At 38.6% G+C, this 143,006-nt stretch overlaps 5 protein-coding genes, 1 long non-coding RNA gene and 10 other non-coding genes across 23 annotated transcripts in view; 11 read left to right on the top strand and 5 right to left on the bottom strand.

The window, feature by feature from the left end:
- Nucleotides 1-15,674, top strand: part of VSTM5 (V-set and transmembrane domain containing 5) — a 17,165-nt gene extending 1,491 nt beyond the window's left edge. The window contains exons 2-4 of the mRNA XM_054577694.1: nt 14,931-15,257; nt 15,360-15,500; nt 15,631-15,674. Of these exons, the coding sequence (XP_054433669.1) occupies nt 14,931-15,257; nt 15,360-15,500; nt 15,631-15,674 (512 nt within the window). The remainder of the gene's footprint in view (nt 1-14,930; nt 15,258-15,359; nt 15,501-15,630) is intronic.
- Nucleotides 15,675-25,284: 9,610 nt separating this feature from the next.
- MED17 (mediator complex subunit 17) lies at nt 25,285-45,314 on the bottom strand. 2 transcript variants are annotated; one of them, XM_054577709.1, is made up of 12 exons: nt 44,890-45,314; nt 41,709-41,875; nt 39,701-39,920; nt 37,836-37,972; nt 37,432-37,516; nt 36,931-37,083; nt 35,867-35,997; nt 34,626-34,810; nt 31,777-31,914; nt 29,029-29,146; nt 26,938-27,097; nt 25,285-25,851 (listed from the first exon to the last, which is right to left on the bottom strand). In XM_054577709.1, exons 1-12 carry the CDS (start codon nt 45,137-45,139, stop codon nt 25,640-25,642), a joined length of 1,956 nt encoding a protein of 651 aa, XP_054433684.1. In that variant the 5' UTR covers nt 45,140-45,314; the 3' UTR covers nt 25,285-25,639. The 2 variants fall into 2 exon arrangements, with proteins under 2 accessions (XP_054433684.1, XP_054433685.1); XM_054577710.1 differs by lacking the exon at nt 26,938-27,097.
- An 8,372-nt stretch (nt 45,315-53,686) lies between these two features.
- Nucleotides 53,687-66,621, bottom strand: CUNH11orf54 (chromosome unknown C11orf54 homolog). 5 transcript variants are annotated; one of them, XM_054577701.1, is made up of 10 exons: nt 66,516-66,621; nt 65,852-65,971; nt 65,115-65,266; nt 63,356-63,454; nt 60,553-60,626; nt 60,279-60,380; nt 58,726-58,902; nt 57,486-57,635; nt 55,729-55,845; nt 53,687-54,829 (listed from the first exon to the last, which is right to left on the bottom strand). In XM_054577701.1, the coding sequence occupies exons 3-10, from the start codon at nt 65,167-65,169 to the stop codon at nt 54,656-54,658; spliced, it is 948 nt and encodes a 315-aa protein (XP_054433676.1). In that variant the 5' UTR covers nt 65,170-65,266; nt 65,852-65,971; nt 66,516-66,621; the 3' UTR covers nt 53,687-54,655. The 5 variants fall into 5 exon arrangements, with proteins under 5 accessions (XP_054433676.1, XP_054433677.1, XP_054433678.1 ...); XM_054577702.1 differs by lacking the exon at nt 65,852-65,971; XM_054577703.1 differs by lacking the exon at nt 65,852-65,971 and having other exon boundaries at nt 65,115-65,261.
- Nucleotides 66,622-66,661: 40 nt separating this feature from the next.
- On the top strand, nt 66,662-78,388 carry TAF1D (TATA-box binding protein associated factor, RNA polymerase I subunit D). 3 transcript variants are annotated; one of them, XM_054577706.1, is made up of 12 exons: nt 66,662-66,756; nt 68,495-68,622; nt 69,403-69,778; nt 73,122-73,297; nt 73,589-73,646; nt 73,997-74,166; nt 75,050-75,085; nt 76,109-76,158; nt 76,345-76,375; nt 77,251-77,294; nt 77,678-77,724; nt 78,322-78,388. In XM_054577706.1, the coding sequence occupies exons 2-6, from the start codon at nt 68,603-68,605 to the stop codon at nt 74,156-74,158; spliced, it is 792 nt and encodes a 263-aa protein (XP_054433681.1). In that variant the 5' UTR covers nt 66,662-66,756; nt 68,495-68,602; the 3' UTR covers nt 74,159-74,166; nt 75,050-75,085; nt 76,109-76,158; nt 76,345-76,375; nt 77,251-77,294; nt 77,678-77,724; nt 78,322-78,388. The 3 variants fall into 3 exon arrangements, with proteins under 3 accessions (XP_054433681.1, XP_054433682.1, XP_054433683.1); XM_054577707.1 differs by having other exon boundaries at nt 75,050-75,103; XM_054577708.1 differs by lacking the exon at nt 73,997-74,166 and having other exon boundaries at nt 76,345-77,294.
- Nucleotides 74,719-74,844, top strand: LOC129074020 (small nucleolar RNA SNORA40). The gene has a single exon (XR_008529497.1). It is a non-coding gene; the product is annotated as a small nucleolar RNA SNORA40 (small nucleolar RNA).
- On the top strand, nt 75,932-76,062 carry LOC129074017 (small nucleolar RNA SNORA18). The gene has a single exon (XR_008529494.1). It is a non-coding gene; the product is annotated as a small nucleolar RNA SNORA18 (small nucleolar RNA).
- Nucleotides 76,200-76,271, top strand: LOC129074021 (small nucleolar RNA SNORD5). Its single transcript, XR_008529498.1, has one exon. It is a non-coding gene; the product is annotated as a small nucleolar RNA SNORD5 (small nucleolar RNA).
- LOC129074022 (small nucleolar RNA SNORA8) lies at nt 77,048-77,183 on the top strand. Its single transcript, XR_008529499.1, has one exon. It is a non-coding gene; the product is annotated as a small nucleolar RNA SNORA8 (small nucleolar RNA).
- LOC129074024 (small nucleolar RNA SNORA1) lies at nt 77,434-77,570 on the top strand. Its single transcript, XR_008529501.1, has one exon. It is a non-coding gene; the product is annotated as a small nucleolar RNA SNORA1 (small nucleolar RNA).
- Nucleotides 77,904-77,975, top strand: LOC129074016 (small nucleolar RNA Z40). Its single transcript, XR_008529493.1, has one exon. It is a non-coding gene; the product is annotated as a small nucleolar RNA Z40 (small nucleolar RNA).
- Nucleotides 78,389-78,444: 56 nt separating the features above from the next.
- Nucleotides 78,445-78,565, top strand: LOC129074025 (small nucleolar RNA SNORA32). The gene has a single exon (XR_008529502.1). It is a non-coding gene; the product is annotated as a small nucleolar RNA SNORA32 (small nucleolar RNA).
- A 176-nt stretch (nt 78,566-78,741) lies between these two features.
- On the top strand, nt 78,742-79,113 carry LOC129074012 (uncharacterized). The gene is made up of 2 exons (XR_008529492.1): nt 78,742-78,785; nt 79,032-79,113. It is a non-coding gene; the product is annotated as an uncharacterized LOC129074012 (long non-coding RNA).
- Nucleotides 78,820-78,946, top strand: LOC129074023 (small nucleolar RNA SNORA25). Its single transcript, XR_008529500.1, has one exon. It is a non-coding gene; the product is annotated as a small nucleolar RNA SNORA25 (small nucleolar RNA).
- A 49-nt stretch (nt 79,114-79,162) lies between the features above and the next one.
- CEP295 (centrosomal protein 295) lies at nt 79,163-124,397 on the bottom strand. The gene is made up of 30 exons (XM_054577700.1): nt 124,259-124,397; nt 120,970-121,103; nt 119,953-120,153; nt 117,994-118,118; nt 117,172-117,265; nt 115,072-115,167; nt 110,533-110,673; nt 107,887-108,070; nt 107,502-107,669; nt 105,057-105,278; nt 103,026-103,118; nt 102,774-102,871; nt 100,887-101,024; nt 100,369-100,466; nt 96,814-100,105; nt 95,607-95,754; nt 95,307-95,450; nt 91,398-91,550; nt 86,751-86,851; nt 86,139-86,238; nt 85,490-85,738; nt 84,568-84,707; nt 83,678-83,855; nt 82,343-83,004; nt 80,937-81,071; nt 79,950-80,046; nt 79,651-79,815; nt 79,473-79,572; nt 79,296-79,395; nt 79,163-79,213 (listed from the first exon to the last, which is right to left on the bottom strand). Exons 1-30 carry the CDS (start codon nt 124,395-124,397, stop codon nt 79,175-79,177), a joined length of 7,734 nt encoding a protein of 2,577 aa, XP_054433675.1. The 3' UTR covers nt 79,163-79,174.
- On the bottom strand, nt 86,322-86,390 carry LOC129074018 (small nucleolar RNA U2-30). Its single transcript, XR_008529495.1, has one exon. It is a non-coding gene; the product is annotated as a small nucleolar RNA U2-30 (small nucleolar RNA).
- On the bottom strand, nt 86,550-86,629 carry LOC129074019 (small nucleolar RNA U2-19). Its single transcript, XR_008529496.1, has one exon. It is a non-coding gene; the product is annotated as a small nucleolar RNA U2-19 (small nucleolar RNA).
- Nucleotides 124,398-143,006: the final 18,609 nt, after the last annotated feature.

Genomic DNA, 143,006 nt, shown 5'->3' with positions numbered 1-143,006 from the left:
TCTGGAAGCTCTAGAGGCTCAAAACCAGGGTAGGGGATCCAGGGCAAGCCCTCCAAAGGGAGCCACACCTCCCCAGACCTGACAGATGAACAGGAGCAACCAGGGGAATGGAGCAGAGAGAATACAAAGTATCCAGACAAAGAGAAAGCACGTGTAAAGCCCGAAGGACAGGTAAAGGTCTTTGTAATTTTTCACTTAATATCTGACTCATGCACAGCCCTGAGCTCCAGGAAAGCAGACACTTTTCCAGCTCTGGGCCCCAAGCACTCACCCAGTGCTGGGCAGGCTCCACCCCTTACCAGACAGTGAGCACCTGTGCACTTGCCCGAATAAGGCCTGTGCCTCAAGGCCAGCCTTGGTGACGTAGAGCAGGCTCCCCCTCACCAGCTCCCTCCATTTTCTGCCTTTTCAGCCTCTGTCAAAAGCTGCCACTCAGAAAGTCTGATGTTCATCACTTACACTGAAGTTCTGTTAAAGCACACCCCACAAACACACACACACACAAACAGCCTGCATTTGAAGCCTTTTCTCTATAAAGGGGTCTGTTAGGGACTGAATTGTTGTGTCCCCCTGAAATTCACACGTTGAAGCTCTAACCCTCAGGAAGTAACGGTATTTGGAGGTAGGGCCTTGCGCAGGTAACTAGATTTAGTTGAAATCTTGGGGTGGGACTCCATGGTAGGATTAGCGCCTTTATAGAAAGAGGAAGATGCCAGAGTTTGGCCTGCTCTTTGTAGGGCCTGGCTGAGTCTGGATGTGCTAAGCAAAAGCAGAGGAAGTGGGATGCTGCCTCGGCAGGCACCTCCTGGGATTCAGCTGGCACCCGCCTGGCGCTGCCCTCTGTAGTCGAGGGCACTCAGCCCCTGGGCTGCCTGCACACGGCTTTTCCCTGGAGAATGGGCTTGGGGTAGGAACTGACTTATCCAGCAGACACAGGAGTAGGAGAGAGGCACAACTGGCAAGTTCAAAGTTGGAAAGTGATTTTCTCCCATAACTGATATGCTGGGCTGGGAAAGCGCTGGCTAGCACTGTGGGCAAAGGGGAATTGGCACATTGACCTGTAAAGAGAGCACGGGACATTCCTTACTCACGTGGGGCTCAGGAAACACATTGGCCTTTCCCCCTGCTGAGGTGCACCCAGGGGGGCAGCTCAGCTGTGTACTGTGCTGACCCCAGAGAAGCTGAGCTTCTCTGGGGCTTCCTGGAGGACCCTCAGCCACCCAGTCCCAGTGCTGGTGGTGAGCCCTGTATATGGGGACTCTTCCCTTCCCCAAACATTCAAGACAAGGAGAGTGGGCTGGCGCAGTGCTTCTCAGCCAGGGCTGCACATTAAGTCCACCTGGGGGGCTTATACGACTTAACAGATGCCCACGTCTCACCCAAGACAGTTAAATCGCTGTCTCCGGGGGCAGGATCCGGCACTCTTTTGTTTTGCATTTAAGCTCTTCAGATGATTCTAATGCGCGACCACAGGTAGAGAGCTCCTGGACTGGGCTATTTCTGTTTCCCTCTGTTAGGTTCATCCTATAGAAACAGCTTTTCAGGAAGGAGAGAGATGTGCTGAGAGACTGGGGAAGGCTTCCTGGAAGAAGTGATTTAAACTAAGACCTAGAGGATGAAAAGGAATTGGCTCTTGAGTCTCCTTTGAAAAAAAGAGCTTTGCACTCTAACCATGGTACCCAGTCATGTATATGCCTGAATTATCTTTTGGTCACTCTACTCCCCTCTTCAAGTGCCCTCAGATATCCTGTGAAGTCCTCCCAGAGGACCTGTTAGGAGGTCACACTACTTCATTTCTTCGTTTGTCCTCCTGTTCCACACACATTTCTGCAGAGGTGTCTGGGGAGGCTCCAGTCTTCCAGTTTCTCCGGCTGGCCACTGGCCCAGGCCTGACTAAGTCCTGCAGCCCAGCTCTGCAGGGGGCAAACCAGCAACACCACCCACCCACCCCCAACCCTCGCAATGTTGCGCAGGGCCAGGGAGCTGCCTCTGCCATGTGTGGCTTCCTTGGCATCTGAACAGAAACATTGCAGTGACTTGACCACAGCCTGGGGCCATTCCGAAGAGTTCAGCTTTCCAGCAAGGGTGGCTTTTGCTTGACGTAAAAAAAGATTCCAGAAGGCATTCCACAGGGAAGAATTTCAGGTCATCCAGTCTCTTGCATAAAGGAATCACAGATTTAAAAGTACTCACTCCAGCCCTCTACCTAGTGATTTGAACTAGAAGACCTAGACTCTTCCACTCAATCCTCCAGCTCTGGTCTCAGATCTACTGCTTCAGTCCCTGGTACAATTTCAGCTGCTGCTTGCACACCTTGAGAATGAGAGTTCACTACCTGAGCAAGCAGCTCAATGCATCTTCAAAGAATTCTCCTTAATAATAACTGATATTATGTACAGAGAGATTACCAACTGTTAGAAACCGATAGGCTCCTTACACATGTTGTCTCACTTCAACTTTATTCTGCCGTCTGTGACCCTTAAGTGAAATCCACAGTCTGGGAAAGAATTATTGCACTTGTTTTTATTAATCTTTTTAAACATATGCATAGCTCACGTTTATTTCAATGTTTAATATTAGAAGAGTCTTGGGTCTTTATTTAGAAGCTTGCTGACATTTTTGTAGGACCAGAAATATGCTGTAGGAATTCAACTCATTTATATGAATTAGCCTATGACAAAATTGGTTTCTTTATATGTTATTTGAGTGAAAGTCACAGTTTCCAAGAGCCTATCACTGACATTAAGTAACGACTTACCATATTTATTTTATAGATACAGTAACTGAGACTGAAGGAAACTCTGTAGCCCAGGCTACATAGCTCTAACTGGCAGAACCTAAGTTCTGAACGCAAGCCTGTTTGACTCCAGAGTCCCTGAATGCACCCACTGTGTGTACACTGCCTCACTTCTGTTCACCAGGACCATTATCCTTCAGTCTTTACCCCCAGCCCTCTTTCTGGCAGTGATGGTGTGTCCCAAGTCTTCCCTTCCCAGGATGAGAAGTGCTGCCCCAGAGCCTGGTCCCCGGCCCAGCAGAAATGGTGTTGCCAGTGTTGGAGAGGGCGGGGAGGGACCTGCCTGCAGAGATGCCAGCAGCATCCTCAGTGCGCCCTTGCCTGAAGGTCTTGCAGAATTATTACTGCTGAGGTTTGAAAAATGTGGTCCTGGGACAAGCGGCAGCATTACCTAGAAACTTGTTAGAAATGCAAACTCTAGGGCCTAACCCCAGACCTACTGAATTAGAAACTGGGGCCCGAGGCCCAGCAGTTGTGTTTTAACAAGGGCTCGAGTGATTCTGATCCAGCTAAATGTTGAGAAATACTGTGTCAGAGCATTGGAGAGGGCAAACGGAATTACCTAGCTCTCCTGCTCCTTGGTTCAAACGACCCGCTCTGCAGGGGCTCTGAGGAAAGATTGGGCTGAGCTGGTTAGGCACCAAATTAACTAATAATGGAATCCCATGTGGAGCGTGTGACACTGAGGTGTTGCTGCGCCAATGCTAATCCCTTTGGCTTCCGTTCCCAAATGCTCATTGAATAAAATGAGACTGGATTCAAATCTCATGGCCCAGAATTGTTCCTGACTCTCAAGCTCTCTCACACATATTTTTTGGTTTGTGTTTTTGTTGACTCATTGACAGCCAAGCCTTGATGATCCCTAATTACAAATGAGAAAATGGTAGGCCAGAGAGGAAAAGGGATCTGTGCCATCACCCTACGAGGGCGTGTGCAGCCACAATAGAACCTAGGCCTTTTGGTCCCACGCCGTGTGCATGGGGCGGCCCCCCCAGGGCTCCCGCAGCCAGCATCTTGCCACCCTCTGCTCCCACAGGCAGGTGTGCCTTCTCGGCATCTGGGGACAAGGGTGGAGCTGCCCTCTCATGAAGCCGGCTGAGTGTCCACTCTACCATCAGAGGAGCTGGGAAGAACACCAGGTGAGTGTGGTGATCCAGAAGCCACAAGGGTGTTTCAAGCAGGTGAGATTGGTTAGCAGTGTCCCAGAAGGAAAAGGTCATCTACTGAGAAAGAGGAAGAATTTGTAGGTCCTGAGAGATAGGAGAAATCTTATCTTAATAATTGTGGAAAAAAGAAGACGAAATTTACAATAAAAAACATAGTAAGATTGGCTGTACCAAGGGCCCTCTGGAATTTGGTGATCTTGAATGTGTACCGGAAACAATGGGCTCTGTGGTTCTGGAGAGTGTATGCCATGGGACATTCTTCTGCGATGTTGACTGCTCGGGTTTGGGCAGAGAGGAAATAGAGAGTGGTTGATCCAAGGCTAGGATTCTGCCAGGAAATTTGATGAAAAGACAGAGGCCAACGGAGATTAAAGAAGAACGACAGCTTAAGATATGATGGCCTTGGAACCAAGGCTGGATACAGAGGGCAGAGAGGATTAAGAAAAGCAAAGGGAATAGGGTGGAAGGGCGGAGGAGGCCAATGGGACAGGCTGAACGGTGAACAGGAAGGCGGAAGGTTGTGGTCAGAGCAGGCTGCCTTCCTGGAGGCTGAGGTAGAGAGAGGGAGGATGTTCTTGTAGAAGCGGGTGCTGGATGGGTTCTCCATGGAGATGCTGGAACCAGGGGAGAGAGTGGAATAACCTCAAGGGAAGAGGATGTGTATTTTGCAAAAGGGTGGAGGAGTGATCGTCTGAATTGGTGTTACCCTGTAGTAATATCGTGCGAGACACTCATGTAAGCCACAAGTAATTTTAAATTTTCTAGTGGCCACATCAATTTCCCCTGTTCATTTTTATATTTAATATATCTTGTTTGTTTAATACATCCAAAATATTACCATTTCAGCATGTAATCAATGGATAGAGTATTAATGAGCTATTTTATGTTCTAACATACTAAGTACTAAGCCTTCAAAATCTGATGTGTATTTTACACTTAGAGCACATCTCGTTTGGACTAGCCAATTACAAGTGATCAATAGCTATGTGTGCCTAGCAGCTACTGTATTGGAAAGTCCAGGTCGAGAGTCTTGCTTCTTATCTCATCTATGTCCCAAGTCTTACCAGCATGGAGCAATGTGCTCTTTTGGGAAACATAAAATAAGCAAAACACTTCACATCTATACTCAGAGTGCCTTATCTTATTGGAGGCAACTGCGGAGCAATGAAAAGAGACTTGAGTTCCAGTCTCAGCTCTGATTTTCTGCTTGGCCACATAGGAGTTGGGCAGTAATGACTCTGAGTCTCAGTCTCTTCACCTACCCTATGCTTTTCTACCACTTGTCTGTTCCTGAGTTGTTGCGTTTATAATAAACTGGTAATCGTTTTCTCAGTGACCAAATAAGCAAGTACCTGTGAAGCAAAAAGCATAATTTCTTAACCCAAGTTTCTGGTCTGCCTCACAGGCTGAGATAACATTTGTTAAGTACTTCGTTGATTATGTAAATGTGAATCACTAACATTTTCAAACATGAAGAATCTGGGGCTCTCACCCAGTGTGGGCATGCATTTATTTTTAGGATCATGCTGTTTTTATTTTATTAAATCATTCACAAACCTTATAAAATATCTGAACTGTTCATTTTCGATAGAAAAGGTAAGGGTTTCCTCAACCCCAGATGCCCAGTCTCCTTTCCAAAGACAGCCGCAGCTCCTGGTTGTTAGTGTGTCCTTGTAGAGGTGTTCTATGTATTTATATTGATAAGTGCGTGTGTGGATACATTCATTACTTTACTCAGATGGAAACATTCTCTGCATACTGTTCTACTCTATGCTTTTTCACTTTTTTGAGATTATCTAATACCAATGCTTATAGACCTACCTAATTTTTAATGTCTCTGTAGTATATTAAAGTATGAACATTCATAATTCAAAGTATGAATACTGATAATTTATTTAACTGGCTATGACATAATAAGAAATAGACAGTCTCTGCTCCTGGTTCCTGAGACAGAGCTCCTGGTAGTTTCCTGAGTAATAGGAACATCTTGTGCTGTAATATTTGATCTGAGTGCCCAGTTCCTGACACAAAGCTTTTAAAACCCTTGAAATCACCAGTGGTTAGAGTGTGTTTTCGTTTATTAATGAGGAGACTCTTGGAAGATGAGAGCTGGTTGGCAGAGGAACTGACCATGTGTTGAGAGGGTTGGAACTTTCAGCCTCACCCCTTGACCTCCAGGGCCCTGAAGGGAGAGGGGGCTGGGAACTGGGTTAATCACCAATGGCCAATGATTTCATCCAGCTATGCCTGTGTAATGGAACTTCCCCCCGCCCCTGAAAAACACACACAAACTGAAGGAGTTCAGAAAGCTTCTGGGTTGGTGAACATATCAAGGTCCTGGGAGGGAGGTGCACCCACCCAGGGCATGGAAGCTCCACGCCGCTTCCCACGTACCTTGCCTTATGCCTCTTCCATCTGGCTGTTTCTGAGGAAACTGGTAATAGTAAGGAAAGTGCTTTCCTAAGTTCTGTGAGCTGTTCTAGCAAATTGTCAAACCTGAGAGAGGGGTTGTGGGAACCCCTAAGGTGTAGCCAGTTGGTCAGAAATACAAGAGGCCAGGACTTGTGATTGTCCACGAAGTGGGGGGCAGTCTTGTGAGACAGAGCCCTTAAGCTGTGAGGTCTGTGCTGAGTCCAGGTAGCTAGTGTTGTGTTGTTGAGTCGAGTAAGAAACAGTTTTTCTTTACCAGTGAACACATAGGTTGTCTCCAGTCTTTTGTTAACTACAATTGACTATACCATGCTTCAGAGACAATACTTACACTTATATCTTTGCATCTATGTGCCCTTATTACTAGTAGGATAAGTTCCTAAAAGTGGAGTTCTGGGTCAAGAGGTATGTGTTATTCGAGTAAGTCTCTGGATTTCATCATATTGCCTTCCGAGCAGGTTACACCCATTTACTGTCCACACAGTAATGTTTGAGTATCACTTCTGCACACTCCTGACCACACAATGTTATCAGACCTCTTCATTGTTACCGGTCCGATAGTGGAGCAGCCAAGTCATTCAACTTCCCCAGCCTGGTCTCACTGGGCTATGATCATCGTATATGACAGCAAGTACCTCCCACGTGTTACCAATAGAAATGGTGGCTCTTGCTATTTTGGAGTGATTTTTCTGGTTGGGCTACAAATACAGGAACCTGATGAGGGCTGCAGCCTGCCAGCCTCTATCTAAACCTGCACCTGCCCATCTTGTTTAGGTTTGACTGACATCTGCATAGCCTCCAAGGCCACTAAACAACAAGACCGGGGGATGCTCCCTCAGAGACGAGCCGAGTAACCAGGCTTTGGGGAAGAGGTTAATACCTGAGCTAATGGGAGGGAAAGATAACCTATAAATTATGTGCAGGAGTCAGTCGTCAACACTGTTCATGGCATCTAAACCCAAGAGCTGTTTTTTGGGGGTGCTCTGCTGACCTCCTACTCATAGCTGTGTCTTCGACATTCCAAGCTCACTTATTTTAAGAATGGCAGAAGTGAGCAGGGACATGGATATTTTAGTTGTGTAAAACTGCCAATTCCCCTCCTAGCTATTTAACTCTCAGTGGCCTTGGGGCTGGGAAAACAGTCTTGCCAGCACCCTCTCAGCCAGGCCCATTGCTTCTTCAGCTCAGCATAGATCCTCCCTTCCTGATCTCTCCAAATAAGCAGAAGTTTGACAGACAGGGCATACATGTCTCCCTCCCTCCCTCCTTCCCTCCCTTCCTCCCCTCCTTTCTTCCCTCATACAGTTATCAAACATTTGGTCCTGTCAAAACTGTTCCTGGGTTCAAAGGGCCCATAATGTTTATGTCTACTTTTGGTTTATAGGATTTATAATAAATACTATTATGTTTTATTGCTCTAGTAATTGTGTTGTGGCTAAATTGCCAATAATAACCCTTCTCACCGTGGTAGCCTAGCTGGTCACGGCACATGGGGTTAGATAGATGGGTCGGGGTTCAAATCTTGCAGAAGAGCAGGACTTATATTAACTACAGACCAAATGTCTCCTTGGACCTTTGCGTATAAGATCAAATATCAAGTACCTTTTGGTGTGGACCAAATGTCTCTGTGGACATTTTGGACAGGACTGAATGTCCTGCAAGTATTCATATGAGTATATTGTGAGCATCTACAAAGTGTCAGGCCCTGTGCTGGCCACTGGGGTTTCTGAGATGGATTGGAAATGAATTCTCCCAGCAAAGGTCCCACAGTCTACTGTTGCATGTGTACTTCCTGCTGCCTCTTATCTGCTCCTCAGTTTAGGCCCAAGTAGGGCCACTCCCAGCTGTTCTCAACTGTTTGGGCTCCAGCCAGGGATTCTCTTAAAGGTGCTTAGGACGAGCATGTGTGGTGGGCCCAGGGTAGTGCAGGTGACATGTGTAAATAACACATTCTGCTGCCAGATTGCCCTTCTGGGAGGCAAGTTCAGATCCTGCAATTCCTCTATTCGAACATCATTCCGTGTCCTCTGTGCTGGAGGAAGGACTTCCTGGGTGACCCCAAACCTGTCGCAGATTCCTCGCACTGCAGCCAGCCTGCACTTTTTAGTCACCAGGTCCCAAAACTAGGGATCCACTGTGGCTCTCTGGTAGGTTCACTGTTCTCTCAGCTGGGATTGTGCTTCCTCCCTTGCCCATAATTTTAAAATCTTACTCTTCCAGCCTCAGCTTAAATGAGTGTCTCCCCTCTCGCCCAATTCCTCCAAACCTAAATTTGGTCCTATGTAAAATGGGGATAATAATAGTCATCAGACCAGCACCCACGAGCCAATGTCCTGCTGGGAAGGAAGTGTGGTGTGTGCAGGCGAAGTCCACTGACTGGTGGGAGGTCCCAAGAATAGGGTCACAGTGGAAATGCTGATGCACAGAAGATGTGTTCAGAGCCAGAGGACTGAGGGAGGAATGGCTTTCCTCCGCCCTCAGCTCACCTGGAGCTGTCTGGCCTGCACCTACCCCTGCTGAGACCCATGGACACCTTTCAGATCTGCTATTGTATACCTTGGCTCTTCACCTTACAAATCAGCTATTGTATACTCCTTGCTCTTCAACATTTCTTTGAGTCTCAGGTAGGGTGGCTACGTGTCCTGGTTTGCCCATAACTCTCCTGATTGTAGCACTGACACTCTCCCATTGTGGAAAATGCCTCAGCCCCAGGCAAACCAGGAAGGTTGGTCACCCCGAAGCCAGCAACACAGCACTGATGTGAGAGGGACAAGCAGAAGAGGCTGCAGCTCCTGGACCAGCACTAAACGCTGTGCCTTGCTGGGCCTTCCACACGAGTCCGCATCCTCACGGCCTTCCTCCTCGAGGTTATCCGGCCTCATTCCAAAGTGAGAGACCCTGAGGCTCCCAGAATAGAAGGCGCTTTCTCCAGGTCTCGTGGCAAGGAGATGCCAGGGTTGAATCCCTGAGGATCCTGCCCACATCAGGTGTCTCCGTCACACTCGCTGCCACCGGAATAATCCTTGAGTAAGGCGATTCAGCACTCTACCACACACTCCAGCAGTTCTCCAAATTAGGACTCCTGAACCCTAGCTTCCTGACTCCTAGCTTAGCTGCTTCTGGGCTTGATAAGGATGACTATGATGATGATACCTATTTCCTGGTTCTCAGCTACATCTGAAGATCATGCGGGCTGGATAAATGGCTTTCCAGAGAAGTGTGTGAAAGTGTCCTGATTAGAGGGTCCCCTCTACGACTCCCTAAACTCAGAGACCACATCAGCAATATATCTGTCTCACCATTAGTTGATGCTCTTGTCCACCGAAATTGTTCTGAACTATATTGACCTTTTTGTGATTTCAGGAAATATATCCTTCTTAAAAAATAAATTTTTAAAAGTAGCAAAGTACTACTTCTGTAATTTATTTGTTATTTGTAAGAAAAGGAATAAGGAACCATTCTAAGTACAACAAGCTCTCACCATCGTTGATAGGCTCTTGGATACTAAGACTTTAAGAAAACAATGTTAAGATGAAATCAATTTTACCCTAGGCTAGTTTTTAGGTTCCTACAGTATAGTTCTGACAAAAATATCACAAAACTTCTAGCCCTGGCTGGTGTGATTCAGTGGATTGAGTGCTGGCCTCTGAACCAGTGGGTCGCTGGTTCGATTCCCAGTCAGGGCGCATGCCTGGGTTGCAGGTCAGGCCCCCAGTAGAGGGGGTGCGGGAGAGGCAACCACACACTGATGTTTCTCTCCATCTCTCTCTCCTTCCCTTCTCCTCTGTCAAAAAGTAAATAAATAAAATCTTAAAATAAAAAAAAAAGACCCAAACATGCCAGGTTCATAGTGGCCGGAGCCTATCCAGCAGCTCAAGATGCAGGGTAGGACCATCCAGGACAGTCCACCCATCACAGAACCACGAACACCCACACTCACCCAGACTGGGAGGAAGTAGACACGCCAGTTCACCTGGTATGCACATCTTAGGGATGTGGGGAGAAAAAGAAAGACGCAGAGAAAACCCATGCAGACACGGGGAGACCGTGCAAACTCCACACAGACAGTGGCCCTGGCCAGGAATCAATTTTTTTTCTCATCAACATTGTAACTAAACAATACTGAATGAAATGATATTATTCAAGGATCTGCTGAATTATACAGGGGTGGACCAAAGTAGGATTACAGTTATGAGTACATAAAAACAGTTCATTCTTGTAGTAGTATTTATTTATTTTATTAATATTATTTATTATTATTAACCTGCTTTTTCCCCGCCGTGGTATTCCAGCCTGTTGCTTGGAATCTGTTTTCACCGGCCTGATACTTTCACTCTGATTACTTCTCACTAAGTCCTGAAAATCAGGCTTTCAGGATGCTTCTTGATTCAGGCCCCAGTGACTTCTGCCCTGCTAACATCTTCAGTTCTGTGACTTTCCTTAAATGAGGCATCGTCATCTATCTGGGAAATGGGGAGAATATGGTTTTTCTTTGCTTTTCACATAAAATCCAAGTGAAGATGAAAAACAAGGTAAATTTTTAAACTAAACTTTTCTTTAAACTTTGCCCACCAGATTGCTTGTTCTAATCAGGAGAACTTAAAAAGATTTTTTAAAATATATTTTTTATTAATTCAAAGATTAACTGTAAAAAAATACAAAATTATATAAATGTATAACTTATAAAATAAAACTCTGTTGCCATCCAATCTCTAAGGTGCAGTTCCTGTTAACAGTTTAGCATATATTACTCCAACATTTTTCTACATATTAGCACATATTTACACAAATACACATAAATCATATTATGCTGTTTTATAAATTTATTTTTTAACTTACATATCATAGACATCTTTCCTTGTTCTTACAAAGCTTATCCTTGTGAATAACTGCTTGGCATCGATTTTTTATAAGTAGAATCTGATTTGTTGAACTGACCTACTTGAGTGGAACTTTTGAGCCAGATCTGAATATTGGTCTAGTCACTAAGTTTCTCTGGACTTGTTCTGGAATGATTTTATCTGGAGGTACAGAGGTGGTTACTCATGAATATAACTTTTTAAACAGTTGACAGTGTGCCTTTAAACTCTTGGAACTGTTAGTTTTCCATCTTTGCTACAAATCATTTATTTTTAATTACATGTGGTAGATTGACAGGAGGAGAAACTCTTTGTTCCTTAAGCCTAGTTAAATATTTAGTTTTGTCTGCTTAGGAGGTTTTTCTGATCAAGAGAAAATAAAGAAACCAATGCAAACTAGTTTTCAGTTTACAGCTATATCAGTGCTAACCTAAAAATGAAAGGCCAAAGTAAGAGGCAACAAGCGTTTATTTGAGATCAAAAAATAATACCTACTTGGGAAGTACTGATTCAGGCAGAAATCCAGACAGTGTTCTGATTAGGAGAAAATGGCAAGGGGTATGAGAAGGGGAAGAGGAACAATTACATTAATAGAAGGAAGACATTTCTGTTGGTGCAGATAAACCAACATAGTGATGTTACTGCTAAAGAATGTTTTTAATTTTCAGTCCGGTAGTCATATGTCTGCTTTCTTCTTATCTTTGCTAAGAGTTCTTTGAGGCACAGTATTGCTTTAGGCCCAGTCCAAAGGTTATTTTTCCTGTTTTAACATCCCAAAGATTTTTTTTAATTATAATTTACTGTTTATGCTATTACAGGTGTCCTAATTTTTCCCCCTTTGCCCCTCTCCCACTAACCCCCAAGACCCCAAAGGGCTGAGGCCGATGTTCCTCCGGCATGGCAGCTCAGGCTCCATTTTAAAGTGAGTGTGTTCATTTATTTACTTTTTTTTTTTACATAAGCATCTGAGAAACTTGGACTTGTTGTTTTTGCTTTTCAGTTTTGCTCTTTCTTGGGCCAAAGTAATTGAAAGGCTCAAATGAAGGTCCCTCAGGCCGGCAATCTTTCTTGATCAACATGGTTAACATAGAATGTATATGACACATAAGTGATGATGCAGACGCGTCACTAGTTCTAAACGGAGTTCTCCAGGTCTTACCATATCACTCTTTCAACTGCTCATATTTGAGGTCAGAAAATATAAATAGATATAAATGACAGTCACCAAAGTAGAGTGGGGAAAACACGGGCTCTGCCTCAGACAGAACTTCGTCAAATCCCACTTTTGACATTTCCCAGCTATGTGGGCATGTTGCAGACTCTCATGTGAAAAATAAGAGAGATGAGGATTATAAAGTACATAACAAGTATATAATATAGTAACTGGCATAGAAAGCCTTGACTGTAGTTCTTTCTCCTACGTTTGTTGGCTTTTAGAGGTGCCTAGTTTTTTAAACTACCCAAGCAGCAACAGTTTTATCAGGAATGGCTCATTCTCCTTCTTGCTTCTGTAAATATTTGGTCATTCATTTACTCATTCACTCAACAATCATGTATTGACCAATAACTATATCAGGCATTGTGCTGGGTACAGGGGCACAGGGATGAAGAAAACACCTAATTCCTGCCCTCCATGGGCTGTCCTGGAATTTGACATCTGTTTTCTTCCTGAGAAAAAGAGAGAGAAAGCAAATGTGGCAAAATGTTAATAATTGGTGAATATAGGGGATGATATACAGATATTAATTGTATTTTCTGTGAGTTTAACATTTTTTAAAATACAGAGTAGGGGAGAAAATGTATTTCTGTTACTTGGCAGCTATAACTCTTGAAAGCCATTATTCCCAGCTTTTCAGTGTGGAATCGGTCATATTATCTCCAGTCACCCAGCCAGGTCTTAGGCAAGCAGTGCAAGTGCAATGTGCTGGGGATGGTAGAAAACAATGAGAAAGGCCTGGAAAAGTAACAGGCATGGTTACCTGAAGCCACATAGCAGCAGCCCTGGGCAACCAGGCACCCAAAGAATGAGAGAGCTCAACAGGAAGCAGAGGTGGAAAGCACGGGAAGGGCTCCCTGCTTGAATCCTGCCCGAATCGCTACCTGGTCTCCTGTACACGCCCCAATCAGAGATCAAACCTGCAACTTGCAGTGTATGGGATGACACCCCAACCAACTGATCCACGCTGGCCAGGCCCTGAGGTTGCTTATATGTAAGTTCTTGATAGAATTTCAATAGGTTTTGTGAAGCTTATGAAGTGATGTGTTATAGCAGTTGGCATGGGGCCTGTGCCTGGTACCTACTTAATACGGTGCAACAACATATATGTAACTTTAGCCAATGGCACTATTATTAGTCTACCCATTTCATGCAGAAATCTCTGCTCGATGCCTCTTTGCTTCACCTATCTGTACATCTAGTTTGTCAGCATGTCCTTCCTACGTCCAAATACATGCCCTAAATCAGACCACCTCTGCTCTCTCCAAGGTTACACCTCCATCTCTTACCCAGTCCCCCACGGCAGCCACTCAACTGCTCTTCCTGCCTCCATTCTGGTCCCCTCACCCCCAGAATGTTCTCCACAGCAAACATTTTTAAGCTTAATGGAGAGTGTCATTCTCCCGCTTAATTCTCCTACGGCCTTCCATCACTCTTGGGTAAAAACTTCACTCCTGACCTTCACCTCATGACCTGGGTCCTGCCCAGCTCTCCGACCTTGTTTCCTAGCCTCTGCCCGTGGCTTACTGTACTCAAGCATACTGGCTGTCTTTCTGTCCCACAAGCATAGCAATGCTCGCTCTTACCTCACAGTCTTTGTGGTTGTTCCCTCTGCCTGAAATGTGCTTCCCCCAGGTCTTTACCTGGCTGCTGCTTCTTCTTCCCTGTCCTTTAGGTCTCACTGCAAAAGTCATTTGCTGAGCAAGAACGTCCATGACAATTCTACGTAATGGTTTTATGACTTCCACCCCCACTGGTCACCAGTGCCCTGTTTTATTATCTTTACAGCACTTGTCACTATCTAAGATGATCATGTTGGTTACTTTAGCCATTGTGTGTCTCTTTTACAGAATGAAAGCTCCAGGGAACAGTGAACAGTAACTGTGTGTCTTGTTCACTGTCTGTCAGCTCAGGCTGCCATACAAAATACCACAAACTGGGGGGGCATAGCCTCAGAACTTTATTTCCTCACAGTTCTGGAGAATGGGAAGTCCAAGATCAAGGTGCTGGCAGGGTTTGCTTTCTGGTGAGAGCTCTCTTCCTGACTTATAGGCAGCTGCCTTTTTGCTGTGTTTTCACATGGGTCTTTCCTCCATGTGTGCCCCTGGAGAGAGAGGGAATGCACTCTCTTGTGCCTCCTCTTATAAAGACCTTAATCCTATTGGATCAGGGCCATACCCTGATGACCTCATTTAACCTTAATGCCTTCTAGGCCCCAACTCCAAGTACAACCAAACTGACAGTTAGCATTTCGATGTAGAAATTTGAGGGGCAGGATATAAACATTCATTCCATAACATTTACCAATGTTGCAGTAGCACCAGAACCTAGAAGTGGGCCCAGCATGTAATAGGTATTCAATAAATATTTTAAATATTTGCTAAATAAATCGATGAATCACAGAAGTTCACACCACTGTAAGTTCCTGTGAGTTGCCCCACATCTAGTGCTCCATCCTGCAGGTCAGGGCGTGTCACTGTACATCCCCCAGTCCACCATCAATGCCACGGTGAAAGAAGACATCCTGCTGTCGGTGGAATACTCCTGCCATGGTGTCCCCACCATTGAATGGAAGTATACGTCCAACTGGGGAGTGCAGAAGATTGTGGAGTGGAAGCCAGGCACTCAGGCCAACATCTCCCAAAGCCACAAGGACAGGGTCTGCACCTTTGACAATGGCTCCATCCAGCTCTTCAGTGTGGGCGTGAGGGATTCCGGCTACTATATCATCACGGTGACTGAGCGCCTGGGGAGCAGCCAGTTTGGCACCATCGTGCTGCATGTGTCGGGTAAGATGGGCCCTGGTGTCCTCTGACTGCAAGTGTGTGGGAGACTGACTCCATGACACTAAAAGAGACTTATCTTCCCCTTCCCTGCCCCCTATGCCATAGAGATCCTCTATGAAGACCTCCACTTCGTCGCTGTTTTCCTTGCTTTACTTGCTGCTGTGGCTGCCGTGTTAATTAGCCTCATGTGGGTTTGTAATAAGTGTGCATATAAATTCCAGAGGACAAGAAGACGCAAGCTCAAAGGTAATTCCCTGCGCCTTGTGATAATTAATTCATGCTTTGATGGCCAGAGGTGGCCCATGTTATCTTATCTCACCATAAACACAAGTTTATGGCTGACTTGCAACTCGTTGACTTGTCTTTTGCTTTGCAGAGAGCACAGCTGAGGAGATTGAGCTACAAGATGTTGAGTGTTAGCCAAAGCTGAGCCCCAATTAACATTCCTACCTCGAGAGGAAAAACATTCTTTTCCGATGAAAGGAGCAAACATAACGACCCACTCTTAGGGCCTCCTATTGTCCGGCCACAGCTGCCCACTCAGGATGGGACTGCCAGATGTAAACAAAGATGACTGCATGGAGCTGAGGACTCTGGATTGGACAAAGTCAGTTCTCGTACTTGCACAAAGTTCAAGGAGAATAGTGCTTTGCGTGGCTGCAGCGTCGGAGCCATGCTAACCTGTAACTAATGGCGTAGTGCAAACACTGGCTGCTTGCTCACCATGGTCTGCTCGGGCCCAGGGGATGGCCACAGGAGGCATCCCCATGTCAGAGGCCAGAGTACTCCAGATCAGGTGTGCAGCTGGCATTGGCACAAGCTGTCCGTGCTGCTATCTGCTTGGCCGTGCCCTCCAACCCTCTGCTGTGGGAGCTGTTGTGAGAAAACATGAGGCATTTAGACAACCTGCTGCCTCAGACAGAGGTAGGAAGAGACTGAGGGGTGCTGCTGGGCTATCGCGGGTTGCTCAGAGAAGGGTGAGAGCCTCTCATGGCCTGGAACTTTAGGGAGAAGGGCTTAATTTGTTCTTGAGGGACCAGCATTGGGAACAAGGGAAAGGGAAAAAATTATCTTTCTCTTCCTCTCATAGTCCAACTTGAATTGAATTTTCCTTCCTATGGCCCCAACGAGGCTAGTTTGAAGAGAACAGGTCTCCTTCACTGTGGGCAGCATCTGGCCTTCAGAGGGTCTCCTAACAAGCTCCGTGAAGGCTGAGCCTGCATAATAGGCGGTACAACTGGGGGACCAGTCAGCCCAGCCTTCTAATGTGTCCTGCTAAATCACTAACATGTCATGTCTCAAGTCAGGCCCTCGCTTTCTCCCAGATGGGCAAAGGAACACTTGCAGCTCACCTACCTCACAGTCAAGTTATCAAATAAAGCCTACAGTATGCATAGAGCTCTCTAAGCAATTTAAGACAGGCATGAGGATTCTTCAGTGATGTGAAAGCAATCAGTGCTATACTGACTATGGAAAATTGATAAAATGCCCTGGAGTGTTGGGCTCCAGGTGAAATTGTGGGCTGGCTTGCAGCCGGCCTTGGCCCTTACTCTCTCAGGTGTTTACCTCAAAGTTCTCCATCCCAACTTCCATCTGGCAAGCTCTAGAGCAGGCCTGCATTTATTTTCCATTATCTTTTCTCTTTCCAATATTCTTAGCTACAGATTGAAGTTACCACCCCAATTATTGGTGGAGGCTGAGGTTAGTAACTGTGTCCACAACCCTCAGCTGCAAATTCACCCATACAAAAGAGGAGACCTGGAACATTCCCTTCTCCCTTCCCCCTCTTTATGTCCCCAACATCCACATCTCTTTTGCTTCCTATGTGGTAGAAGAAGGAGCTGCCTGGAGAAGATGGTATGTGGTCTTTCCTTGAGTGATGGAACTAGAACGGCAGGAAGAGATCTTTCAGAGTATTCATAAAGGAACGATCCATGAGGTACAGCAGAGCTTCGAAGGCACTACCTGACTCAAAAGGCAAGAGAGTAACGGGTCTGCACAACGGCTTTGCAGCTCTAGTTCCTGACACTGGAGTTCTCACCTGAGGCTGCCTCCTGTGCGCACACACATGTGCCAACATGCACACCAGTGCCCTTTTCCCAAGCAGCAAAGGAGCCGACCTGTGCCAGGCCAGGTTCCCTGTACCGGTGGGTCTCCAGTGCCCTGGAAAAGCTGTGTGAGGAGAGCCAGAGAGAACAGAGCATCTAGAATAACTTGCTTATATGTTTCTCCTTTCATACACAAAGCCCATCAGCAGGAAACCAGTCTGGATCTGGTAGCTGCTGGAGTCTGTGTGTCCTCTTTTACTACCTGCTTTTCAGAACTCTACTTCTCAGCTTGTCAGAAGACGGGGGAGGGGGAGGGGGACGTTGTCACAATAAAAGAACAAATGGAAAATACCAAGTGAGAGGCCTCCATAGGCAAACCCAGGTTTATACCCCAAATTGCCCCCCAAATATGTCATGAAAGGCTATACCCTAAGCCTTCTATTATTTTGTGCTTTTAAACCTCCCTTCACCCCTATGAACCTTCCCTTGGAACAGTTTTGATTCTAGAGCCTGAGGTTTTTGTCTGTTTTTCAAAAAGGAAAATATAACATCATAGAGGTTAGCCACTATAAATGTTAAGCTATAAATTATTACGTTTCAAACTGTGAACACTGTTTTAAAGAATGAAATAAAACCTGAAAATAAAGCCCTAGTCCTTTGTGAGTGAGCCGCCCCCTGTGGGGGACTCGGAGGCACTGGGCCAGGGTTCCATCAGCTGCCCGCGGAAGCAAAACTCTAAGCCACATTCATGACTCTGGCACATTTTAAAAATAACAATAGAATGAATCACATTGGTTCTGACAATAAACATTCTTTAGCAATTCAGAAAAACAACACTTTATTATCACCACCATTCTCCTTTCTGTTGCAGCCAGACGATGAATATGAAGATTTTGCTTCTAGAATACGAATCGTAACTCCATACAGTCTTTTCTGCTCCTGGAAAGGACTGAAATGGATGTGACAATTGCACCACCTCGTTCAACGGTGCATAGGACATTCAACAGAACATACATGCTTTGTCAACAGAATGTCCTTCGGGAGACTGCGATCTAAGAAACCAAAAAGTTACCATTAAAGAACAAAATTTTACTGAGTAAATTTGAAGATGTAACAGGCTTTATTAAGCAATTCATGACTCAGCATCTCATCTAGCAACTAGAAGGGCACTCAGAGGGGTAGCACAAAATGGAAGGCTTTTATAGGCAAAAAGAGAGCAAGTTGAGACTGGGTTATTGCAGGCAAGGTTGCCTTTCCTAGGGGAAGGAAGGGGTTTTATCAGGCAGATTTCCCACAAGTGATGACCAGGAAATTCCACACTGATATGTTTAGAAGTCCATTCTGAGATGAGGCTGAAACTGCAGTTAGGTTAGGTATTGAGTCTTGGTGGACTTAGTCAAAGTGGCTCCATTTTGGGTCTGTTCTTTCTTTTTAATACTATACAGTTGATTCTTGAACAGCATGGGTTTACAACCTGCGTGTAAGTGGCCCCGTGCAGTTCAAACTCATGATGTTCAAGGGTCAACTGTATTTTTTTCATTCACAGTCGGGAATCCACGCAGGTGGAGGGCCGATTGTAGTTACACTTGAATGTTTGACAGTGTGGCAGTTTGACACTCTTAAGCCCAGCGCTGTTCAAGGGTCAACTGTATCATTATTATTTCTCATTCCAGAGTGTTCTGGGTAGGCAAGGAGAGCTGAAACAGAAAACCACTGTCCTTTGAAGCCCACCTGAGATGGTTAATACCTAACAGTGCGCCACGCTCACTCTGATTTGAAATCATACCACACAAAAGTGAGGAGCAAAGGCAGTGAGAGATAAGAAACATTATCCGCCTATCTTGTTCAGTGTGGGAATGCAGAGACAGGCCCCAAGCCCCGAGTAAGGAGGCAGTTCGGAAGGGGTGGGTAACTGTAACATTGGGGGAGGAGTGGCAGAAGAGAATTCTAGGAGATGTGACCAGGCCAAGGAAACAAAGGTGATGGAGCGAAACCCTAAGGCTGTGACTCAAATGCAGCCTCCTTGACAACACTTTGGAAACCCTCTTTTTGTCATTAGCTTTCATATATCCAGCACAGTTGTCTTCTGCCCAGTTTCCAGGGAGACATCAGACATATCTATAGGTGACTGAAAACAGCAAATCCCTGTGGTTATTGTTAGCATATCTATCCACAGCTCAACTTCTATTAAAGAATGGAGAGTTGCCAATACGTGTACCTCTCTGCATACCCAAACACGTCCTACTGTGAGCTTTTCCAATCCTCGAGAATAAGGGGGCTGAGTTCACTATCTCCTGAGTGGGCCCTGAGTGGACAAACCATGTAGTGTGTGGGTTGTTGACTTGGTGTAGGAAAGATTTCACAACAGGTCTAGGTGACTATGAGGATTCATTGATTAAAGCTGGGGACCGTGAAACAAGGAAGGGCTTCACATGGAAGCAGCAACAGGAGAGCCTGGCTGGGCTGCCTTAGCTCACTGGGAAGTCAAGGGAAAAAGGGGGCCTTGGGGACAGGTTCAGGGAGTTAACCTGGGACAAGCTGCCAGCTGCCCATTGCCTTAGAGTTTAGGAGACACGTACCTGTGGGGAAGGAAGTTGGGGAGGAAGAAGGAAAGTGCATGCTGGGTTCTTTGTCTTGGGGCTCTTCTCATTCTCTTTCTGGAGGTGGGTGGGTAGGGCCTCAGGGGAGGTCTAAGGGGAGGGTTTCAGTAGAATATTCATCAGTTCTGCACAGGTGGCCTTTCAGGTCATGGTCTCTACTGATGGGTGAGTGGCAGGGCAGATGTCTTTAGTCATCAAAGTTGATTCTGGCATTGCCCACCTGGTTTTGCTGCTTTTCTGGACCTGGAGCTAAACTACAACTGAGGCCTGCATGTTGTCTCCAGAGAGGAAAGGCCGGGGAGGAGAGGCTGCCCTGTGTGTGAGGTCCTTGTTTCCCGGTTTTGCCCCCTGCCAGGCACTCAGAGCTGTCCGCCCTGGAGACCTTCTGCCCCTGGCTGTAAATTGCTTGGCCAGTTTGGTCAGTTATCTGTCTCAGTTTCCCTATTCCACTAGCGAAGGAATTTTCCTAGCTTTCTGCTATCCTGTCTCATTTCCACTGCCTTTTAAAAATTAAAGTTTTGAGCTTTGTTTAATTACAAAGGCGATAAAACATTCTTTAAAATTAAAATGATACTGAAGTCTATATATAAAGTAAAAAGAAAAAGTTCTCCATCCTTCAATCTTACCCAAAGGAAACAATAGTTAAATCTGGTGTGTATCCTTCTAGACTTGCTTATGCCTATATGAACATATCTATATATACATGTACTACTATATATATAATTTAACCTGCTTTCCTGTTAGACAAAGGGAAATCTATTATATATATTATCTACAACTTCCTTGTTTTCCTTTAATGTTTCTTAGGTGTTATTTTGTGTCTTTACCTATTCCTAAATGTCAGTCTTATTGCCTACACAATTCAACCCATAGCGTGGACACATTATAATAGTTTATTCACTGAAAAGTTACTTTTTACTTCAAACAATATATACAAAAAATAAATATAAGATCTATCCAGAGGTATCCAGACATGTAATATGAAAAAGAAACATTTATTGAAGATACAAGATACAAGAAACATTGTACATAGGACAATGACACCTCAGTCCCCTTCAAAGTAGGCACCTTGGGACCTCACAGTTCTCCTAGCTGCCATCAGCTGTCCCATTGTATTTTCCTGAATCTCATCAGTGGTTTGAAATCTCTTCCTTTTCAAAGGTGATTTTAATTTTGGGGAAAGCCAGAAGTCGCAGGGAGCCAAATGTGGGCTGCAGTAGGGTTGAGTCAACTGAGTGATTTGATGTTTCACAAAAAAACCTCTGCACGAGATGTGATGCATGAGCAGCTGCATTGTCATGATGCAGCTGCCAATCACCAGTTGCCCACAGCTGTGGCCTTCTGAACCATCTGAATAGTTTCTGTGGACGAATATTCAAGCTTAATGCAAAATTTCATTCAGATTCGTTGCTCTATTCACTCATTTTGAATGTGATGGCCACACAGGATACGTGTTCACTCAACAGCATCTATTGCCCCGACTAACTAGTACAGTGAAGTTGTCATTGTTCACATTCCACCACTCTTCTTGGCTGCCAGGCTGTATCAATGTCGCGCAAATCATTCTTGTTAAACAATGGCTGGACTTTTTGCAGACAAACTTCATATTGTGGACAATTTATTACATCAGATTTCTTCAGCTTTATCTCCTATGAATCTCTTTCTCTTTCAGGGAATTCAGAGTCAATGTTTTATAATACTGGTGGGTTATATGTAAAGTTTATCAGAGATTGAATGTCTGGGGGAGGGAGAAAGAAGATTGCTAATGTAAAGTCAGTCTAAAGTTTTAGCTATAAATTTGACTTTAGAAAGTGCTCACATAGGTAGGCGAAAGTTCTTTGATGCAGCCAACCAGTGGTTTTCAGGCCACTGTGTTTCTAAAAATGCTAGAGTATTATTCCCTCAGGTACCTCATGGTTTGAAAGAATGCTTACTAAACAAAGTGAACTTATTAAATAATTCAGTTTTGTTTTTATTCATCAACAATACTTAAGTGCCAATTAGAATTTCTGGTCAATATGAGATAATCAGGGGTATCACTTTGATTTGATGGTGTTCTGGCAAAGAAATCTAATGGTAAATTTTAGAATGTAAACATGATTTCCATTAGGCTTTTTCAAAAACCAAACACAGACCACAGGTGTCTATTACTGCCTCTTTGGTCCCAAGGGGCTTGGATTGGGAGCACTTGAAGAAATTTGAGTGAAAGAGGAGACTATGACACCGGCCTCATCTCCTTGGTATACTCACTAAATTATCAGGAATTTTTCAGATTGTATGTTACTTTTATATTTCAAACTCCTCCCTCATATTAAGTTTCAAGTCAAACATAGAGTATTCTACAACAAATGTTCCCCAGTTAGTAAATATGGAAATGAATACAGTATAATGTGAAATTTTTTTTTTCTGATTCCTAAGGAAGGGAAGCTAGAATATAGGGAGCAGAGAACCTCAGCCACTTGAGCTCAACTTTTAGAGAAAAATGACTGCCTGCTCCTCTACAATACTGAGTTATTCTCGATTGGACTCAATTTTTCACTTTTAAAGACCTCCTCAATAATCCTTACACAAGAACTTTGTGACTCTGTGCTTTGTGAAATATGACTATAGCATACATTTCTAGAAGTGATCTTGCAAATAGGGAACAGCAAACTTCAGAATTAAGTTTAAACTCTAGTCACTAACTTGACGTAACAGTTGCTTTACGGTAGTACGTTAAAGACACAAGTTTTCTCACTTGTGATCTGCCTATTACCTCAGTAAGGCTTGGAAAATAGTTCCCATTCTAAAGTGATATTCAGAGAAGCTTTCCATTAGCCCCAAGGATGTAAGGCATTTATGAAGAACAGAAGTAGGGAAGTGAAAGTGAACAAATTAAAGACAAAGACAGAGAGTATGAGAGAGGTCCTCCACACAGCATGGCTTAAAAAATGATCTGGAAAAAACTAGTACCTTCAAACCCACAAATACACTCACTGTCTTTACCATCTGTACACCTGAACAAGACAGGACATTCTGAAATCCTTTCTCCTAATGACAGTTAATAGAACTGTTGCCTTAACTGTTTTTCCAACTTCTAATTCGCTGACTCTTACAAAAAGTTGCTTAATGCTTTACAGTTAGTTGCACAGCAGTTTAGAATTAGCATCCTTTCCCAAACATACTTAAACCTTTGAACCTCCCTTGAGATCAGCAGATGCATTCTTGCCTCTATTTCATACATAAGAAAACAGGTGCAGAGAGGGTAAACTTGCCAAGCCTACACAGCTAAGCAGTAGTAGAGCCAACATTCCAACACAGTTCTTTTGCCAACCTGTTAAATATTTGGTGAGAGGCTAGCTGGTTTCTTCCAGCCTGTCTCCTAAATTCCAAAGGACATCCTTCCTACTCCAGGTAATTCAGGTTGAAACATTAAGCTGGAAAACATAAACACAAGTTACAAGAGTTGCTGACACAGTAACTGAGCTGTTATCTCCCCACCCCCCACCCCGCTCACACACACACATTTGCTTTAATTTCCACTATTTCAGGTGGGTAATGGCTATTATCTAAATAGTAACTTCAAATATCAGAGAAAGGGAGGCATATGAAGGTCATGTTGGTCTTCAGTTACTACACTCAGATGAAGCTTAAAAGAACAGGTGGTAATAATGGTCTGTGCATGTATTCTCATGAGTTCCACTCAAAGTGTGGTCTTGTTGCTGGTTCATGGCAAGATAATCATGGAAACAGAAAATAAGGCATTCAGAAATTTTGAAGTACAGAATGGCTACACTTTATAGCCATTTTATGCCTTTTATAATAAAAGGGAAGCTTTTGTATCTTTTTAAAGTTTTTCTGGTAATTCATTTTGCAATGGATGTTTTTTGTTGTTGACACTATTATAGATATCTCCCGTTTCCCCCCTTTTGCTCCCCTCCACCCAGCCCAGCCCCCACCTCAGCCTTCACCACATTGTTGTCTGTGTCCATGGGCTATACATACATGTTCTTTAGCTAATCTCTTCCAGTCCCCCTCACCCTTTCTCTTCTGAGATCTGTCAGTCTGTTCCAGGTATCCATGTCTCTTGTTTTATTTTGTCAGTTTGTTTCTTAGATTTCACATATGAATGAGAGCATATGGTACTTGTCTTTCTTTGGCTGGCTTATTTCACTTAGCATAATACTCTCCAGGTCCATCCATACTATTGCAATGGGAAAAGAGTTCCTTCTTTTTAACAGTCGTATAGTATTCCATGGTATAGATGTACATCGTTTTTAAAAAGCTAGTTCTTTGGTAAAAATTGAGATTCACTGTACTACAGTATGAGCTTCTCATAATCACATAAGCTTCCTCCTGTAAACAGAACTGCACAGAAGATCTTATTAAAATTAGCAAAGGCAACTTTCATGGGCCACCATAATTATGAAGCACTAAAGAGTTTTTAAAAAATAATTGCAGATTCATACCAATTATTTCAATTTCCATGGACAGAAAGATGAAGTACCTTGATGAGAAAGGGGGGAAAAGCAAAAACATGAAGGTGTTATGGTATTTTATGGCTTATGAGCTTGATTTTTCTTTTAAAAGAAAAAAAGTGGACAAATACAAAAAACTTTGAGAAGTAACTTTACAGTAATGTTATAAATTAAAAGGATATCTTTTAAAAATTGAAAGCCTTACCTATATATTATTTAGAATATTATAAAGCCTTACCTATATATTATTTAGAATATTATAAAGAAACCACTACCTATATATTATTTATAGCATGGTACCAAAAGGCCCATAAGCCTAAATCTCTTCTTCAGGGAAGTATCTCGGGCATTATAGGTTTGAAGCACTATTTCCAAGAATGCCAAATGGTATTTGCAAAATGTAATCTGTTAATCCATTAGTACTCTTCTCCTTTGAAAAAGCAGAGAGCTGATAGCATAAGACAGGACAAGACTTTAACTGAAAGAAGCAATCCAAGGGCACTAGGGGAAGGCTGGAGAATCCCAGAGGCAGGGCGTGGCAGGAGCATGCCTGTCCCAGCGAAGTGAGGTCATTCAAATGGGAGACAGTCCCAAAAGGGATCCCAGGAAGCCCTAAAGATACAATCTGCCTTCTTTAGTTGGTGCCAAGAACGTTCTCAAAGTACCTATTGAAGTTAGACTCACACATGCATAAAGAAGGCAACTGGAGGAGGAGGTACTTTAGGAGACAAGAGGACATTTGAATAACTTTGGTAGGGAAGGAAGGAGAGGCTCCTTTGATTGGCATGTACTTTGTTACACTTACCGGGAAAGCGTTCAATGAACTCCTGTGTGAAAGCTGCGTCCTAAGTGTTCAAATATTCTTAAGCCACCTTTCTTTTAACAAATTGTATTCTGAGACAAGTCAATTAAAGACATTTCATTTAGGCTTTTAATGAGTTCAGAAAGTATCTGGAATTTTTAACCGTATGTTTTATTTGATATCAACATCAAAGGAATATTTAAAAAAGCAAATTCAAACCCATAAGTTAGTGACATTTCAAGTTAACTGCATAAAAAAGTATTATTTTACACTTCCCCATATTGTACACCCTATAACTGTACATAAATTTCTGGAAAGCACTTGTCACTTATAAAGTGAAGGTTCCAAAATGCTAAGTAAATGTTTCTAGTTAATATTTTTTTAAAAACAGTCCTTTGGAAGATTGTTCTTCCTTTTACTTAATATTTGATCTGTCAATACTTCAAGTCAAAGTTTCTGGAAACTTCTGGGAAAAAAATCAGAGTAGACAAGGGCTAAGTGCAGACATAAGCAGTTCCATTTTATAAACGAAGTTTCGACCTTCCATTTTATTCCACTGAACTTCTTTGAATGGTCCACGAAGATAATTCCATTTGCTATCTTGTAAAACATCACTTTTTGGAAGGTCTTTACACTGGTTTCGAGGAAACTGAACCATAATCTTGCTCCCACTTTCTGGGCCGTTGCGAACTGTGGAGCATAACCAAGATATCAACACACTATTTTTTCCAGAATAGAAAACAAGGGGAGATCGCCCCACTTCATTCTACCACGATTACAAAAACCTTGTCTATTACCAACTTGAAAGTTTTGCTTAAAAGTGCTTTTCAGTTTCAATATGATAAAAATAATTTACTAACTTATATATAGTAGGCTATATAAATATGAATTACTACTTGTACTATAAAAATGTAGCAAGATAAATTTTGGCTTATGAAAGTCAAATGTCCTATATATTTTGAGATAGTCACCAATTGATTTTTTTCTAAAACTTTAATAATCCAATCATTCAATGAGTTGGTTGATATATACCTAATATATAATGAAACTCAAATGTTCAGAATCAGGACAGGGAGGGATAAAAGAAAGATTATTCTGATTTAAGAAATTGAGGTTTTAATGAGGCTTTATTACTCAGGAAAGAATAGTGTATTTTGCAACTCTTAATAAAAATCTAGCAATACCAAGATTGCAGATTCACAAGCTGCAATCCTCTGGAAACAATTTCCCATTCTTCCCCATTCTTCCACATATTTAGAGCAAGTATTAGAAAAGATTGCTTCAAAACCATAAGCACTCCAAATCAACTTTTCAACTAGATAATATATGTAAGTGCCTATTCAAGTGCCTGCCTCATAGTAGGTGCTTAATAAAACAACTCTTTCTCTTTTATCCATCCCTTTATCATCTTTCAGATCCGATATCATTCTTCCCAAATCTGCAGCTGTACATTTTTTGAAAAAATTTTAAGCGGAACATTTTTAAAAAGCTCTTATCCATTAAAGGTTTTGAACTGCAGGCCTAACAATGTTAATGGCAACTTCAGATCCTCTCCTAGGAAAATGTGTTGCAAGCACAAATTTTTTTATAACGACTAGAAAGAAAAGTAATAATCTGTTGCTCTGAATAACAGCAATGATCAGATAAATGTTCAGCACAGCTACTACATGAACTCACTTAGTGCCACAATAAATTACTCTTAGTACATGGACCTATTAAAGCTAATTTAAGGCCAAACTGCCAAAGGTCTCTTCTCATTCAAAGAAATAAAAGTACCTGAAATAGCATAGTCACCACTCGGGGAGGCCACTGTGATAGCGGAGGCATTGCCAATGCTCTCTATGGGCCCCAGTCCCACATGATTACTGAAGCTCAGCACCTGCCAGCCCATAACCTTGGCTAGCTGCTGAACCGCATGCACCTGATGCTGTGACATCTGCGGATGAAGAAGGATTTGACAATCAGCAAGGGTATTTACTTTGCAGTGACCTGGCATTATGATTATGAACTTCTGGTGGGAACTTTTTCGCTGTCTAGCACAGGAACCCTCTCTCATGTATGAGGAGTCATGTATGACAACGGGGGGGAGGGAGCAGGGCCCTACCTTCCACTGCAGAATAGCCAATACTTGCTTCCCCCATCTACTGGCAGCTTGAGTACAGGCACATGAGCAACTGGAGATTCCTATCTGGATCACTAAATGTGGAGTAACATTCAAGGTAGCAGGGCATGCTGAGTATCTCCCATTCGCCCTTCAAATCCCCTCTCTGCCCTACTCTGCCCTGGAAGCCTGACCTGTACTGTTACAGTAACAGCTTTCTATGTCCTCTGGTTTCAGGTTGGGTTCAGATAATGGGAGCCGGCCGGATGGCAAGGAAGAGAGTACAGTCATGGTATTTATTCTCCCGGAACCTTCCCTGTGAGGTTGTTTAGGCTTGTTGTATCCAGTGAAAAAAGGATGCTGGTCTTCTCAAGGTGGTCTGTCCTACATGGCTGTTCCCTTTAGGGTTCCTATTGCCTGTCCCTCCTTGTCCTTTCTGGCCCTGTTGGCCGGGCCACATGATTACTATTAGCAGCAGATTACCGCATTTTCCCTGATGGTTTGTTCTCCTATGCCCCCACTTTTGCAAATAGATGCTTCATAAATAGACCCTCCTAGGTATGTCATATGTTGCCTGTTAAGATCCTGACTGAGACACAGGGTCAATTTTAGAGTACATTCTGCCACCATTGGAGAAGGAAGCAGTGTCAGGATGGCAACAGTGGCATTGCCCTGGCTGTGGGTCTCACCATCCATTTGCAATCCTTCTTCTCTAGACTTTCCATTGATTCTGGGATCTACCGAGTAGCTTTCCAACACATGTCTGTGTGTTCACGCTTAAGTTGGCCAAAGCCATTTTAGATGTAATCAACCAAGAGCTGCTATACTTCACAAATGCATTTTATTTACTTGTCATCAAAGAAGCAACTCAGTGTAAAATATTACTGCTTTGCGGATGAACAGTGTATTTTTTGGAATTTTATGTGACAACATAGTATCTCATTTTAGCATCTCAAAACCTACCCTTTCTCCTGTAAGTTGATATTTCACTGGATCATCACAACTCCATGACTAAGAAAAATACTCTTACTTTATATTTGTTAAAAGAAAAGTCTAGAAATGTGCCCACTGTCACAGAGAAAGTTCATAGTAGAGGCAGGACTAGAACCAGCACTTTCCAGGCTGCCCCTTAATATGGGGAACTCTTTCACATGGCTTCTGGTTAAAATATTCCATTTACTATTACGGGTAATGATCACTATAGTTTTGACCTGATTTTGCTTTCTCTGGTTTTCTGGGGTTAACACTTCTTCACTATCGTGGGGTCCTGGAATGGCTGTAAGCCTTAGCAAACGTGAGGAAAACAATTTGATAGTTTAGAACTGATCTTTATCTTACATGCAAACTAAGTGGAAAGAAATCTAGAACAGTTTATCAACACTTTCAACTAAATAATAGATTATAAGATATGCTCTAGAAATAAGATAGCAGACAAAATGGTTTTCTTTTTATAATCATTGTACCTTACTTGTTACTCACTTTGTTTTTTAAATGGTTATGAGAGGAAGGGGCTCAAGACCTGTAGTCTGGCCCTGGCTAGTGTGGCTCAGTGGATTGAGCACCAGCCTGCGAACCAAAGGGTTGCCAGTTCGATTCCCAGTCAGGGCACGTGCCTGGGTTGTGTGCCAGGTCCCTGGTGGAGGGTGCACGAGAGACAACCACACATTGATGTTTCTCTCCCTCTCTTTTTCCCTCCCTTCCCCTCTCTAAAAATAAATAAATACAATCTTAAAAAAAAGAAAAGACTTGTAGTTTGCAACTAGTACCTGGGACAGAAGGAAATCCTGCAGCTCCTGCTCCTGATGAGACAGTGTAATTACTCTACCATCTCTGTGTACAACTCGGATCTGCTCAACCCCAATATTCAACTGCAGCTGAATGGACCTGTGTAGACACACAAAATAAAAATCAGAAATGTTCCAAATTACCTCATAAATGCCACAAATATTAAACCTTAATGTGAAAGAAGAACCAGATGCTTTTGATAACCTACACCAGCTCCCACAGGGTAGAGGGTTTTGTCAAAATCAACTAAACATCAGAGTCACACTGGAGTACCAGAGGCCACACTGAACACCAGTCCACCCAGAAGGACCGAGAGGAGCCACAGGTCGCCAGCAGCCAGCATCAGCTGCTCCTCTTTGGTTGTAGCCCTTGCAGCAAGACGGGCAGCTGTCAGCACACTGGCAGCTCGCTTTGCTAAGTAAGATGCGGTCCACACAGTGTACACGGAGCACCTGCCCTGACTCGGAAACTCGCACCCGAAAAGAGCCACACTCTTTTGGAACAACTCCAAAGGCAAGGTTTCCAGGGTCCTCACAAGAGACATGGCCGAGTTTTAGAAGTCACCCCATCCATGGACGCCCCGGGGGCATCCCTTCACCTATTTATAATTCCTCTCAGTCCAGATCCATTTTTATTAATTTGAAATTGTTTTTGCCGTAAGAAGTGTTGCCTAGTAACATAGATGGCATCTTTCCTTATCAGGTCACTAGGGGACTAGACTAGAGAATTAACCAAAGGTCAAATTCTGACACAGAAAGGAAAAAGGTTTTGTTAACCCTTTGCCCTCTCCTGAAATAATCAGCAAGTCAGATTATGGACACTATTACCTTGACTTAGGTCCAACAACAAAACTCATAAAATAGCCAATGAATAATATGCAGATCACGACACCTTTCTCAACCAATGTACAAATTTTTAGCATTATCATACACACAGGAAACCCAAATTTCCCCAAGTCAAATAATCTAAGTGAACAAATGCAGAAAAAAGTAGCGTTATATTTCCACATTTGACAGTGCCTCTGTTTTCTAACTTTATTTTACAGTAAATATTTAGAAATATAATACTTTGGCAATTATCTACATAAAATTGTAATTCTTATTAATTAAAGTTTACCATATTTCTTTCAAAAAACCCCATAAAATTCAAAAGGTTTAAAAGACTTACAAATGTAACCAAAATTTTTAATTTCTTTTTAAAACAAAAAAAGGGAAGAGGAGTTCTCATCACTATTGGTAGCATACTCATGGCAACCACTTTGAAAAGCAATTAAAATCAAAATCTTAAGTGCCTCATCTTTTGACCCAGCAATTACACTTGTAGGACTTTATCCTAGATATACTTGCACTTACAAATTATCTTGCTGGCATCTACCTACAATGTTCATCAACAGAAGGTTGAAAAAGTCTCAGTACATACACTGGAACAAAAGAAAGCTATGAAAAAGGATGAAGTGGCTCTATAATGATAAGAAATATCACCAATATTACACTACCAAGTAAAGAAACATTAATTAATAACGATTGCTATTGGAGTGATGGAAATGTTCTGGAATTAGACAGCGATGATAGTTAGACAACATACTTTAAAACAGTGTATACTCTAATATACTGAGTTTTATGTTGTGCAAATTATATCTCGGTTTTCAAAGAGCACACAATATTGTGTTAAAGTCGCAGGGTGCAGGTAGGATACGATACGTGTGTAAATGCATAGACTTTCCTAGAGGATGCATAAGAAACTGTTCTAAGTGCTTGCTTCTCAGGAGTTCTAAGAATGAGAATTACTTTCAAATTCGCATAAGATGATCCCACCTATAAAAGATGAGAAAAAGAGCATTTTACTACTTCCCTCTACTTCCTCACCCTCTGGATTCTGTCAAGGCTGCATTATCACTTTCTTACAGGTGTTCACAATGGGTCCTGTGTCCATAATCCCACAGCTGTTTGGTCTTAGTTCTAGATGTGAACAATTCAATGCTGATAATTTTCTCTTTTCCTCTCCTTTGTGATCACATTCTCTCAACTTTTTATTATGGAAAATTTAAAAAACAAACAAAAGTAGAGTATAATATAATGAAAGCCAATGACCCCATCACATAACAGTTAAAAATGCACGCCAAACTTGTTTCATTTGTATTTAACACCTATTCTCCCACCCCAGCCCCAAATTTGTTCATTATTTCTTCAGGTTTAAGGCGAGAAAACCATGACCCAACTTCACTCCCCTGTCTTTTCCTAGAAGTTTCGAGACTGATTTCCTTTCCACTGTGTACTCTTTTATCTTCCACATTTGATCTTTTAAATCATGCTCATCTACTATTTTCTTATTTTTAAAAATCAGTACATTGAAACCTTCATGTCAAAAAAAAGCATTATAAATGTATTTCTGTCCCCTACTGCTTAGGGTGGTGCCTTTTTCAAGGAGTGCTCGGCTTGCTGGAGAAATCACTGTGACTAGTTAGCACTCATGAAATTTGGCAATTTTCTGCTCCATGCTTAGATTCATTTGTTACCACGGCCCAAATATGTGAGGCTTACCTAACAGGCTATTTTAGACATTCTTACTTCTCACACTCCTACGCACACTCTACAGTTGATATAATTTACTGGAATATTATGCCACCCTAGCAAATAAAACCCCAAATCTTGATGTAATCACTCAGCAAACATCAATACATAAAAAGTAACTTAACATATTAAGTGAATAACTTAATTTTTGACACTTACTTGCATATTTGTTCATAACCTTGTGACGTGATTAAAACTTTCACGCTAGATTCATAAACATCATTAATATTTGACCAATGAGCCTGTATCTGAGGATCCTCAATGCGACTTGCTAAGCTGTCAATGGTTGCAGCAGTTCTTTTAAAGAAAAGAAGAAAACATGTTTTAAAAGCTACCATTTAAAATAGTAAGATTATAAATCACATCAATTTGATGGAGATTTGAAAACCAGATGCCTACTTTTTAAAAATACCACTATTTACAAAGTAGATTTTCAAGCAAGGTCAGCTGTCGTGAGGCCCTCCTCTGCGCGGCTCAAGTGCTGGCTCTCAGCTGCACCTTCCAGTACACGCTCGTGCACAGGCTGACTTCCTTTAACTCCATTTGTTTTCTCCCACCCATGAAATCATCTCAGAACACAACGAGGAGGATACTTCTAGGATACTAACCTCAGCTCTAAAAAAGAATATCATACTCATAAATAGTAATACTTGATCCCTGGAAATAAATGACTTGGGACACACCCACACAGTAGTGGAAATATTTTCTAAAGAAGCTAAAAAGACATTTTGTGCAACTAAAACCTTATATTCTGGGAAAGGTAAATATAAGAATGAGAACTAAGATCATCGAATGCTAATTATGTACCAAATACTGTAATAACTGCCTTCATGAATTATATAACTTAACTAACAACCCTGTTAAGTAGGTGCTATTATTAGCTCCATTTTTCAGAAGAGAAAAAAGCAGAATAGCAATGTTGAGTCATTTGCCCAAGGTTACAGACCTGTGAGCCAGGGTACAAAAACTGGAATCAGTAATCTTTCCTTTATACCTTACACACACTAACCAACAGCCAATGCCTAGAACCAAAGCATAAAGCATGGAAGTTAACTAAACTCCTAAAGGTCCTCTGCTTCTAGCACTTGATTGGAAAGAGAAGAAGGCAGCAAGGAGCAAATGAGAATGGCCACTAAGGACAAGGGGTTTTCGGCTTGGGATTTGCTCTTTTACTGCTTCTGCTCTGTTGCTGGTTTCTTCCACTTGCATTCTTAACTTTCTCTTCCTTTTCTCTGAATTGTTCCCTTGTCAGTGCTTCAAAAATTCCTACAGTAAGCCAATATCTAATTGAGAGCATTCATCTCAGCATTACGTATAACAACAAACCGGAAATAAAAAATATCTAGCAACTGAGAAATAGTAAAAGAAATCATGAAATATTAACAAAATGGGATATATTAAAATACCTTTGAAGGCAAGGTACAAAATGTTATGATCCCAGATTTGATTTTTTAAAAAAATACGCAAGTCCTGAAACACATACAGGGTGGGCAAATGTAGGTTTACAGTCGTGAGAACACAAAACACAGACTTTATTCTTGTTATTATTTATTATTATTATTTTCCATATAAACTGTAAACCTACTTTTGTCCCATCCTGTAAATTAAAATGTATGACATATTAAGAGACCTTGCTGTGTCTGGTATTATACAGATGGGGTTCATTTATTGGAAGATTATTTCTATACTTAGGGGGAAAAGGGAATATTTTTTAAGCTTTGTTGCTTCCAAGACCATAGCTACTACTGTGAAATGTATAATGATTCTAAAGATAGCTATTTCCATGCCCTTTATTTATTTCAGGGAACATTTAACTTTTTGGCCAATCAGAAATTTGCAGGACTAACAATATAATCTCATTAACAGGTTTTATAATTGAAATATACAAATGTAAAATAATAGTAACCTACCATAGAATATTTTATTGTTTGTAATGAACTTCGGTACACACTATTTAATATGATCCTAAGACTAGGCTCCTATACTCCCAGAGGAGTAGACCGAGGGCCATAGATATTAGTTAACTTGCCCAAAGTTACTTAGCAAGTGGTAGAACCCTGGCTTAAACACATCTGTTACCCCAGATCCCTTACTCTTTTCACTGCATCATGCTGTCTTCTCTAACATGTCTTCCTAATTTATTTACTAAAAATGGAACAACCTAAGTTTCCACTATAAGACTACAAACTAACATGCTAATAAAACCATGATTGTATTAACAGGAATAAACCGATAATCAAAAGTAATAAAATATCATCCCTAGAACAATAGTGTGCCCACACTCAAAATTTGGAACACTGTCTAGACAATTATGAATGGAGTAAAAGTAGACCTTTTCACTAAGTACCAATAACAAACTAGAAGAGCACCCTTCAGCATTTGAAAATGATGTATCTAGGTCCAACCGTGCCAAGTTCGTTGGTATAGAAGAAAAGAAAATGAGCTTTGGATTTGCATAGAGCTGGGCATAAATCCTGACTTTGCTACTTTTTTAGCTGTGTAACCTTGAGCAAGTCACACAATTTCTCTAAGCCTCAATTTCCTTATTAAAAAAAAAAATAATGGGTTAACACTATCTACCTCAGAGTGTAAGAATTAAACAAAGCCAGAATGTGGAAAAGTGCTTTCTCAAGTCCTAAGATGTGCAACAACCAAAAAATAAAAAGACCTTCAAAAAAATATTTAAATCAGTTCAGGAATAAGTATCTCATAGATACTGAAGAGTGTATGATGTTCAAAGGCACAATCCTAGTCAGTTGTCTTTAAAAATACTATTGCCATGTTAGAAATAATGTATTAAGTTACACAGCCCATGGACCTGAGTCTTCCCCAAACTTGACGGGACAATTTACGATTATAAACTCTTACACTGCAGCCACCTTCCTTTCCCTGGCAAAAAAGGTTAAAGCATGCCCAAATAACACATGTGAGGTAACTAATAAAGGGAACAAAAGCGGCAGTTTCAAAAAAACACACACACAAACCTCTGTAACTTTGTTCATCCTTACCTACTCCTCAGAAAAATATGCTTTGCTTGTTTAATTATTTTTTCCAGAAGTCCTTCACTGGACTGTAATGAATTAATTTCATTTTTATCAAAAGCTTGAGGACCAGAAAGTCTCATTCTCTTGTGGCCAAAAGGTGCACTTGCTGGATGAGGCATCGTGATGGAACTCAAGGTCTGTTTATGAAACTGGACCAAGAACAGTTGTTGTAAACAACGAACACCAACATATTAAATACTACACACACAATGAACAGCTCACATTTTGGAAACATGAAAGCAATGGATCTGCACCACATATAGAGGCAGTTTTCGTACACAGATAAATGCTAAAACCTAGCAGGCCATGAAATTATGTGAATTTGTAAAGAGAATTGCCCCTCTCAAACTGTCATTTTTTTAAAAGATTTTATTTATTTATTTTTAGAGAGGTCAGGGAGGGAGAAAGAAACGGAGAGAAATGTCAATGTGTCTCTAACGTGTCCCCAATCAGGGACCTGGCCCACAACCTAGGCATGTGCCCTGCCTGCGAATCAAACTGGGGACCTTCTGATTTGTGGGACGATGTCCAACCCACTGAGCCTGACATTTTTATTTTAGAAGTTTTAAAGTACAAAACCAAATATTCTTCAATAAGTCTCAATGATAGGATACATGCAATCAATAGTTATTCCACTATTCCCTAGACCAGAGGTTCCCAAACCTAGCTGCCTAACAGAACTCCTTGAGGACTTTGAAAAGATACTGATTCTTACACCATTGCAAACAACCGAACCAGATTTGGGGAGGAGGCAGGGAAGGCTGGAGTATGTACTTCTTAGTGGGTTATTTTGAAATTATCCTAAACTATGAACCAGCACTCTGGAAACACAGTTGTAGATGACCTGTAAATAGATTATGTCCCAAAATTCAGAACTATCCTGTTTACAGGCTCTGGCAAGACATTTTCCTTGATCGCCCAATCAGAACCACTCTTCCCTGTGCACCTTTTAGCATGAATTTCTTATACCTCTTTATAAAACTCGTGGTTTTTTTCTACCACTAGAAACTAAGCTAGGGAACAGAGACTGTATTCTGATCATCTCTGTATTCCCCAAGCACACAGCAAACATCTTGCATATCACTTACAGTGAAACTCATTGTTATGAGAAGAATGAGGAATCGGCAGAGGGGGGAGCTTGCGCACATTCACAGTACAACTGGATGTGCTTACCACAGTTCAAACAAGAATATTTATTTCATTACCTCTCTAATCAGCAGATGCAAATTATGCTCTAGGACATAAAGGTGATCCTCTGGACTTTGCTTCTCAGTAGCAGATCTTTGAGATTTCTTATCATTTGAGGAATGGCACAAAGAAATAGATAATTGTAAGCCTATTTATAAAAAGAAGATATAAATAATAGATATGAATAACTTCAAGTATGAAAAAGCACAACTGTCTTTATAAAGTATATTCACAGCCCATTCTCAAAAGATGCATTCTAAACCTGAAGACAAGACTTCATGATTAACATTTCTACATCTAAACAAGTGACTATTCATAAATGCAATAAACTATCATGTATTTTAACAATTCAATTTCTGTCAACTTACTGACCTTGAGTTGTGGCTAAAGACAGGTGAACAAAAGCTATATATTAATTAACTTGTTTCATCTTTCCTTTAAATTAAAAAAAAAAAAAAAAAAAAAAACCTTAAAAAAAATAACCTGAGTTGGTATCTGGTTTTAGGTCTCACAAACTAAGAGATAGATACTTTTCTCTACTCCCATGAGGACCAAGATGAAAATTTTCATTCCTAAAACTCATTCCCTTGACAAGATCTAAGAACATAACTGCTCAGAATTTATGTAAAAAACAAGTACACAGCTAACTACAAATTGATATCCGGGGGACATCCAGCTGCTTCTTAAAAATATTAGAATCTAATTTCCAAAAATTTACAAGTATGAGTGCTTAATAAATTAAGCATTTTCTAATAGACAATTCATTTAGACAAGGCAGGAATCCTTGAAAAATCTTCCACAAACGGTGTTAGCATAGACACCTCAGAGCAAATGTTGTTCAAAAATGGCCTTGCTAGTGCAAATTTGAACACATACTGTTTAAAATCTGGAGTTCCACTATGTAGGACACAGACTTAGCAATGCAGTTTGTGCTGCATGCTTTCCCAGCTGCCGTTACAGGTAGCTCACTGCCTCTCAGCTCCTACTATTCCTTTGACAGACCCAACTAGCTATGCCTTTGTCCTGTGCCACAAACCACAAAGTCCCATTTATAAATCTCAAAAGGGCTGGCTGCTCTTACTTGGAAAGGGTTGAGAGATAATCTGGTTTTTCACCACAATGTGAGGGATCTGTGATTTAATTTGAACAGCTTCCCGAGAGAGCTGTGCAAAAATTTCTTTACATAAGAGCACATTTTGTGCTGCTTCTAATTTCGTCTGCCAATGTGGGGAACCTGAAACACAGAAGATACATATATAAATTACCTAAGTATATTATGCATTAACTAGCTTAAATGGTGATCTGAATATACACAAGTTCAAAAAACATTTTACATAGCATATCCTTTCCAAAATATGAAAATTATTACCTCTTTTACACAAAGAAAACTGGTAAATAAGTTCAATTTTTTAAAAAGGATTGCATAACTATTCTAATGGTTAATTAACAAATTATATATAGCACATTTCTAATTGCTCTTACTCCAAAATACTTATGTTTTTCTATCTATATTTATCTTTAGTTTATTTGTACATGTAAGCTCAGTTAAGACTAAAAGTTAGAGGACAGAACATAACTATACCTGGTTTGGATTTGGGCAAAGGTCGTTTGAAGAGGTTAACTGTGCCAAGATCACCTATGTCTGGAGCCTGTTTTTGAATGGAAACCTATGTGATAATAAATACACACACACAGATGTTAGCAAATTAGCTTCCGGGCTATTAATAAGAAATTACTTGAAAAATATTCTAGTACTGGCTGGTGTGGCTCAGTAGATTGAATGCCGACCAACAAACTGAAAGGTTGCTGGTTTGATCCCAGTCAGGGCACATGGCTGGGTTGAGGGTGTGAGAGAGGCAACCAATGAATGTCGCTCTTGCACACTGATGTTTCTCTCCTTTTCCTCTCCCTCCCTTCCCCTCTCTCGAAAAGTAAATAAATAAAATCTTTAAACAAAAAAAGGAAGAAAAATATTCCAGCAAATACCTTGATGTATGCAGACCCCTCTAAATCACTAGGAATCTGAACATCAAGGGGACAGTAATCTTCAGGAATCTTCTTATCCAGATCAATATCTGTATTCTTTATTACTTCAAATGTGCCATGATGGGGAAAGAGAGATCCTAGTAGGGTATTAAAAATAGGAAAATAAAAAGCAGTTTACACATTTAACATACATTATTAAGTATATAACAACATTGCACATCCACATCACTGAATCATAAATTAGGGTCCCACCAAAACATGTGTTTCAGGGGAAAGGAAGGGGTGGTGAGCAAAGGGAAGAAAGGAAGCAGGAGAAAAGAGTTTTTTATTTACTTTAAAAAACAACACTTCTTAGTCTAATGCTATCACTATAAGATGAACCTCATGGACCATCTAAATTGTTTTATTCCAATGGAGTTTTGATAAAATGCACTTGTATAAAATACTTCCTCAGATTTAAATCTTGGAGATTTAAGTACTTCTGAAGCACAGCCTCTACAATAAGGTTGCAGCTGAAGTGTTCTGAATCTAGCAAGAGAAGGACTAAAGGATAGTGCATACACTTTCTCCAAGCAGTTCCTAGATTGTCATATATCTTTTTGTTCAGTGCAAAAATTTTGGTAAGTTGTTTTGGCTGCTGAATTATGTGAGGAGTGGATGGTTAAAAGTAATTGCTGTTTTTTAACAGGGGAAGATGGTCAAGATCTTCTTGTAATTAGAAACAAATATGATCAAATCCTTTTATAATCATGGGTGACTGTTCCACAGAGAGAAATTAGGTAAAGTACTTGCACGGAATTATTTGTTGGAAAGAACTTAAAATGTCTAGAGCCAGAAAGTACAGCTTCTACAGACAGCCTAACAAAATGTAAAAATGTCTTGGTCATCTTGAATTCAACTCTGTAAAAGGATTTTTGCCTTTAGAATTCGAAATTTTCCAATTCACATCAATGCTGAGGCACATGTCCCCCACTGTTTGACTTAACCACCTCAATCTACCTTCCTTTAATTTTAGAATAATGATGACTTGCTTTGGCAAATGAATCCTTTAGAAATATTCATCTACTATTATTATCTCAACAATCACAGCCAGGGCTCCTTGCTTTACCCTTGGCATTCAAAGCCTCTACCTCATTAAGCTGTGAATCTTATAAACTTTTATTGTATAGTCCCTCTGAATAGACTACACCAGCTTAAAGACATTACCATAAATACCTCAAGAAACCTGCTTTTATAGCTCAACAACAAAGAAATGTGTACCAAAAGATGTGAATTAAAGATCACCAAACTTTGGTATATTCCAACAAAGTATTCAATATATTCATTGCAGCCTGAGTTAACAGGAAAAATGTAGAAAGTAGACAAAGTGTTTTCACCACCCTCTCCCTTCAACCAGGATGTGAAAAACAGTTTAGCACACTGAAGGAAGAAAAAAAGAATAAGAAATAATAGGAATGCTTCTTTTCTCCATTTATGCCCAGGTTTTAAGGGTTACCGATAAGCCTCTAACTGCAGAGTCCAGTCCCACCGCCTTTCTGACAAAAATGTCAATCACGGTTCAGCGTGTGTTAGCACATAAACCCTACCTCTGAACTTTAAGTGTATCGCAAAGGTTTTCAAAATGAATATAAACTACTTATATATATTTATATAAGACAATAAGAGTAATTTGAGCTTCTTCAGGTTTATGTGTACAGATTAAAACTTCAAAAAACAAACCAAAGAAAAGGACAAAGAAAAAAAGTTAAAACTTCAAGATGTAACTGAGAAACAATATATTATAGAATATGTAACATTACAATCAACTCTGTATAGTTTTTTTGACAAACTATAGTTTAAAAGCAGTTTTTAACAATAACCTATACCTGCACTTCTGTAGCTGAGATCTCCAAGAATTTTGTCTCCAACTTTTCTAAGTTTCCAGTGTTGCCTTAATCTCAAAAGCTCAGAGTTGAAGTCTCTTTGCAGCTTATTTTCTTGATTTTCCGTAACTGACTTAGTCAGTCTTTCTGCCCCCTTCAAGAGGATCTGTGCTGCTCCGGCAAGTGACTTCTTTTTAGATATCAACTGCAACGTCTGAGGATTCTATCAAAAACAAGCCAACAGTGTAGTTCTGTATTTTAAATGACTGAAAAATTACACATTTTTTCAGTAACAGCATACCTACCCAAGAGGAGATTTTGAAATTAAAGAGGGGAAAGTACACAAAATAGGGTAATTTTTTTTTTTTAAATAACCTGAACCTAGTTCTTTGGTCAACTCAGATAAAGACTTCCATTAAGCCAAAACACCACAGTGGACGGCCAGTCAGAGATGACCACTGCATCACCTCCGCCCAGCCCGGGTTAGGTCCCCTCCCCTCTGGGTACTACCATTCCTCTCCTCCCTGTGGACACCTCCCCCTCCCCACCCACACGTACACTCTTTTGTGGCCCTCATTAAATTCTGATTAAGGTGTATAATCTCTACTTGAAGGTAACCTATATGATGCCAGAAATCACTATATTCCAGACCCTAGAACAATGCCTGGCTCATATCTGATTTAATGAATAAATGAATGACTTCACTGAGTATAGCTGTAAAATTATCTTATATTGCAACAAGCCACCTCAGAGACTTTCAAATTAGCACTGAAACCATGCCACGTTAATATTAAATGTACTTCAGTGAATGCTAATTTTTGGAAAACTAATGAGAAATCAAAATCTATGTGTTGTATATACATACAGAAATATCCACAGTCACCACCAATTTGTATATCACATTCATTGGAAATAATTCCAAATAGGTTTTCTGACTATGTAAGGGTCAAAGTCATGAAGTTTCATAACAATGTCACAATAATCTTTTGATCATGTTAGGGAACCTAATTCTGTTCTTGAAGAGCTCAAGAAACTCCTGGAGGCTCCGTTGTGGGAAAAGCTCAGAGGTGGAAAAGGCAGTGGGCTATGAGTGAGGTGCTGGAGGTCTCAGCTGGGCTCTCTAACCACTGCCTTTACTGCAGTCTGAGCACATCCCTGATCTCTCTTGGCCTTAGTTTTCTCTCTGTAAAATGAAGGAAGCAGACTTAATGATCTCTACCAGAAGAGGTCTATCAGAGCAATGTTTCTGAGACTATTACCACATGAGTAATTATATTCACTTAATTTTATTTATAAATGGGCTCTTACAACCATTACTTCCTTTCCATGCCACTAACTTGGTTATGGTCTGATGCTTGTTTTCCTTAATAACCTTCTCAGCTGGCCTCTGTGATTTCAGACTCTTCATTCACCAATTCACCACCCTTTTGCCACCTCCCTTTCATCTACTAATGTTCAAAACTTGAATATACTCTTCATCATATCTCAGTAAATTTACCTTGCTTTCAATATCCTCCACAATTCCAGCTTTCTAATTTTTCTAACCAGGCCCTAAAAAGGAGGGGAGGGGATTAGAGGGGAAAACTGATACTTAGAGAAAATAACGCATTCAAGGTTACAGGGCTAGTGAGGGCAGAGGCAGGATTTGAACCCAGGTCTATTTGACTCCAAAGACATTTTATCATCACATTTTTGTTATATTATAGACCAAGGATGAAGGTTATAAGAATCTGTTAAGATTTGGAAAACTTAAAAAGTATTACTGTAAGTTTCATTAATAACATACAAAATATTGTATGAAACGTACCTCTTCTGAGGGTCACAGGTATATTAATGAAATAACAGATAAAGAGGATACAGTTTTATGCTTTTGTTTTGAACCAGTTAGCCTTTAAATCTTCAGCCTGACTTAATTTTACATGAAAGGAAAAGGGAACAATAAGCACAAAGTCTAAAAAATGCTCCTGGGACTTAACAAAATGGTACCATTAATCACTAAAAGCCCACATACCTGTTTTGGAGGAAGTCCATCCTGAGAAACAGGATCAAGGGTCATAAATTTCTTATCCCTAACAATACTGAGAACATCATAGAGAACACACATCTCTGTCAGGGCACTTCTCAAATTGTTCCTCACTGAGTCCCAAGGCCAAAGAGAAGGTTGAAATTTTACCAACCCTAAACAACAGAGAGAGAGAAAAAAAGACACAAATATTAGTTAAAATGGATAGAAGACAGCTCAATCAGAGGTTTTAAAGTACTAAAAGAATTATACATTTTATTTCAAAATTGTATCCTCTTTATCCCTATGCCCTCCACCCTTTTCTGAATCTTAATGTTAACATTTAGGTTAGCATTCCTCCAATGGTAAAACAAATACGATACCTAATTTCCATTGGTCAAATCTAACATTACAACACAATAGGTAGGCATTCAAATATCTTTTTAAATTTATGTAGACCTTTTTAATAACTTTTTTTCTTCCAGCTTTTAAAATGTGAATAAGTAGCCCTGGCTGGTGTGGCTCAGTGGATTGAGCACCCAACTGTGAACCAAAGGGTTAGATTACCAGTGTAAGGCACATGCCTGGGTTGCATGCCAGGTCCCCAGTAGGTGGCGCGCTAAATGCAACCACACATTGATGTTTTCCCCTCTCCCTTCCCCTCTCTAAAAATAAATACTTTTAAAAATATAAATAAAATCTTTAAAAAAAAATGTGAATAAGTAATCATAGACAACTTTCAAAATATAGAAAGGTACAAAAATAAAAATGACCTATAATGGTAGCATTCAGATGTTAAACACTATTAACACATCTTCCAATTTCTTAATCTTTTAAAAAAATTTTTTTTAAAAATTCAATTCCATGAACATATGCTTCCTGTATAGGGTTGAAACAATAGAGGGTTACAGTGTAAAAGGTGAAGTGTTCCCCCCACAACTCCCCTAAAAATCTCTCCTATCCTGAAAGGTAATCACTATTAACAGTTACGGTGTAGCTGGTCTACATATTTTTTTACACATTTACATACATATACTCCCATATTTCTATTACTTGATTTTCTATTTTATTCTATTCTCTTCTATTCTAGTTTTTAGACATATTCTATATAGCTTAGGGGAGGCATCTCTTTCCCTGGCACAGAGGCCAGAAATAAATTTCTTTTTGGCTACTCTTTTTTTCTTTTTAAAAGATTTTATTTATTTATTTTTTAAAAAGACAGGGCGGGAGGGAGAAAAAGAGGGAGAGAAACATTGATATGAGACAGAAACATTGATTCGTTAGAGGGACTGAACCCACACTCGCAACCCAGGCATGTGCTCTGACTGGGGGTCGAACCAGCAACCTTTTGCTCTGTGGTACTAAGCCCAACCTACTGAGCCGCACTGGTCAGGGCACCACTTTATATGTTTTTAAGATACTTCCACATCAGCACAGATAGATCTACTTCGTTCTTTTAACACAGTATGATATTCTTAAGTATGGTTATACAGTAAGTTTAACCATTCCTATTTATTGGACAAGTAAATTGTTTCCAACAATGCTAGTAGCAGTAAACATCTGGAATACACATTTGTGTACATGTATAACATTTTCTGTAGGTTAAATTTTTGCCATAGTATTATCGAGTCAAAAGAGATGCACATTTAACCCCTGGTGTAGCTCAGTGGGTTGGGCATTGTCCCCAGGACCGAAAGGTTCAATTGCTGCTTGGGACACAAGCCTGGGTTGCCAGCCAGCTTCCCGGTTTGGGGTGTGGGAGAAGCAACCCATAGATGCTTCTCTCCCCCTCCCTTCCCCTCTCTCTAAAAATACATAAGTAAAATCTTTAAAAAAAAAAAGAGAGATGCACATGTAAACATTTTGACACATGCTGAATTGCCAAATTATCTCCCAGAAAGGCTGGATATTAACAATCTTTTAAATTTCTGCTAATCTTATGCATGAAAATAGTATCTTAATGATGTTTAGTTTGCCTCTCCCTACTAGTGAGATCTGAAGACTTTTCTCTGTGAGTTGATTGTTTATATTTTTGGCCTATTTTTCCAGGAAGTTGTCTTTGTCTTTGCAGGATGAATATGAGGGATATCAACCACTTGTGTGTCATATATGTTGCAAATATTTTTCCCAGCCTGTCACTTATCTTTTTAGTTTGTTTATAGCCTCTTTCTCCATTATTATTTTAAAATTTTATGTAATTAATATATCTATCTTTTCCTTTACAACTTGTATTTCCTATCTTGCTTAAGGTTTCTCCTACTCCCAAAGTTATATGATTGTAACTTCCTTCAAATATTTTGTTTTATTCTTTTCATTTGCATTTCAATCCTTGTGGAAATAATTTTTGTGTAAGGTATGAGGTGGTACCTTCGATTTCCAAGTAGACTCCCAATTGTGTTAAGATCACTGGCTTGAAATTCCATCCTAAAATTTCCATTTATACAGTGTCTGTTGCCCTAACTAAATCAAGAGTTGTGAATATTGTTTACCCTTGACAATAGTAAGAACCCCAAAACCACTCCAACTTTTTCTACAATTCTCTATCCAGCCTCCCTCCTTCTGGTTTTGCTTTCCATTTACTACCTAGCATCCGGAGTAATTTTTTTTAAACATCTGTCTTCTTAAAATTCTTCAAAAGCTTTCAATTTGTCCTTATAATTAACGCCAAATGCTTATACCGACCTACTGGCTCTACACGATTTGGCCCCTCCCTACCTCTTAAACCGTATCTCATACTCCAATCAATAGACTTTTTCTTTCAGTAGGTGTTACTATCAACATTCACATTGCACAGGGAAACAAAGTAACTCGCTCAAGCTCACACAGCTAAAAAGTGGCAGAGCCGAGACGTGAACTATAGAGCCCTTAACCAGTGTGCCAAGTGACAAAAGCTCTATTAAAAACATATTTAAACACTTCACCAGTAACAGTGTCTCAAACCCTCCAGCTCAAGAAAACCTGCAGAAAGATACGAATATTGAGTCAAGCACTGCCCTAAGTTGTCCAGCTATTTGAGAGAGAGAACATAATTACTCCTCTGCGGGGGTGTGACTTTCATACAGACGTGGTACTTTCAAAAAAGACACAGAGCATCTCACCTCGCACAGCAGACGTAGACTGACATTTCTCGGGAAGGTACCGGGACTCCCGGACCCGCCCGGGAGACTCGAGCAGCAGACACGGGCCTTACCTTCCTCGTCGTCCTGGTCCGCGCTGGACCCAGCGCCCGCCCAGTCCTGCGCATCGCCCTCGGCCCCCGCTGCCTCCTCCTCCTCGGAGCCCGAACCCTGGCTGAAGTCGATGCGCTGGGCCAGACGCGCCAGGTTCTGGGACATGGAAAGAGGCTGCAGGTACGTCTCAGTGCCATCTAGGCCCACCTCCTGGACCTGCTTCTCGCAGGCCGACTCGATGCTGATCCGCACGGCGCGCACCCCAGACATTCCGGCGGCGCGAGCAAGCGAGGGAAACACCCCCGCAGGCGAAAAACCGAGATAGGAAGCAGAAGCGCCTCCGCGAGGAGCCGGAAACCTGGGAACCGCGATGCCTCTGCGGGCCTTGAGCAAAGCATACGCAGACCCTAGGCCGGAAACAAAGCTGCAGGCCCAACAATTTTCCCAGAATGCACTGCCGGACCCCCTCCGCTCCAGGTCTCCGGGAACGAAATTGACAGAGCGCCGGCGCTCGGGCCTTCCGGACTAGAACTTCCGGTGAATCCAGGAGCAGCGTCGGGAAAAACATCTGGCTGTTGGAGGCATAGAGTGCAGCGGGAGGTGTGTGCGTGGGGGCGGGGAGGGGGAAGACCCTTCTGGGGCCGGGGAAGATCCCTCGGGGCTGGGGGTATCCCCAAGCCGGAAGTGTAGAGAAGCTGGTCCCCGGAGTCCACCTGCCTTTTAAGTGTTACTTGTTTTAAAGTCGTGGAGGAAGGGAAGCTGAAGAAGGCCTAAAAGAGGTAGGAAAAAAGGAATGAATGGGTCTCTGGATCTTAGCAATAAGAGCCCCTCTGGGAATGCTGAGCTTTGACGGGTTACACCTAGAGTAGCAACAACATGTCTGAAGAGTTATAAAATAGGTCGCAGTTTGAGGAAAACAATTAATTGTGCTTATTACTAGTTAAAATTATACTTCGAAATTAGTTTATTCTCTTTCCCGTTAGTTGTAAATTCTATGATGGCGACTCTCTCCAGCAAGCTTACAAGACACTGGCATGTAATATGCGTTTAATACATATTTATTTTATGCCTGGGTAACTGAGAATAAGTAATATATAAAAGATTAAGAAGCAGTGGCCCTGGCAAGGCAGTTGGTTCCAGCATCGTGCTGGGTAAGACAGGATTGTGGGTTGATCCCATAGGGCACATGCGGGAGTCAACCAATGAATAGCAAGAATGGCTGAAACAACAAATTGATCTCTCTCTCTCCCTTTCCCCTCCTTCCCCCGTCCATCTCTTCCCTCTCTCCCCTCCCACCCCTTCTCCCTTGCCCTCCTTCCTCTGCGTCTCTCTAAATCAATTAAGGAAAAAAGAAAAAAAGGTATAGCACTGGTATAACTTCAGTCTCTGAGTCCCCCAAAAAGTATTTCATTAGTAATAGTTCCACCAGGGAAGATGAATTATTTTCTATTACAAAACTCTACTTAATATAAGGAATTATGTTTACAACTTAGGAATCTTTCCAAGTTTTGTTCTAACCATGATATCTAAGTTTTTTTAGAACTGCTTTCCAGCCCTGGCTGGTGTGACTCAGTGGATTGCCAGTCTGCACATTGAAAGGCTGCCAGTTGGATTCCCAGCCAGGGCACATGCCTCAGTTGGCGGCTGGGTCCCCGGCTGGGTCCCGGACTGGGGACATGCAGAGGCAACTGATGGGTGTCTCTCTCACACACAGATGTTTCTCTCCTCTCTCCCTCCCTTCACCTCTCCCTAAAAATAAATAAATAAAATATTTTTTTAAAAAACTACTTTCCAAAGGTATTTAGGAAAATAAGGATGTCCTGGTGTCAGTCTCTACCAAAACAGAATGTATGTGGCAAGGTATGTTCAGGGGCGGTAAATATTCAAGGGTAACCTATTTTGGGCAAGCACAATCATGTTTGAGAACTGCCAAAATTTGTAAAAAATTTTAAAAACTTATTTTAAATGTACTATTTACCATGGGCTCTATTTCTGCCAGTTACTGTGCTAAGTGTTTTACTCATATTTCTCATTTAACTTTTATAAGGTGCTCATACTTCTGCAGGTTGGCTGGGGTATCTGCAGTCTCAGCTGGGCTTATTCACACACTTGAGGTCCAGCTGATCTAGAGGGGGCCCAGTCTACCTCAAGTTATACATCTACAGGTCATTCAGATGACTGTGTACCATGTGTCTCTCTTACACTAACAGGCTGGTCAAGGTATTTCTGTTTATGGCGATGGCAAAGGTACAAGAGGTACGCCCTGTCTGCATTACGTGTCTAACATCCACAAGCCCATGGCCAAGCCCAAAAGTCAAGGGTAGGAGAGGGATACACTCTGCTTTCTCACTTGCAGAAACTTCAGAGAAACGTGGAAAGGGATGTGGATGAAGGGAGTAGCAGGGCCAACAATCTGTCATATATGTAAAATCTAGTTACATTCCCCTAACTCATAACATAAATAAAAATAAATTCCAAATGTTTTAAAGATCTAAGTATTTAAAAAAAAAAAAAAGCGAAATCTTCGGCAGACTCAGATACATATGAGACTAAGTCCTGCTCAGCAGAAAGTGTTCCATGAAAAATATTTGTCAGATTTGAGGCTTCACAGAGCTCAAATCTTCCAAAGGAAGGGACTGAATCCCCTACGATCTTTCAGGGCTGAGGAGACAGAGATCTGCCAGGCTCTTAATTAGATTCCAGAATAGATACGTGGAATAACAGACTCTAAACAGAGGTAGCCTGAGTCTTACTAAATTTGAAATGTAACCCAACCTCAACCCAGCTCAATCTCTGATTACGTTGGGGTAATCAGCCTCTCATCTGCCTAACAAAAGAAGGTGAAAGATATCATCTAAAATACACAATAGTATATGTTAGCATATAATAATAGTAGATGTGTAAAGAGTCAGGAAAGAGTGACTGATGTAGTCAGAAGCAAAAACAAATAATAGGAACATATCAATGGATGATCAAATCACTGGAGATGAGAGACAAGGACTCTAAAATAACATGTTAAAGGTAGTAGAGGAAAATGGATGAAAAACAGGAATTTCAACAAAATTTCATTCTATAAAGAATCAAATGTACATTCTAGGCTTAAAAAAAGCTGAAATCAACAACCCATAGGATAGGTTTACTAAGAGACTTGACAAAGCACATAATAGGGTCAGTGAATTCAGAGACTGGTCAATGGAAAAATCCAAAACAAAACACAGAACAGAGTGTAAGATAAATTGGGATATACATTCAAAATTCTTATAGACATTAAAAGGCTAATAAGGGAATACTATAAATATACCTTTTTTCCTGCTTCCTTTAGCCACAAATACGTGTGGTGTTTTGTTTTTTTTTTATCTTAGCCCCTCCCACCCCACGCTGCAATGCAGTCCTTCACCGCTGGGGCCAGCCTTCTGTTGAAGTGCCAAGGGAAATGAGAAAAATGGGAGCAGAAGAGGCCCACTTCCTGATTTCTCTGGAATCATTTTGCTGGGTTTTCTCTTGGTGTTATCGGTGTTTAGTCTTTGGGCAGTGTTAAAAAAGAGAGAGAGAAAACGGGAAAAAATGGAGACTTTCACATTGGGGCTTCCTGGGGCTCCCTTTCCTGGTTCTCTGGCCAGTAAGGACTTCTCTTGAGAATTTTTCTGTCTATGCCTGTTTCACAGTGTGACCTAGGTTGCCTCCAGTCAAATTCAGGAGATAAGAGAGGAAAGAAAAATCAGGAAACTCATCATATCATTCATTCTTCAAGATCTGATGTGCCTCTTCAGCCAGCCTGCTATGGCTAAATTTTCAAGAGTATCCTGAGAGTTTCTCTTTGCATTTTGTTGAAAGTGTTGTATTTTGTAATTGTGGTAGAAATAGGCTGTTGTCAGCTTATTGCATCTTGACCAGGAGCTCATTAGTTGTTTTAAATTTATTTTTGGGTTTGTGACATGCAGGTTCCTTTACTGTATAGTACCTTATAGGATAACACAATAGGACTTACCCTATTTTAATTATTTGTTCATATGTTGGCCAGTGTCCCCACTAGACTGAGCTCTGCTGGGGCAGAGACCATGTCTTATTCATCTTTATATATTCACAGTGCCTGGCACAGTGATGGTGCTCAGTAAATTGCTGTTAAATGATAGAACAGGCCACACAGAGGCTTCACAGATAATCTAAAAGGAAGCTGGGGTTTGAAAACCAAAAGCAAAGGGGAATGTGCTTTTAGGTATCTACTGTAGTGGCAGATACTAGGTTTGCTAATGCAACTAATCCTAAGCACCATTCTAAACTTACAGAAGTAGGATTTCTTCACTGTAGATAACACACTTCAGAACAACAGAACGTTTTAGAAACATAGGACGTATCAGAGAAATAGGGCCAAAGGTAGGACGGAGTTCCGGGAACAGTAAACCATCCATAATAGATTCGCCCAATGGCTATCCTAGATTCTCTATGGAAAACTCAGTTTTTAATATTTGATAGTTATCTGTCAGCTTGTGTTCTCATTTTAGGTTTGGAAAGATGATGTAAATGTATCTGGTCTTTAAGCATTTTGAACTTTGTCAACAAAAAATATTTTGGCTGACATCCCTAATACAATGTGCTTTAAGAAATGTAAGCAAACATGAAAATAAAAAAGGATGAAATAAAATAAATAAAATATGTAGACAGATATTCTAATATTCCTGCACCCCTTGGACTGTCTGGTGCCCTTGCTGTGGCTCATGCACCCCACTTGAAAGAAAACTGATGGGAGGGTGAAGTCAGTATTCACCCTCTCTAGTCAGGGAAAGAGGCCCTGGGCTTTTTCAGAGAATCCAGCCCATCTGCAATCAGACGGGAAGCAAGCAGCCTTAGAATGGGAACCAAGCTAATTCACTGTAGAAGTGTTTTAATGTAGCATAAGTTTTCACCTTAGGTCCTTAAAGTAACGTCTAGGCAAGCCTGCAAGAGGCAGCTTACTTCCCCTGAAGGCTGTGATCCTTGGTAACTCAGCCCAGTTTGCTGGCTTCCTGTTCGAAGCAGTCTTAGCCCACTCTGCAGTTAGTTCTACCTTTACTTTTCTCTCTCACTAACTGCAGCACCCTCTGCCTGTTAATACAATTGTTTTCTGAATGAAATCCTCTAACCTTTTACCCACACTTTGATTTTTTTATCACTGCACCACTGTGGGCACTTGAAAAATAAGCTTGTTATTTCATTAATAATGTGCCTTACAGGAATTCTCTAGTATTTAAGACAAAGAAATTGGTATAGCATGATGCAATCTTAACTTAATACATAGATACTCTGATACATTTCATAGAAAAACATAACATAGCATTTTGTCATTAATATTTTCCCATCCTTCCCAAAGGCAAACAGGATATCCTTACCCAATATTATCATAAATGGAGGTTACTGAACATACAATGTCCTTAGGAAAAAAATGGTATTATTTCTAGGAATCAAATGTCAATATATCAGAATTCTAACCAAGTCAAAAGAACAAAAGAAAAATATTTAGTATAATTTAAAAATAATTGGGCATTCAATTAATTACTAAATCATCGTAATTCTTTACCATAAACTCTAAAGATATCAAGAAAATATGTGAAAAATTACGTACAAAATAACATACTTTAAAAAGGAGATTAATGGTACTATGTCCTTCACTGTGCATTTGAGTTAAAAAGGAGATAACAACAAACATTTGTGTGTCCACATCCACCTAAGGAAATAAAGCATTGCTCATACAGTTAAAGCTTTGTACTCTTCCTAGTTCACATCTCCCCCCCTTCTCCTAGAAAAAACCATCACATAATTTCCATGCATTTCTTTTTAAATCAGTCACCTACTGTGAAATAGAGCTCTCAAAACTCACAGGTTTAAAACAGCAATCACGTGTAAAAAGCATGAAGCATCAGTGCGTCCTGAGGGTTGGGCTGACCTAAGCTGAGCTTCTGTTCTCTCCCAGATACTGGTTGGCCTAGTAGTCCTTCACTATCTTGTGAAATCTTAAGTACCTTCAAGGAAGTACTTTTATATTTTTCCAGCTTTTAAAATTGTCGTTAGTGTGATTTGTCAAAATTATTTAATCCACTAATAAGATATAGAAATCTTACACTGGCCATTGGATTTTCCTTTTCTCCAAAATGCCAGTTCATAACTTCTGCCTATTTTTTTCTATTGGGTGTTTGTCATTTCTTTATTGATTTGGAGGTTTTCTTAATGCATTCTGAATACAAGCTGAATTTCATCAGGTATGTTTTGAAAATATATTTTCCCAGACTGGTCTGCTTCCTTTCTTTTTGAGCCACAGTTTGACAAAGTTTTACATTTTAATGTTGTCAGATCAGATTAATCTATCTTTTCTCTAATAGTTTGTGCCTTATTTTCTTCAGGAAATCCTTCTATTCTCATCAGTCATAAAGATTCTCTCTTATACTTTCTTCTAAAACTTTAAAAATTTGCCCTGGCTGGTATGGTTCAGTGGATTGAGTTCAAGCTTGCAAACCAAAGGGTTGCCGTTTCGATTCCCAGTCAGGGCACATGCCTGGGGTACAGGCCAGGTCCCTGGGATGGGGCGAGGGGGGGGGGCATGTGTTTCTCTCCCTCTCTTCCTCATTTCCTTCCCCTCTAAAAATAAATTTCAAAAATATTTTTAAAAAAATTTTTAACATTCACAGTTGTCTTTAATTCACCTAGTATTGAGTCCAATCCATTTTTATTTTTCCATATTAATAACTTGTTGTGGCAGCACTATTTTAATACGTTTCCTTTCTCCATTGATCTGCCATGCCACCTGTCAAAAAAATCAAGTATCTACCTATGTGAGGATCTGTTTCTGGCCTTGGTTCCTGTTCTATTGATTGTCCATCATTGTGCCAAAATCACATTGTCTTACTTCTAGTAAGTTTATACCTATGATATCTACATACCAAATACCCCTGGCCTAGTTGTCTTGAAAATTATCTTTGCTTATCTGAGCCCTTTATGGCTATCTCATGTATGTTAGAATCAACCTGTGAGGTTCTGTGAAAAGCCCTACTGGGATTAGACTTGCAGAGCTGAATTTATAGTCCTGAGAAGAGCTGATACTTTTATGACATTGCATCTTCCTAGTTACAACTATTTTTTTGGCTCTTTAAGTTTTCAACAGTTTTATAATTTTATCCATAAAGGTTATATATAATTTTTGTTAAAAAAATATTGCTATGTACTGTTGATAACATTTTAATGGATATTTTTCACATTTTTGTTTCTTGTTAGTATGTAGAAATGCAACCCATTATATATTTATTTTACATTTAGGAACCTTTCTGAACTCAGTCTAATAATTTCACTATCGATCCTCTTTGATTTTCTAAGAGGTCAATCATGTTTTCTGCTAAAAAGCTTATTTTTTCCTTCCTTCTCATTAATTACACCCATTCTTTCCTGTCCTTTTTCCTGGTTGAAACTCCAATGGTTAATGATACTGGGCATTCTTGTCACATTCCTAACTTTAAAGTGAATATGTCATTAACTTACAATTTTGTTACTGTACAGGGTGGGGCAAAAGTAGGTTTATAGTTCTTGTATTATTTTCCATATAAACAACTGTGAACCTACTTTTGCCCCACCCTTTGTGTATGTGTATATTTTGTTTTTCCCCAGAGAATCTTACTGGGTTCATAGTAGAATTCCTTGCTGTTTTGGGGAGAGAGGGAGAGAAACATCAATGTGTGGTTGCATCTCACACGCCCCCTGCTGGAGACCTGGCCTGCAACTCAGGCCTGTACCATATAAACTGGGAATTGAACCAGAGACTCTGGTTTGCAGGCTGGTGCTCAACCCACTGAACCACACCAGCTAGGCCTGTTTTTGCTGTTTCTTGAACATAGCAAGTTCTCTTCTGCCTCCGGGGCTTTGAATCTGCCAGAAGGATATTTTTCTAAATAACTTCATGTCTCACTCTCTCCTCTCTTTCAGGTCTTTGCTCAACTCTATCAGAGGTTTTCCCTGATCTCCCTATGTAAAATGTGTAACAGAGTCTGATTCCATTTTTGATTTTGGCTGCTGACAGCTATTAAGCCTTACTCCTTCTTCTCCACATTTGGGCATGCTGATGAGAAAGCGTGGGTATTCTTTCCATGGACATCTGTGGGAAATTCAAACTGCATGCACAACTCTCTCTCTGGCCCTCCCCTCTAACCACTATAAAATTCCCCAAGCCAGTCTCCTTTCCCTGTTCTCTCACTTTGCTTGGGAGCTGCCCTGCTTTCCCCAGAAAGCCTCTTTATGCAAACAATAAGCCCTTTCATACAGTGAGAGACAGAGTGAGACATCATTAGTTTCAGTATCTGAACAAAGTTTTTCATCAGTCTCAGTATCTGAACCAAATTTTGGGGGGTGGGGAGTGGGCATTCATTCAGTTTCAGTGCAGGATGGCCGCAACAAAACGGCATCCACCTTTATAGTCATCCAGTGCTGTATTCTTCTTCATAGCACTTACTACCTCCTGACATGTTATATAGTTGCTTATTATGTGTCTTCTCTAGTATATAAATGATTGAATGATAAATCCCATCCTCTAGCTAAGTATCTGGCATAACCATCCACCCATTCATTCATTCAACCAATATTTATTGAATGTCTCCTTGGGGCAGTCACTGTTAAAGGCACTAGTGCTATGGCAGTGATCAAAGCCCTGGCCCTCATTGCCCTTACATGCTGGAGGGCAGGGTAGGTATTGAATATCTGTTGATTGAATGAATGAATACTGTTTTTGTCTGGTGATAGAATACTAAAAAGAAACACAAACACCATATTATGAATTTTTATTTTTATTTTCATTTTTTTGTTACAAACTAGTGCTTATTTTAAAATAATATTTAGTAATTTATACTCAAAGGATATGTTATTATAGCTAACATCCAAAGAAGACAAAAATATTTTTTGAAGATTTATTACGGGGTTAGTTCTGAAGAGCTCCTAAATCTGCACACTGTTGGCATTAATAAGTTAAAGAGTTAATTTCTGGCCAATGATTGTAAAAGAACACTGAGGAAAATTTCAACCATTATAATCAGTAAGAGTATAATTTTGTATTTCTCAAAGGACAGTGGTCATGTTTAGCAATAGCTCCGCTTAAAAAATAAAAATATACTCAGTTTAATGTGTATTTTGATGCTGTTTCTTTTCCCTTCTTACAAGTAACCAACAAGGCACAAACTGCTTCCAGGTGGCAATCCAAAGGAGGAATCATGGCTAACCATCTAGTCGCTAATGCTTGTGAAAGGCAATTTGCAAACTCTGAGTGGGACTGAACTTTACCAAAAGGGGTAAAGTTCCTCCCTCTGACCGCCTTATTCCATGAAAAAAGTGTACTCTGACTTCTAAAATGGATTCTTTAAAATTCAATACAAAGATTCAACAACTATCAAAGTTCCCAACACTTGATTTTTCTAATATCCAATTAGCAGTTTTGAGACTAATTTGAAAATTTTAATAATTTAAGCAAATGTAAATTATGTAAAAATAACCAATCACATGACTCCTGGGCATGTTTATAGTTACAGTATAAATGTAACTGATTTTCTAGGATAAAAGAATAATGAAAAACATCTCCCTTTATGTATCTTTGTTTGCAATAAACTTCTTCAGATAGAGCTATGAGATAACATAATGTCAACCTACCTTTCATTTCAAAGGCCAAAATTAAAGGGTTTAAGTAGTGAGATCACTTTTATTAGATTTTATATTTGTATCAGTTAATGAGTTAATCAATTCATTAATTTTATCATTTCTTTTTCTAAATGAGTAGCAGTTGGTTTAATCTCGCCCAAACGAATGGGTCTCTTTTGGTTGATCGATGCGATAGAGAACCTCTGCAGGTAAGAAATAGCCAAGATACTCCACTGTGTCTGGAGTTGTGTCATAGTGGTAGTGTCCCCCTTCTCCATGGTGGCTGAAACAGTGGGTGTGCTCCAACCGCAAATCGAACCCCTAGGATGACAGACAAGCTAACTGTTAATATTCAAGTTATTTTGGACAGAGTTTATTTAGAGGGGAGTGAGACCTTATAAATTTATGTACGGTAGTTTTTATTTTATTCTTTAAGTAGGTAATGCATTCACATGATTGCATTATATTCAGTAAAATATATCTTTCCATTTCTTGCCCTCACCACTCACTCCCTTTCATTGCAGGCACCTGATGTAAGCAGTTTCTTTCATATCCTTCCAGAAGGATATATTTTAATTTTTTTACTCAAATGGCAGCACTCTGTACACACTGTGCTGCATATTATTTTTGTTTATTTAACAATATAGCTTTGAGATCTCTGTATATCAGATCATAAAATTATTCTTTTTCACCTGTATGGTATTCCATTGTATGTACATATCACTTTTCAAATGATGTTTACATTATTTCCAATTGTTCAGCTATTACAGCAATTCAGTCATGAATAACCTTTTAACTAATCATTTTACATATTTTTGCAAATATTTAAGGACAAATTTCTAGACATGTAACCATTGGATCAAAAGATATTGTTAGTATTTTGGTAGATACTTGCTTTGAATTGGTCTATTTATTTTTCCTAGTGTATAGTATAAGAATATAATGAATAGCAAATAAAATGAATCTTGTTGTGATTCTACTATTTTAATAACATGACTTTGGGTATTATTTAAAATGCCTGTGCCTTTATTTTCTCAAAGGTAAAATCTGCTCTGCACAACTCATGGTTGTTTCAAGATAATTCTAGAGACTATCCTATTAGACTATCCTAATAACAACACAAAAAGTGTCTAATTCTAAAAAAAAAAAAAAAAAAAATCCTAAAAATTGAGCATTATCATTGTGGTATACTGCAACATAAGAGATAGACATAGACTTACTGGGTCTTTGGAGACAAAAACTGGCAGACAAATCAAAGGAGCCTTCATCTCAAAAAAATGCAACCATTTGTTCACCTCTTCATCAGAGTTCAATGGGCAAGAAGAAAATTCTAGAGGCTATAATAAAAGATTATTAAACAGGTAAACACACTGAATATTATTGAGAATTAAAATTTTATATTAAGTTAAAAACTAAGCCTTCTTATACATTCGACTATTTTTGACATCAAAAGAAATTATACACCTTTGTTTTCTAAAGGATCACCAATCTATGTATGAGAGTAAATGAAGGAATGAGTCTATTACTATATTTTTTCATAGTCTTTCAGTTTTCCTGTGAGTATATCTTCATTCTAATCTTACATGTCATCCTACAGTATATGATAGTTTATTATTAACTACATTTACTATGATGTACATTAGTTTTCTAGAACTTACTCATCTTGTAACTGAAAGTTTGTACTCTTTGACCAACATCTCTCCATTTCCCCCTTCCATCACTCCCAAACCCCTGACAACCACCACTCTGCTCCCTGTTTCTCTAATTTGGACATTTTTTAGTTTTACATACAGTTACTATCATGTGATATTTGTCTTTTTATGGCTTATTTCACTTAGTATAACGTCCTACAGATTTATCCATGTTATTGCAAGTGGCAGGATTTCATTTTTTTAAACTTGTTTTCATAACTTGGCTATTGTGAATAATACTGGAGTGAACCTATCAGAGCAGTTATCTCTTTGAGATACTGATCTCATTTCCTTTGGAGAGATACACATACACACACACACACATATATATACATATCCATATGCACATATCCATATATACAAATACATATACGTATCTATTATCAGCTACATGGTATATATACATATGGATATATATCCGTGTGTGTGTGTGTGTGTGTGTGCATGTGTGTAATCTCCAGGCATAGAATTGCTGGATCATATGGTAGTTCTATTTATTTGAATTTTTTTTAGGAAACTTCTGTTTTTTATAATGGTTGTACAATCCTATGATCATTTGGTATTAATAATAGACTTATCTCTAATTCCATTTGGAATTAGGTAATTTGGAAAATAATTTGGAAAAGTAATTAGTTTCACAACTATGTCTTCCTTTGTAGGATTAGCTGGCATGCCATTTAAAATTAACAGGATAAAAAACTATTAAAACAATAAATTTTCTAATGGCTTTACTGATAAAATAAAAAAATTAAGTTCTAATCACTTTTACACTTCATTCATTCATTGATTCATTCACCTACCAAAAATTATATTAAAAGTCCTGAATGCCCTGGATCTGTCTTCATATGATATTCCATGCTTAATGTCTTACACACTTATTATATTTAGTCCATAGATTGTAATTTTCATGATAAGTTCTTTCACCAAAACCACAACCAACCTAACAGCAAACTCTATGTATTGAGTATGGGATTCTAGCAACGAGAATAATACTCAGTTTCTTAGGCTTATACTCAATCTTGACCTTAAAAACAAAGACATTGAAAAGAAAGTTCTAATATATTAACATGAAAAAAGAACACTAGCTAGATGTCATCACACAAAATGACTTACAGTACTGTTTGTCATATAAATTTTAAAGTAATACAGTCTAGTAAAAGGATTTACTCAGGGTGTCTTTGAAGGTAGAATTCTCAGTGTGCATTTAAAGTCCTTAAGATCTTAAGCATGTGCACACACACACATACCAACAAGTGAATGTATTCACGTCCCCAACAGGCCCTTACCATAACGTGAGTCTTGGCTTTTCCCTTCTGAATGACGAAAGTACCTCCCATCCCTACAGGCTTATCTCCATAATGTTTTTCAAGAGTCTGCCTCATACAAGTCACAAAGTTAAGTTTTCCAGTTCTTCTTTTGGCTTTCACCTCAATGACCTAGAGAGGACACAGATATGCATACCATTGTTCTAAAGTGTAAAATTTTATGTAACTAACTACCAAAGTGAGACATTATACAAACTAATGCCATCAAGCAAATATTCATTTGTTTGCTTAGAGCACTGAAATATGAGCTGAGGTATCTCAATCCTCCCAAAGTCTTAATAATCTCTCTCTCTCTCTCTCTCTCTCTCTCTCTCTCTCTATATATATATATATGCACTACAGATCATTTAATGATGTCTTATTCATGCTTTCTTGGACTGAGAAAGAAATATAGCTGTATCCTACAGTAAACTCTAGATATTATCATTACATGTCAAGATGGTCAAAGGTTGAGAATTCCCTGGTTGAAAAGGTTTTGCTTACTATGTATTTTACTTAACCTCAGTTTTAAATGAGACTTCCACTCTGCCTATAGTACTTTCTGAATCTTCCATAACTGGATTATTTAACTGCAGGGGACAGGAAAATGATTACATTTTCTCACTTCCTTTAAAATTCTGGACTTAGGTTACCTTCACTTTATTAGGTATTTTTACGTCACGACCCCACTTCTCAAACTAGCTAAAGCAGCTATCCGTATTTATAAAATCTAAGAGTTCTCACTACTGCTAAAACCAAAGTTGTCTTTTTGTGTACTAACAGGAAGTAAATCTGAAGTAAGGCATTAATTTTCCTTACCTCCTTCTTGCTACAGTTATTTTGCTACCAACATTTCTATCTAGTTCAATGTCTGATCAGTCAGGAATGAACAAGCTGCATATATACTAATTATAGGTAGATGTTATCTATTATCAGCTACGTGGTTTATCTATTTGACTAACTCCCATATGAATATCTTGTTACCTTTTATTTCCTTGGGAAAAAAAGAGCATTGCTTACTAAATATTATTCTTAACCTCAGTTTTAAATGAGTTTCACTCTACCTGTAGTACTCTCTGAATCTTTCATAACTGGGTTATTTAAATAGCTTTGATTTAGGCACTTTGGATTTTCTTTAGAAAACCGTATGTGTGATAATAGAAGTTTAAATTTTTAGCTGAGAACTTTTGAAGAATATTGTGTTTTTATGGACAAAAATCACCTTTCCAGGTTGGCCCTCACTGGCAAAAAGATTAGCCAGTAATGCACACCCAAAATCACGATATTTCTCACTGTATTTCTCTAGTAGACATCCTCCATCTTTAGGGTTAATGTAGGCAAAGTAACTACCATTCACAGGAGGTTTGTGTTCACTTTCTGTTTGAACAATTGGCATAAACTGAAAAGAAAAAGAAATAAGGTAAAATTAGTCAATCCTAGTATGTTTCTCCAAACAGGTTATCTTGAATAATGTGACTGAATTTTATCCTATTATGTTAAGGCATTTTATTTCAAGATCTAATAAGAAAGCATGAAATATAAACTATTTAATTTTAGATTTAAAACAAAATGTTAAAGATTTACAAATATCAAAAAACTGATGAGCCCTGGCCAGGTATCTCAGTTGGTTAGAGCATCAACCCAATACACCAAGGTTGCAGATTTGATCCCCAGTCAGGGCACATACAAGAATCAACCAATGAATGCATAAATAAATGGAACAACATATCGATGTTTTTTTCCTTTCTCTCCTCTTTTCTCTCTAAAATCAAAAAAATTTTAAAAACCTGAAAAAACATTTTATAAAATGTTTACTTATAGTGTTCCTATTAAATTATAACATTTGCTTTATTTAAAATGTCTAATTAAATTTTTTTCTTTCTTGAACACTAGGAAAATTATGTAATTTTCCAAAAAAACTTCTAAGATTAGCCCTGGCCAGGCTGCTCATTTGGTTGGAGTGTCGTCCTGTACAACAAAAGGCTGAGGGTCCAATCCCTAGTCAGGGCATGTACCTAGGTTGCAGGTTTGATCCCTGCAACTGATCAATGTTATTCTCTCCCATCAATGTATCTCTCTCTAAAATCAATAAATGTATCCTCAGGTGAGGATTTGGAAAAACTTGCAGGATCATTAGAAAAAGAAGAAAGAACCTGTATGATCACTGACTAATGGTCACATCTATAAAGGTTGTGAGAGAATGGGCAGAATGAAGAGATCATTCACTCTTCTAATTATGAAATGTGGAGAAACAGCAGTATTTTCATGTTGGAAATATAGTGACTTTCACAGTAACAGATAGTACCTTTTATAAATAATCATACTATGAGGTAGGTTCCCACTATTTGGTCTGAAAGGGGTGGGGGGGGTTGGCTAGATCATTAAATATCCCATTCATCTTCTGACTGAATGCTGCTCTTATACCAAAAGCAAAGATAAATGGAGAAGCTAGGAATCCTCTGATGTATAAGGATTAAAATGTGTCACAATCCAGATCCACAGCAGACCACAGTAGGACCTTGGACTCATTTACAACCGAGTGCATAACCTAAAAAAATCTGAAATTAGAGGTTAGTGCTCCATTAGGGCTGCACCAACTGGAGCACTGTGCTGTACTCCAAGTCTGTATCCAATAGTAGTGAATTTGTAGAAATACATGACATCAACCACTTAAAATTCATTCAGACAGTAACATTTCTGATAGGAAAGTAAAAGGAAAAAAAGGCAAACCAAATGTTTATTCAATAAAATAAAAATAATTATATATATGCTGACCTCAGAATTGAACCCAATAGTCTGAAATGGGCCTGCCCCCGCTCCAAGAATAAAAGCTCCAGGAAGTTTGATTTCTTTTGCAATCTTATTTAGATCATAAACCTGTAAGAGGAAAACAATGATATTTAAATCATTACTTATACAAATTTCCTGGTTTACTTTTATTACTGAGTCCATCAGTACTTTCTTGCCACAGTGGTCAATGACCTAATAAGAGAAACTGATGCAAATTCTACAATCTTCATGTAAATATGTAGAATAAAAGTACACTTACTTTTTTTTTATTTACAACAGGCAATAAGTAAGGCACACCTCCTATTTCTGCAATTCTAGTTTTCCCACAGATGCCTAAAAAAAAATTAAAATCTTAAACATAGGCAAACATTTAATGTAAGTACTATAAAGTGTCAGAAGACACTAGGTTAATTTATTAAGAGAGATAACTTTTCCACTGTCACAGTTTTACAAATAAATATAGGGGCTGGAAGATGCATACAGCCAGGACCCATATCCTAGTCTAACTACCGGTGGCTCTCGTATGGTCATAACCAAGCCTGACTTGATATAGTTGGTAGCATAAAGGTAATAAAAGTTGATTATAGGGCAAGGGCTAGAAATGTGGCCAAAGCTTGGAGTGGATGAGGTTTGTAGAATTTAATTTCTGGTGTATAATTACTTATTCCTTTAAAAATCTGGTGGTTTTGTTTTTTTTTTTGTGAGTGGGGAGGGGTTTAGCTAAAATTGTATTTTCACTTAAAATATTTTGCTTTGACAAAATATTAGTTCTTTATTGGAAATCCTCTTTTCAAAGTTGTCTTTTTCTAAGGTTGTTTATAAAAATAACAAGTAATTAGAATTAAACTTCAGATGCTAGGAACTTTCTACTTACATTTTTATTTAACATCACAGGTACAGCTAGACACAATTTGGGAGAATGCTTTTTTTTTTAATGTAGAATGGAAAAAAATTACCTTTTTCCTGAGAAAAAAGTAGTCTTGTCAGTTTCATTCTAACATCATTACACAGTAAAACAGATATAATTGCTCTGTTTCTTCAGCTATACAGAGGGTAGATGTACACAATTGTTTTAGGGATTTTGTAAGTATTTTCTATGGGATCATCAGAAATTACTCATGGATACGACTCTTTGTCTTAAGTGCGAGTAACACTGATGTTTAGGCAAACCATTAGAGGACTAGTTTAGTAGCCCAGGGAAAAGATAGGTAAAGAGTTAAAAATGGTAACTTGTAGAGTTGGAGAAGAGGAAATTAAGAAAAGAACAAAGAAAGAATAGGCAACTATGGTGAGGTAATGAATCAAATTTTAGACATGCTGACCTCAAGTTGTACTGAGGACATAGAGGTGGAGATGTCCTGTAGACAGCTGGAATTACTGATCTACCTACAACTAAGAAAAAAAGAGATCTAGGTGAGATGTACAGATTTCAAAGCTGTATCTGAATAGTAATTAAAACCATATAAATAGAAATAAAAAGCCAGAGAGGTTGTACAGATTAAGAAGCTGAGGAAAGAATTCTGGAAAACATCCAAATTGAAGAGCCTGCTGGAAAGAGTAAGGAATCAGGAAAAAATGAAGAGGAAAGAACATCATGGAGGTAGGAAACACACCCAGGAAGAAAAGTCAAAAGAACAAAGGAGAGAGGAGAACCAAGAGGGGAGAGGATGTCAGGTAACAAAAGGCAAACAGTATGAAATATATAGAAATCAAATATCATTAGTAAACATCCCACAGTCATTGGAGACTTGAACAAAACCAGATCATGTAGAAAGTGCCTATGTTTATAAAAGGTCATACATACATACATACATACATACATACATACATACATATCTGGCTTCCTTAGTATTCTAATTTAAAGACTCAATAGTTATTGACCAGAAAACTCTTTTTCAACCTTTTCTTCTTTCTCCTTGTGCCCTCTGTGTTTTCTGATTTTTATTTTATTTATTTAATTTTTTTAGTGTGTGTGGGTGGGGAGAATGTATTAATCTTATAATTGGAAGAAACATGGCTATAAAAAAGTATTACACTAAATGCTTTCAAGGTGTGAAGATAAACTGCCATCAGGCACACAAAACTTCTAGAATTTATAGGTTTACTTAAAATCAAAGACTATTTAAAATGGAAAGACTCCCTAAAGAACATTTTACCCTCCTTCTGCATCCTCCTCACCCATGCAATGAAGCCCAGATACATTAATTAGCTTACCCAGGGTAATGAAATCTGAATGTAGCAGAGAAAGAACTAGAGTTCAGGACTTTTCATGTAAAACTACTTTTTAACAAAGATGTCAATTGCACACTAAAAGACTGAATGAGTATTAGTGTTTATCTTCAAATTTTTCATCGCAGTAGGGTGTAGTGGGAGAAGGTTGGATTTTAGAAGTAGACCTAGATTTGAATCCTGCTTATGATCCACAATGAGCTTACTCAGCCTCTCTGAGCTTCAGTTTTCACATCTATAAACTGGGACTAGTACTTACCTTGCAGAGTTATAAAAATTAAGACATCAAATATAGGTATCTGTCATACTCTCTGACAAATTATATTTATTCAATCAATATTAATTTCCCTTTAATAGTAATTAACAATTAAGTGATTATTCTCACTTCAAACTCTGGCTGGATGATCACTTGGCAAATTTCTTGATGGGACATAAGTATTTAATAGATTATTCAAGTACAGGCTTTTAAGTTCTCTTCACATCTTGAATAAATAAATAAAAACATAAAAATTAAACTAAGTTTCCATAACAATCACTTGAGCAATTAAAAACAAAACAAAAAAAAAAACCACCAAAAACCTCTCATTTAATATCAAGGATTCTAGCCTCCTAAATTTTTATTATATAATCTGTGACAGTTACAAAAGTACATAAAACATATTTTTCCACAAGGGTGCAAAATGAAATTTGATCAATATAATAGCACAAAAATTAAGCACAATTTAGGTTAAAAGTTGGGGCAGTATCCTTTATTTGTAGATATTTTAAAATAATTCTGGTTTCAGAAAAAGATTAGGACTAAAAAAAAAGCTGTAATGAGGAAAACTGCTTACCTTTTACAGGAAAGGTAAATGGCTCCTTAGTCAAATCAGGGCAATCAACCACAGAGACCTGGACATCTGCAAAGTTATCCTTTAGCCCTTTTTGCAGAACTAACAGGAAAACAATGAGCTAATATTAGATAAAAATTTGTCACCACATCTCAAATCTTTCCTCAACTTTTTTGTGTCACACTTCCAACTTAAACTAGTGTAATTAAAAAAGAGGGGAAAGTGGCCTTACTAATAAATATGCATATAATTCAACATTAGACACATAATTAATCACAAGTTCTCATGTGGACTAAGACACATAAATACCAGTATAAATCAGTGATTATATACTACTGAGGAGGAACACTGCACTCAGATGAGAACTACCTTTCTTTTGGGGAGAAGATTCCAAAGACCTATTGAAATGTAAATATTTAAACTCATAGAAAGTAAGCAATTACATGCAACAACTCCTAAAAGCTTACACGCTGAACAAGAGCAAGACACAAAAAAGTATTATATACTATATGATTGCACTTACATGTATTTCAAAAACAAATAATAAGCAATAATAATAAAAGCAAATAATCTAAAGTGACAGAAGTCAGAACAGTGACTAGGAAAGCGCACGAAGGAACCTTCTAGAATGATCGAAATATTTTATATTTTGATCTTGATAGTAGTGACATGGGTGTAAACAAGTTAAAATTCATCAAGCTGTGCACTTAAGATTAGTGTACTTTACTACTGATATATTCTAATTCAATAAAAAAGTAAAAAAGCAAACATAAATGTCTCAAAGTTATAAATCTAAGAGCAATATACTTTTAAGGATGAAAAGTTCTTATAAAAATTTCTCTAATCATAGTGTCAGCCATTACACTTTAAGTCTTGTGGAATCAGACTCTCGAAAAACAAGAAGTCATCCTAAATCTAGCCTTAGCTGTCATATCACAGAAGGCAGAAAGACGAACAGAAAAGAAATATAAGCAAAGGTACTAGCAAGACAAATTGTTTCCAGGCTGCCACTCAATTTAGGAAAAAAATAGGAAGGTCTAAGAGGAAAGCCACAACCAAGTCAAATGTGAGTACATTTCCTGACTTCAACCTTATCAAAGGGACAGAAGAACTACCAGGACAGATATACTTTGAGAAATAAGGGTAGGTTTTAGAGTTACCGTCAGAATAGAACCTAAAGGCTTTCAAAAAATGTTAGCATTCTGACAGGCTATACAGTTCTGGATTAATGCTACTCCTGTCTTCATTTTATATTCTTTCTTTTTTTTTTTAATTACCTCCCCTCCTAATTAATCCTGTGAAGCTGCCTTAAATTCTTGTTTGAACAAGGTGAAATACATAAAAATACATGCACACAGTAAGCAAGGTAAGTTCACTGGCAGTCTGCCATATGGGGTGGGCAATGGTAGAGTATTGGGAGCCTGATTAATACACCATAGTAGGTTATATATTTAAAGAGTATTGTAACTGGTAAAAAGTTAATAAAAACAAAATTGTGTCATGCTTTGGGCAGCACACATCCCTAAATCTTGGATTACTATATGTATTTTCATTCTGTAAAATTGTCATCAAGAATCTTCAAATTGTGCATTTAATTTTTTTTTGGAGAGGCAGAAGTTTGGACTCAGTAAAAACAGTACAGAACAGATACAAAAAGGAAAACAAATTCTGTATTCAATGTACTATTGCATAAAGCATATCTTAGAATATTTTTATTTTTTTCCTTAAAATGATTTTTAAGCAAAGTTAGTATTGTATTTACCTCCAGCAAGTTCCTCTAGACTTGGCACATGAAAAGAGTACTCAGCACAGGCCATTTTCTTTCTTCTTTATGTGTGAGGATGTACAAATACAGCTATTGTAGGCTAACTATCACAGGAGTTCACAGTGTACCAAGCACAAACAGCCCCTGCTCTGGAAATGAACGTTAAGAGTTCAGTTACATAAGGAGGGCAAAAGGGCATTAGGTTTCTGTTCTCACAGAAAAGCAGCCACAGCTCCTAGTCTTCAATATTCCCAGTGGAAAAAATGCCCAAATAACTCCTTTTAATACTGATGCTTTAAATAATTGATATTTAAAATAGACAAGGAATTGGCAAACCACCAGGGCACATGGCTCATTCTCTTTAGTCATATATCTGATTGAACATGGAGTATTCTAATGGTTGTGTTAAGAAATGTAGCTCCTGAAGCAAACAGTTATTAAGGTTTATGAAGGACTGATTAAATGGTTGTAGATAACAGTACAGAACATTCAAGTACTTTTACAATAGGTCATTTGTGTTTCATATGTTTGACATTTAGGCTAAAAATTAAACAAATTTCTTAGGGATTGGATTTTGAAATTCAAATTACTTTCAATTACAAATATACTGTGCTTTCTTAGTAAGCTGCTTTAATATTATTCTAACCTAACCAATTAAATTTGATAGTTTAAAAATATATGCTAAGTATATTTTACAATAAGTAGGCATATATACACAGAAATTAGTATCTTACCTCAATTCTTCAGGTCAATGAAGTGTGCAAGTAGAGGAAGACAGATAAAATGAAGGCAAAAGAAAAAAAAAAATCCAAACAAAAGTAACGAGGTGGGCAGGGACTCTCACTCTAGGCCAGCTGCAGCGGGGAACAAAGGGAAAACTGAGGGTGTGGCTAAGAGCACCACTGTAGCTCTCCCTAAAACTGTTAATGGGAAACCTCACTAATCTGAATAGTCTCTGGGACAAGCTTACTTAGTAAGTGAAAGGTGGCCCTTCCATATCACTGAAAAAATTCTTTGTAAAATAGTTTCCTTTTAACTTTTCCCAAGTCACAGGTTTCTTTCTTTCTTTCTTTTAACTTTATTTTTTTAGTTATTTATTTTTTTAGAGAGAGAGGAAGGGAGGGAGGGAGAAGGAAAGGGAGAGAAACATCAATGCGTGGTTGCTTCTCACATGCCCCTTACTGGAGATCTGGCCCACCACCCAAGCATGTGCCCTGACTGGGACTCAAACCAGTGACCCTTTGGTTCACAGACCAGCACTCAATCCACAGAGCCACACCAGCCAGGGCTCATCTTGAAATTTGTAATTTTATATATGAACTTTTGTTTAAGACCGATAGGGCTTAAACAAAATTTCTTTTTGTCATTTGCTAAAATGTTTTTGGCCATAGCACTTACCTAACAGGTTAGGAAAGAAGGCCTCTGAACCCTGCCTCCGTGAACTCCGCCTCCTCTGGGTTAGGAGTCAGGCTCCGCCCACCTTGACTTGCTCTTCCCACCGTGGAGACCAAAATGGCGCCCTCGTACTCCTGCTTCTCACGTTTGTTCCTTAGCGAAATTGTTATCGCGAGATTTTGGCTCCGCTATTAGCTGGGTCGCGCGGTTGGTTCTGTCCTTTTTCTTCCGCGCAGTTGTAGAGGTAGGCGGTTGTTTCCCGTTGGAGTGCTGAGGTCGGGGGGTTGCTGGGTGCAAACCTCTAAGGTTTGGGTTGGTGGCGGCGAGTACGCAGGTAAGGCCGGTACTGAGCCAGCAATAGCTGGTGCAAGTGCTGTGCTGACTTGGATAAGTAAGGGAGAAGAGAACAAGGCCACCCAGGCCTGGTGGATGTGGGAGGTTGTGCTTCTAACTTTTCTTGGGACACTCGCGTTGCTCGGGAGGTTCAAGCTAAAGAAGTCGGGCCCTGAGGATGGAGGGCTTGCAGTTGTGGGCTTCGGGTCTAGTGCTGGACTGCGACCCACACATGAAACGATGATAGTGCGGGGGTGATCCAGTGTGTCTTAATTGTACGTATTACAGACCAGGACAGGCGTTCTGATTTAATAAGTATGAGGTAGCAATTAGGCCATTTTCTCATCATGAGGGTAGGTGCTTCTTAGAGTCGGTCGCACCACGGTCACAGTAAGTGGCCAGAGACGTATTGTTAGCGCTGGTAAAGTGCACTATCTGGCCACGTGGCCTTGCAGAATCTCGAATTGGAAGGGGTACGTAGGTCGGAATGCTCTCTAAATCACCTGAAAAGCGATTTTTTTTTTTAGTTAACTACACTTTATTCTGGTAATCTTCTGATAATATTTTTTAAAAGACTTAACCTCAAATAACCACCACTGCCAGTTAACCCAATTTTGCTGAATTCCGTTTCTGAGCATTTTATGACATAGTTTGGTTTTTGCCTTAACAAAACTGCAGCAAAACCATGAAATTTCCACGCGAGTCCATTGGACATTTTTAGAATGTAAGATCTGTATGACCTCACTGATTTTGTATATTTGAAATATTTTGCTGTTAAATTCTAAGATTTCTTTCATCTGTATTCGTTGGTCATTCGTAAGTGTATTAAACACTATAAACAATACAAAAATTGAAGAATGATGACCTCTATAAGGAAGGTACAGTTTTAAATTAAGATGTCATATTTATTTTTATTTGAAATTTTGCCCAAACTGTTGTAAAATATTTAAGGAGTTTTTTAAAAAAGAAAGATGAAGGCCATTATTGTTGTAGTCTGATAGCCTTTCATTGAAGTTTGAGAATTCAGAAATTTTAAATCAGTATTCATAATGACAAAGAGATATGCCAAAAAAGGTTTCACATTGATTTTGTTGAATTATAGTATGAATGGGGAAACGCCATAAATGAAAATCCTCGACCAGGAATTTTAAAATGATGTGTTGGGTTGAGATAGTAAATGATTATATTTCCTGGTATACTGAAGCCATGCTCTACCTTCTGACTTCATATGTAAACTTTTTCTAGGAATTCCCATCTGCTTTTGGAAAATGGTACATTAATACTTGTAATTGCACATGACTATATGGCTGATAATAAAAAGTTTTAAATGATATTTTTTACTGTCATGTAAAGCTTGATATTTTGCAGGGGAAATAACATTACTTTTGTAGAATCTTGCTCCACTGTATAGCTTTAGAGGCACAACAGAAAGATGGAACGTCGCAGTAAAATTTCTAGATTTTTGGTTTGTTCTAAAATAGATGGTTCCTACATGAAAATATTAAAGGCCTTGTAAGTGATTGTGCCTTAACTTACATATAGTGCCATAACTTCTACATCAACTTTTGCATTGCTTGGATACTAGCTGTTTGTGGTGACAGTTATTTGTTCAGGGAAAACTACATGTGCACTGTATTATATGTTGTCAGAAATTTGGTGAAAGCAAAGAACAAGTGATGGATAAGTTTTAAGAAGGACTTGGAGACTACCTATCACCAGTGGATTCTCTGGACTATATAACAGCTTCTGATACAGCTATGGAAATTGAAAATCAAAGGTAAGTTGCTTTTGTTTGGTTTATCAACAGGAACCATCAGATTTTTACTAGAAAACACTAGATTCGAATGTAATGTTCACTGTATTTAAATTACTAGGAAAACAAAGTCATTGTAGATAGTGAGTGGTGGTAAAGGTAATTTCCAAAGATTAGGAAAGAAAAACCTGCATTACATAGACCATCAGAGTTTATCTACTTGTATAGTTAACAGGGAGACACATTCTTAACCTAGGAAAACGGAGTATTTTTTTCTGGGCCAGCTTGGTGTCTCATCTTGACTAAATTGCCCTAATTTTATAACCAAAAAAAGGGACATCAGCATGAACTCTTGCTTAAAATTCAACTTAGTCTGAAATTGCACATTATCAAGAATGCTGGGTTATGTATGTGATGGAGATAACTCCTTACCTTATCCATCGATCTCACTGTAATACCAAATCAGTATTTCTAGTATATTCACATCAAATATCTATTAGGCATCTCTGGTTTTATTTAGAGGAGGCTTTGTTTTATTTAGAGGAACCTCTAGTAGTGAATACAGTGTGTTGGACTTGTATTTCTCTCAGAGGATGATTTGGTAGGTGCTGTGGCATTTTGGGCCATTTTAGGTGGAATGACCAGGTCAGAACTAGTTCACTAGCACTGAGCCCATCTTTTAAAAAGTTAATCCTCAGGATGTTTTTCTGCATTGGTCTGTGGAAGGAAAGTACATTACTGGTAAAAAATAGCATTCAGTTATATAACAATGGAAACAAATAATTTTTCCCCTTTTTTTTCTAGTGATAATTCTTCCTCTGGTAGCAGCTTATTTAAAACTCAATGTGTTCCTTACTCACCTAAAAGGAAGCAAAGAAATCCTGTTAAAAAATGTGTTAGTTCACTTGATAGTGTACAAGCAAGAGATTCATCCAGTGACTCATCATTAGAACCAAGACCATTGACTTTGAAAGCTATTTTTGAAAGAGTCAAGAAAAAGAAACGTAAAAAGAGGAAATATAAGCCAACAGGAAGACCAAGGGGAAGACCAGAAGGAAGTAAAAGCACTAGGTCACAAATAAGTAAGAAACAATTGAAAGATAACAGACCCCAGGTTCCGTTTTTAGAATCAGAGAATGGAAGAAAACCATTACCTTGGAAAAAAATTTTAACATTTGAGGTGAGTCAGTATATGTGGGTACCATAGCTAAAGTGCCTGAAATGGTTTCTTGGTCACTTAGAATTAGGTTTGCCTGACTCACCACCTAATCCTTCAGCTAATACATACTGCACTTGGACTATAGGGTAAAATCATCGTATGTGTATTCAGTGACTTATACTGCTATATGAAGTGCTCCGAGGATACTTAAATAAAGTCCCTTGATTTCATCCTGTCAGGTTTTTATTAACATCATCCCTGAAACTTGAGTGATTACTAACTGTAACCTAAATCAAACCCACAACTCCTTTCATGTTTAGTAACTTGAATAGATTGCATTTCTTAGAGATTGAGTATTCTATTTCTGACTGGTGGCCCGATACATGTGTGGTACTTAGCAGTATGCTCTGAGGTATTCAAGTTAATGTTTATTTTCATTGATGATGCTATTATAATTGTCCTAATTTTTTCCCCTTGCCCCTCTCCACTCAGCACCACTCACTCCCTCGGGCAATCCACACATCATTGTTCATGTCCATGGGTCATGTGTATAAATTCTTTGGCTAATTCCTTTTCTCTACTGCACTTTACATCCCCATGGCAATTCTGTAACTAATTTGTACTTCTTAACCCCCTCACTACATCCATTCCCCGACAATCCCCTCCCATCTGGCAACCATCAAAACACTCTGTCTCTGTTCTTGTTTGCTTAGTTTTTTTAGATTCAGCTGTTGATAATGTTCATAGTTTTGCTCTTTTTCTTAAATAGGTCCCTTTAATATTTCCTATAGTAATGATTTGGTGATGATTGAATTCCTTTAGTTTTTCTTGTCTGGAAAGGTCGTTATCTGCCCTTCGATTCCAAGTGATAGCTTTGTTGGGTAGAACAATCTTGGCTGTAGGTCTCTGCTTTTCATGACTGAATATTTCTTGCCAATCCCTTTTAGCCTGCAAAGTTTCTATTGAGAAGTCCACTGACAGTCTTATGGGAATCCCCTGTAGGTAACTAACTGCTGTTCTCTTGCTGCTTTTAAGATTCCATCTTTAACCTTTGGCATTTTAATTATGATGTGTCTTGGAGTGGGCCTCTTTATGTCATCTTGTTTGAGACTGAGCTTCCTGGACTTGCATGTTTTATTTCCTTCCCCAAATTGGGGGAGTTTTCCTTCATCATTTTTTCAAATAGATTACCAATTTCTTGTTCTTTCTCTTCTTCTGGCACTCCTGTAAGGCAGTAAGACCTCTTGAAGTTGTCCCACGGGCTGCTACACTATCCTCCGTGTTTTGGTGGGGTTTTTTTTTCCTTGTTCTGGTTGGCTGTTTTTCTCTTCGTTATGTTCCAAATCATTTATTTGATTCTCAACTTCAGCTACTCGACTGCTGTCTCCCTATAAATTGTTCCTTGGTTCAATTATTGTATCTGGTACTGACAGGATCTTTTTTATGCTATAGAGGTCCTCAGTAAGTTCCTTGAGCATCCTTCAACCAGTGTTTTGAACTGTACATCTGATTGATTGCTTACCTCCATTTTGTTTAGTTCTTTTTTGGAGTTTTGATCTGTTCTTTCATTTGAGCCATGTTTCTTTGTTTCCTCATTTTGGCAGCCTCCCTGTGTTGGTTTCTATGTATTAGGTAGAGCTGCTGTGACTCCCTGTTTTGGTGGTGTAACCTAATGAAGTAGGTGTCTTCTAGGGTCCAGTGGCACAGCCTGGCCTATGACCCAAGCTTGGTACTTGAAGTACGCCCTTCGTTTGGGCTTAGTACACTCTCCACTTAGTAATCCAGGTTCGTTTGAGCCTGGATTACAGTTGGCAGGTCAATGGGAGCAATTTACATTGATCAGTGGTCACAGCTGGAAGGACTGGCTGTGACCACTGATCACCAAGTTCCACCCTCGGTGGAGGATCTGCTGTGCAGGGTCAGGGTGGTGGTGCTCTGATGTGGTCTGGAGCTGTCCACTAAATGTGCAGGTTCTCAAGTTTCCCAGGTGGTGCAGGCCAGGGTCAGCCTCCACCTTTCTTTTGCCCAGGGCCCCCCAGCATGAGAAACAAAGCAATCTAAGATCATTGCTACTTGTGCTGGGCTTGGAGACTCCCAGGAAAAGCCAATCTGTGAATCAAGGCTGGCTGCTGCTAGTGCTGGGCCACTTAGCAAGAGGTCCAGGGAAGAGTTCCTGGGGTCTTACTAAGGCTGGCTGTTGCTTGTTTGAGAGGATTTCGGAAGATGTGAAGCATAAGCCAAGACCAGCCATATGATAAACATCAGAATCATATGGAAGAGTCTATGTTAACAGCTTAGGTGGGCCCCTGAGTTGGGTGGGACAGTCTCTCTCCCCAAACTGCCAGGGTGGGGCAGACAGTGTTAGCCAGGTTGAGGGAGTCTCAGATGGTACTGACCTGCCGGCTCTGGGGAGGTTCACAAAAGGTACAGTGGCCTCTGCTCACCTTTCCGTGTGGGAGAAAGCTGTTCCCCACTTCTTGCCTTGATGCCAGACACTTGAGTTCCTCCATGTATGCCACTGGTGCCTTTCAAGCTGCTGCTCTGGAGCTCAGAGGGAGTGAATCTGAGTATGTCCCTGTGTGGGTTCTTGAAGAGGAATTGCTTGGGACTCCAGCAGTCTCTTCTGCTTTAGTCCCCACTAGTTTTTGGGGCCAGAAGTTATGGGGATACATTCCTGGCGTTGGAACCCTGGGCTGGGGACCTGGTGTAGGGCTGGGACTCCTTGCTCCTGAGTTATTCCTGAATTTTGATCCACCACGCCTGGGTGATGAAAGACCAGCCCATTCCACATCTGTGTTCCCCCTACAGTCTAAATGGGGGGCGGGGGGGTTGTTTAATTCAGTAGTTGGCAGGCTTCCATTCCACTCAGTTTCTGAGTTCTGAATGATGGTTGCTCTAGTTAGTTGTAATTTTGATGGACAAGGAGGCAAGCCCTGTTTACTGATATCGCTATCTTGACTGGAAGTCTATATTGAATTAATGTTTGCACTGTTGGTATATAATTCCTTGATTTAGAATCTTTTGAGGAGATTAATAATTATGTTTTAAGGTGATTTAAGTTATGTTTTAAAGTGATTATATAATAAACATCAGAATTTTTTAATGCCCAAAAACAAGATTTGTGCTTGGTTTTATACCAAATTCAGTAACTTTGATAACTTGCTGGGCAGCAGTGAATTCTTTTTACAACCAGCATTTGATGTGTATCATATCTGAGCTGCATGTGGTAAAGTGGGTAGATCAAGTACACTACGAGTTCTTGATAAGGGGATCCTTGCCATATTAGAACATAAGCATCTGCTAAGGGAATGGAAGAAATTTTTATTTTGTAAGGTGACGACTTGATAATTTTTATGATATATAGCAAGCAGTGGCAAGAGGATTTTTCAATCACCTTGAAAAACTGAAGTATGAATACCACCTCAAGGAATCCTTGAAGCAGATGAACGTTGGTGAAGATTTAGAGAAAGATGACCTTGATAGTCGTAGATACAAATATTTGGATGACGACGGATCTCTCTCTCCTATTGAAGACCCACTGTAAGTTAACTATGTCAAATTTTGGTCATAGGTTTTAGCAAATTAGATGTTTTTAAATTATAATGTTAATTTATCCATATCCTATTGATTTTTGATGGGAGCAAAGATGTTTAGGCCATTTGAGTTGAGCTGTGAGTTTGTTCCACAAGAGCCAATTTTGGGTGTTACACATTACAATGTAGTTTTTCTCCTTGACTAGTATTGCTGTTCACTTGTATGTCATGAACATATAGTACCAGTTGGGTTATAGGAGATTTAGTCATCTGAGTGGTGATATATTTAATATTACAGAGGAGAGGATGAGGTTGCAGCAAACCTTGAACATGATGAATGTGATATCAAATTGGTGGTAAGTGGCATTTTTATCCCATTTCCTTTCTGGAGGGCAGTAGTTGGTAGAGGAATAATTTTATCCAGTAGGTATTGTCTTAGAGTCTGTATTTAATTTTTGAGAGGCTTGAAGTTGTTTGGTGTGAAAATAAAAAAATTATATATATTTTGGGGATAGTTGAGTGGGACAGACACTTTTCAGTACTAAGTTTTATATGTAGCATTGCTACTAGGATATTGAATGTGAGGATAAAAGCAGAATTGAATTTTTAACAGCCAGGATGAAATCACCTAGTAGAGTTCAGTTTTGTGTAATTACTAGAGCAATAAAGTTTTAGTTATTGCTTAATGTTGGTATATTTTGTGCAGGAGAATAATTACTTCATACTGAGCTCTGAGTTACCAAAGAAGATGAATGTATATTTAGAACAAGAATATACTGAAGAAGCTGCTTTGTCTAAAAAGAGAGTATCAAAGTGCAAAAACACTGGACAGAAGACAGAACAGCCTCAAAAGGAGATAGGAATATGAATAACAAGGTACAAAGGCTAGAGAAAAAGAAACTTCACAGAAAGTAAAAGATGATGTGATTATAATGCTAGCCCAGTAACTTTTTAAAAAATCTCGAACTTCTAAGGGGAAAGTAATTTCTAAACAAGTTTGTGAAACGGCTAAAGAATAAGAAGTACTTTTTAGAGAACATTTTAAAAGTGAAATGATGTATGTACAGAAAATGGAGGCTTTCGTAGCAGAAATAGTGTCTTGTAAAATGATTAAAAGGGTCCTACTGTTTTTGCCTATATTTACTATATTTACTTTAAGGAGCTTAAAGGTATCATTCAAGCATTAAAGGATAGAGATTGTAGTCCTAAAAAGTATTAGTGACGGTATCACTAGTAACTGACAACCACTTATCCTTAGTATATCTGAAACCCCCTACTGTAGTTTGATTGAGAAAAAAGTGAACATCAGTGTCATATTTAGTACTGATAAGAACTTGATTCCCCCTTCTCAACAGCCTAGAATGTTATTATCTTTTGTCACCACTGTATGTTACCAGTTACACTGCTTTATAAATTGCATTTTACAGTAGCACTTGTGTTTGTTTTTGCTTAATTTGTGGGCAAAAACTACATACAGGTGCGAAAAATAAATCCTCTTTTGCAACCCAGAACTCATTGTCAGTATGAGTTTTGATACATACGAGAAGGAACAAGATACCTAAAACAGATTAAAGTGGCAGGGCATTGATTAAAAAAAAATATTGGTTCTAGGGCATTCATAAAAAAATACTGGTTCCAGGACCATAAAGTTGATACTTAAAAAGCATAGGGTGGGCATAAGGGAAATCTCAACTGTACTGATTTAATACTCTAATTTTAATGTTGATATGAAACAAAGATGACTTTTTTTTTTAATTAGGGCTTTATGTTGAAAACACAACGTTTGGACTTAAAGGTACGTCTTATTTGTTAGGTGAGTTTTTAGACCAGATTTGTTCAAATGTAGCACACTGTCAGATAATCTAAACCTTCACAGGTTTCGTCATTAAGAGACTTTCTGCCAGCTTTCAATTTCTGCTTATGACATTTCAGAAAATGAATCTTAGGAAACATTATTAGTTACACTGCCAGCTTCACTTACAGGAAAGTGTCCTAGAACTGTCATTTGGGCTATGCCAATAATCAGAATTTTGGACATTTACACATAAAACATTTTTAGTTAACACATATCTAAAATCAGGTAGGTTTAATACTGTAATACTAGCAATGACTACACAGGACACAAGATTTCGTAAGTTTGGATAGTATAAAGTTCTCAAATGGTAAGAACATACATATAGCCACATTATAATTTTTTCTATATTATTTTTGATACCAGGTAGCTAAAGATACTTTGTATTTTGTAAATTTAGTTAAATCTTTTGCCATGTAATCTGGGAATTTCATAGGCAAAAATATTGCATTATCATTGCATAAGTTCATAAAAATCAAGACTTCCATTTTATACATGGATATTTTTTCTTTGGATTATGGATTATCTAGAACAGCTATTTGGCATTTTGCTTTTTTTTTTTTTTTAGTCAGTATATACTCTTATAAGCTGTGTTAAAATCCTTAAGTGATTGATTTCATGGTATGATTTCCTTAAATTTAATACAGTTAAGTCTTATTTGTAAATGGGAGAATGTTTGACTATTTTTACATAGTTTTGAACTTGAAATGGCTTGAGCAGATCAGTCCTAGTTAATGTCTTCCTGTAGAGTCTTAGATTTGTTTGTGTCTTTTGAAAGTGTAAATAATGGTTGAGGTCTATCCCGATGGGGCTTTTTCTGTAGACCTACATCGTTGGAAACGCCTCATAGAGTAAATATGTTGCTTCCTTTATTCACAGAGCTATGTGTTAGATCTGTGGGAAGGAACTACAAGACAGCTGCTAAAATTAGGAAAGATCCTAACTAATTTTTTTTTTTTACCTTAGGTTTTTGTATATCCTGGAGATCTGTACTATTCTAGGGAGTGGTAGCTTAGGTAAGTTTTTGGTGGCAATGTAAACTTAGGGTACCTCTGCAATTCAGATGATGAATTTAACTGTTCAACTGCTGAATGATACAGATATGAACTAAAATGTAATTCTGACAGCTATGTATAACTCTGTAGGTTTTAGTTTTTAATCACATACTTGTCAACCTTTTTTATTGGGTGTTTTATTTGTAGGACTGTGGTAAGAACTTACTCGTGTTTAGAGGTAAGTGGAACATTTAATTCCTATTTGTTAGAGATTCAAAGTTGTGAAAAAATGCAAATTGTGAATAGAGTAAGTCCTCACTTAACCCTGTCAATAGGTTCTGTGACTTAAAGCAAAAATGATATAAAAGGAAGCCAGTTTGACCACAGGCTAATTGATACATAAATGAGAAAAGTTCCTGTGGCATCTCAACTTTGTAACATAGCATTGAACAAAAGGATGACATTCAAGGACCTCTGCACAGCATTGCATTACTGTTTTGATGAATAGTGGTTTAGATATAAAACAATTGTCAACATCTTGGTGAAAATATTTGCCATGATTGTATTTATATACAGAATTGGAAAAAATGAAGAGACTGCCTATCTAGGGCTACCAAATAATGTCCCCTTTTTGCACTGATAGTTCCATCTGGTTCATCTTAATAACATGTAGACATGGATATGTTAAAATGGCAGAGGAATTCCTCCTAATAAAAATAGTGGGAACAAGTGTGATCTTTACTTCCAGTGCAGACACGTGATAAAGATAATAGTGATTAGGTTTGTAATTTCAACGCATTAATGTGGTTTCTTTACTGAAATGACAATTAGGAATTAGGACTTTTTCACAATTAGAGATTTATTCCTCAGATATTTCAAGTAGAAGTGTTTGTAATAGTTTTGTCACAATTGCACTGCATGGTATCTGCATTCAGCAGTTTATTTCTGCTGGGTGTTCAAAGGACAGTGCAATATAAATTCAGTATTTGGCATCGTTGGTTTTCTTGGCTTTGTGCATGTTAAACCTGGTATGTATTGATACAGTATTCCTGTTGTCTCTTACTGTTCAGTTCAACCTAACTTCAGTAGGAGCTAATGCTTCTCTTTTTCTAGGGTCTGAAATTGAGAAACCTGGCAGACCTATCTATTCTGACTGTGTAAGGCTTTTTGATTTCTATTTCTGTTACTTCTAGGAGCTTCTTCCCTTTATCGATAGCATGTGTCAGCAGGAACTTCTGTACAAATGCAGAAGCCTTTTGCATAGTGTATGTATAAGATTGAGAGAAACTTTTATGAAGCCTCATTCTAGATGAAAATGGGCACTGTTTTTGTACATGTGTCCAGAAATTGTTAATGTGGCTACATTGAGACACAGGTTTTGCTTTCATCACAGTGATTTTATTGCAGTGGTGACAATGAGACCTGTAACATTTTTTGCTAGGCTCAGTTGAGTAAAAACTGGATGTAATAAACACTTTTCAATATATCTTTCATCACCTGCTAAATTATAACAATATACTTCTTACTATTTGACTTCTAGGGTCCTAAAGTAAGTTGCTTGAGGAAACTTGGCCCCAACAATTACAGGTAAGATTTTAATTTCCTTCAAATTCCTTCCTAGTTTGTAGGAGACAACTCCCTTTATAAAACTTAAGTGTTAAAGTCCTTGGCATTTATTTAAATCTTAGAGTAGCCTGCCCGTCCTTGTGGTTTATTATTACCACAAAAAAAGACTAGGTGTTAAAAAGGCCACCATGTGCTTCTACTGATGTTATGATGATGGGGAAAATGTTCAACTGCTCTGAATGGGCTGAATGAAAATAGCCATCTGAACATCCATCTACATTAAATATATGCCATATTTTAAAACATGAAAGCTTCAAGGTAAAAGTTCCCTGAAATACGCACATTTCCAAATAGCTGCCTTTGCAGTTAGTTAATGATCAGAATTCATTTCATATGAGTTCAGTTGTGAATGGAAATGGATTCATTAAACCTTAATTTTAAAGTTTGTTACCAATATTTAGTTTAAATGAACTGAATTGAAAAGATGCTTATTCCATCTGTTTGCAGTTTTAAGCTTGAATTTTCAATACATGCTAGTTGGGAACTGGTTTTCAGGATCCTAATCAACCCCATTTCAAAAAATTTGGTCCAATGTGAACTTTAAAATTTTTTCTCCAGGTGGGGAGTTTTTGAAGTATGTCCATGTACAAGTGGAGATCAAAGAAGCTCAACTAAAAGAATTGGGGCAAGTTACTGGTTTTTTTTATGTTACCATATGAAATGATTTGTTTCAAAGGGCAATGGTCATTACCAAGGCTTTTAGAATGCAGTTTCTCATTTGCCGTGGACATGACCACAAAACATTTTCCCTCTAGGTTTTCTTTCTGCTACCTTGCTAGCATTCAGCCTATTGGGAACATTTTACTACCGTTACTTATTTTCATTGCCTAGATCAGCACTATCCAATAAAACCGTAACACAAGCTGTATGTTATTTTATAATAGCCATTGGTAATCAGTGAGATTTTTGTCTAAGCTAATCCTTGCAGACTGCTAGCAACCAAGTGTTTCGTCATCGCATGATCATCTCTTCCTATTTTTAGGACCAACTGTCGTGGCAACCGCCTGGATTAAACAAAAAAGGTATGCACACATTAGAAAAAGATGATTAATTTATAGGTCATTTCAAAGAGAGCTTATGGAATCAAAACCAGGAGCTCTTAACGCTGTGACCTAAGATTGAAATTCTCTACAGGATGTGATAGACACTCAGTAGTGCTATGGTTTCCTGAGGAGATACAAAATTAACCTACTTATATCAATGATTGGTGATGTGGGAAAGGAAATGTTCCCCAAGTTTTTAACCACCGTCTGCTCTTATTTTTTTAGGGATTAAGACTCAACCACATGAGGAACCAAGGACTCAGAGCATGAAATTCCTTAAATAAAAATTTATTAATTTCAAACTGTGCTTATGTTACAGATAACTTATTAAAAAAAAAACAAAAAACCTTTACACTTTTTGTACAAAGTCAGCATGTATTTTTGGCTCGAAGTTTCTCCAGTGTTTTCTGTGGAGGGAATAAAAATAAAATTCAGCAGTTTTAGTTTGTGGTGTGCCTTGACATGAAAACCCACTTGCCAACAGCTCACCTTATGAAATTCTTTTGCCCTTGCTCTGTTTTGGGCATAAGCATCTTGCTTTGCTTTTTCTTCCTTTTGCTGTTTTACTTCAGCTAACTGATTGTATAATCTGTAAGATATTTGCATGGGATTAAAGACAAATATTTCAAAAATGTGACTTACTCATACATAAGTACATACATATACCTTAGAGCCCTTTGCTGCATGAGGGCTTGTGCAGTCTTTCTGTCTTCAGGAAGTGACACTCTAACTTTGCTCACACCCTTTAGGTGAGTTGCCGATGAACCTGAGCAGAGAACAAGTAATTTGCTGGGCAAACAAGATTCCTTTTCTGAAAACTGATAAAAATGTTTTGGAAACATACCTGCAGATTTCCTCTTGATTACATGGCTTTCAGAATTTTTGGAGACTTGTCTTTTATTCCTTATTTCTTTCTGTCTCTGGCAGGATCTCTGTATAAATGATTTTTTTCGTTTTACAAATGCTTCTTGTAAGCTTCCTGGTACAGGTGTAAACTTTGGAAGAGTTTCTGTTAAAAAAAAAAAACAACTTTTTACCTCATTAGATTTCATAGGCCTGTAGCAAGATTGGAAGCTGAGAACGTGAGTCGCAAACTCCCACTAGTCCTTGGGTTTGCGACCATTTCCGATGCTGAAGGCTTACCTGAGGTTGCTGTAGTTGGCTTCTCCACAAAATGTTCTGATGGAGCTGGATAATCTGAATTTTCTGTTTCTGATTCAGGAGGCAGAAATCCACCAACCTAATTGCAAGAGTCAGATGAAACACTTTGAAATCAATGTACAGCAAAGGTTCTAAGATACAGTCAAATCCAGGTCCAGCAGCTATAGGACCTGGAAGTTCATTAACATTTAAAATGTTTTATCTGATCAGCTGCACTACAGTTACTTCCCGATCTCACCCTAGCCGAAAGCTTTTGGTTTTTCTTCACCTGATTATTTGTGAGTATCTTAGAGGTGAAGTCCATTCCAATTTGGTATCAGGACATAGACTTGGATATAATCAAACTCACCTATACCCTGGAACCCTTACTAAGTTAATGAAATTATGAGCCAGTCAGTAGAACTTGAAACATTGTTACTTTCAGCATAAACTAAAGTAAGGGCACTAACTCTACAACTCTATATCCACCTCAGAAGCATTCCCTAACTTCCGGAGCACCCCTGCTGCCTTTCATTGCTTTGGAACAAAGTAGCTTTCATTGGGTAAGGGGGAGTCAAGAGTTCCTTACAACCTAAGTCTGAAGGAAATCTATAGCATCAGAAATACATGTAGGAGGAGCATTTGAAATCTCGCTCCCCAGCATGTGAAACGAGTTTTGGCTTCAAGTTACACAAGTGTACTTATATTTAGGGCCATTGCATGCTACAAAACTGTTCAGTGGTTGAGATGTTTTTCCATTTCCAGTCAGCTGTCAAGTGCCTGCTGTAAGCATATTACGCTGTTCACTGTACAGTTGACTACCCTCATACTAAACCACAATATGGGGAAAGAAATTAATTTGCAAATAATTCTAATGGAAATAACATGGAGAAAAAAGTGAAAAACCAGTGTTCCTTTCTGTTTCCCAATTCTCAGCTACGGGTTACTGTATAAATGAAGTGTACCTATATTGAGAGCTATGATACTTACCTGTAAACTTTCTGCCTCATTCTCTCTCTCTTCTAGGGTTAGGTTTGCAAAATCCATTTCAGCAATACTGACATCACTGGTGCTTACTAACGTAAGTTCTGGTTCCTCCATTATACCATGGCCAGACTCTGTCTCCTGTGCAGCAAAATTGAAAAGGACATCATGCCCCCAAAATAATAGCCTTTAAACATCCAAGATGTGAAAATAATTGTTATTGGAGGAAGGAAAACAACAAGGCAGTGCACCTCCACTTTTAGAAATACAGGAGAGGACTTAGGGATGGGAGAAATTATATGATAGCTGTCTTAAAATATCTTCTGTAAGGATTACAGACAAAAGACTGTAGAGCTAGACAGATACATGCAGGTTAACTGGGGACCGGAGAACCAGAGGCTGTAGCCTGTCTGATTGCAGCCAAGTTAGGCCACTGCTGCCAGAATAATTTTTTTTTTAAGGGAAATAGCATCTTTTAAACATTGAACAAGAATTTACAAAAACATCCAAAAGGCAAATCTGTGACCTAGATGTTGGCCTTAGTTTCTATTATGCTTAAATGTGAAAGGACAATACTACATTTGGGTGATGAGTTGAAATCAGATGAGGTTACGATTTTCAGCTAGAGTGCTGTGGCATACTGGTCTGTCCCAAGAATTTTTAAATGCAATACCTGACTTTTTAGCCAGGAGCACTAGCCTCTTTCCCTTTAGCTCTTCAAATAAAGTGACAACAGCTAACGCAATAGCCATCCAGTGTGAATGAATAAAAATACATCTTTCTTTGGTCACATAAGCAAAAAATCTGTATTTTAGTGTGCCAGCAGAACTTCAGTAATTCGGTTGTGTGCACCATGAGATGAAAAAGGTTGAAAATCACGATTAATTGAATGCAGTGCAATGAGGCTTAACGCTGACAGTGCTGAGGCACAGGCCGGCCACCATCCGTCAGGGCAGCTGAGAAGGGATATGTAAACTGGGAGGAAAATCTTATGTAAAACTCAGAGATCTTCAACATTTGGAGGCTTCTAATGATTGAGACTGACTTTCAGTTAGGTACACTAACAAGTAGTTTTGCCATTTCTCTTGAAATTTGTTAAGTCCTCCTGGATTTGGACTTTTTGTGCTCTCTTGCTTATTTGTGTTGTTTTTGGGTATTATTTTGCCCTCCTTTTCTGCCTTGGAATTAAAAATATTTTCTGTATTTTAATATTTCTTTGCTGGCTTGGAAACTGTATTTTATTTCTACTCAATCAGTAATTAGTCAAATTGATAACATGCATACTTAACTGTATGTGTGAGTAATTGTATGAGTTTTTGACCAGTGTCTTAATAAAAACACAGTATTAGTTTTAAAAAGTTTTTCTGGAAAACCAATCTAAATGCTATTTACACAACACAGACTTCACTCACCCAGACTGGAATAGAGGTCTGTAGTGAAAATGATCCAGAACCGAAAAAGAGCTCTGACTGTGATGGCTGAGATGGCTTTGGTATGATCTGTGGAGTTTCTGCTTTAGTTGAGTTCTCAAAATATTTTTCATTCTGAACAGTTAATGAATATGGTATCTGATCTGAAGTTCCCATCTCTACTGTTCTTACACATAATTGTGAGTCAATTTCTTGTACATGTGGATTTACATTTAAAACTCCCCAGGTTTCGTTTTTATCCTCTTCAGTGAGTCCTTGACTTTGTAACACTTTATCAAATCCTCTTTCTGATAATTCTTCGAAGCCCGTTCTTTCTGTTCTGCCTTCTAACCGGTCTTTCACTGAGCACTCACTGTAAGTAGAATCACATGGAGTGCTATGCTGTAAATTTAACTGATGAAATTCATTAGCCTCAGCAGATGAACTGAAGACTGAACTCTGCAAATTTCCTACAGAGAGCTGGAAATGGACACTTTTTCCTTTATTTTGTAATATTTCAGTTGGTTCAGGGGGGTAGTTCTGATTTTCCATGCCCTGGGGAAAATCTCTTGCTTCAATGCTAAAAATACTTGGTAGATCAGCATGCTGGCTCCCTTCTTGTGAAGAAAATTCTGGCAGAAGCTGTTGAAAAGATTGTTCAGATCCTCCAATAAAAAGTTTAAGAAATCAGTTAGTCATCATGTTATAAAACGTGGATACAGACACAGTCCCTAATACTTTGAGTAAATTGCAAAGGTTCCTACAATTTTAGAAAAGTTGGATGTATATAAACATGAATAGAAAGCTAAAGGTCACAGTGATTTCCAAATAACTACTGCTTACACCATGTATTGTCTTCTGATATTATTTAATAATAACTATGGCTATTAGACACTAGGTCATTTTCCCTCATGAGATAACCAAATACTGATTTTGTTGGAACAGCCAAAAGACTTAGGTTAAAACGTACACGTGTATCTTGTGTGCATATGTGTGTGTGTGTGTATTTATGTATATATAAAATGAGTACAAAATGTTTTAGAAAGATACTTAAACTGTTGACTCCAAGGGCTGAGGAAGGGAAGCTGAGCAAGAGGCATCACTTTTTTATTTTATTAAGTTCACTAGTGTGAAAATTGCAAAGTGAACATACATTATTACCTCTTTTATTTAACTGAATACACAAAGACGCAGAACTTGTAACACTGGGAGCAGAAGTAAAGACAGTAACGGAGACAAACCAGGACCTACTAGGCACAATTTCTAAGAAAAATGAATGTAAACAATCAAAAGAAAAAAGTATTGGGTTTTAATTTTTTCTAACTTAATCATACATACCCTCAGTAACTTTTTCTGTGCCCAAATTCTCAGCTGTAGTGTGCGGCAACTTAGGGTCAGGTTGCTGATTCAGGCTTATGTTAAGAGGAGAATGCAGGCTGGACCTCAGTGCTGTAAGAGATACTGTGCTTTTGGAGGATACCGTTGCACCGTGGCTTTCGCATGAAGCGTCTGAGCTCTGATGGGAAACAACAGGGAAATGCTGAAATGTTGATTATGTATTACAGGTTAATCATGTTCCTTTGATATTACTTTTCTTTGATTGCCACTTTACTATCACACTAATGATTTGCTTATTCAAACCTGCTTCTTCCATTTGAATTAATATGAAACATTTTTTTAAAAAGATTATTTAGAAAACAAATTATGAAATACACAGATTGAGTTTAGAACACAATGAAATCATTTTCTGATAAGCAGGAATTATGTATGGCAGCTTGGATATCAGGATGCAGAAATAAAAAGACCCAGTTTTGCATCTTAGCTCCTTTAGTGGGTAAGAAGACACTTTTTAAATACTGCAAACTTATAATCACCTGAACTTTTTAAGGCTGAATTCCATCAAAGTAAATAAATATAAAAATATTCTCAAGCCTTTTATGTGTCATATTCACTAGATGGAAATAAGGCTGATAGAACAAAATTTTAATGCAGCTATTTTCAATCTTGGTTCTATGTTAGAATCACATGGGGAGCTTTAAAAAAAATCCTGATATCTGAGCACTCCTAGAGATTCTGATTTAATGGGCCTGCGGGTACAGTCTGGGCGCTGGAATTTGTAAAATCTTTCCACATGATTCTACTTGGCAACCATGATTAACCACCATAAAAGAAAATCAGACACACTGCTCTTGGATATTCAGTGTAATGAAGCATCTACTTTAACACACCTGGTAAAAGTCTCTGCTCTCTTGAGAAATCCCAGAGGACAATGATGATAAATCAAAATCTGGCTGTGGTTCTAAGGGTTTAAACAGCTGACGATGCAAGTTTGGAAAAATGTATTCCAATTCTGGAAAGTCAAGGTCAACTGTTGGAATTTTGAGGAAAAAAAGATGTATTTTTAAAACAAAGCCTAGAAAAATAGTACTAAAAACATATTCATAAAAGCTTATTTTTAGGTAAATCCCATTCAACAAAATTCCATTTTTTTTTTCATTATCAACTGATGATTTCAAATTAGGTCCTATCACTTCTTATAGTGTACCAAAAATAGGGACACTCTCAAAACCTTTGATAAATGTCTCTGTTTCTAACAGGCCCGAAGTTTTATGAGATTCATTTGAAGTAAGTGGCCACTGAGATCACAGCTTTGCTGTAAGCTTTGTTATTCTCATTTGCCAAGGCTCACGCCAGGTCAATGAGTAAAAAAAGAAAAGCTGACTGTTACTATGGGCCAGACATTGTACTTTACATACATTATGTCATTTAACTCCCAGATCCCTCTTTTAAAGAAGATCAAAGAGAATCTTGCCCATGGTCTCACAGCTAGTAAACTGGTCAAACTAGGAGTTGAATCCATGTCTGTCTGATTTCTGAGTTCTTGTTCTCAACATTGGTACTGCCCTCACGCTGTTGTATCTAACTCTGCTATGGTAAAGGATGATCTGCTGAACTCTTCTACATGTTCTTCTGTGTGTCTAACTGGTTCCAAGTGCCCTCTCTCACTAAACGCCCTCAATCTGTTCCTTGGCATAACTGTGGTAGCAGGCCATGAAAACATGGACTCAAACAATCACCATTTAAAACTAAAAGGAATGAAAAGTAAATGGTTACAGTTTATATAAAAGTATTTGTTCAAAATAATTTTACCCGGCAAGTCTGTTTTTTCAGTCATCAAATTTGCTTCATTTATGTCCTTGTCTGTCATGTGCTGAATGTGTGCTTGACCAGATGTACATTTTTCCGTTGTAGGCAACAAAGGTTTATGAACATCCCAAGAGTCCTGCCTTTGATAAGTAACTTGTGATGGAGAAAATGCAGAACTTAAAATAATTGTTTCTTCTTCTTTGCCAGTGGTAGATTCTTGTGCCCTATGGTCCACATGCTCTGGAAATGACTCTGCAAATTGAGAATAATGAAAATATTTAATGGCTGGGTACTTCCCTAGAGACAAATTTTGGTGGGAAGCATAACAATTAATATGGATAAGGGATCAGTGCAACAAAGAAATTTGCTCCCATACCTTCCCACTGAATGGGAAAAGGTGACATTAGCGGATGCTTCTGAAAGTATTGTTGGAGATCCATAGAGCATCCTCAAGGGTCTGAAAGCTTGTGATTTCCAACCATGTTTAGAATATCATACTGTCCAATATTTTATCAGTCAGGAAAACTATTTTTGCAATTTAAAGAAACAATACCTCTCGGCACAATGTGAAAAGCAATGTCTGCTCTCACCACTATATTGCAACTGAACTGGTAGTGGTCTTTCCATTTATTTACAGATATTCTGACATTACCTGGATCTGTAAAGCTCAAATCTGTGTTTTCATTACTTAAGCTCCCAGTAGAAATAGTTATTGAAGATAATGGCTCTGGATAAATCTCTTCTGTTTCAGCCTTAAAATTAGGGGGAACATTAGAACACAATTTAGGAATATCTAGAAAAAAAACCAATCACCAACATCAGCAGTTACCAATTCTGAGCTCAGATCAAGTGTAGAAACCTTCATAATTATATAGGTCAGTAGTAAAACCTTTCATCACTGCTCAGAACTGATCAGATTTTCATACACACACACCCCAACCCCCAAATCTCATTCAGCAAGTCTAGTTATCCACTGTCACATTCACACACACACACACACACACACACACACACACATACACGCACACACATGCACTTTTTAAAACTACTTTATACTTTTGCTTCTCAGGACTATAGAAATCATGCATCAGGGAGACTGGAAGGTCTTCTGATGCTCAGATTTGGCTATTTTCATCACTGATCCACTTCACTAAGAGTAGATCTCAGAAAAGATACACTCTAGTATTTAACAACTTCTATGAACTAAACAAAATATAAAGCCAAGCAGCTCTAACAGTGTAGTACACACTAAGACATTACTAACCTTATTATCTGGCTTCACAGCTGGACTCACATATGTATGTTCTTTCTCTACAGCAAAACTTAATACTGCATGATTCTCAGCCACTGCCTCCTTGACCTCAACTAAAATGGGGGGAAAAGATTTGGATTATGACAAACCAAGTTCTTAGCACCAGAGGGCATCATTTCCTACTTTCCTATATTTTCTTTCATATTTTGCTTCATAGAGTAGCTTTATCTTGGACCAAAAAATCAACCAAACCAAACCAAACAAAAAAACACCATTCATTTTATTATTCAAACATTTACTAGTCAGCACAAAATAATTTCTTTCCTTGGAAAACAGTAGTTGCCATTGTTATTCTATGAATAAAACCCTTTTGAAAAGAGCCAATGTGACGGGGAATACTTTTATCATCATTTTAAGTGAAGAAGCAAGAAAATTTGATCATAAATACAGCATGATCTCAAAGGTGAGAAAAATACATACAAAAAGAGACAAGAAAGGAAAACAACATAGTGCAGTCAGTGGTTGCTTACGAATTGGGACAAGGTTGAATTTTACATCTTTGGAACTTTCAGTACATTCTAAAATCATAATGAGCATGAATTGCTTTTATTATGAATTATCATTTCTCAATATATTTGACATACTAAAATATACAAAATTATGCTTTCTGTTTCCCTCTTATGTCAGGTATTCTGGGCCAATTTTTCTCTTATTTCCAACAGCCAACATTTGTGAGGAAGCCAGACAAGGCATATTGTTGTCTGTAGCTCTGAAACAAGTTAAAATACTTCACCAAATATAAACTAAAACTTTCTATCTTATTACCACCACATTATTAAAAGAACTCATGCACATTAAAATTATGTTTCTTTCTCTGACTGGTATGGCTCAGTGGGTTGGCTGTTGACACACAAAACCAAAAGGTCCGTGGTTCAATTCCCGGCCAGGGCACAAGCATGGGTTGCAGGTTCAGTAGCCACTTGAGGGTGTGAGAGATGCAACTGACTGATGTTTCTCTCCCCCATTTCTCTCTCACTTTCCCTCTCTCTAAAAACAAATAAAATTTTTTTTAAAGTATGTTTCTTAAATGGTTGTGTAGAAATGTTTTCTAAAAGGTAACCCTGGACACATACACACGTTTGTGTGTAGATATATTTATTTGTAAAATAATATTTATATTATGGATAATTAAGTCTAAACAAAGTAGTATCAAATAGTACTGATAAATACAATTTAATTTTAAATACAATTTTTAGTCTAGTTCTTTAAAAATACTATGACATAACTGAGCTATTAAACTATTATTTGGTTGCTTCTATACACACTAGAGTTCTAAGCAAAGAAAAGAGATGATGAATTTTTATAGTGAGTTTTTATTTTGTCTTAAGGAGCTCATTTCAAAAGCTAGTTGGGGGGTTAGAAGTTAATCTGGGGTTTTTAAATTCATACCTCACAATTATATACTGTTCTCTCTAACATAACAAGAAGATTGATTCCTCCAGAGGGAAGATGAGTGAACAAAGTAATGTTTGAGTAGTGGGTAAGAAGTGAAAAGTAAAAAAAAAATTGGAGAAAGGAGCAAGGTCCGTTATAGACACTGAAGAAGTCAATGAACACGTACGTCCCTGAAAGCAGTTGGAAGAGAAATAACTATCTTTGGTTTGGAAATGGTTCACTAGGAGCAGGGGCCCATTAGACGGTTCTTAAAAAGGGAAGTAACATCATGAAATGTCCAACCTTTTGGCGTCTCTGGGCCACACTGTAAGACAAGTGTCTTGGGCCACACATTAAATACACAGACACTAATGAAAACCAATGAGCAAAAAAAGGGTCTGTGCATAATTTTCATGATATCTGCCACCACAGATAAAAAAGTCCTCACATAATAATCCTAGTTATGCAGCGGTCCTTTCAATAATCTTTTAAAATTGTCGAGCAGGTCCCACGTTTGTGATCACTAATATAGAAAATGTACATATCTAAGTAATAAAACTAAGTAATATGTTAAGTAAATTCATGATTTTGTGTTGGGCCACGTTCATAACAGGACGCGGGTTGGACACCCCTGCCGTACACAGTCATCTACCCATGCTGTGAGAAAAGCTTCTTGCTTTCCTTCAGAAGCAAAGCACCATTTCCTGCCTTCCTGCAAAAGCAAGGGGTGCAGAGCTTGATGTCAGTGATACCACCTAAAACACTATTAAAGAAAGGTGAGGTGATGAGGACCTGAATGAAGTGGTAACAGGATGAAGAAGTAACAACACTAAGACCCTCCCTTCTAAGATAGAAACAGTATAAATGTGGGGATGATTATAAGAAGAAAAGCAGCTCGAGAGCCAGGAAATGACCTGGCTCTATCAGCTAGACCCTGGTGTTCTTCCATTTTACACATTAACAACTTCACTGAACACCAGTATCAGAAAAGGCCACTCTGTGACTATGATGGCTCAAGACAAAAATCAGGCCACCTGTACTCATCTCTGGATATAAACAAAATCATGAATACAGTCTAGACTACAAAAATGACCAGTGTGGCTCAGGGGGTTGGGTGTTGTCCTGCAAAGCAAAATGTCGCAAGTTCGCCTGCTGGTTAGAGTACATGCTTGGGTTGCAGGTTCAGTCCCTGGCTGGGGTGTGTACAGAAAGCAACAGATCGATGTTTCTCTCTTTCTCCCTCCCTTTCCCTTGCTGTAAAAATAAATAAATAAAACCTTTAAAAAAACAAATGATCAAGCATCTCCTTATCCTGGCTAATATGGGTGACCACTGCTGCTTTACCAGTTACAGCTTTAATTAGCCTCACTCTATTATTCCTGCCCCCTCCATGAGAATTTTAGGTACCCCAAAACAAAATAACCCTATTCCGTGATAACATCCAATACTAATAAACAAAGCCCCATTTCCTTGAATCCTCCTCAAACTCATCTAATAGAAACCCAAATCTTACATTAAGATATTTTTATCTTACTAATTTTAGAAAGGAGAGAAAGAAACGTTGATTTGTTCTACTTATTTATGCATTCATTGGTTGGTTCTTTTTTTTTGTTTTTAAGATTTTATTTATTTCTAGAGAGGAGAAAGGAAGGAGAAAGAGAGGGAAAAAAAACATCAATGTGTGGTTGCCTCTCATGCACCCCCTGACCGGGGACCTGGCCTGCAACCCAGGCATGTGCCCTGACTGGGAATGAAACCGTCGACCCTTTGGTTCGCAAGGTGGCTCCCAATTCACTAAGCCACACCAGCCAGGGCTGGCTGATTCATGTATGTGCCCTTATTAGGGATCAAACCCTCAACCTTTGTATATTGGGATGACACTCTAACAACTGAGCTACCTGACCAGGACCAAGAGAGTCCTTTCTAATGCCCTCTTACTGAGATATCTCATTGTTCCCTGGTGGTGGCCTACCTTACAAGCCAAAACCCTCAGCTTTGTTCAACTGCAGGTGTGTTCCTGATAGTCTTTGGCCAGAGGGCATCAGCAGGTAGAAAAAAAAAAATACATGTATCCTCCAGCTAAATCTCAAATAGTGATATAACAGTTTTACTTTATGTGTCGAAAACTATATATAATTCACTGGAAATTATAATCTTTGCACTTATTTCAATCTTTAATTTTTAAAAACATTGCTAAATTTTTCTATAAGTCCTCAAATAGAGAATAAGTCTCATCTTTGATTCTATTAAACTATACATGTAACTAAGATAATCACTCAAGTATATGTGACAGCTAAAATAAAAAGAAATCATAGAAAAGTAACTATGTAAAAGGTGATTTAGGACTCATAAGGCAGTACTAAAACTGTGCTTTTACACACGTGAGCACATTACATATGTAAAACAGCTTGTTACTTACATGCACAAATTCAAAAGTGAGAAAATTAACACTGGCTATCTTTGGGTGGCAAAATTAAGTGATTTAATGTTTTTCTTTCCTTGTAATCATCTTTCTTCCCCAAATATTTAAAAGTAAAAAAAATAGCTAATTTTGAAAGGTACATAATTTTTTAAAGATAATATTTAATAGCATTTAATTAAATGTGAATGGTTAGGAATAGGTTTAAACATAAAATTTGTATAGGTTGCCAACTATAAATCTCATACTTTCAAATACTTCCTACTAGCATTTATTTAGTGAAACAATTGAAAAGTGAAATTAATTATTTTTTAAATAAACTTTATTGCCCTCATTCAACCTTTTCTCTACAGAATACATGCTTATTAAAAAATATATATATATCTACAGGCAAACATAGAGAGTGCAACCCAGCCTCCAATAATGTAAACCTGTATCAACACTTCGGTGACTATCATCCAGACAATTTTCTTTTTTTGGTTCGTTTTAACTTTATTTATTTATTTATTTTGAGAGAGGGGAAGGGACCTGCAACCCAGGCACGCACCCTGACCGGGAATCGGCAGGTGGGCGCTCAGTCCACTGAGCCACACCAGCCAGGACCAGACAGATAATTTTCCAAGCATGAACACAGATTTCCCCCCCAACACTACGTACAACTGCACTGTATGGGTGCACCATAATGATTCTATTCCCAACAGTCACTGAAGTTATTTACCATTCTTCAGCACAAATAACACTACAGAAAATATCTTTTGTCCATATACCCTTATGCACAGCAATTCCATTTTCCATTTCTTTCTCACCTGCTTCGTTATAGTCATCACCGCAGATGTTCTCCTGGGCAGTCGGCTGAGGATGAGCAAATGGATCACGGTTCAGTGGGGTCCCAAGGAAACTTTGTTCTCGACTTATAGAGACCCTCAGGGGGTCCCTGTCTTCATAAAAATCTGGTCTACCTGGCAGGGAAAAAAACTGACTCATCAGACTTCCACTTACATTTCTAGCTCTAGCCAAAACTAAAATGGCAATTTAGATTATGGAGCAAAAATCTAAACTCTCAAAGACTTGATCTATGTAGCAAAAAAATAATAACTACTTTTTTTTCACACAGGTCTTTAAATTATTTTACTTCAATTTTACTGAGTTTTAATGGTACACCTACTTAATACCAGATAATGCTTCAGTACTGAATCACAGGTAAAAAGCCTGGAGACTTACTAACCATTCATAGTACTATAAGATATAATATGCATTCATAATAGAAAGTTCAAAAATAGCCACAGCTAACCTGTGGCACAAGAAATCAAGACAGAGGCTTATGCTGGGGAGAATTGAGCAGACAGTAATCGCGGGGGTACAAAGGAGCGGTTTGCGGAGTGCTCTAAGATCCTGGCTCCTGACCAGGGCGGCGTTCACTGCGGCTCGTGACTACAGTGGTCATCACCGAAATAAACGCCTAGGATTTAAGCACTTCTCCGAATGTTATACTTTGATATAAAAATTAAAACAAAGGAGTGAGAAATTCATAAAAGTAAATACTAATTTAGTGTGTACCCCCCAAAATTTGGGAATTCAAGGCAGTGCAAAAGGGAGGCTTTTGTCAGGGGACTAAAAGAGAGTGAATGTTTAAAATTATATACTTGGAACAGATCCCTCCCACTCAGGGACAGCCCTGTCCTTCAGCATCACCCCCAGAGGTGACTGCAGGTTTATCCTCTGGCGAAAGTGAATCCAATACATTCTGAATTTAGGAGGATCAGGCACTGAAAGGTGCAAGGGTGAATGGAGGAGACAGAAGGCCATTTTAAAACAAATCAGGGGTAGGAAAAGAAAGACGGCATCCTCAGCCCAGACCCCTCATGTCTGGCTGCACAACAGCAGCAGCCAGGCTTGTATCAGGCTCGGAGGATCTTTATTTGAAGAACTAAACTATAAACTGACTTAGAGGAAAGAACTACAGATACTACGTTGAGGGTCCCCAGTGAAAAGCCACCTTTTCCAATGAAGTTCAGCAATACATAAGGCCCCCAACCTACAGGATTTCCAATTAGCCTTTAAGCATCCCACTCCAGTATGCAAGCTATTAGCGAAAGCCTCTAAAATATCAGACAGAAATAACAAAGAAACAAAGAAAGAAGCAAAAGAACTCAGAGAAAACACAGGACCCAAACAAAAAACTATAAATATATGAAGTAGGTATTATTTTGAATCCATGAAAACAGCAATGTTAAGAAAAAGGGGGAAAAAATTAGGAAAAAGAGCAAGGTTTTAGAAGCTGCAATTTGATAGTAAAAACAAAAAGTCATAAGAAAAGTTAGAAGCAAAAATTGAGGAAATTCTCCCAGAAAGTAAAGTCAAAAAAAAGAACTGTAGAAAAAAAACCCTGAAAGATCAATATAGATCAGTGTTTCTCGACATTACTTTTATCATCACCCACCTAAGGAGCTTTTCTAGGCTTTTTAAAACATTGCCTCATAACTCCATGAACTTTTAATAACTATAGAATATTTGTATACTTTTCTATGTACCTATGTATCTTGCTTTGGGATATAAAAAGATTAAGACTTTTTCACTTCTCCAATAATCAGTTTTCATCCCTTTTGGGAACAGTAATACTCTTGTTAAAAATGCATGATACAGGTCATCCAACTTTCAACTAAAAGATGTCCCACAGAGAAAATGGTGTGATCTAGAATGATATTAGAGATACTTAATAGAAGTATTAGTGTGAGAGAGGACAGACGTTCGACAGAAGCTTTAAGCAAATGAAAAAAAGAAGACAATTTACTATAGGAAAAGTTTTACAAATAGGAAATATAACCATAGTATACTAATTGCCTCAGCAGTGAAAAATATACATCAGCATGATGCTAATTTAGCTTAATTTCTACTAAAATTCACTGCCAACTCTGGAGACAAATACAAGAAGCAGCACCTAAAAGACTTGTAAAGTGACCACTTCTGGTTAGCAGAGTAAGGAGTAAGAGGTGGGTGGGTAATGCAGGAAGAACTGCTTCTGTTTCATGTTTTAACATTTTAGCACTGTTTGCCTTTGTAAACTCTTTGCCTGTAGCATTTTGATTAAAAGTATTACCTAAAGTGGTGTGATAAAGGCTATAATGAAAGCTCCCAAAGAGCACATGAGAGAGATACTTGACAGGTCAGGAAAAGCCTACTGGACAAGTGGCACTTAAGCCAGCCCTGAAGGGAGGAACGAGATCCTGAGGGGCCTGGAGGGTGGAGCTGGGGACTTAGACTTTAATTGGAACTTGTTCCTCAAATCAAAGGGAAACCACTGGAGTTTCAAACGGGGAGAAATAGCCTTATTTGAATTTCATAATTATTTTTAGATGTCAGACTTACCGAATAGTTTTCTTGATCAAATTTATCACAGTAAATTCTTTTTTCTTTAAGAGAGAAATTAGTTTTGTCAATAGAAAAGTACATGGAAGTATAATGTTAATATACTTTCATGGGAAAACGAATTAAAGCTAGACTGGACCCAGGGAGACAGTGGGAGATGTAGCACCCATTTCATAAAGAAATGATGGTCCGAATTAAAAGAATGGTAGTGGGAATGGGAAGAGGTGGACAGAGGCCAAGAGCTGACCAAGCAGAACTGAGAAGAGCTGGTGACGTACTGGGTGTTGAAGAGGTAGATAAGGGAAGTATCAAAACTTACAGAAAAAGCCAGAAGGATAAGGAACTGGACATGAAGGAACATTGTAAAGCTTTCCCTTTCAGACATGAAGACATGATGAAATCTGAAGCACAACCCATTAAATTATAGGACTTGATGGTGAGTATTTCCCAATGTTCATTGTGAATTAGAGAAAGCATCAATCAATTCCTGAGGTTATAGTTTGCCAAACAGTGCAAAATAGAAAAAAAAACAAAAAACCAAACTTCCAATGCTTAGTAATAAGTAAAATCATTTCTCTATAAGTTCCATAAAACATAATAAGAAAGCAGAAAGGGGACTGATTCTTAAGAATTGCTCTCAATCCCTACCATCTTTAATTCTTTCAGCCAGAAACAAAGACACAGTATTTTATGGCTGAAGACCAAAATAACTAATATTAACATTGTATTTCCATGAACCTTTCTATTGGCCGAGCTATTTTCTCTCTTAAAAATGATTTACTTTGATAAATTTGATTAAGAAAACTATTTGGTAAGTCTGAAATCTAAAAATAATCAAGAAATCCAAACAGGGTTATTTACTAAGGATCACAGGGAGGAATTTTTCTATATAACTGGATCTAGGAAAGAGTACAGTGAACAAATACACCTAACTGTCCTTAAAGCCAGGATCTTAAGCATAATACTTAACTTATAGAAGATACAGGAAAAGAACACTGAAGGTACTGAAGTAGAAAAACCACAAGGGTAAAGAGAAAACCTGAATTATATCCCAAAGAAACAGGTTTCGAAGGCAGATACGAAAGGAAGCAGAGGGAAGCAGGAGCGTCAGAACGTGGGATACCAACCAGCACTCTGGTTTCCCCCATACACAAGAAAAAGCCAGTTACCTATGCCACAATTCTTTAAGTCCAAATTCTATCTACTGTTTATAAAAAACATTTTTTCTTTCCACAAGTACTCATAGCCAGGCTTCTTCTTCAACAGCAAAATACTAGCATGCTAAAAAAAATGTAGAAAACTGGCAAACTATAAAAAAAAACCCATATTTTATCAAACCATCTGTTTACCTAGTATAGAAGGTCTGCCACTTGCTGGTGATTCTACCTCTTGTATAGCACTAAGTTCATGTTGGTTCAAGTCCAATCCACATTTAATTTTTGCCACAGGTGGCTTTGAGGCTCTCCTGCCCAGCTCTTTGATCAGATGCTCACCTATCAAGTCAATGATAAAGTTAGGCAGAATACAAACCTATTAACATATTACAAACTTCTTTCGCCAGCAGGTTGCAGGAAATGAAAGCAAAGAATAATCAGTGGAATATTTACAATAAAATCCAATTATCTTACCACTCTGCTTGGTACTACTACCTTCTGAAAGCCGCTGATTATCAGCAGAGTTGCTGCTATCTGCAGGACTAATGTTTTCATAATCATCTCTTGCTTGGTCTTGAAGATGAGGAAGCCACTCTCTGAGCATCTGGGGTTTTAAATCATTTTCAAGAGTGGGCTTACTTGTCTGAAACAGTGCACAGATGAGAGTGGGGATAACACAGGATAAGAGATCATGTGAAGCATTCATTAAATTTCTATCTGGCTCTTAAATTAGAACCTCAACCAAATAACTAGTTCTATCAATCATACTGTTACAACTTTAGATCCATAGATAAAAAATGAGAAATGCTTCTAATATTGAAAGAGTGATATATTTCCACTAGAAAGTATAACCACTCGCAGCCTTCAACCTAAAACTTAGCCTTCATTGTACATTTCAGTAAGAGACGTTACTTAAGTATGTCTCTTTCCCACTACCTGAGTATGCTTTCTTTTCCCACTACTTTCCCTTCAAATGACCAGTAATCCCTAGAACTCAAATTCTCATGAACTCAACTCAAGCTTCTTCAGAACATCAAGGACTTACAGAATTCTACTGAAGCTAAATCATAAACTAAGGAAACAGCCTTTCAAAGTAAAATGAACACAGGCACACTTAGATTATATACTCTTATCTGCCATAAAGAGAAACAATGAATATCTGAGTGACTATGCCAGAGTCTTCTCAATAATTCATTGACAAGCAGCAGGCCCAGCTGTCCATCAGCCTAAAATCATGCGAATTTTACAGCAGGTGTTAATTTTGTCACTTAAGGAAAAAGAGGGTACTGATTATGATTCACACACAAATGTCAACAAAGTGCTATATAGAAAGCACAAGAAAATTCTAATCAGTTATTTCACAATTTAATCTTCTTATGGTAAGCCTAAAATCCTTCGTAACAAAACTTCGAATGACAATATACTTTTTTTTAAGAGGGTTTGCATTTGGTTGTATCAAACTACTGGCAAAAATTAAGTTGGGCTTCAAATAACTATTAACCTCATAAATACTATGCAAGGTAGTGTTTATGTATTAATTTTCATATTCTTTAATGTAGAAAATTAAAGCAGTTAAGGTCAAACTGCTTATTCTCAATAACTAAGAACTTGTAATATTTAGGCCTAACATGAAAACATTTAGCTCGTCTAAGTTAGGTTAACGCCATTGTTTAATTCTTAGACATTCAAATTTAATACATACCTGACTGTCTTTAAAGAAATCCTTCAAAGTCTCTTCATGTTTCTGTATCTGCTGCTGCAATGCTATTTGTCTCTGTAAGAGCAGCTCTTCTTGAGCTTTTTGTCTATAATGCAGAACTTCTTTTTGTAGATCCATCTGCTTCTGAAGTCCCAAGTTATCTTGCTGAGCTAAGACAGGCTGTGAAAGTCTATCTTGAAATTTTGGTACCATAAAATTGCTTGAAGAAACTGCATGTTCATTCTTGGATAAATCCAATTCACAAATGTCTTTATATTTAACCTCAGCAAAAGGTAGTGGAACAAATGAATGCTCTCTTTCCTTGGGTAGAAACAAAGAGGGAACAGTGTGCTCAGAAGATTCACTTTCAGACAACTTACTTTTTTTGTTTAAAAGCAGGTCTTCCTGGGCCTTTGCATCGGAGTTCATCACTTCCCTTTGCAAGTCTAATTGTGCTATCAAATGATCTTGCTGAGGCAGGATAGGCTGTGATAAACTCAGAAGCCTGTCCTGTGATCTGGGGATCTCAGGGTGACTTGAAGGAATATTGTTACTTCTGGCTGGAAAAGAACTGTGGAGTCTTTCAGAGTCCACAACAGGCAGTGCTACCTGGGGTAAGGATGAAGAGGCACTAAGCTGCTCAGATGACACTGTTTTTTCCAATTTACTTAGTCTTTGCAAAAGGAATTCTTCTTGGGCTTCCTGTCTAAACCGAATGGCTTTCCTTTGTATATCTAACTGCTGCTGAAGTACCATCAAATCATGATGATGAGGTTGAATAAGATGCTCAGAAGATATCTTTTCCTCAAATTTATTTTGTCTGGGCAACATAACTTGTTGAGGTAAAACAGGCTGTGATACACCCAAAAGACTATCAGGCAATCTTGGTATCTCAGAATGCCTTGAGGAAGCTATATTATCACTCTTAGTTGGGCAAGGTTCTTGGATTCTATCAGATTCAGTAAGAGGTAATGAAACAAATGAATGTTGTACACTTAGGGGTAAGAAGGAAGAGGTGCCAGTCTGCTCTGGAGATATCCTTTCCCTCCACTCATTCTGTTGTAATTCTTTCTGGGCTTCTCGTCTAGACTGAACAATGGCTTCCCTTTGTGTAGCTAACTGTTCTTGAAGTGCCTTCAGATTATCTTGTTGAGGCTGGATAAGTTGTGATAACCTCAAAAGCCTATCCTGCAACTGTGGGATCTGAATATTGCTCAAAGGAATTTTGCCATCACTTCCTGTTGAAAGAGGTTCCTGAGTTGTACCAGATTCGGAAGGTAATGAAGTAAATGAAAGCTGTCCTAACTGGGGTATGAATGAGGAGGAACCAGTTTGTTCAGAGGATGTATTTCCTTGCGTTTTCTGGCTAAAATGAAGCACCTCTTTTGTGTCTAGCCGTTCTTGGTGGCCCTCCAAATTATCTTGTGAAAATCTCAGAAATCTTTCCTGAGATCTGGAGATAGAATGGCTTAAGGGCCTTGCACTGTCACTTGACATAAATTCCTGGCATGTTTCAAATTCAGCTATCTGGGACAGGGATAAAGAGGTACCAGTCTGTTCAGAAGAAATTCCTTTTTCTAATTCACTTTGTTTGTGTACAAATCCCTGAGTTTCTTGCTCAGCACCAATTCTTATCTTCTGTATGTGTGACTGTTCTTCAAGCGTTGTCAAACTTTCTTGCTGTGGCAGGCTATGCTGTGGAAAACTGAGAGACTCATCCCGAAACACTGAGGCTACCGAGTGACTTGAGGGGACTGTACTTTCCTTCTTAGACAAATAAAGGTTCTGAATTCTCCCAGGCTCCATTTTAGCAGAAGCTTGCAAAGCACCTGAACGTTGAGCAACCATTGGTGGGAATGAAGAACTCATCTGTCCTAACTTACTATCCCCCAAATCCTTTTGTCTGTGTAAAAGTAATTTCGCCTGGGCTTCATGCCTAGCCTGAAGAGCATCCCTCTGTGCAGTCAGCTGCTCTTGGAGCGACTTCAAACTATCATGCAAAGGTAGGAACTGCTGTAGGAAACTCAAAGAGCCATCCTGAGATTCGGGGATTTCAGACTGAGTACCAGCAGAAACTAATGAAGTGATTGTAGGCCGAGCTACCTGAGATGGGAGAGAAGGTGGATCAGTCTGTTCAGACCACACTCTTCTATCCAGCTTACCCTGTTTATGTACACATAACACTTCCTGGGCTTCCCGCCTGGCCTGAAGGCTGTCCCTCTGAGTATTTAACTGTTCCTGAAGAAATTTAAAATTATCTTGCTGTGATAAGATAGGCTGTGAAAAACTCAAAAGCGTATTCTGAAGTTGTGGAACCCCAGGATGGTCTGAGGAAACTGCAGTATCATTCTTGGTAGGAGAAGATTTCTGGATTCTCCCTGATTCAGCTTTGGCAGAAGACAGTGAAGCAGAGGAACCCAGAGGTACCACTGGAAGGAGTACAGAGACGCCGGTGTGCCGTTCCAATTCTTTCTGTTTGCCCAAAAGCAATTGTTCCTGAGCTTCCTGTCTGGACCGAAGGACTTCCTTCTGTAGGTACAACTGCTCTTGGAGAGCCTTCAAATTATCTTGCTGGGTTGTGATGTTCTCTGAGGATAGCAAAGACTTATCCTTCATTTGGCTGATTACAGAATGGCTTACAGAAACTGCACTTTTACCCAACATTGAAAAGGGTTCTTCGATTTTTCCAGATTCAATTTTAGCATGTAGAGAACTAAATGAATGCTCAGCTACCAGCGGTAGGAATGAAGAAGGTTCAGTTGGTTTAGAAGATGTACTTTCATTGTTCCCTGAGGGCATTTGCTGGGAGTTTAAAGTTTCAGCTACTTCACTAGCATGCTGCAGTATTAGTGGCTTATCATGTGATAAAGCCCTTGAAAGTATATGAGAATCTTTAGGGGCTGATTTATCATCTCTCTGTTGTGTTTCAGTCTGTGGAGATTGCTTTGGCTGCTCCTGTGACTCCAAACATTTCTTGTCTAAAATGTCTGTTTCCGTTGTTTCTACCTGTCTTTGCAGGAAGTGATTTTGTCTTGGAACCTGAAAATAACCCTGTTCTAATCTGGGTATCTGTATGGGTTGTACAGGTTGATATTTCTTAGGACTCCACTTGGGTCTCTGACCTTGATCCCAATGTTCTGATGTAACAGTGGGTCTTTCAGATTTCTGTGGTATGGCTGATGTAACAGAATCAGATATTAATGATGCACCTGTCATGGATGGGTACTTTCCTTTTAACATAGTCTGATAATCGAGTAATTGCTTTCTGGCTATTTCAACGGACTGTCTATGAAACCTGCCAAAAATAAACAAAAACAAAACAAATATTATTCTTTCTTGGTTAAAAAAATGCTCCACATTCTCAATTGTCTATACATTAAATTCAAAAGCAATCTAGGACTGGCCAGAATCATGGTGGAAAAGAAACAATGTTTACATTGCACTTTGAGAAATCTATATGCCATAAGTCTAAGGGAGTCCCAATTAAATCTTCATATAAATAATAAATCCTGAAGATGTAGCCACACACTGTAACATGAATTGTACCCTGGCTAATACCTGTTTTGCTGTAAAAGCTGACGTTGATAGTTACGAATCATCCGCCTATGACTTTCTTCATCAGCATTTATGGTGCATGATGCTGGAATAGCGCCAACCTAATAAAAGACAAAACTACTAATTAAAAGGCAAATCCAGAAACAAGCAATAAGGTATTTAATATGAACTAAAGTTCTATATTTAACTTCCATATAGCTTTATTATTATTTGTTTATAAAAAAGATTGGCACTTCCATTATTAAGAAATGATATCTTCTACCATTTTCTTTTAGTGCCAACCAAGTCCAAGAGCTCAGCATACCCAGTATATACAAATTATAGTCACTATACTGGCACTCTCTAGAAGCTGAGAGATAAAAGCCATTTGGTTTGTATAAACTTATATGTATACATGATTATAAGAAAAAAATTACCAAATAAGAATTAGAAATGCATTTTACTTTTCTGAATGCTAAGATTACTTATATTTTCTTGTCCCCCTATTATCTATGTAGGGATGAGATTTCCCAACATCCTACCCTAGTCTGTGGAGTTCTTTTTCTTTTTTCTTCTTCCAGCTGAGCCCTGAAGCAATCAGCTTCTAGTCTTAACTTCTGTTGCTCAATTTGTTCAAGTAATTCCAATTGCTTTTGCTTCTGCTCCTCTATTTCCATTATCTAAGTAACAAAGAAAACTATTCATCTATTAACAACAAACTCATGCCAAAGTTTATACATTGAAAAGAAACAGGTATTATCCTCAATAGTACCAATTACCCTAGAATATTATCTGTTATTGCTACTGCCAGAGGGGGGAAGGGAGTGAGACATGGATAAGGGGGGAAGGAGAAAAAAGAAAAGAATTTTAAAAGAGGCAGAAAAAGAAGAAAAAAATAAATACATTAACTATTTCTAGTTCCTGGGAGCACAGGGAAACTTTGATCATCACTGAAGAACAACCTCCAGAGAAGTAGCAAACAATGTTCGGCCAAATTCTGTGTTCATTTCTTTAATTTTGCAATGTGCTCAGCAAGAAATGACAAAGAAATTAAATGTCAAGGCCTCCTCACTCTGATTTCCTAGGCATACCCATAAAGGAGTGTAGTTACCTAGAAGCCAAATAGTAGTACAATGAGAAAATTCTGTATCTTTTCTGTCAGGCATGAAACAGATGGTCAGACAATGGCACAGGAATGATGCCTAAACCATAATATTTACAGCAACACACACACACATGCGCACGTGCACACACACATCCAAGTAGTAAGAACACATGTCAAAGCAACTAAGTTTCATGAGGACAGGGACTGGACTAGACTGGTTGCCTGCTAAATCCAGCACCTAGTAAAGTCCCTGATACATATGTAATACATAATAAACCTTTACTGAATAAGTAGAAATATGAATGTATGTGCAGTTTATTAAGAGGAACACTTCTATTAGAAGTAATAAAAAATAATGTTGTTTTCCAACTAAAAAAATGCCTCAATCTGAAACTTCACCTATTTCTAATCAGGCAACAGTTAACACCAATAAGTCATCAGGCCACAGGTAAGTTCTTATCTTCATCTTCCTTACTCTCCCTCACTCACAGGAGCCCCTGAATTTCGCTGTTTACAGTTCTGTAGTACCTCTAGAACAGCACCATCAATACAAAAGTCACTAGCTATTTGTGACTATGTAAATTAATTCAAATTAAATAAAATTTAAAATTCAGTTCCTCAATTACACTAGTCATATTTCTAGTATTGAAATATTTAACAGTCCCTGTAGCTAGACACAGATATGGAACATTTTTAGTACCAGAGAAAGTTCTATTGGACAATACCGCTTTAGCATACTGATTAGAAAACATTTACTTGAGAAGAAATACTCGCTCATAGAATTTGCACTCCACAGCTGACTGGCTTAGTAATAACCAGCCTCTTTCAAGGTAATTTGTATTCAAAAAAATCTTTTACTAAAGTATATGGGACCAAAATTATAGTTAAGATGGTTGAATTTATATTTTTCTTCTGAAATACTATTTTTCAAAAAAATTTTGCAATTACAAAACTCAGTTGAGTGTCCAATATTACAATAGGGACTAATTTATTCAGCAAATATTTATTAAGTACTTACTATGCATAAGGCATTGTACCAGAAACTATGTAGAATAAGTTGAAGTTTTTAAAAAAGTCTCCAACTTTAAAAAAACTGAAAAATTTCATAGGGAACATAAGATATATACAAAATATAAAATACAAAACAGGGCTGAATGAGTAAAACAAGCAAAGATGAAGTGTCTTCTATCAGCTGAATGTGAAAGTCAAGGTACAGTAAATGGTATCAAACGTAGCCAGACATTAAGGCAAATTTCACTGGTCAAACAAAACTATAGTATCTACGGGAAGGAAAAAACCTTTAAAAATAAAAGTTTCAAATTACCTGTTTCTGTCTTGCTGCCATTCTAATTCTGGCTGCTTCTTCTTGGGGATGGAGTAGTACTGAACTCTTAGCTACAGTTGTGGTAGGTTCATTTATTTCTAAGAGGATTCCCAAAACAAAAATTATTGTAATAATTTAGAACTTTGACACTGCTATAATGCTCTTTATTCATTCATTACATATAATTTTATTAGGAAAAGGACTTGAAGAGCCAAGCAAGTTTAATCTGAGGAAATAAATAAAAACAAATACCTTGTTCCTTTTTAGAGTCTGCGTCATATAAAATTGGTTGATCTTCACTTGTAAGTGGTCCAGAGTCAACTGTTATCGTATCACTTTCAACAACTGTAATAGACATGTTATTATGAATATATTATCATTGTTAAGCTTAAATCTGAACAAAAGAAACAAAAATCTGCACTCAGATTAACAATTCAATCTTGGTCCACCTGAATGTCTTATTTAAGATCCAGTCACCCTCTAGATGACCACATATTTTATATATGAAACTTGAGCCTAATATGAAGAGACAGATGGAAGACTAAAATTGTAAACAAAAAAGGAAACATAATAGAACCATTACGGAGGCATGCTGACAGCTTCAAACACAATGGAAAAGCGTAAAAGGAGAATAAGCAAGGCATCATAGTTTAAAGAGAAGCTAAAATTTAAATGTATCTTTGACATATTTAGTTATTGCAATTTTTATTACTTATGAAACCAGAGCAGAGAAGAAAGTTAAGAAATCATAACAGGGTAGCCAGAAACTCTGCATTAAGTGTTCATCCAGCATCTACTTATGTGCTGCATGCCAGGGCCACTGTGGTAAATAAGAAATGTCCTCAAGGAGGTTTTACAGAGTTAGTGGGATAGAAACATATATAATTATTCTAGAAAAATACATAAAATTAGAGACTAGGATAAGTACTATATAAAAGAAATAAAGGGTTTTACAATAGAGTATTGCAGGGGAATCTGAATTAAACTAGGGCTCAGATGACATTTCTCTTAGGACAGGACACTTAAGCCGACACCTGAAAGGTAACAAAGAATCAGCCATACAAGCAGGTGTTAACGCCCTATGAGGATAAAAACAACTTGGCCCATTCAAGAAACTGAAAGAGGATCAATATACACGGGATGTAGTTAAACAAGGGGGAAATGAAGAAGAGGCTAGAGAAATTCTCCTCATACAAGGCCTTTTTCAAAATAACCTGGTTGTAAATTGAAGATGAAAGAGCCCTCTTTTATTGCAACATCGATGGCCACTCCCTTTTACTGCCTTTGCTGTTTGCCCCTTCTCTACCCATTTTCTAAATGCTAGAGTCCCTCAGATGGTCTTCTAAGCCCTCTTCTCACTGAATTCTTTCCCCTAAGAGTTCTTCCATACCCATGGCTTCAATTATCATATGTATGTCTCACTTCCAAACTTATCTCTCTTCCTTTAAGTTACTCAATTAAATAAATAAATATTAACTGAACACCTTTCATGTGTAAGGGATAGAACCCAGATCCCTAGGCTCTGGGATATAGCAATGAACAAAATCAAGTTTCCAGCCTCATGGAGTTATATTGTGTCAAGATAGAGAACAAATACGCAAAAAAGTAAATTTATGGTCTATCATATGTTGATGAGGGATATGGAGAGAAAGCAGGGTTAACTGGGATAGGGACTAAAGGGGAGGGGAGGGCGGGGTGGGATGGGAGCTTGCTGTTTCATGTGGCGTGGTAAGGGAAGGCCTTACTGAGAAAGCGAAAGCTGAGCCAATACATGAAGAGAGAGAGTGAGTCATTAAAATATCTATGAGCACTCCAGCCAAAAAGACCAGCAACTGCAAAGACTCGTGAGTCATGTTTTCTGTGTTTGAGGAATACCGAGGAAGCCAGCGCCTATGGTCGGGAAGGTATAGAAAAAGATGGAGAGAAAGAGGGAGAGAGAAATGACGGGGGAGAGGTGTGTATGTGTGTGCAGATCACTTATGGGTATGATGTCACTGTAAATACTTTGGGTTTTACTGAGTGAAATGAGTTGTTGGAGGGCTTCCCCGCAAAGGAATGATATGAGCTGATGCACATTTTAATAGAAGTGCTCTGGAAGGAGAGTCACTAAAGTTTTTCAGTTTTTGTTTTTTAACATTTATTGCCTTTACGTAGCAGCATTATGTGCTCTAAAATATTTTCTGGATGTTGACCTCTATTCTTTGATTTTTCAGGAATGAGCATATTTTTAAGTAACTCAGAAGGGGATTCTGGATTACAAAATGAGATAACAAACAGACCCACCTTGTTCCTGCCCAGAGGATAATGTTCCCTCTTTGACAGCAGTTGTTTCTGATTCAATTGTTGGTGCTTTACTCTCAGTTTCACTAGAAGTTGTAATCATTTCACTTTCATCCTCAGACACAGATTTAATTGTCCAGAGAGATTTTTGGTTTCGGATCTTATTTAATAACTTTTTAAAAAGAATTTTTGAAGGGAGCTGCTGGGTTTTCATTGCCAAGGGAACTAAAAGAAAAGATAAAAACTTACTCAGCACCTATTATATACCTGGCAAATTATGCTATCTTTATACTTAGTTACTGCTATAACTACTAGTTAAAACAAAAGTACAACTTTATTTTTCTCATTATTTATAATTTAACAGTATGTTCAATGCTATTCAACCCCAATCACAATAACTTTTTAACTTATATCTAAATAAAGCCAATAGAATTAAACTATTTCCCAACAATATGCATTCAACAAAAATTTCAAGCTTAAAAATGTGTCAGGAACAAGTTTATTCTGCTTGTTAAATGATGACGGAATGCAAACTTCTGAATCTGTGAATAAGATTAACTTTGAAAATATGTGCTATAAAGTTCTATAATCTAAGCTAGAGGAGGGTCTTAATTATGGCTCTGCACTTAGTAGAATACAGAGAAAAACATTACTAGTTATAACTTTAGAAGCTAATTAAGTGTTCCCAAATTATTCCTGGTACTATCTGGGAAAATTTCTCCCATTTATCATCATAAAGACAGCCCTTGAGTTTAAAATTCTTAAGGTGTTTCCTCAAAACACCCTTTCACATGAGCTGATAGTATGATGCCAAAATTCAATACAGTACTAACAATTCTCCAAGGGACAAAACTATTTCGAATAGATATTCTCTGACTTAAGGAATAAAATTTAAGCGATCTGCAGAGGCTGGTCTAGTTTTGTCTGTTTTTGTCTGACCCACATTTTTCTTTAACCTTTCTAAGGTTTAACTTACAAACTATAAAGTGCACAAAACCTAAGTGTACAGCTCAATGAATTTTATATATATCAATGTAACACCATCCAGATCATTATGTAAACCACTCCCAGCACCTAGAAAACTCCTTCATGCCCCTTCCAGTCACTCTACCACTATTCTGCTAAAGATAACCACCATTCTACTTTGAGATCAAATGAACTTTGCCTGTTTTTTCCTTTAACTTCATATGGAATTATAGTAGGTATTTTCTGCCTGGCTTCTCTCACTCACCATTAGTCTGTAACTCACTCACTTTAAAGAAATAAATTAACTGACAATATTTAAAAATAAGGACGTTAAAAATAACAATATTCCTAAGTTTTTTTGAAAAATCAAGAGTTGGCAACACCAAGCCAGCACTCCCAAATGGAATCAGCATGAGTTGATGCGGAACTGTCCCTTTAGATAAGGCAAGACTTGCAACCCTGTCAAACTAGAGATCTGAATGATATTCCCAATGGAAAAAAATTAAAAGAGCTGGACGAAATAGTAAAGTATCTTCTTAAAGACTCTGATCTGGCAAAAAAATAAGATTCTACAGGGGCCAGAAATGAAACTTAAATGGGAATTCTGGAAAGGAACGAGCCCTGAAACCATATTCCGAAATTTATGCAAACCACAATAACCTCACACTTTGTCTGCACAGCAGTGTGGGCCTAACATCAGGGATAATACCTAGGGCTCTCCCTCAAGGAGTCCAATAGGAGACTCACATGAAGTTGGACGCCCAAAGGGCTACCTATTCACAGTGTGAAGTAGAAATGTTAAGAAAGCCTGAATGATTTTGAACCTAGGCCGTACTAGTAGGAACAGGGGTAAAAGAGATCAAAATGAAGATTTGGTCTCTAAGGAGATATAGAGTAAAAGAGAGGGAAGCATTAGAGGTAACTCATTGGTCGGGCTTGGATAACAGCAGCCTGTGGTATCATTTACGAAGGATGAAGAAGATAGACAAGTTTCAAGAGGCAAAAGATAATCAATATACTGTTAAGACACTGAGTTTTAAGTACCTGTGTGACAGCCCAATAAAAAGGTTTAGAATGGTGAAGATAAAGTTGCAGTGTAGAAGAGATCTAAGTGCATGCTACGCATCATTACACATGAAGTGCCCAGCTATAATTAACACAGTAGGACGTCTTTGGTGCTTTGTGAAAATCTAAAGAAATACTGACATTTCAAATGAATTTAGAATTAAGCATCTAAACCAAATAGCCTAAAAAATCTTCAGACTATATGTACATATCAATAAAAGAACTTTCCTCCTATGTATATGAAAATGATCTTTAATAATGGAAATCTGTAAAAATACTCTTTCTTCCTTTCATCGTTCCTATTAGCATTAGTCACTGTTTGCACTTAAATTAGACCAAAGTTTTCTAATTGTTGGCAAACGATTAGCATTTTGTTCTATGAAACACTGTAATGTTCAATTCTGAAGAAGTTCTTACCGTCTGCTTCATTAGAACATATCATTTCAGCAGCTGTCACTGGGGGGTTTTCAGTTTCATCTAAATTTTCTTGTTCCATTGAAAGGTCCAATTCTTCATCTTGGATCTGATCAGTCACAGTGGGCAAAGGCTCTGGTTCAATGTGCAAAATCAGGTTTCCTTTCACCTCTCAATAAAGAAATACAGAGATATGTTTCTATTCCAAAATGACTAAAAAGAACTTGAGCATAAACATTTAAATGCCATTATAGTTTCTAAGTCTAAAGTATGACCTCTTCTTTCAAGTGGACAACTCATTTCAAAACAAAAGCTGCTTCATCAATACAAATGTATTTTCCCACCAAAAGTTAAAAGCATCATTTAAAGTTTATGGAAAATATCTTACTCCTGTCTGCATTGTACATGTCTTCGAAGGCAAATTCCAGCTCTCTCTGCCAGTCTTCCTTCATTTCACTGCGTTTGTATGGAAGTTCAACTAGCTGTGGGGGCATCTGTGCGACAGTCCGTCTCCGACGTGCCAGGTCCTCTTGTTGTAGCTGTTTGAGTTCTTTCATTAGTTTCTCTTGGTTCTTCAAGAATAAAGGGAATTGATTAGCAACAGCTGAGTCACAAACTGGACAGTAACATTAACAGTGAGAGAAAAGTGAAGAAATCATGAGAAACAGGGCCTGGGGTTCCCGTCCCTCCTCTACCATTTGTATGACCCAAAGAGACAGTAATTTATTCATTCAAAAAATATTTACTAAATGTCAGATACCATTTTTGATGTTAGAGATACAATCCCACCCCTAACCTAGAGACCAACAAACAGGGAATTAGTGTTGTTATTAAGTATTGTACTCTAAGATGGCAGGTGGTCCTGACTAGGCCACAAGCTTCAAAAGTTACAGTTCTCCTTTCTCAGAAAAATCATGACGTTAGGTTCTATGTAAGTTGCCACGTAACTTATACAGAATGTCCTGCAATGTACTCTGTACCAGTTCTCCATGAAGACAGCAACATATACCAGTCTCAGGTAAGCACCAAGACCCAGAATGGCAGTGGTCTAACAGATAATACTTGTTACTTCAGACTGTTAGGAATCATCATGATTCAAGTGGATCTGTATGTATCTCTTTAAGCATAAAGAGTCTGGCTAATTTGGAAGTTAAGCAAGAGTTTCAAGTACCTGTGAATTCTGGTGGTGGAGGCTACAGAGGGAGCGTTAGAGACCTCTGATTCCTTGGGATGAGGATTTAGCCAGATAAAAGTGGGGAGGAGGAGATGGAATACAATACAGAAATAACCACCACAGCACCAAAGTATGGAAATGAAGGCATAGGGTATTCAGAAAAAGTACGTTGTTCATGTATAGCTAGGACACAGAGGACAAAGTTATTCAAGGAAAAAATATAAAGCTAAAAAGGCAAGTAGAGGCCAAACGCTAGTTACAATAGACACTAGGAGGAAATAAGAACCCAGGGCACAATGGTCTACAGTAGAAAGCTTCAGATGGGGAAAGGAAACGCTCTAACTGTAATGAGACTGCACAGCTGTGATGCATTTTTGTACAAGAGACACTAAGTCTACAAAAAGGTGGACAGCCTGTATAACAAAGAGTCAAGTGATAACATACACATACTACTTAGTCTCATGTAAAGTTTTAAATGTTTTATCATTTAGAGATGAATTTTTTTGCCATGCCCTGAAAAAGAATCAAATTATGAACAAATTCATTTATGTTAAGTTTCAACTATCTCATTAAATTAACTTCAAAGTTATTTGAATAAGTATACTACTTCTGGCTCACTGAAAACTTGGCTTATTTTTCTACTTGATTACTTATAATAACAACTCCCATCACCAATGGCATTTACTGTGAACTTACGAAATTCGAGGTACAATTCTAGGGGCTTTATTAAACTCACTTAATCCTCACAAAACAAATGACGAAACAATTCAGAGGTTAGCTAACCTGCCTAAGGATCAAACAGCTAAGGAGGGAAGGGACAAAAATCCAGGCTGACTATGGAGTCCACCTATTTTACCATTAGACACTACTGATTTGTGGAGAGGTTTACAGTGCTTCCACACTTTTTTTTCTATAGGTTTAAGCCTTAGATGAGAGTTACTGATAATAATTCAGACATTCAGATATTTTAGCCATAATTTATTCCCAGTTTATGAAAGCTAAAATTTTATGGAGAAGGTCATAATTCAGTTCAAACTATACAAATTAACTGTAGTAAGATGGGCATTTTACCAATAAATTTAATTTTAAAAAGACAGGTATTTAATTCCCAGAGAAGCACTTAAAAACTTGCTCAGATGAGCATTTAAAACATCCAAATCATGAGTCAAATTTGGAACATAAAATCAGACTTTTAAAAAGATGAATCATTTTCATGCTGTTTCAAGAATAAACCTTATTTAATAGGCATTACAAAAGTGAAGCTAAAACTGTTAAGCCAGTTTTCATTACGTGTATTTTGCAGGTTTGCAACAGTCATTTTCAAAGCTCCTTGACAGCAAGGATTATGACTCTACCTTTGAATCAACACTGTGAAGCCAACATGCGCTTTGCTCAATAAATGTTTAATGAATTGAATTCTAAAACACAGAGAACACAAATGCAATTCAAATAATTAGAAAAGCGATTCATTTCTCCTCAGGCTATTTTTGAACTGATTAAAATATTTAACTTTTAATAAAATTGTCATTAGTAAAGATGTTAGAACAGCAATATACTGTAAGTAAAAATAGCATCACCCATTTGAAACAAGAGGTAAAAGCTGGGAAATTTGAAGTCTTATGACTCAGAGACTCTATTTTTTGCATTCTTCATACCTCCTGTGGGCCTATTCACTAATAAGTTCTGCAATGCTATTGGTTCTGCAATGCCCTGAATTTTATTCTTACTGCCCAAACTCAAAACAAGATTTTACAAGAATGCTTTAGGAAGAAAATCCTTTACAAATTTGTGTCAGTGCAATTAGAAATTCAAACAAAAATCTCATTGAAATAGTGGTCACAGCCAGAATTTAATTCTTACTTGAGCCAAATGGATCTTTTTCATTGCCTGGAAACCCCGTACATGTGCCTTTTCACTTTGTTCCATTCTCTCCTTCGCTGCTTGTTTTTGTACTTCTTCCAGTCTTTTAGCTTCTTCTTCAGCAGCCAAATGAGGATCTGGCTAGCAGTCAATCAGTAATATTTTAGGCAATTTAAAAGTATAAAACAAAGAGATAACAAAGAACCCCAAACCTTTAAAGTCATGTTTTTCTACTTATATAAAATTAGATAACAGTTGTATTTTTAGATGCCCACAATTATCAATAGCATGTATGAAAAAGATGAAATTGTTAAAGTTTTACAGGTTGTTCATTTCAAACCAGATTATACTATACCAGTGATTGTCAACTAGTGTGCCACCAGAATTTTTAAAACATGCAATAATTGACTGTTTATTCAGGTGCACTGACCTCTTTTCCCTTAAGACTGTCAAATAAAAAATGACAACAGCCAACACAACAATAGGCATCTGGCATGAATGAATCAAAATTGTACCTATATTTTTGTCATATTGGCAAAAAATATATTTCTTGATGTGCCACAAAATTTTAGTAATTAGTTTATAAGAGTGGGGACTCCCAAAAAACAGAATTATCTTCTGGAGGGCAGGTCCCTTGAGGTACAGGCTTCCCTCGCTAGGTGAGTGTTCTAGGAACCCAACTGTATCAGTGTACCAGCTGGCGTTGTTGTGAGAGACAGTGTTCAGCTTCAGTGAATTTTTTGAAGACTCTTTTAGCGTATTTGCCCACTTCGTGACAGGCGATTTACGAGTGCACCTGCCCACTCTGTGCTGAGTGTTCAGCGGTTTTTGACCAAAAACAGCATAACCCATGCCCCACCCTCCCCATTCACCCAATCTCACCCTGAGCCTTTTTCTGTGTTTCCCCAGATGAAAAAAGTCCTCTCTCAAAGGGAAACATTTTGCCAATATGTCCTCTCTCAAAGGGAAAGGTTTTACCAATTTGGAAAAGGTGAAACAAAAAACAGCAGAAGCACTAAAAGGCATTAATACGTTTAAAAACTGTTTTGAGCAATGGAAAAAAAGTCTCGATAGGAGTGTTGCATCAAATGGAGAGTACTTTGAAGGTGACTGAAGTTTACACATGTAAGAGTAAATACACAACTTTTTATAAATAAATTCCACATTTTTTGGGTCCCCCCTCACATGTGCTGAGATGAAAAAGGTTGAAAATCACTGAACTACACTCATCCAAACACATTTCTTTCTCATTTTTTGTTAAGTAAAGAAATCCCATTGAAACAACTAATGTTGAAAGGTAAACACCCACTAAGCTAGTAGTAAAGAAACTACAAACATCAATGGTCATGAAAGTCATTTAGGGAAGCACTGAGGTTTGTCTTTCATTTTCAGCCAACATCCACTCTTGGCTTCAACTTCAAGATGGCCAAATTCCCAAAAACACCTACTTTAATATAATTTCTGGTTTCCTAGAAGTTGTGCATAACCAATGATTATGTAATTGTATAGTCATCATATTCATGAACATAACAATAGTGATAATAACAGAGGGGAGAGGCACATAATCTGATTATATCTGAACATTCACTTTCAAGTAAACAGTCTAAATATAACTTTAAGTAAAAATCTTATGTATTATATATGCTAAAGTTCTATTGGTCAGGAAAAAAACCAAAAAATTCTATTGGTCAGTTGAAACAGTGATTAATGACAACAATGAAAGCTATTAAGTATGCATGTAAAATTATTTAAAACTCTCAAATAGTGAAATAAATAGGTAGAAACTGATGTTAATATATTAAGAAAGAGTGCACTGTCCAAACTTCATGAAAAATATTGTTAAATTGTTAAAGTTTTAAGCCAATAAATATTTATGCAAATCTAAATATGCCAGACAAAACAATAAAGATTTAATTAAACCAAAATTATAATTTCCATAAAATTACTTAGTGCATTAATATACATAACATTAAACAACCTTTAGGAACGATATTTCATTCCACTTAGGCCATGATGTTAAAAAAAAAAAAAATAGTTGGGAATTCTTCATGCCATTTAAGGGTAAATTAAAAGCAGAATGTCAATTCTGGTAAATCAAAATTTTAAGGGAGGGAAAATTTTAAAATATACAACATTCATGATTAACTTATTAAGTCCAGACACAATGAGGACTATGAAGGATATAAAGAAAATAAAGAGTTAGAGAAAAATTAGGTACCCTGAATTTTATTCTTACTGCCCAAACTCAAAACAAGATTTTACGAGAATGCTTTAGGAAGAAAATCCTTTACAAATTTGTGTCAGTGCAATTAGAAATTCAAACAAAAATCTCATTGAAATAATTGTTAGATTCCCTTTTCAGTAACTTAACTCAAAAGGTATGTAAAATTTGTAAAAACTGTGAATCCTAAGCAAAAAGTCTTTTGAGAAAACATATTTCTAAAAAACTTCTTCATGAATTGTAACCTGCAGTGCACAAAATAATAAATATTATTATTTATCTTGTACAGATATTTAGATCAAAATTTTTTTGATTAATGAATTTAACTTTTCTGCTTTACTTATCTGCAGACATTCCTGGGTCTCACAGCAACCAATATAATGGCTCTGATTGGAAAAATATTTCTAGAATAAAAAATTCATTTTTAAACTAGGTAACTGTCATTGACAAAGGATAAACAAGCATGATGAAGACCATGAGTAATTTAGGAATTTCAAGTATATGACGTTTTGTTTAGTTGTGTGTATAAAAAGTAAATATAGCAAAACACAGAGAATTACTGGCTCTAGCAGGAATATAGCAGGTCACTTTCATCATTCTTCAGCCAAAGACAAATTTAGTGGCATACAAGAGATCTTAGAAGTTAGTTAACAGGATATTCAAATCTATAATACCAGCTCTTACAATGTTAAAAAAGCTGATTGAACAAATGAAACTAGTTTATTTGCAAAAAGCTAATTAAGAAATAACCAAAAATATATGCAAAGAGTGCAAGTATTTTTTACAGGCTACCTGCTGCAAAGATCCTATCTTTCTATTCCAGGAAAGATGCTAAATTATTGTGCATGTGATATAAGGTCAGATGCAGATATAAACACAGACGTAATTTTCTTATCATGAAAACTAAGCACATTGTTCCACTGTCACATTTTAAACCCAAGGTTTAAGGGTAGAGTTTTCCTAGGTGGTGGTGTGAAGAAGCAAATAAAAGAGAATATTAGAATGCATTAATTTGTGGTACTGCTTCTATAAAACTGCATTATAACTACTGATCCAGTCTTCAAGTCTGGAAAGTGAAGAGGAGGTATGTCTTTTAGTTACTATCAGGGGAAAAGTTTAGTAATTTACTCTAACACCATCAGCTGTATCCTACACTAAAGCTAGAACAAAAAAAAAGGTCTTTATCAATCTTAATTGAGGTAAATCTATTGAGTGAGAGATAAATCTACATAAAACTGCAAAAATGCAGTAACCACAAGAGCAAGTTAGCAACAGACTGGTTATTGCTCCTGTAGTATAATAATATTGAGGTTGTGACAACATTTATAATTTTAAAATCCCAGGATTTATTCTTATTTCTTATAAGTTAATTCTATGATGATGCTGCTGCTCATTTTAGGTCTTGACCGAATATTGATTTTAACACCTGCTATTAAGCAGTCAACCAAAATGTTTATTTGTTGCATTCCAAACTCCATATGAATGCTATATTGAAAAAACTTATTTTCCTAGTAGCCCAATATATCTGACATGAAAAAAAGTAAAACCTACTGTTACAAAGAAATAATTATAGTAACAAGAGAGCACGTGTCATTCTTAAGACTGGCAAAAAAAATTTTAAACCATAATATTCCATATAGACAAGGGTGTAGTAAGATGGCTATTCTCACAAATTGCTCACGCTTTTTAGAGGCAATTTAATGACCTATATTAAGTATCTATAGCTAATGTTATAGTCTGGAACCAGTGATTTCTATTCTAGGAACCTGTTCTAAACACAATCGGGTTTGTAGAAAAAAATGTACATTATATTTGCATCATTTACAGAAGAAAAGATTGAAAAATGGTTAAGTAAATTCTTTGATGTAATATTAAGTACTTGCTAAATATGTTTTGAAAAGTGTGTATATATATTTATATAGAGACTATAATGAATTCTTTAATGTAATTAACCACATTTCCTTTTGATGATAGACTCAGAGGTATTTTTCTTACAGTTCAAGCTTGTGTGTATAATTCCAAAATTTTCACAGAGCATGTATTATTTTTTTGATAAAAGTTTTATAATATGCTATTTTAAAATACAACCTTCTAAACAGCCAACTCCTTTCATTCTTATCAAACTTCATTCACATTAAACAACATGTGATTGAAAGCATTTCTGAAAGATTTCAAAATCATTATTACTCAATGATGGTTAGTAGAGTTGTTCAAATTTTGACATCTGGGAACAACATACAAAGAACCAAGATGTAACTCAATTCAATGAACAGAGAAATAATAAAGTGAGGGTCATGAACAAATATTAAGTCAATCACCTGTTTTGTGTCTATCTCTCTATTCACAAAAGTGGAAAGATGATGGTAGGTAGAACTACTAGTTTTCACATTAGAAATTCTCTTTATTTCAATGTTCTGAAAAATAGAACATAGAAAATAGATTGTTAGATTAACAGCATTAATTTTCATTTAAAGCTGGATCCAATACAAAAAAAAACAATTCTGTTTTCATCAATTATCTTTATTCCTACTTTCACATGGGATCATGTGCTGACTTTTCATTAAACTGGAATTTAGGTTTAAAATCTAGATGCTGTGTAGTTTAATATATCACATCAGGAGGCACATGGTAAGTTGCTCCACTATTACTGATTCCAAGTTTGATCATTTGGTATGCTGGCTCATGCTCACTGACAGGAGAAAGTCCTCTTTTCTTTTTTCAAACAGAAGTAGTCCAATGAATAAATGTAGAAGGATGATAGAGACCTTTCTGGTGCCACAGTATGTTCCAGATTACTTAGTAATTGAAGAGAGAAAAATACCTTTATGATGACTATGTCTTGTAGTCACCACTGCAACCAAACCAGACAAATACAGAATACGAGAAGCTCTAGTCTCTTCAAACTATCCCTTCAAAGAGTCTGAAATAAAAGACTTGGCTAGGGTTGGGGGAGATGATGTCCTACACTAAGAGACCAAAAAGACAAAACAAGCAGAAGCAGTAAGTGAATCTTGACTTAGATCCTTGTATTTAAAAAAAAAAAAGCTGTAAGATAAGATAATTTAGGGGCAATTGGAGAATTTTGATAGTAGACTAAATATTAGATGGATTTAAGAAACTAATGTTAATATTTTTAAGGTGTTATTGTGGCTTCATAAGAGAACATCCTTACTCTTACAAGAAGCATGAAGAAGTATTTAGGGTGAAATATCATCTTTATAATTTACATTCAAATGTATACATAAATACGCACCATTTGAAATCTACACAATGCAAATAGCTATTCACTGTACTCTTCTAATTTCTCTGCATTTTGAAAATTTTCATAATAAAAAGTTGGGAGCAGGGGATAGTACACATCCAACATATAATTCACATTTCCCAAATCATGCAGAGAGTTTTTCTGGCTTTTTGTAAACTTTTAATTTTGGTTTGTTTGGGAACATTAGAAATAATGACAAAGGTAAATCAAGGCATCGTGGATAAAATACTGCCTGCCTTTTACACAGGACCGAGGGAGTGACTGAAATCTGACTCTTCCATTTGAATCTTGCTTGGCTGGATCAAATGTTGCATGGCAGATGGCTCAACATAAAAGCAGGAAGGCTCACAACATGAAAGGCTTAAGAGGCAAATATCAGATACTTATGATGATCACACATACATAAACTATACCTGAATACACAACTAAATTAGACATCCCTGTATTTGTATAGGTCTTGTCTTTTCTACTTATCTCTTTAGATCCAAAGAGCCATCTCAATAACCACAAAAAGCTGATGTGAACAAGAGAATCAATCAATACCTATTAAAATTAATTTCTACTTCACTTAATAAATTAAATGTTTTTTCAAAAATAAGCTCCAAATCACAAAAGCACACATTTTACTCCCATAGAGAACTCTCTCATCATTTTACGTAATCTTGTGTAAATTTATTAACTTATACTAACCTAATTTCTTTATCTTATTACATGGTAACTGTTTACAATGGCTAAATCCTGAATGTGGAAGTCTACAGAGCAAATAATCCAGTTGCTTTTATTTTTTTAAAAAGGGTATTTTTTTAAAAACAGCCAAACTATTCAGTTTTTTTAAAAAACCAGAAAGATTACAGGTTTTCAAACTATAAAAATATATTGACACAACTGAGGAAAACTGAACAAAAACTGTTTTAGAAGATATTGGGAATATTAATATTGTGCTAAAAAAAAAAGTCTTTATACATCAGAGATTATGCTTCAGTATTTATGGGTAAAGTGATAACTAGTATTATTTTTAAATACTCCAGATATACTCATGTGTTACTTGTACAATTAAAATTAAGTTAAAGTAAGTGATATTTTGACCTGTACTGAATTCTAATAGTAAAGAATTATTACTATACCCTAGTTCTTCTTAACACTCAAAGTAATTCACCTCAAAAAGAGTTGGAGGAGGAGGTGGCAGACTTGTAATTTTGGCAGATCTCTCTTTTTCCACAAGCAGAGCTTCCTTTCGAGCTTTTATGTGCCTTAAAAAAAAGATGTCATAAATTACTTTTTCAGATAATATTACAGTACAACCCTTTAGGTTAAAAATATAAAACTCATAGGATCTCAAAAAACCCTCCAATCTGATCCCACAGGCTCAGTTTATTGTTTAATAAACACTCTATACAAAGGAGACATGTAAGAAAACGTTTACCAAGTCAAAGACATGTATCTAAAGACATAAATCTCTATAGTGGGGACAAATCCAACAAACATCTCAAGTTCCTTAGTTTAGGGTAGTTTTTAAAGTAAAAATACAAAACCACAAGAAATACTGATAAAAATTAGCCACAGTATAAAATGACTGCTACTATTAACAGGCTCTTTCGTTTTTAACATTATGCAAAAATACTCATTAATGACTTCCAAAGAGTCTACAACCTCTTCTAATGTTCTTAATCACACTGATTTTATTTATTTATTTATTTTTTACATCAGAGGCAGATTTTGGTTGACATACATTCTGAACTGCCATGCATTTCTACATAAATGTAGTAAATGTTGCTAAAGTCAGGCTAGAAGAGGAAGTTCATTTGTTACTATGTTCACCTAAGCAAACCAACCCCCTACTGCATCATTTTTAAACTAAGTTAACAAACACAATGAATACACTGTAACTTTTATTAACTGCTGAAACAATACCCAGCACAGCCTCTGCTTCTAACTATATCAGTTTCAGTGGAGAATACCGTAAAAATTATTACTTTACCAGGTTTTTTGTTTCATTAACATTTCTTTTTGATTTTTCTGTATTTTTAAGGCCTCTTTATGCCTCACTTCTGCTTTTCTTTTTCTTTCAGCTGCCCTCTGTGCCAGAGCATTCAAATCAGGTTCCTAAAAATATATGTAAGATGTTAAGTCATGTTAAACGAGATTAAAAGGTAATATTACACAGTACAGCCCTTGGTTGCTACCCCTGTCAGGGCAAAAATTATTAATGTGGTATGCAAATGACTCAAGTTTAGGAAACACTGCACTAAAGCACAAAGTTAATGGCAGCACAAATGAAGCTACAAAAATCTGATGTCCGAACTTGAGGTCATTACTAAAAACACAGACTAAAACCAGGGACTGAGGAACATATTTGATTGTCACATTCTTTAAAGATATTTCCTTTTCTCACTAGTGGTCTGGTATCAAAGACTTGTCTTCTTTGAAACCAGCTTGTTTACTTTGTGTGACTATCTGGGACTGTACTCTAGAGCAGTCATACATTGTTTCATCGCACATCATGTTATTGCACTTGAAAGTGTACTTTTTACAAATTAAAGGTTTGTGGCAACCCTGATTTGTGGTTACAAATCTATTGGCACCATTTTTCCAACAGGCTCAGATGATGACCAGCATATTTTAACATTAAAGTGTTTTCTAGTTAAGGTATACACATTGTTTATTAGACAGAAAGCAATCATATGCTTCTTAGGCTACAATATAAACATAATATTTATATGTACCGGGAAACCAAACAATTCACACTGACTCACTCTACTGCAGTGGTCTGGAACCAAACCTGCGATATCTCCAAGGTATGCCTGTATTTTCCAACCATAAATCACAATAAACAAAATAAGGCTCAGAGAGCAGTCTTACATACTGAGTTAAGTTCTACTTTGCCTCGCTGAAAGTCATCAAAGAATTTTTACTATGTGTATATCTACATTCAGCTATGTATGAGAAAGTCTGTCAGAAAAAGTCCAGCTATTGTTAATATAATGAGAATGGTCTGCATGACATCGATGTAACCTGGCAGCCAAGGAGAGTGGATTAGTATGTGCATGTGTGAACAATGATGACATCACTGTACTAGTCAGTGGAGGCAGCAGATGTCATTGAGTGAGCATGTGTACTGTGTGCATCACATTCAAAATGACCAAGCAAGTAGAGCAATGAATCTGCATCAAATTTTGCATTAAGCTTGAACATTCCTCCTTGGAAACTATTCAGATGATGCGGAAGGCTGCCCCTATGGGCAAGCGGTGATTGGCAGCTTCATCACAACAAGGCGGCTAATGCATCACGTCTCCTGCAGAGTTTTTTGGTGAAACACCAAATTACCCAGGGACTCAGCCCCCCTAGAGCCTGGATTTGGTGCTCTGCAACCTCTGGCTTTTCCCAAAAGTAAAATCACCTTTGAAAGGGAAGAGATTTCAGACCATCAATGAGATCCAGGAAAATACAACAAGGCAGCTGATGGTTATTGGGAGAACTATGTGAGGTCCTAAGGTGCCTACTTTCAGGGGACTGAGGCATGACTGTCCTATATACAATTTTCCTTGTATCTTGTATCTTCTTCACCAAATGTCTCTATTTTTCATATTACATGGCTGTATACCTTCTGGGAATACCTCATATGTTTTAGAGGTATGAGGAATGATAACAAAATGGGAAACTTAAATTCACCCCACTGAATCTGCTCGAAATAGCAACTTCTGACTAAGATGGTTACTACTTTATTTACCCAAACAGTTAAAGATTGAAAAAGAATAATGATACTCATGAAGAATAATGATACTTCATTCTTAAATTACATTATGTTTAAAAAGTTCAGGCTGTTCAAAACAAATTCTATATATGAAAACATTTTTCTCAGACAAGCATTTAACAACTACAGTTTATTTTTAACCAAAATTACTACCACAGACATGCAGTCGAATAAGTGTTCACTTACATTTTCTTTGGCTTGTTGGTGTCCCTCTCCCATATTTCTTAAACTAGCCAAATACAATTTTTCCAGGTTGTTTATTTTCTGAGTTTGTGATTCTTCCCATTCTGCCCTTAGTGCCTCTGCCAAACGCGTAAATTGCTGATTTCTCCTCTGTTTTATATCTTCCCTTATCTGTAAAGCGATATCTCTTTCTTGTTCTCGAACCTGAGGAATGAATATTTAATAGATTATATGAGGAAAGTAGTAAAACTTTTTTGAAAAGCTATTTGGAAACAGAAATTTAAATGAACTCTCTTGAGGCCTATCAATTCTCCTAATAATCACATTTTATTAGTGAAGCTCCATGTAAAACAAACAAAAAAAATCCAAATGACAGAGAAAAAACTTCTAAAGTTTCCTAAATGAGTAGCTATTATACCCCCCAAGCCCCAATAATGGTTCTGTGATTATCATTCTAATAACCAGACTGAAGAGGCTAAAATGGTTAAGCATTATTCAGCAAAATTCACAGCCTAGATGAATACAAATAGACCAGGATGAGAACTCTGTATCTGTAGTATATCATCCCCAATTCGGGACAGAATGGCACCTAAAATATGCTTCACAAAGACTTAACTTACTCTAAAGACTTCTAGAAAAGAAAAATCTACAGTGTCTTAATAAATTTGTTTCAGCAGTTAATAATCTTTCCAGTATGTCTTCTTCAAAGTCATTCTAATCTTCCTGCTCTAATTTTCATCAGTTACACATTATTTTAAAAATATTTAAAGAACTATCTTCCAATAATTATTGAGTCAAATCACCCCTATCCTTGTCAAATCTACTCTTCTTCAATCTATTTACCATTTTGGTCTATTTTTCAAATGTTCCAAAACTAGTTAGTATGCAAAAACCAGCTCTTATAGAGAGCCAGGCAAGGTTTTTAAATGTAGCATTTTATTTAGAATACTGTAATATTTAAAAAAATTAATAATGTGGTGAAGACAAAGAATTTGAAACTTGTTTACAAATAAATCTTACCTGTAGCAATCTTAGTTTTCGTCTTCTCTCAAAATCTTCTTTTAAAATGAAGGCTTCCTCATTAGGACTCAATCTCATCTTGCCAGCATTCACTACCTTTCTTTTCATTTCTGTGTTCTTTAAATATAAAGGTTCTGAATTTTTTTTAAAAAGAAAAATGTCTATTAAAGGACAGCAAAGTAATTTTTTAAATATATATTAATATATTTGACAGTTAAGGGGCTGCGTACATGCAAATAAGATAATTTGGGTAAACAAAGTCCAACTTATTCACATATATCAATTATTAATTCAGCACTCAAATCAGTGGGTTCTCAGATACATGGGAAGGGATTAAGTGGAGGATAATCAGAATTACTTGCAAAAAATTTTCCCCATTGATAACAGGTTATTGTTTGCCCTAGAGCATCTGGGACCTGACTTACTACTGATTGGGATTTCCAGTTTACTTAGCTTAAATATAAAAAAATGTATTAGCACAGAATAAATGTTTTCACAATTACAATTTAACAATTTAATAACCTGCTCATAACTAGCATGACTGCTGTAACTGCAAGGACTCTTTGTCCCTAGATTCAACTTCCAATCTGTTTTCCCAACCTGATCACCAAAAGTCATTGTATGGTATGAAATCACATCAACCCCTGAACAACAAACAATTCTTCTACAAATTACAATGGTGTGATTTTTAAATAATTACTTTTTTTAAATGTTGTTATTATTGTTCTTAATCCTCACCTGTGGATATACTTTTATTGATTTAAGACAGAGGAGGGGGGGGGTGAGAAACATTGCTGTCAGAGAGAAACATGGACCAGTTTGTCTCCCATAAACACCCTTACCAGAAATTGAACCCACAACCTAGGTATGTGCCCTGACCCAGAATCGAAACCTTAATCTTCTGGTGTACGTGACAACTCTTCAACCAACTGAGCCACCCCGCCATAGCAATATATAATCACTTTAAAAATTCTCTCTTGGAACAATTCTGTTTGGAGTTGAATGTTTAGATTTCCAGTTCTATTTTTCTCATGGTACTGTTAATACTTGGGTGTTCTCATTTTGCTCCCTAGATTAACATGCCCCTTATCTGGGGGAAGCTTCTGGAGAGAAATGGAAAGAAAGTAAGAATCTGTAAATTTCTGTAATTTGAAAAACTTCCGCAGGTCCTTCTGATGCCTCCTCATTTCCATTCCTACCATTTTCAAAAATGTTGAATATTCACCATTTCATTTGCTAGAGGATTACAGGAAAACAAGCACACATTTGTTATTTTTACCTAGATGTGAGAGACTAACCATTTTCTCTTGTATATAACGTTAAAAAGAATTGTAACATATTTGGAAATAATTAGAATTCCCATATATTTTCCCCAGCTTCTCTAAATTTTAACATCTTAGTAACACCACAGTACAATAATCAAAAGCAGGAAATTAACACTGGCACAATACTTTTAACAAATTTACAGAATAAGTTAAAAACCTTCAAATTTCACCAATTATCCTATTAATTTTCTGAGCTAGGACCCAATCCAAGGGAAATATTGCAATATACTGCATTTGATTGTTGTGGTACTCTGCAGATACCAACCTGGGGATTAAACCCAGAGATTTTATTACAGGAAATGTCTGTATCAGAAAAAAAAAGGGAAGAGAGCAGGTAAAAGCTGAGAACACTTCAGACTTCCATGCAAACCTGACCCTGAGGGAAGAAGGAAGGTAACTTGGGTAGATGCCTCCTAAATAAATGGCCATGCCGTCTAAAGAAGATTCAGTAACACCTCTGCGGAGTCCTTGAGCTACAGCCCCTTGTTCCTCTGGAACAGGCCTGCCATGCTCAGTCACTGGCCGCTGCTCCCTGGGGGAAGCCAGGAGGGAAATGGCCATGCAAAGGACTCCAGAATGCAGGCGCTTCAGTCTCATGGCTGCAAGTCTCCATGTCTCCTTCAACTCCTCTAATCTAGGACAGTTCCTCAGCCTGTCTTTCTTTTCAAGATCTTGACATTTTTGAAGAATACTGGCCAGTTATTTTTGTCGAATTCCCTCAATTGGGATTTGTTTAAGCTTCTCCTGTGGTTAGGACCAGGTTCTGCATTTTTGGTGAGAACACCATAGACGTGATAATGCATTCTTCTCAGTGCATCACAGAGGGAGGTAAATAGGTTGACCTGTCTTACTACTGGCGATGTGAATTTTATCAGGTGGTCAAGGTGGTATCTACCTACCAGGTTTCTCCTACTTTTCCTTTGTAAGTATCCGGTGGAGAGATCGTTGAGGCTATATAAATATCATGTTGCTCATGGTCTGAAACAATTACTGTGCCATTTATCAAAGGTATTTTCTGTTTCTATTATTTTTTCTACACGTACATGGGGCATCCTACTGCAAGGAAGAGTTTCCCCCTGTTCTCTCACTCATATGAATATAGATTTTTAAATTCTACATATTACTGCTATCCAGTAAGAGAGCTTTTACTTATCTTGCAAGATTTTGTTCAGGTTAAACGGTACCTGACATACCGTAATCACAAAATACTGGACTTAGAAGATTGGGTTCAAGACCCAACACTGCAACTTAAAGCAGAAATACACTGGCCAGTCACTTTGGCCTCCTTTTATTAAACTATACAATGGAAGTAGTATCTACCCCAACAGGTTGTTCTGATGATTATGTGACTTAATGAATGTGACACGACCAAATGTTTTCCCAGTATTAAAGACCCGAACGTTCCCTAATATTATAAAACTCAGTTTAGGGCAGGACTTAATGCCTGACAAAGTAAAAGTGACAGACACAAAAAAAAAAAAAAAAAAAAGGCACGTTGTCTGCATGAAAAGATCTCAGGCGGTTTGAAGCAGCTACCAGATGTCAGGCCACGTCCACGGTGATCTTGCGGGCAGGGTGGGCAGGATGCACGGAGATGTTTGTAGCAGCAGTAGCAACAGCGGAGGCGCTCCCGGTTGCCCATTATGTGGAACTTCAGGGACCCTCGCGCCACCCGACCCCGGGAAAAGCTTAAAGCCACACATGCAAAGGCCCCCCGGGCGGCCTCTCGCACGAACAGGCGGGTCTGGGTCGGCCGCGCCTCAGGTCCCCGAGCTCCCTACGGAGGAAGCCCAAGCCGAGCCAGGGAAAGCAGCACACCGAGGCCTGAGATGCGCAGGCCTTGCTGCGTTCGCGGCGCCGCGCCTTCCCTGCGTCCCCTTCCTCCCGAACACACGCCCAGGTCCCAGGATCCAGGGAGTCGTGCACGCCGGGGAGCGCGGGAAGCCGGGGCATCCATCACTCACCAGAGAACCGGGAATCGGGAGCCAGGAAACGCAGCTCAGACTGGCAAGAGCCCGGCCGCCGCCGCCGCCAATCGGCTTCCCAACAGCCGTTCTTGCGCCTGCGGGGCGGCCATCGCCAAGTCGCCGTCACTTCCGTCATTCAAACCGCCCGCCAATGGCGGGGCCAAACCGCGGGAATCAGCCCGCTCCTGCCTCCCCCGGGGGCCGCCGGGACGGCCGCGCCGGGAAAGCCCGCGCCAAGCGCACGGGCACGCGCACGGACACGCGCAAGCACTAGCCCTACGTAGAGTCCCATTATTTCTCGTACCACGGCTCTGAAGTTTTACTTCATGTCTCTCATCGTGCGGGTTTCACAGGTCACGAGATAGAGGTCCAGAAAGGGGAAGATATTAGTCAAGAGCCATGAGGGTTAAGTCACCACCATGAAGATACCTTAGTATCTGCATCCTTTTGTGTGCTGACTGCACAATTCGTTTGGTACGGTGATGCTAGTTTCTGATTGTTTCCTTTAAAGGCCTCCGGCTCCTGTACCAGGGAAACGTATCTCCTACGAAACGCTGTGTCTCCAGAGGTCCGACACACCTACAATATGTCCAGGACTTATCTGCTGTAAATAAACTATAATCAGAAAGGGGGGGAGTGCACTTTTCATAATTATTGAGCATCTATTTTGTGTCAAGTACAGTGAAGGGGAGACACGGGTTCATATGGCCCTTATCCTTGATTTTGTAGACTAGTTAAACATACCAGGAATTAGAGGATTAGAAAATGGGGAGTGAAGGAGAGGAGAGTTGCTGACGTGATCAGATCTGGTTTCCTCCTGCAGAAAAGATTAGAGGGAGTGAAGACTCAAGGCAGAGACACCAATTAGTATACGCCTACAGGAGGCGAAAAATGATCACACAGAGAATGGAGAAGAGTGGGTAGGTTTAGGACACAAAGAGGATGCCAAACATTAGGATCTGGTAGTCACATAATCATGAGAGGTCAAAGGAGAAGGAGAAATCAACCTTGATGCCCAATTCCATATTTGGCAACTAAGTAGATGGGGATAACCTCCTACTAAAACACGGGAAGAAGAGCAGGTTTGAGGGAGGACATAATTAGCTAAGCTTTGAATATTTTTTTTATTTTGTGCTGTTTATGGGATATTTAGACAAAGGAATAAATTGCAGAAATATTTAGGGGGCAAAATTAACAGTAGTAAGAAACAATTGCATGTGAGGCTGAGGGAAATGAGAGTGAAGTAAACCCCGCAGGTTACTATCTTAGGGAGCAATGTTGATGATGGTGCCACCAACCACGGAAGAAAGCAGAAGTGGGAGTCAGTGAAGTGGCAAGGTGATGAGTTCAGCCCTGGACACACTGAATTCACATGCCTGTGGAGCGTCCAGTGATGTGCAGTAAACAGATGAATAGAATTGTAGCCCACATTTTTTTTTTTTTTTTTTTAGTATTACTAAAAAACCCTGCCCCCTTCATAGGGTAGTTGTGAGACTCAAAATGCATGAATCATATGAGAGCACTTTGTAAATTCTAAAGAGGTACTTTAACAACTATTTCATTTCTTCTGTCTGCCACGTTTCTGCTCTCTTCTGATACAGACCCAGCCCTCTAGGCCACAGGGGTAGGCATGTGACCCAGACAGGGTAAATCATAGTTCTCTATTTCCCTTGCCACTGGGATTGACCCAAGGATGGCTACAAAATCTAAATTGGGTCAGTCAGAGACTTTCACGTGAATTTTCTCACCTGAGCTATGAGGGATGGATATTTTCTTCTCTGGGCTCATGTTAGGATGTGAAACTGGAGCTTCCCCAAATGACCCACCATGTGGACTCCCATAGCTGGTTAGGAAGAGTCTGACATTCAGCAAGGAACACACACAGAGAGACTCCTGATAGTGTTCAAGTCCCTGGATCCAGCTGTTCCTGATGTCAGGCCATTCTGTAAGTTGCTGATAGGAACCATTAAATCATCCCCTTTCACTTAAGCTGCTTTGAATGGAAGTTTTTCTTTTTTGCAAATTAAAAGAGGCTATAGATTTATATTGAAGTTCTCACAGACAGACAACATCTGGGCATTTGGGGAAATACCATAGAATAAAAGTTAAGTTCTTGGACCTATATAGTTCAACTGCCTGGATTTAAATTACTGGTTTAGCAACTGTGTAACTTTGAGCTAGTTCCTCAGCCTCCTGAAAAGTCAGTTTTCTCATCTTTTAAGGGAATGTAGTAAAATTACTCAAAAGATTATTGTGAAGTTTGAAGCTCTTAAGACTGTGCCTGGCACAAAGTGTGCAATAAATGCTGTCTTTTCTGGCTTTTATTTTAATACATTCATTTTAGACTATAGGAGGCAAAAAAAAAAAAAAAAAACCCTTTAAAATGTGTTTATTGGTGTTTGTGGTTTAATTTTTAACTAGATCCTTTTGTACTTTATAGGCTTAGGAAGAAGTATGTATGTTAAGTTTCTAGTGTTGTTATCCCTCTAGGAATGAACATTAATAAACAATAAGAGAGAGGAAAAATTGCCCCTAGGCAAAAATGGCTTTAGAAGTGACTGGTCACCATGCACTGCTGCCTTATCTCAAAATGCAACTGAAGTCGTTTGGCATTGGAGCCTTTTAAATTGTGTCTTTGATGGTAGCAGTTTCACTGTTCTGAGTTTTCACTTTCAGCTTTATCCATATCCAATATGAGAGACTGACATTAAAGTGGGGGTAGGAGGGTCAATAATCCTCATGTATAAAATCCAGAGGAAAGGAAATCTCTGCAAGAACTGAAGCAACCTTCTATATGACTATCTGCCAACTGCCCTCTTTCTCTCTGGCATAAACACCACAAGACCTTAACAAGAGATAATATTTCAATATGAAAATTTAGAGCTGCTATTGGAGTGAGATTAAGAGTGCCCAGCAGGAGAGAAAAAGGGTGCTGGGAAAGACTTTTAAAAGCTATAAATATTCTTTTAAACATGTGTGGGTAGATGGGTGGAATTGGGCCATTATTTAAGGAGAGCAAGAAATGAGAGAATGAGAAAATGAATTGATTTTGTTTCACCTTTTAAATCTTTTTCAGCACATTGCTAATATGATATTTATTAATATTTATTAAGCCATAACATGTGACTGTGAGTTTTATACTTAAAAAGACAGGAGGGCCCTGGCTGGTGTGGCTCAGTGGATTGAGTACCGGCTTGTGAACCAAAGGGTCACTGGTTCAATTCCCAGTCAGTATACATACTTGGGCTGCAGGCCAGGTCCCCCATAGGGAACATGTGAGAGGCAACCACACTTGATGTTTCTCTCCCTCTTCTTCTCCCTTCCTTCTCCTGTCTCTAAAACTAAACAAATAAAATCTTAAAAAAACAAAAATATAGGAAGGCTAAATGACAAATGGAGAAAAAGGAAGTTATTTACAATCCAGAAAAGTAGGTGGCAGTAGGAGAGGATTGTTAGGTGGGGTAGGGAAGAGTTTTGCAGCTGTCATCATATGATGTGGGTTTGAACATCTGCTTGATCAACAGTTAATCTCTCAGAGGCTCAGTTTTTATCTATAAAATGGGGATAAAAATACCCAAAATTTTTTGGGCATTTCATGTGCCAGGAGTTTTATTTTATTTTTTAAATATATTTTATCGATTATGCTATTATAGTTGTTCCAGTTTTTTCCCCTTTGTTCCCCTCTGACTGATAGCCCCCTTCCCTACAACAATCCCCGCTTAGTTCATGCCCATGAGTTATGCATATAAGTTCTTTGGCTTCTCCATTTCCTATACTATTCTTAACATTCCCCTGTCAATTTGTACCTACTAATTAGGCTTCTTAATCTCTGTACTTTTTCCCCATTCTCCCCCTTTCCCGTCCCTGATGATAACCCTCCATGTGATCTCCATATCTATGATTCTGTTCTTGTTCTAGTTGTTGACTTTGGTTGTTGTTTTTTTTTATTTTTAGATTCAGATTGTTTTGTTTTTCCAGATTTAGATTGTTGATAGTTGTGAGTTTGTAGTCATTTTACTGTTCATAGCTTTGATCTTCTTTTTCTTAAATAAGTCCCTTTAACATTTCATGTAATAAGGGCTTGGTGATAATGAACTCCTTTAGCTTCACCTTGTCTGGGAAGCACTTTATCTGCCCTTCCATTCTAAATGATAGCTTTGCTGGATAGAGTTATTTTGGTTGTACGTCCTTGCTTTTTATCACTTTGAATACTTCTTGCCTCCAAAGTTTCTTTTAAGAAATCAGCTGATAGTCTTATGGGCATTCTTTTGTAGGTAACTCTCTTCTTTTCTCTTGATGTTCTTAAGATTCATCTTTATCTTTAACCTTTGGTATTTTTATTATGATGTGTATTGGCGTGGTACTCTTTGGGTCGGAATTGTTTGGGATTCTCTGCGCTTCCTCGACTTGTATGTCTATTTCCGTCACCAAATTAGAGAAGTTTTCTTTCTTTATTTTTTCAAATAAGTTCTCAGTTTCTTCTTCTTTCTCTTCTTCTCCTGGCATCTCTATGATTCAGATGTTGGCATGTTTGGAGATGACCCAGACTCTTCTTATTTTCTCTTTGTTTTTGTTTTTTTTGAATTCTTGTTTCTTCATCCTGTATTTGTTGACTGTTTATTTCTTCCTTATGTTCCAAATTGTTGATTTGAACCCCAGCTTCTTTTCCTTCACTGTCAGTTCCCTGCAATTTTTTTCTTTATGTCACTTAGTGTAGCCTTCATTTCTTCCCTTATGGATTTGCCATACTCAGTGAGTTCTCTAAGCATGCTTATCACCAGTGTTTTGAACTCTACATCTGATAAGTTGGCTATCTCCATTTCACTTAGTTCTTTCTCTGGAGTTTTGTTCTGTTATTTTGTTTGGGCCATATTTCTTTGTCTCCTCAATTTGGTAACCTCCCTCTGTTTGTTTCTGTGTATTAGGTAGAGCTGCTTTGACCCCCTGTCTTGGCGCACCCATTACAGTGCAAGGGGCAGAGCCTTAGGTATTTGCAAGGGTGGGCAGCCGGTTTCACCACGTTGTGATGCTGTATGTGGGGGAGGGGTTGGAGAGGGGACTATGCCACTGTCTGGCTGCTAGAGGCTTGCTCAGCTCTTGCCCCACTTCCAGTCACTTCTCCCACTTCCCATATGTGACTGGCACCCTTCTAGCTGCTGCCCTGGTGCTGCATCCCACAGTGGATGGGTTTGCATATATTCTAGGACCATGTGGGTCCTTTATACAGACTCTCCTGACAGATCGGCAGTTTCTTCCACTGCCCCAATCCCCACTGGTTTTTACAGCCAGAAGTTATGAGGCTTTATTTTGCCAGCACTGGAACCCTGGGCTGTGCGTTCTGATTACTCACTCCCCAGGTGTCCCTCCTGGTTTTTATCCACCAGACATGAATGTGGGACCACCCATTGCACTGGCTGCCACTGCTGCTGCCTTGCTGCTACCACCTCACTGCCACCACACCATGTCCTCTTTGCCCTGGCTCTGTCTCTGCCCCTCCTACCCATCTGGATGAATATTTCTTCTTTATATCCTTGGTTGTATGGTCTTTCATACAGTTTGATTTTCTGGCAGTTTTGGTTGTTTTTAGTTTTGAAGTTAGTTGTGACCCTTCTTATGGTTGTGTGAGGAGGTAAAACATGTCTACCTATGCCTCCGTCTTGGCCAGAAGTCCCCTGTGCCAGGAATATTAATACCTATCCTAACTTATAGAGCATTTGTAAATATCCTACATAGAAGCGTATAACTATAAAAGATCATACTACAGTTTGGCCACCAAAACAGACTCTAGGCAGGCAACTTCTACACTGCAGTTTCTTTGTTACTGCCATTTGACCTGCTCTAACTGATCCAGCTTTTATATAACATGAATCAGCGCTATTGGGTAAGAGTTCTTGTCATCCAAAAATTATTTCCATTTATCTGTGAATATAACACTAATCTACATCCTTGCTACCGAACATGTGGTCGAGGACCAGAAGCATCGTCAGCACCTGGGAGCTTGTTAGAATGCAGACTTTCAGGCTCCCCAAGATCTGCTGAACCAGAATCTGTCTGCATTTGAAGTAGATCTGCAGGCAGTTTATACAAACATTAAAGTGTGAGAAGAACCAGTGCTCTACACAAAGTCCCACATGGGATAAACTTAGGACAGGGTAGTAGAACAGAAAAGGGGAAGCATGTGGGTCATAGTATGAATAGGTAACAGAGACAGATCATGCCACCATTAAAATGAGAATAATGGTTTCTTTTATTTATGTAGACCATGGCCATTTGTGATATAGGTATGCGGTGTGGTAGAAAGAATATATTGGATTTGGAATTCTTATCCTAGCGCTGCCATTTAATAATTTAGAATATCGGCTAATTGATTTTATCTCCTATAAAACAGGGACTATAATATCTATAATAGCAAGTGTTCATTAAAAGTTGAATTAATGCATCTAACCAGGGAGAGCAATTATCTCACCATATAATAAACAAATAGTTAACCAGTGTGACAAGGGCTTTAATTGAGCACAGAACTGAGAACCCATTGTTCTTTTTATCTCCATTGATGGAGAGTGTCCAGAAAAGTAATAATATGATGGATTGGTGTTAACTTTATGTTAAAGATTTTTTAAAATTATTATTTATTTTTAGAGAGAGGGGCAGGGAGGAAGAAAGAGAGGGAGAGAAACATCGATCAGTTGCCTCTTACATGTATCCTGACTGCGAACAAGGCCCGCAACCCAGGCATCTGCCCTGACTGGAAATGGAACCTGTGATCTTTCTCTTTGCACGATGACACCCAACCAGATGATCCACATTGGTCAGAGCCATGTTATCTTTATGATGTATCATATTTCTCTTCATTGGAGCTCTCCCCAAGAAACTTGGGATGTATCTATGTACTAGGCATCTTAACAAGATGGTAATTATCCATTTATAAGCATTTTGGCTGCACTGTATTCACTCCTTGAATATTCATTGAGCATTTACTAAGTGCCAGTACTTTGTTTAAGAATACAGTGATTCACCAGATATTGAGGATACAGCAGTGTGCCTGATAGACATAACGCTGACCTCAAAGGGCAGTGCAGACATGTGAATGGGCTCTTACAAGACCAAGTGTTAAGGGCAATAGTCTGTTCATTCCTTACCCACCTGTATACCCAGCCAATGCCCTGTTAGACCCTAACGTGAGGTTTCCACAGAACTGGGGAACTGAGAACTGGGATTAGTAGGAGGAAGAAGTCAATGACTATTGAGAGAAAATTAGTGGTTCTGCTACACCAGAGGTCCAGCACATATGCTAAACACTCTATGATTTTGAGAAAGGAGGAATTCCAGCTATTAATCATTGGCACCAGGAAGAGGACAGGTGGGGATCTAAAATACTCTAGCAATTTCAAAAAGAGCAATGTCTTCATAATATAATGCATATGGTATGATTGTTTGGTGATGGTATAAAATATTTATTTAAATTATTGTGGTTTGCTTAAACAGGCATATTGAAGGGAATCCTGCTATTCTAGAACACTGCCAAGCACAGCTAACAGAAAAAATGTGTGCTTGCTTCGATGTCCATATGTTTGGACCTGTTTTTTCCCTCGGCATTGCAGAAAGTGATGACATGGGACAACTCTTTCAGCCAGACATTCCTCTGTAAGCATTCCTGCCCTGCTCTTTTACATAATACATCAACTCCAAATGTCTCTTAACAGCTTTCCAAATCTTCTAGATAGAATATGGCACTAAAAAGAGCAGAGCTCAGGGTTTGAGTTTATTACTAATAGCTTTGAGCCTTAGTTTCTTTATTTGTAAAACATGAATAATATTATTCCTCATGCCAAATTCACAAGACTGTGTGACAGTCAAGCAAAATGGTGCATCTCAAAGCACTTTGTAAACCACGAAGTACTATGCAAACATTATTATTATTATTAGGGTGCTCTTATCCATCCAGCCTTATTCCATGACACCCTTCCGCTGCTCTTCAGCTGAGCCATGCCATGCTGTGATCATCTGCGTGTCTGAGTTGGTGCCATTCCCCAGCATGGTGGGGAAGACAGCAGACCCTGAGGTCAGACTGCCTGGGGTTTGGACGAAAAGGGTACTTGCTTACAGGGCTGTGGTGAGGATGAAATGAGGTACTGGTGTGATGTCCTTAGGACGGTCCTGGCATGCCTTTAGTGTTACACAAGTGTTCACTGCTATTGACACTCCCGGTGCTGTTGTGGCATGTGCTCTTCATACCTTTCCATGTCTTTCAGATCTAGTTCATCTCCTCCATGAAGTCTCCTACCTACGAAATGTGACAATTAAAGCCCTTGTCACACTGGTTAACTATTTGTTTATTATATGGCGAGATAATTGTTCTCCCTGGTTAGATGCATTAATTCAACTTTTAATGAACACCTGCTAGTACCAGGCTCTTTACTAGCCAATGAGAATAAAGATATATAAGACAGGGAGCCATCTCTCAAGATGCTCATGGCTAGTGGAAAAGGTGATCACTTCCCCATCTGTGGCCAGGTGACCCAGCAGACAATTGCAATGGGCACTTCTATTGACTATGTTTATGTTTCCCCCAAATTCATGTTACATCCTAACTCCCCAATGTGATGATGTTTGGGGGATGATTATGTCATGAGGGAGTAGCCCTCCTGAATGGGATTAGTGTTCTTTTTATTTAAAAAAAAAAGATTTTATTTATTTATTTTTAGAGAAGAGATGGGAGGGAGAAAGAGAGGGAGGGAAACATCGATTTGAGAGAGAAACATCAATTGGTTGTGTCTCACACATCCCCTACTGGGGACCTGGCCAGCAACCCAGGCACAATGACACCCAACCCACTGAGCACACCAGTCAGGACGAGATTAGTGTTCTTATAAAGGAGGCCCCCAAAAGCTCCCTTGCCCCCTCTACCAGGTGAGCACACAGCAGAACAGCCATCTAGGAACCAGGAAAAAGGTGCTTACCAGACACTGAAACTGCTGGTGCCTTGATCTTGGACTTCCCAGCCTCCAGAACTGTGAAAAATAAATTTTTGTTGTTTGTAAGCCACCTAGTGGATGGTATTCAAAACACGAATTCTTGGGGGCCACAATTCAATCCATAGCACTTCCTCTTGAAGTTAGTGCAGGGATTGTGATGTACGTGAAATGACTCTGTTATTCACATGCTCACAAGTCAGGGCTTCACAGCACAGGATCATAATATCATAGATGTGCCAAGTGTGTGAGATTCCTTGTGTCTTACTGGTGTGGGACCAATTGGTTGTGTGACTGCCAGGGCTGCGTTTGTCTTCCTAGCATGACGCCATGCTGCTTGCTCATAGGGGATCTTGTTTGTAAGAATGATTCCTTAGAGTGACGAGCCAAGCATGTGCTTGATAAGTAGTGGGGTACAGGTGCCCTTCTCTTTATTTCCAAACATTTATAAACTACCCATCTTTCAAGGCCAATGCAGTCTTAAACATGCTAGCCTCTGCCATTTTATGGAGCCCTGGAGTTGCCCAAGTGTTGTTACATGGCTCAGTTGACAGAGCTGAGTTTTTACCTAGGTGTTTCTGACACTAAAGTCCATACTCTTCCTGTTTCTCTCTGTTCACTCCCTGTTTTCCACTCCATCCAAATCACTGAATAAATATGCACTGAGTACTTGTGGGAACAATGCTCTGCACTTTCTGTGTTTCTCTTTAAGCCAGCTGTGATCAGACTATATTCTGAACTATCTCTGCTCAACATCAATGGCACCTTCTACCAAGCTTCATAATTATTTTATCACTATGCCACATCCTCTGGTCGACTGCAAACACTGTGAAGGAAACCGCCCCATCTGATTTATCTTATATCTCTATAGGGTCGAGTGGAGCACACAGTGTTTGAACTTCATAGCTTCTATAAATATCTGATGAACAGGTGAAAGAATACATGTACCCACAAATATTAGATATTAGACTCTTTTCAGGTCTGTGTTCTAATATATTATCTAGCTTCAAAAGTAAGTCTGCACTTTAATTTAGGAAAAGCCTTACCCTATTTCCATGAGTTAATTCCCTCATCTCCAATTCATTGGTACTCAGTCCCCAGGGCTTTGACCCAAAATATGAGGTTCTTTATGCCAGCACAAATGCATACTAATGTACATATTAAAGATAATCACTTTCTAGGCTAGGAAACTTTTGCATTTCTTTACTCCATGACCTAATTTCCAACCTTATTATATCAACTATTGTTTTGAGGTATTATCTCTAAATAGACAATTTTAATTTTTCCGGGAGCCGAGGAAGCATATTAGAGATTCTCATCTTCTGCTCATCATCTTTAGAATAGCCAGGGGCCCCTTTAAGCTCACTTTTATGGCTAACACCCCATGGGCTTGCTGACTTTCATTCCACTGAGTCCCGGGCTGGCTGAATTCAAGCTACAGAATTCACGGGTAGACATTCCTCCTAGGCACAAGTATACATTTTAAAAAGGACCTTTAAAGTCTTAACACAAGGTAGGGAGCACTGGGCCAGTCTTAGTTAGGCAATTTTGTATCTTTACGTGGTGGCAGGAACAGTAGTGGGAGGTGAGGCAAACACCTCAAATGATACCGTTTTGGGGCCTTTCTATTTCAACTTCCGCCGGGGAAAAGAAGTAACAATTATTATGTCTACCACTAGAGGGCAGATTAGTCCATTTTTGGAAATTTTGCTAGCAACTGAGAAGCTATGGGAATTTTTTTTCTTGGTTTCAAAAATCCCCCTTAGCATCAGAGAAGAGACCAGGGTCACCAGAAATAGGAAAAGGGAAAAGTCAGTGCCATTACTATTGATAAGAGTAGGGTTTTCCTCATTTTTTTCTCGAAGTGTGTATAGCATACTAGGCTTGCCCAAGGGAAATAAACAGGGAGCATATCCAGGTAGTAACAACCTTGTATTTAATACCTGTTATGTGCCAGGAACCATACTAGGCATTTCACCTACATTATCTTCTTTGATCTTCAAGACAGCTTTCTGAGGCAAGTTTAAAAAAAAATAATTATTTTACAGATGAGAAACAGGCTTATGAAGGTTACAAATATTGGTCAAAAGCAGGAAGCTAATTAGTAGCAGACTTGGGATTTGAATTGATGGGTGTTTTTTCTTTCCTTTTTTTAAAATTCTCACCCAAAGATATGTTTACTGATTTGTGAGATAGAGGAAGGGAGGGAGGGGAGGGAAGAGAGAGAGAGAGACAAACATTGATGTGAGAGAGAAAAATCGATTGGCTGCCTCCTATAAGTGCCCCAGCCTAGGTATGTGCCCTGACTAGGAATTGGACCTGCAAATCCTTTCAGTGTATGGGATGACACTCCAAGTAACTGAGCCACCCAGCCAGCTTGAACTGAGGGTTGTAAAGGAGGGGGTAGATGAGGAAAGGGGAGCCTTGAAGGGGTGAATAAATCACCATTCAAAGCCTCTAAGAAGACTTCAGTGTGGGGCATAGTCTTTCTTACTGCAGGAGCTCAAAGTGGAGAAAATACCTTTAAGCAAATTATATGTATTCAGTGAAAAAAAATCATTGTTTTTTTATTGCGGGCACATTACTGCATAAATAAATACAAAATCTTCATTATCAATTTTAACTATTGCATTGTATCTCTTATTCGGTTCTTACTGATAAATTTTTCATTAATGTCCAGTTTTTTACCACTATAAGCAATTGTGTAAGCATATTATTTGTGTCTGCTTCTATCCAAGGCACCCCTTCTTTTGTTAACTGGATCCCATCTCATCTCCCTTAATTCCTTTTCCATTATTTCCTTTCTGCCATTTCCATTCTTTAGCAAACAGATATCAGATAATAGCTCCCATCTTTAAAAATAAATCTTCCTTGCCCTGGCGGGGTGGCTCAGTTGGTTGGAGCATCATCTGGTACAGCAAAAAAAGGTTGCAGGTTTGATCCCAGTCAGGACATACCTAGGTTGCAGATTTGATTTGCTGATGGGGTGCACACAGGAGGCAACCAGTCGATGTTTCTCTCTCACACTGATGTTTCTCTCTCTTTCTCTCCCTCCTTCTCCCTCTAAACTCAATAAAAATATCCTCAAGTGAGGATTAAAAAATAAATAACTTCCTTGATATCACTCCACCTCCAGCTATAGCCCATGTTCTTTGTTTCCCTAGACAGCTTAAATTCTTGAAAGAGGTATTGGTACTTGCCCACCTCCCTTTCTACCTTCCTGCGATCTCTTGACTCCACTCCAGTCAGGCTGCCTCCACAGCCCTCCACAAAAGTTCTTATCAAGGTAGCCAGTGGCCATTGTGTTGTCCAACCCAATGGTGGGTCTCTGGTCTTCAGCCTTCTTGCAGTATTTGACACATTGACCATTTCTTTCTTTCTTTCTTGAAATTCTTCACTTGCCTTCCACAAAACCACTTTTTTGGATTTACTCTTATTTTGGTAGCTACTGCTTTTCACTGCCCATAGTCTCTTTTGCTTCTTTCTCCTTGCCTTCTCCCATCCAGTTTTGGGGCATCCAGTATTCAGACCTCAAACTTCTTCTCCATCTACATTCATTCCTCAGGAGATCTCGTGTGGTCTCAGGACTAAACACCATCCATATGCCCAGACCTCTCTCTGAAGTCCAGATTCTTAAATCAAGTGCCTATTTAACATCTATTGTCTATTAGACAATTAGACATCTAATTGTCTATTAGATGTCTAATAGACTTCAAACCTGACAAGTTGAAATCCCTTCATTTCTTTGACTTCATCTCACCCAAGTTTCTTTCTGCAGGCTTCCCATCTCAATAAATGTACTCCTGAGCCAAAAACCTGTGTCAACCTGAATGCCTTTAATTCTCTTACAACTCACAGCTGTTGTCAGGGGATTCTCATGGTTCTCCCCTCAAAACATACTAGAAGTCAACCACCGTCAAACCTCTCCACTGTCACCCTCCCCCATCATGTCTCATCTGGATTATTGTAATCACATCCTGAGTGGTCTTCCAGCTCACGCTTTTGCCCCATTCCACCTATTCCCCACCCAAGAGCCAGAATCTTTACAGATGCAAGTCATAGACCATCTGTGATCTGCTCAAAGCCCTCCAATTTTGCCGGTTTCATTAATGGTGAAACCCCAATGGCCTTACAGTGGCTGACAAGGCTCTGGGTGGTCTCAGAGGACCACCCCCTCAACTTTTACCTCTTTACTCTCCCTCACTCTGTTCTATACTCGCTGGTCTCACCTTTATGCCTTCTCTTCCCTCTGCCAGGTGTCATCTTTCTGTAGGTATTCCTATAAGCTCCTTCCCTGCTTCCTGCAAGTCTCTGCTCAATGTCTCTGTGTCAGAGAGGCCTTTCCTATCCACCCTGTTAGGAGCAGCACATTCCATCATTCCATTTATTATTCCTCTTGCCCTGCTTTGTTTTTCTTACCAATATCACCACCACCACCATCAACACACACACATACACACACGCATGCACACACACACACACACACACAATTGATTTCTTTGCCATTTGTCTCCCCTGACTACAATGCATACTCCTTGAAAGCAAACATGTTGGTTGTTTTGTTCTCAGTTGTACCACTAATTCCTAATCCAGTGCCTGGCACCTGTAAAAGGGCTCAATGCAGATGAATGGATCTTCATCTTGTAGTGAAATTATCTCCTTATAGTGAATGTTTAGGAACGGGATTGCTGCCTATAAGACCTGAATTTTAAAGACATACTCAACACTTTGGACGGATTTATTTTCCCATCACAGAGTACATGACAACGCCTTTGACCCTGCGTTCGCCAGAAGGCAAGTTGTCAATACTTTTCATCTTTAGTAATCTCATAGGCAAAGCAGTTCTTTTCATTTGCATTCTGGGATTATTTGAGTGTTTATGTATAGATTCATCGACCATATGTACATGTGTTGCTTGTGTTAATTCTTAGATTATGTTCTTTGTCTACTTTTCTCTTATGGTTATTTCTCATATTGATTTGTTCTTTGAGTATTCAATCTTTTTTTTTAAATTGGCAATATTTTTCCAGTTTTCCATTTGTCTAACCTTGTTTTTGATGTTTTTGCCAAAAAGAAGTTAACAATGTATTATGCTGCCAAATTTATTCGTTTTTCCCTGGTGATATTTTTATTTCTCCAATAAGAATATAGTATGCAAATATTTGAATATTGAGCTTGCTCAGGCTTTCTTGGAAATGTTTTACTAAAGATATTCTTTTTGTGTGGATAAATTTCCTGCTAAAAATTATGTCATTAAGTCAGGTAAAAGGAGATGCTATAGGACTACCAGTCCCATCAAACATATAGTCCCAGGAATCTGAGGGATGTGAATGCTATAGCAAGAAAAAAGGCCATGAAACTAATTCTCTGGGGAGTCTGCAGAAGGGGGCACTGGCACAGCTGTCCCAGGGAGAACACTGTGTAGCTCCTGGAAACTGTGCGCTCGCATCATCCTGCTCCAAGTAGAGACATGCACATGAACGTACCTATACAGTTCCCGAGAGTCAGCAAGGTTTGCCTTCACAGGTTTCCCAGCTTGCAGAACAATGCCATTGTCTGTTAGCTCCCTTCCAGTCCACACGGTTGGCTGACATGTGTCTCACCACAAAGTAGTGCTATACTGAGGCACTGAGGTAGGTGACTTCCCATCCATCCTCACTCCGTGTGTCTGAGGCGCTAAAGATGTCCTCACTTAGCATAATACCCTCCAGGTCCAGTCATGCTGTCCCAAAAGGTAAGATTTCCTCTTTTAACAGCCAAGTAGTGTTCCGTTGTGTAAATGTACTGCAGCTTTTTTATCCTCTCATCTATTGATAGGCACTTGGGCTGCTTCCAAATCTTGACTATTGTAAGTGAAATAAGGCACTCAGAGAAAATCAAATACCATACGATTTTACTTATATGTAGAATCTAGTGAACAAAATAACCTAACAAACAAAATAGAAACAGGCACATAGATACGGAGAACAGACTAACAGCTGTCAGAGAGGAGGGGGCTGGGGGACTTGCTGAAAAAGGTGAAGGGATTAAGAAAAGAAAAACCTCGTAGACAGACAACAGTGTGGTGATTACCAGAGGGAAAGGAGGAGTGGGGAGGAGGTAAAAGAGGGTAAAAGGGAGATAAGTGGTGATGGAAGGAGACTTGGCTTGGGGTGGCGTACACACAATTCAGTATATAGATGACATATTATAGAGTTGTACGCCTGAAACCTATATAAGTTTATTAACTAATGTTGCTGCAATAAATTCAATAAAAATACAATTAAAAAACATAAAGATGCACTCAGGTGCAGAAATAACACTTTCTGGTTTCAATATCAATTATGAGTTAACTCTAATATGAGTGACAATAGCACTTCCCATCCACTGAGCCACAGACGTGTTAAGGTGCACTAAAATATTGATTCCTCTCTGGGTCTATAGCTGCTGATGCTGGGCCTGGGTGGCCTGAATCCCCAACACTTACTCCTCAAAGTGCTGTGCATGGACTAGTAGCCTAAGCATCTTCTGGGAGCTTGTTAGAAATGCAGAGTTTCAGGCCTCATCTCAGAATCTATGTTTTCACAAGATGCCCACTTAAGTTTCAGAAGCCATGCCCAAGACAATCGACTCTGGTCTTGATCAGTCCCATCCTTTTATCCCCCTGTGCTATAAAAACATTATCATTCTTTATTATTTTATTTGTTCCTTGATTGTGGAAACATTTGGAAAGCAGTGATTCTTAGAATCAGAGCTAGAATGTTTGATACTGTTATTGCTGCTGTAGTTTTTTAATGGTTTTGGTTTCTGGAAAATGTGGACACTCCTTCACACTGGATTTTCCTGGCTTTGTCCCCATTTCTAATGGTTCATGTATAATATATGACTTGATTCTTTCCCATGAGACGGTAGGACTCTAAGGGACAAGGGCTATTTCATGTTACAAAACTTCCTTATAATTTTTTAGTACCATAAAGCAGTGTTTTGCAAAGGAATCACTGGGTGGGGAGGCAGTGTCATGTTAAATTAAAAAAAAAAATTTTTTTTTTAATCCTAACCCAAGGCTTTGCATATTGATTTGGGCGGGGGTGGCGGCGGGGGGTGGGGTGGAGATCAATGTGAGAGAGAAACATCAATCAGTTGCCCGCAGCCCCAGCCCCGTATGTGCCTGGACCAGGGATTGAACTTGCAACCTAGGTGTGTGCCCTGAATGCGAATCAATGCCACAGCCTTTTGGTGCATGGGATGATGTTCCAGCCAACTGAGCCCCCTAGCCAGGGCAGGAGTGTCTTGTTAAAAGGCAGATTCTTATTCAGTTAATCTGAGATTCTGCATTTAAACAAGTAGTCAGGGTGGTTACTATTGGCCTGTGGACTACACTTTGACTCTCACAACAAGCTTATGAAATAGGTGGGCTAGATGTAATCCCTATTTTACAGATGAGGTATTTCAGGAGCAGGGAGTTAGTGTATCATGTCCAAGATCCCACAGCTATTAAGTGATGGAGTTGGAGAGCCTTTATAGTTTTGCTTCTTGCAACCCTTTCTTCCTTTGTACAGTAAGGGACAGAAAAGCAACTGAAATTGGCCCTTTAAGGAATTGCTAGAGCAGTCTGGGAGCTAAGACCAAAGGTTTTTTTCCCTTTGTCCATGGCCATGACTCAAGCAGTATGCTTGAGGCTGGCATCAGAGTGTCTTAGTTTGTATGGGCTGCCATAACAAAATACCATAGGCTGGGTGGTTTACAAACAACAGGAACTTATCTCCCACAGTTCTGGAGGCTGAGAAGATCCAGTTCAAGGCACCGGCAGACTCAGTGCCTGGTTAGAGCCCTCCTCCTGGCTCCAGGATGGCATCTTCTCACTGTGCCCTTATAAGGTAGAAGGGGTGAGGGGGCTCTCTGGGGCCTCTGGTATAAGTACACTAACCCCATTCATGAGGGCTCCACCTTTATGACCCAGTCACCTTCCAGGGGCTCACTTCCAAATACCGTCACCTTGGAGATTAGGATTTCAACATACACATTTTAGGGAAGACACAAACATTCAGTCTATAACAATGATGAATAAACCTTTTGTACTAGAGGAATATTTTGACATCTCTTAGTGGCTGTAAAATAAATTTCATTTAAGATACTGTTACCGAATAATGGACCCATGGTGGGGGGGTGGTGCTCAGATGTTATTACCAAAACAACCCCCCGGCCCCGCCCCCTGCTTCCCCGCGACCCCTGGGTTGTAGGTCCTTTGCCCACACCCTTGAAATTATGGCTCTCAATGGCAGAGTTTGGTGAAAAGGGACTATTTATTCAAAGGTACACAGGTTAAATGTCACCCTTAGATCCCAAAATCCCTTTAAATTACCAACCATTTAAAACACCCACCAACACACACATACCTGCCTTCCCCTCTTTGCCCAGTCAGGCCAGTCAGGGGTACTGTCCTTCAGAAGAAAAAGAACAGAAGTCCGGGGCTCGGCTAGGCAGGCCTCTCGTGGGTCTCAGCACCACCTACTGTGTCGCCGCGATCTCCAGCTCTGAATCCAAACCATGTGGCACTTTCTCATGGCCCACTAACAAGAGTCCTTTCTCCCCTTTTCTTCCTGAGTGGTCTTCACACTGTTCCCCATAGTCTGTGTCCCTTTGCTTCTCCTGGAGGTCCTGTCTCCCCTCTCCCAGTTACATTCCGTGTTAAAAGTTTTTCAGAACTTCCTGGTTAGCCTTGTTGAGATGCAAGATAACCCTCTTTGCATACGAGGTCTGAAGCTATCTTGTTACTGACCTGCAAAATGACTCCCAATGGCCCTGCTCCACTTCAGGCCTGAAGCTGGCCTGTTACTGATACACAAAGTAACTCTCAGTGGCCCTGCTCCAGGCCTCCCATCCCCCATGGCGGCCTGTCTTGGGGGGAAGAATATCTCATGTTTTTCCTGGACACCCCAATTTCTGGACCTCATTACAAATACCCTTTGGGGGGGCTCTGGATGTGCCCCATTACAATACTTTTTACTTTAGATCCACTGGTTCTCAGTCCTGGCTCACTTGCTGCACTTTTCAAACCCAGACTCCTGTGTTCTGCCGTAAAGACACTGAATCAGACTCTGTGGAGATGGGAGCCCAGGCACCTACATATTTTCAAAGCACCACAGGTAGTTATAATGGATTATCAGGATTAAAAAAAAAAAACAACAACTCTGGTCTCTCTGTTTCCATCCTTGCCTAGGCAATCCTTACAATGGAATAGCTAACATTTATTTAGAACTTCCTACGTTTCTGGCAATTACTCAAAGTGTGGACAGGGGACCAGCAGCATTGGCTTTACCAAGGAACTTGCTAGAAAAAGTCAGGCTCTCAGGCTCCAACCCACATCCACTGAACCATAATTTGCATTTTAACAAGATCCCTAGGTGATTCCTATGCATATGCAGTTTGAGAAGCACTGCTTTACATGCATAATCTCATTTTATTTTATCTTTCCAACACTCTGTGGGGTCATTTTTCAGATGTGTGGGCATTGAGGTTTAGGGAAGTTAAGTAACTTTGTCACAGGTGGGCACAGGTAACCATGTTCTTGGTGATCGCGGACAAAAAATTAAACCGAACACACAGAGTTTTTAGCAAAAAGCGAGAGAGAGCAGATTTATTAAGCCACACAGAACATGGGAGCTGGCCAACTCTGAGCAGAGAGGAGCCTAACAGCCTAACAGCCCCAACCTCAGGGGCAAGAGGGCTTTTATTCCTTAGGATGAGTCTCCCATGATTTCCTTGATTGGCTACTGGGAAGGGGGTCTCACAAT

This window comes from Pteronotus mesoamericanus, unplaced genomic scaffold (genome assembly GCF_021234165.1).
Source record: "Pteronotus mesoamericanus isolate MK-2021 breed Mesoamerican mustached bat unplaced genomic scaffold, CSHL_Meso_final contig_457, whole genome shotgun sequence".
In the NCBI taxonomy this organism is placed as follows: domain Eukaryota; kingdom Metazoa; phylum Chordata; class Mammalia; order Chiroptera; family Mormoopidae; genus Pteronotus; species Pteronotus mesoamericanus.
This window is presented reverse-complemented; position numbering and strand designations above follow the sequence as displayed.

Coding starts and splice junctions, on each gene's coding strand:
- MED17 (XM_054577709.1), bottom strand. CDS start 45,139: ATGTCTGGGGTGCGCGCCGTGCGGATCAGCATCGAGTCGGCCTGCGAG. Junction 37,973..39,700: donor TCTCAGCTACAGAAGTGCAG/GTATAGGTTATT, acceptor ATACCCTACTAG/GATCTCTCTTTCCCCATCAT. Junction 37,517..37,835: donor AGGGGTCTGCATACATCAAG/GTATTTGCTGGA, acceptor ATTATCACATAG/GTTTCCATTCAAAAACAGGC.
- CUNH11orf54 (XM_054577701.1), bottom strand. CDS start 65,169: ATGGCCTGTGCTGAGTACTCTTTTCATGTGCCAAGTCTAGAGGAACTT. Junction 58,903..60,278: donor CTATTGGGTTCAATTCTGAG/GTCAGCATATAT, acceptor TTTTCTTTTCAG/TTTATGCCAATTGTTCAAAC. Junction 55,846..57,485: donor AAGCCAAGACTCACGTTATG/GTAAGGGCCTGT, acceptor CTTTTATTATAG/CCTCTAGAATTTTCTTCTTG.
- TAF1D (XM_054577706.1), top strand. CDS start 68,603: ATGGAAATTGAAAATCAAAG. Junction 68,623..69,402: donor ATGGAAATTGAAAATCAAAG/GTAAGTTGCTTT, acceptor TTTTTTTTCTAG/TGATAATTCTTCCTCTGGTA. Junction 73,298..73,588: donor TCTCCTATTGAAGACCCACT/GTAAGTTAACTA, acceptor TTAATATTACAG/AGGAGAGGATGAGGTTGCAG.
- CEP295 (XM_054577700.1), bottom strand. CDS start 124,397: ATGACGGAAGTGACGGCGACTTGGCGATGGCCGCCCCGCAGGCGCAAG. Junction 84,708..85,489: donor TGAAAAAACAGACTTGCCGG/GTAAAATTATTT, acceptor AAATTCCAACAG/TTGACCTTGACTTTCCAGAA. Junction 79,816..79,949: donor GCCAACTACAGCAACCTCAG/GTAAGCCTTCAG, acceptor TTTTTTTAACAG/AAACTCTTCCAAAGTTTACA.